At 39.3% G+C, this 144,179-nt stretch overlaps 2 protein-coding genes across 2 annotated transcripts; both read left to right on the top strand.

The window, feature by feature from the left end:
- The first annotated feature begins 12,708 nt into the window (after positions 1-12,708).
- Positions 12,709-23,274, top strand: LOC107814910 (cytochrome P450 CYP72A219-like). Its single transcript, XM_075236559.1, has 5 exons — positions 12,709-13,047; positions 19,163-19,383; positions 19,770-20,014; positions 20,171-20,555; positions 22,624-23,274. Exons 3-5 carry the CDS (start codon positions 19,773-19,775, stop codon positions 23,047-23,049), a joined length of 1,053 nt encoding a protein of 350 aa, XP_075092660.1. The 5' UTR covers positions 12,709-13,047; positions 19,163-19,383; positions 19,770-19,772; the 3' UTR covers positions 23,050-23,274.
- Positions 12,735-108,303, top strand: LOC107764227 (cytochrome P450 CYP72A219-like; the record flags this gene model as incomplete). Its single annotated transcript, NM_001324831.1, is given in 6 exon segments — positions 12,735-13,009; positions 104,057-104,094; positions 106,388-106,608; positions 106,755-106,999; positions 107,143-107,527; positions 107,838-108,303. Coding segments are annotated over 6 exon segments (1,551 nt in total). The 3' UTR covers positions 108,264-108,303.
- Positions 108,304-144,179: the final 35,876 nt, after the last annotated feature.

Consider the following 144,179-nt stretch of genomic DNA (forward strand, 5'->3'; position numbering starts at 1 on the left):
TAAATAATATCTATGTAATTTTTATAAAAGTTTGTTTACCCGAAAAATGGATAGAGTTGAATTTATACGTAGTTCTAAGGATACGTGGTATAACTTGGTACAAATTGGAAAAGTAAGTAAAAAATATCGAATATTGACTGTAAAAAAGAATGAAATATAAACCAAATCGAGTGGAGAATGATTTATAAACAATCAAGATGAATCAATGTCCAAAGGCCAAAAACGAATAATCTCTACTATCCTTCTGTGTAAATATCAATAATCTTTGAAATGTGAGAGTGTATTCATGTCTCAATGTTCAACGTGTCCTTTACAGAAATGGTAGCCACTCTTCATATAGTGGAGGGATCCTACTTTGGATATAATTAAAAATACATAGTGGGATCCCATGATAGATTAGTTAATTAGTTTCTTCTTAATTCCCGCCGAGATTCTCTCTCTTGGTGCGGCTACAACGGCTCTTTGTTTCTTAGCTCGATCTTGGTCGGTCTTGGAACTTGGTCGATCTCTGGATCTCGAACTCGATATTGACTCGAGTTCAATATTGTGTTGAGCTCGGTATCGATTGATCTGGATCTCGTGTTTGATAACACCACTTCATATCATAGTTCGATTTGGACTCGAGCTCGATATTAACTTCGAGTTCGGTATTAATCGGTCCCTGAATCTTGAGCTCGATAACCTGGCTCCAGATCTCATCTCAATATTATGATGACGACCCTAGGTCCATCATGTTCCAATCTCGACTAATTACACGAAGGGCAAAATCGGTTTTGACCGTATACAGATAGTCCTCTCGTTTCTAGGGAGGAATGCGGCGAGAAACGACATGAGTTTTCGAATTCCAACTAGGTGGGTAATGATATAAGCGATGAGCCCGATTATGACGTATGCAACAAACGTCCATTCGGTCCAGTTACCAAGACAGTAAATATTTGTCAGTCATTGGTTTGCCACTACCGGTTCTGAACCGTCATCATCAGGCCTATAAATATTCAAACTTTTTACTAAAAGAAATTTCCTCTACTCTCATATCTTCTTCAAAAATCCTTCTACTTCATATACTTTACATCACAAACAAACCCAATTCTATTTTCCTATATTCATCAATGGCGAAAATTTCCAAAACGGTGTCGCAGAAAGAGGTCATTTCTTCATCGCGGCCTACCGGCAGCGAGGATATGGCGGAGCCCTGCCCCGAGGAGTTCGTTCCGGTAGGGTGCTCGACTGTCATTGATTTCAAAGTCGAAAAACCCTCTTCGGTACCGGGCCGATGTGAGCTGGTCTCGAGGTACTAGTGTTCAATCACCGAGAACATTCTAGAAAAGGTAAAAAAAAGAATGTAACTAGGGTGACAAAAACATGGTAGTTCCATCGCCCGAAGAATCAATTACTACCCACGTGGAAGGATTCTTAAGTGTTTATACTTACCCTTTCACGTTGGGTCCATTAGATCCCGTCATCGTCGCTTTTTGTAAAAGATACGATGTGACCCTTGGCCAGATTAATCCTTCGTTTTGGAGAATAGTGATTCTTCTCAAGCAAAAATCGAGGGGTATCTATTCACCCTCGATCACCTTACGCGCCTATATAGTCCCCGACTCTATCGAGGAGGGCTGATCAAGTTAGCTTGCCGAGCCACTAAAGTGCTATTCTCAAGTATAGATGAAACTCGAGATCGAGGTTAGATAGGCCAGTTTGTTTGAGTCAAAACCTCGGACCTAATTTCTGTCGCCGACATGCCGTTTCCTGAGAAATGGAATATGAGCCGTGAGTATTTACTTCCTTTCCAACATTTTAATATGGGGCCGTCTTTCATTCTCTTGATCCACTCTTTCTTTTCTGTTACAGATGTGGCACAGATGCCGGAACTGATCCCGGACCTTAAGCAATAGGTTGAAGGTTTCGTGCTGTAGAGACCGTACTCTGAGCATGCTTGGGTGGAGCTATCAAAGGGTCGATGGGAGGCCCGTAGCCACGGTAAGTCTCTTTCTCAATTCTGTTTGTATCTCGATCTTCTTCACTTACATACCCTCCTTTTTTCTTTTGTAGGGCTCGAGAAAGATGTTGTTCTGAGGCCCCTGCCTCGAAGCAGGTTAAAGAGAGGAAAAGAAAAGATGCACAGAGTTCCCCAGTCTCGGACAAGAAAAACTCGGTGAAGAGAACTCGCAAACCCAAAGGGGGCTCTGATATCATGCCTTTGGACTCGATGCGCCAATTAAGGGACGAGCAAGAAGAAGAAGAAGAAGAAGAAGAAGAAGAAGAAGAAGAAGAAGAAGAAGAAGAAGAAGAAGAAGAAGAAGAAGAAGAAGAAGAAGAGGGGGAGGAGGAGTTAGCCTGTGTATGGGCCAATGTTATGATACAACAATCCTCCGAATCAGTGGAGGTTAACACGGGAGTTCTGGCAGTGATTCTCGAACAAGGAAAAGCTAAAAATATTCGATCTCGAGCTGAGATGGTTGAGGGAGAGACCAAGGGCAGGACATCTCGGGCAGAAGATATTTCGAGGGACAAGCTCGGGATAGTTAATATTACTGGATCCCCTCAGATATCGAATGCTATGATCCGTGAGGCCAGCATGTTGGAAGGTCGATCCTACGAGATTATTCAGGAGCCGACTGATATCCACGGTTTTCTGGATGGGATCGAGTCAGCTGCCTCGAAGGAGGTTATCTGGTTTGGCGGATTACCGATACCAAAGAAAACATCATGGTCGGGCTCTGCAGGGTCTTCATCCGTTTTGAAACTGGTAGATCGATTCCCGGCCCCGAGTATTGATCCCGATCGTAGGCGGAGGGTAGTGCTCTCCATCCCGGAAGATACCCTAATTTTCTCTCCCCCCCCCCCCCGTGAGGGTTTCCAGTTACCTTCGGTCCTTGGTGACCGAAGAGGATCAATCAGTGATGAATGCGGTAGGACCCGCCTGCCTTTTCAACGAGGCCCAGCGTGCTCTGAATCAGGTAACTTCGATGGAATATTTGTTGTTTCTCTTATAGTTAGATATGCAGCTAATTCTAACATTTTCCTATGTTTGTAGGCTTCGGTGCTGCATCACGAGGCCTTCCTCCGAGTCCGAGAGGAGCACGAGGCTGAGGTTCGAAACCTCACTGAGAAGAGTGACTCTTACAAGATTCTTAGTGAGAAACTTTGAGCAGATTTGACAGCAGCTCGGGAAGAGCACGAGGAGATGGCTGAGTAGGTATTCTGACCATGATAGTGAAGATGAATTGGAGATAACCATTAACGATCCGATTCTGTAGGTTCGGCAGAGGATCGAGTAGATCGGACAGCTTCACTCACACGTAGATGGGCTACTGGCTGAGGCAGAAGAATTTAAAAGGAATATGGATATCCTTGCCTTGAAAAAGGAAGTCGTTCAAGCTCAGTTAGAGTTGTCTGAGGCCGAACTTTGATCTGCAAAAGATAAGGCCTCGGGGCTGATCGAGAGGATAAGGGAGCTTCAGCATCGGTTAGATTTAGCTATTTCTGATAAAGCAAGCTTGGCTGATGAACTTGAAGTGTCTAGATCTGAGGTAATCGAGGCTAATAAAAGAGCTGATGCTAAAGTGGGCCAGTTCAGGATCGATGTTGAGGTCAACCAAGCCAAAGCTAAGAGCATGGTCGAGCACGCTAAATGGCAGGCTCAGAGAGAAGCACTCGAGAAGGTCAGTGCTCAGGGCTTCGATGTTGGGGTCGAGATTGAAATTGCCAAGGCAGAGGAAAACAAGGCTCGAATGCTGGCCTTCCCTGAGGAAGACTCCGATAGCTCGAGCAAATCTGAAGGTGGGGAAGATGCCGAAAACGCGGCCTCCGATGAAGATCAAGCCATTTAGGACCTTAGGTAGTTGTTGTTATTTCTTTTGAGGTTGCTTTCGGTCTTTGTAAAGAACTTCCTTCGGGTCGAGTTGCCTTTGTACAAGATTTGTATATAAAACTTTTCCCTTTGAAGCAAAATAGCCTTTTAAGCTTGATATGTAGTCTCCGATTCGGGGCAATAGTTCGAATTTGAATCACTGTAGCCTTCGGGCTTTGTGTTCGAGTGAGAATGATTTCTCAGACTCGAATTAATGTAGCCCTTAGGTTTAATGGTCGAGTGAGTGTTTGCTCGAACTCGAATTAATGTAGCCCTTAGGCTTAATGGTCGAGTGAGTGTTTACTCAAACTCGAATTAATGTAGCCCTTAGGCTTAATGGTCGAGTGAGTATTTGCTCGAACTCGAGCTAATGTAGCCCCTAGGCTTAATGGTCGAGTGAGTTTTTGTTCAAACTCGAATTAATTTAGCCCTTAGGCTTAATGGTCGAGTGAGTCTTTGCTTGAACTCGAATTAATGTAGTCCTTAGGCTTAATGGTCGAGTGAGTGTTTGCTCGAACTCGAATTAATGTAGCCCTTAGGCTTAATGGTCGAGTGAGTGTTTGCTCGAACTCGAATTAATGTAGCCCTTAGGCTTAATGGTCGAGTGAGTGTTTTCTCGAACTCGAATTAATATAGCCCTTAGGCTTAATGATCGAGTGAGTGTTTGCTCGAACTCGAATTAATGTAGCCCTTAGGCTTAATGGCCGAGTGAGTGTTTTCTTGAACTCAAATTAATGTAGCCCTTAGGATTAATGGTCGAGTGAGTGTTTGCTCGAACTCTAGCTAATTTAGCCCTTAGGCTTAATGGTTAATTGAGTGTTTACTCGAACTCGAATTAATGAAGCCCTTAGGCTTAATGGTCGAGTGAGCGTTTGCTCGAACTCGGATTAATGTAGCCCTTAGGCTTAATGGTCAAGTGAGTGTTTGCTCGAACTCGAGCTAATGTAGCCCTTAGGCTTAATGGTCGAGTGGGTGTTTGTTCGAACTCGAATTAATATAGCCCTCAGGCTTAATGGCCGAGTGAGCGTTTGCTCGAACTCGAAGTAATGTAGCCCTTAGGATTTGTTATCGAGTGAGTGTTTGCTTGAACTCGCATTAAGAGTAGCCCTTAGGCTTAATAGTCGAGTGAGCATTTGCTCGAATTAAGAGTAGCCCTTAGGCTTTATCGAGTGAGTGTTTGCTCGAACTCGAAATAAAAACAGCCCTTAGGCTTTATGGTCGAGTGAGTATTTGCTCGAAATCAAAGTAATTTAACCCTTAGGCTTTATGGTTGAGTGAGTGTTTGCTCGAACTCGAAGTAATGTAGCCCTTAGGCTTTATGGTCAAGTGAGTGTTTGCTCGAACTCGAATTAAGAGTAGCCCTTAGGCTTTATGGTCGAGTGAGTGTTTGCTCGAACTCAAAATGAAAATAGCCCTTAGGCTTTATGGTCGAGTGAGTGTTTGCTCGAACTCAAAGTAATGTAGCCCTTAGGCTTTATGGTCGAGTGAGTGTTTTCTCGAACTCGAAATAATGAGTAGCCCTTGGGCTTTATGGTCGAGTGAGTGTTTGCCTGAACTCAAAATAATGTAGCCCTTAGGCTTTATAGAGCTTGATCTCGTTGATTTTTCAGTTGGCAGTCCCCGATTTATGGGGTAAGTTTTCAAACTCCGGTCATGGTCGACCCTTAAGCCTGTTTGAACATGAAAAAGAAAGATCTTTCTGAGATATGAGATATTGGTAAAGAAGAAATTTCTCTTTATAAGTTATTATACATGTATTTATGTTTTGTGCCAGGGATCGAGCAAACTACGCGGGCATGGTTCATTTGACCATTTGGCCCTTACACATTTTCCTATCGAGACCCTGTTTGACATGAAGTGACTTTCTTGCATCGAACTTGACTTATTCGAGGGCAATGCCCCCCAGTATTCGAGGTTAATTGTAAAGAAGCCTCGGATACTGTTGAATTGTTCTAAGTTAGCACGATCAATGGTTGCCTTATTAAAAACCTTGCCGAAAAACCCATTTGGAACAAAACCGGTCTAAGTGAAAAAGAATGCAACGCGTGCTTTTAGGCCTAAAGGCTTCTAGTTGAATAATCCATCCCTGTTTCTAGTCGAACACCTGCAAGTGTTAGTTTTGAAATATAAATGAACATGGGAGGGTCGTACCTTAGCATTAGTATCGTTTTAGGTGCGACACATTCCAATTGCTTGGTAGTTGTTTTCCATTTATCACACCGAGCTTGTAGGATCCTTTTTCGACGATTTCGAGAACCTGATATGGTCCTTCCCAGTTCGGACCTAGTTTTCCTTCATTCAGATTTTGGGTATTGAGGGTGACTTTCATTAGCACCAAGTCCCTGATTTTAAAATGACAAAGATTGGTTCTTCGATTATAGTATCTTTCGATCCGCTATTTTTGGGCGGCCAATCGGACGAGAGCGGCTTATCGTTTTTCATCCAATAATTCTAGGCTCGTGTTCATGGTCTCGTTATTCGACTCATTTGTCGCATATCGAAACCTGATGCTAGGTTCTCCGACCTCCGCCGAGATAAGAGCTTCGGCGCCATAAACCAACAAGAATGGTGTTGCTCCGGTACTGGATTTCGATGTTGTGCGGTATGCCCATAGGACTTCGAGTATTATTTCTCTCCATTTTCCTTTAGCGTCGGTTAATCTTTTCTTAAGATTTTGGATGATGGTTTTGTTGGTCGATTCGGCCTGTCCGTTCCCGCTAGGATGATAAGGTGTTGATAGGATCCTTTTGATTTTGTGATCCTCGAGAAATTTAGTTATTTTGCGGCCGATGAATTGCTTTCCATTATCACATACAATCTCGGATGGCATCCCAAATCGGCATATGATGTGGTCCCAAATGAAGTCTATCACTTCCTTTTCTCTCACTTTCTCGAAAGCCCGTGCTTTAACCCATTTAGAGAAATAATTATTCATAAACAAAATAAATTAAGCCTTACCTTGGGCCGATGGGAAGGGGCCAACGATGTCCATCCCTCATTTCATGAAAGGCCATGGAGATAAAACCGAGTGGAGAAGTTCCCCGAGTTGATGAATCATTGGTGCATACCTTTGACACTTGTCAAATTTTTGAACGAACTACCTCGCATCCTTGTCTTTATCGATCTAATAATATCCTGCTCTGATTATTTTGTGGACCAACGGATCGGCACCAGAATGATTTCCACAAGTTCCCTCGTAAATCTCACGTAGGATGTAGTCGGTTCTCCCAGCCCCAAACATATTGCCAGTGGTCCATCGAACATCCTCCTAAATTGCGTTACGTCTTTGGACAAGGTGAATCATGTTGCTTTTGTGCGCAGAGCCCTCGTTTCTTTTGGATCTGATGGAAGCTTCCCGTTCTTGAAGTACTCTATATATTTGTTTCTCCAATCCCAGGTTAAACTTGTGGAGTTTATTTCGGCGTGCCCTTCTTCGATCACCGATCTTATGAGTTGTACGACAGTCCCCGAGCTGAGTTCATCATCTTCGACCGACGAACCTAAGTTTGCAAGAGCGTCGGCCTCGTTGTTCTGTTCTCGGGGTACATGTTGCAAAGTCCATTCCTTAAATCGATGTAGAGTCACCTGTAGTTTATCCAAGTACCTTTGCATTCGATCTTCTCAGACTTCAAAAGTCCTATTATCTTGGTTTACCACTAGAAGGGAATCACACTTAGCCTCTACGACCTCAGCTCCCAAGATTCTAGCTAGTTCTAGACCTGCAATCACGGCCTCATACTCGGCTTCATTGTTAGTCAATTTTATAGTTCTGATAGACTGTCTAACTATATTACCTGTGGGTTATTTTAGTACGATGCCCAGTCTGGACCCCTTCGCGTTTGAGGCACCGTCTGTAAAGAGGGTCCAGACTCCCGAAGGGGTACCCGATTTTATCAGTAGTTCCTTTTCAATCTCGAGTATGAAGGACGACATAAAGTCAATCACGAAATCCGCTAAGATTTGAGATTTGATAGCGGTTCGGGGTCGATACTCGATGTCGTACCCGCTGATTTCTATGGCCCATTTGGCCAATCGACCTGAAAGCTCGGGTTTGTGCAAAATATTTCGAAGAGAATAAGTTGTTACAACATGTATCAGATGGCACTGGATATATGGTTTTAGTTTCCTAGAGGCGCTTATTAAAGCAAGCGCTAATTTTTCTAAGTATGGATATCTAGTTTCAGCCTCGCCTAAAGTTCGACTGACATAATAAATAGGGAATTGCGTACTTCGTTCTTCTCGAATTAGGACTCCACTTACCGCTATCTCCGAGACAGCTAAATATAAATAAATCTATTCGTCTACCTTCGGGGTATGAAGCAATGGTGGGCTCGATAAATACCGTTTTAGTTCTTCCAAAGCCTGCTGACATTCCGATGTCCATGCAAAATTGCTTTTCTTCTTAAGCAGAGAGAAAAATCGGTGGCTCCTATCTGAGGATCTCGAAATGAATCGTCCTAAGGCAGCTATCTGTCCCGTTAGCCTCTGTACGACCTTTACATTATCTACCACTGTGATGTCCTCGATAGCTTTGATTTTATCGGGGTTAATCTCGATTCCTTGATTGGACACCATGAAACCAAAAAAGTTGCCCGAGCCAACCCAGAATGCACACTTTTCGGGGTTGAGCTTCATATTGTACTCCCTCAGTATGTCGAAAGTTTCCTGCAAATGCTTTAAATAGTCCTCTTCTCGCAGGGATTTAACTAACATGTCATCAATATAAACTTCCATTAATTTTCATATTTGCTTTTCGAACATTCGGTTTACTAGGCGTTGATAAGTTGCACCAACATTTTTTAGATCGAATGGCATTACATTATAACAGTAGGTACCGTACTTGTGATAAACGAGGTCTTTTCCTGATCCTCCGGGTTCATCTGTATTTGGTTGTACTCGGAATAGGCATCGAGAAAGCTGAGAGTCTCGTGGCCGGCTGTGGCATCGATCATACGATCGATATTAGACAAAAGAAAAGAATCCTTAGGGCATGCTTTATCCAGGTCTTTATAATCTATACACATTCTAAGTTTGTTCCCTTTTTTAGGGACTGCCACCACATTTTCTAGCCATTCGGTGTATTTTACTTCCCGAATGGATCCTATTTTAAGAAGTTTGGTTACCTTGTCTTTGATGAAGGCATGTTTGACCTCGGACTAGGGCCTTCTTTTTTGTTTTACCGGATGGAATTTTGGGTCCAAGCTTAGTCTATGAGTGGTGATTCCTAGTGGAATCCCTGTCATGTCAAGATAGGACCAAGCGAAACAGTTCATGTTAGCTATAAGAAATTGAATAAGCTTTTTCGTGAGCTCGGGATCTAACCCCGTGCCCAGGTATACCTTTCATTCGGGCAGATGTTTGATTAACGTGATTTGCTCCAGTTCTTCGACCATTGATTGGGTAGCGTCGGAATCATCGGGGACCACAAAGGATCGAGGGACCCCATGTTCATCATCTTTGTCAGTTTTCTGATTCTCTAGTTGGGTCGAGGCTGACATTTGTGATTGCTATTTGGTATCCCGTTCCCCTTTCGAATCCAATCCTTTTGTCGATGATAGTGAAGATATCAGAATTACTTCATCGATGACAAGCATTTCTTTTACGGCGGGTTGCTCTCCGCAGACCTTTTTGACCCCATCCGATGTTGGGAATTTCAGAACCTGATGGAGGGTCGAGGGTACAACTCTCATATTGTGGATCCACGGTCTTCCAAAAAGGGCGTTATACCTCATTTCGCCTTCGATTACGTGAAACTTCATTTCTTGGATGGTTCCGGCCATGTTTATTGGCAGAATTATCTCGCCCTTAGTAGTTTCACATGGCATATTGAATCCGTTTAGAACCAGGGTTGCTGGCATGACCTGGTCCTGTAGATCGAGCTGCTCCACGACCTTCAATCTAATAATGTTGGCCGAACTAACTGGATCAATTAACACACGCTTAACTTGAGTTTTATTCATAAGTACATATATTACCAGTGCGTCGTTGTAGGGTTGCATGACTCCTTCTGCGTCTTCATCATTAAAGGACAAAGTTTCTATGGATGCATAATCCTGAGTCTGAGATCGCTTCTCTCTTACAATCAACATCTTAGTGCGTTTAAGCACCGACCACTGGGGGATATCAATCCCACCGATGATCATGTGGATGAGTTGTTGTGGATCTTCTTGTTCATTTTGTCTACTGAAATCCCTATTTTTGAAATGGTTTTTGGCCCGGTCACTTAAAAATTCTCGAAGGTTCCCTTTATTGAATAACCGGGCTACCTCCTCTCTCAATTGCCTGCAATCTTCCGTTCTGTGGCCATGAGTGCCATGATATTCGCACATTTGATTGGGATTCCTTTGGGCTGGGTTGGTCTGCAGAGGTCGAGGCCATTTAGTATCTTTGATACGTCTGATAGCCGACACGATGGCAGATGTATCGATGTTGAAGTTATATTCTGATAACCGTGGTGCTTCCTTAGGTCTGGTATGCCTGTCGAACCCATTCCTGTTCATCAGCTCCCGAGACCTTTGGCCTCGATCACTTCTTTTATTGCCTTGTATGAGGTTACGTCTTGGTTCGTTACCCCAATGAACTCCACTATACGGCCAATATCGGTCCTTGATCGTCCTTGGTTCTCGGTTGATGTCCCTTTTAATAACGGACCCAGAACCCAACTGGTCATCTTCGACTCTAATTTTTGATTGATACCGATTGTGTACATCGGCCCAGGTAACAGTTGGGTACTCGATCAGGTTCTGCTTCAACCATCGTGAAGCCATCGAGCTTCATTCATTTATGATACTTATGGCTCCAGCATGTGCTTTTACGAAAGAATCTGCAAGCATAGCAAAAGAATCGATTAAGTTAGGCGATAAATTATGATACCATATCATTGCTCCCTTTGAAATGGTTTCACCAATTTTTTTCAATAATACAGATTCGATCTCGTCGTTTTCTAGATCGTTCCCTTTAATGGCACATGTGTAAGAGGTGACGTATTCGTTGGGTCGGTCGTTCCATTATATTTAGGAATTTCGGGCATGCGGAACTTCTTGGGGATCGATTTCGGAGCCGCACTCGGGGGAAGGGATATTGTACGAATATTTTGGTATCCAAGCCTTTCAATACTGGTGGTGCCCCCAGGATCTGATCAACCCTGAAGTTATGCATTTCTACTTTTTTGTTGTTTGCTTTAATCCTCCTTTCTCCTGACTCTATTCATTTCGTCAGTTCCTCGAGTATCTTAACAATTTCGGGATTAGTCCTCGATTCTTACTCATTTGACCTTACTACAGCTGGCCCCGTTCTGTGGGTGACTTCTCGGGATGGATTGGGCTTCGGCCTGCTCGGTGCCTGGGTTTGGCTCTGCAACTGAGCTATCGCTACCTGTTGAGCTTGCAACATTTTGAAAATCATACGCAAGCTGATTCCGTTTTCCTCAACGTTTTGGGTATTTCGAGCTGCAGATCGAGTTCCACCATGAATGCTATTTTCAAGGTCGGAGCGTTGGTTTGCCTCGATGACAACATGTGAATTAATGTCTATTGGCACTTCGACCTGAGCTCCAGCGGCATCGATGAGTGGCCTTTCATCCCGGAGCGTCAAGTTGTTGTTCTCATCTTGAAGGCAAGCTTCGTTGTTGATAGGTAGGGCCATTAATTGAGAATTCGCCGTTTTCAGTCTGAAATCAAAAACACTTCCAAGGGCAAGCGTAAAATAGTGTGTTTCACAGAGATTCGTACCAAATAACCACTATTATCCTTAGCCCACGGTGGGCGCCAAACTGTTTACCCAAAAATGGATAGAGTTGAATTTACATGTAGTTCTAAAGATACGTGGTATAACTTGGTACAAATTGGAAAAGTAAGTAGAAACATATCGAATATTGACTGTAAAAAATAATGAAATACAAACCAAATCGAGTGGAGAATAATTTATAAACAACCAAAATGAATCAATGTCTAAAGCCTAAAAACGAATAATCTCTACTATCCTTCTGTGTAAATATCAATAACCTTTGAAATGTAAGAGTGTATTCATGTCTCAATGTTCAACGTGTCCTTTACAGAAATGGTAGCCACTCTTCATATAGTGGAGGGATCCTACTTTGGATATAGTTAAAAATACATAGTGAGGATCTCATGATAGATTAGTTAATTAATTTTTTCTTAATCCCCGCCGAGATTCTCTCCCTTGGTGCGGCTACAACGGCTCTTTGTTTCTTAGCTCGATCTTGGTCAGTCTTGGAACTTGGTCGATCTCTGGATCTCGAACTCAATATTGACTCGAGCTCGATATTGTGTTGAGCTCGGTATCGACTGATCTGGATCTCGAGTTCGATAACACCACTTCGCATCATAGTTCGATTTGGACTCGAGCTCGATATTGACTTCGAGCTATCGAGCTCGGTATTGATCTGTCCCTGAATCTTGAGCTCGATAATCTGGCTTCAGATCTCATCTCAATATTATGATGACGACCCTCGGTCCATTATGTTCCAATCTCGACTAATTATATGAAGGGCAAAACCGATTTTGACAGTATACAAAGTTATATTTATTGATATGAAATATAAATGTATAATGTCTCTCGAAGCCCATTTTAACTCCCAATTACCTCTACGCTGTATGAGAGATAACTAAGTGAAAATCAAACAGACAAGATATTGCGTCCAAAATACTCCATGTATTATGTATTACACTCTATGAATTAAGCACTATTACTATGTCAAGAGTCAATGAAGTTTTTCTTAACTACGGCTTTTTAAAATACTTTGAATTATTGAGTATTGTAACTTATATGGAGTAATATTTTATGTAATTTTTAAATATATAAATCTTATTTAAAAAATTTAAAGAAAGATTCCTTTGACTTTCTTTGTATATACTCTCAGAGGAAGGAGCTGAGAGAAGCTTAGTTGTCACTTCTGAGGGTGGAGATGCTGTGCAACACAATAGCAGTAGTCAGTGTTGCAATTTTTCTGGTATATACATGGAAAGTGTTGAATTAGGTTTGGTTTAGGCCAAAGAAATTGGAGAAATGCTTAAGACAGAGGGGTCTTAAGGGAAATCCTTATAAGCTACTCTATGGAGATCTAAACGAACTGACAAAAAGCATAATAGAAGCCAAGTCTAAGCCCATCAATTTCTCTGATGATATTGCTCAAAGGCTCATCCCTTTTTTCCTCAACGCCATCAATAAAAATGGTACGTTTCTTTTTCTCGATCTCTCACAATTTTTTATGTTTCCCACTTATTTTTATTTATTTAAGAATATAATAAATATAAAAGTTAAATAAAATTATAATTAATTATTATATCAACAAAATATTATAGAAAAAAAATGAAATTTATATGCTGTTGCAAAAAAAAAAAATGTTTGATGAAACACATTCTAATATTAGTAGCAATGAAGAGTTGACGATGTTGTGAGCAGAGATTTGAACTTGATGGTTTCAAGATTATAATCATTTTAAGTTATTTGGTTCTAAATTAATAATTTGTACTCCATATTTATTAATTTCTTAAACCAAATACATGATTTGAACAAAAGCTATTGGGTTCGACCAAATCTTTTGAACCCGCAACCAACACTGTTGCTCCGCCCCTGGTTGTGAGGTGGTGGTTGTTCTGCACCGGTGATTGGTGATATTTTTTGCAGTAGTGACTAGCGGCGATGACTATGCAGTTATAATTAGTAGCAGATGTAATTGTGTGGTGATCGATAAAATAATGAATAATAACTAGTGATGAAAGTTGTTGATAATGGTGGGATGAAAGTTGATAATAGTAGTGGTAGGTGATGAAGGTATCGTGGCGAAGATAATTAGAAGAAATGAATAATGAATAGAATAGTGATAAAAAGTCATCGCAATCTTTTTTTAAGTATACATCTCATTACTGATTATAAATTAGTCTATTGAGATGAGATTCTCTAATACAGCTGTAATAAAAAAATCTTTTAAATAAAAATAATTTTATTGATGAATTTTTGTGGATACAATTTTGTTGTATTTGATCTCCGTAAAAAGGAAGAACGTCTCTTAGGCACTTCGATATCTTTGAGAAAGATAATATTTGCTGTCTTTAATATTTTTATAAATATTTCATGAATTTATGGAATTTCTGCTATAATCAGATGGATATATACAATTTGTAATGATCAATGAGGTGTTATCATCACCCTTACACATCCATGTGTAAGGGTAGATGTAGCGTGTTACCGACGAATTCAATTGAATTCATAATTTTGGACGCAGAGTAAAAATTTATATTTAAAAATTAAAATTATAACAATAATAGATATGAACTATAACTTTAAAAATATAATAGATTTAATGCTAAAAATATTAAAAGTTAAACTCATGAATCGAAGTGATAGCTGAAATTTTAATTTCTTAAGTCATATATTCCAATACGAACATGTAAGAGCTCTTCCCAGGTCCTTTTTGTATACTTGAAAAGTTGACGTTGTGCTTGACCCATTGTTCAATAAATTTTATCAAAACCGCCCCTAGATTATACAATAAACTTGAGTTTCATCCTTTATTTATTCTTATGAACAGAAAACATCCTTCAACTATAACAAAGTGAGCAGATGCATCCTACATCTACTCCAACATTTAAAGCTAACGGTTGTCTAACTATTCCCTCCTCTCCTCCCCTCAAATAGTCAAATTCTCCGCTCATTTGTTACGCTTCAATGACCACTCCAATCAACAACCTTCTCTTCTTTCTTGTCTCCGTCCGTTTAGGTTTAATTGGTCATTTGGTATTAATCTTTTAATAATAATTTGTTACTTCTGTTGTAATTTATGTGGACGAGATGACAAGTAATCTTTATCCTACATTGCTTTCATGGTAGACACATCGAGTTGTCTCAATGAGCTGTTTGATTCAACATTTTGTATTTGAAAAAGTGAGTTGTGAAATGCCTATTACCTGTTTGGTAAAATGCCAGAGTGAACTGTTTGATTTTGCTGTGAAATGACTATTGCTTGGTTTTACCGTTAACTACTGATGATTTTATACTTTGCCATTCAGATTGCATGAGGCTAGTAAAGCCTTTGCTTTAGGTCTCCTAAATTCTGGATCCCCAAAAATATTTTTAGTTATGAATTTTTCATCTTATTTTCGCTTAGACAATATTAAAGTTTATAAAAAAAAAATACAAACTCCTCATAAAAGTAGAAAGAAAGGCTATCTATTTTTTAATAATAGAAATATTTTAGAACTTTAAATTAAGCTACTTAAATCTTTATATTGGTAAATAATATTTTTTAAAATAAGATCCAAGGTAACACATTATAAATACGTGGGTAATACCTTATTAACTTGAATTTTCTTATCTAAATATTAATTCTCCATATTATATTTTGTAAGATAACTACACTACAAACAAAAAGAAAGAAAAAAATAAACCAATATCAATATTAATATTATGTTTTGTAAGATAACTACAACGAAAAGAAAAAGAAAAAAGAAAGGCCCCTTTCACTTTAGGCCATGAATTTTATTGAGACATCCTTGATAATTGTCTGTTGGTTAAAAATCCGAAATATCACCCTTATCAGTATATAAAGTGGTAGTGCAGACGGAAGCTCTCAATAAACTGAAATCATTACTTAAGAAAACAGACACTATGAATTCTTAGTTGGTTGGCCATTGCCTCTTGATAAATGAATGGTACAGTTTGATTTTGACGAAATTTCCCATTTATGCCATAAATACAGTAATGAATTTGGATTACTACGTTACCATCCACATCACCGGCCAAAATTATCTTCAGCCTATTAGTTTCTTTGATTATCCACTACAATTTTTCTTGACTTTTCTTTCTTGCCTATGTTTTCCTCTAGGTTGATCGAATGTTGCCAAGGCGTTACGCTGAGGTCTCTATCCCCTACAACTTTGTAATTAGGTTTTGCAATATATTCCAAGTTTTCATTTTAGCTAGCGATATTTATAGAAAAAAAATACAAACTCCTCGTAAAAGTAGAAAGAAAGGCTATCTATTTTTTAATAATAGAAATATTTTAGAACTTTAAATTAAGCTACTTAAATCTTTATATTGGTAAATACTCCCTCCGTTTCAATTTATGTGAACCTATTTCTTTTTTAGTCCGTGCCAAAAAGAATGACTCCTTTCCTTATTTGGAAACAATTTACCTTTATGCAATGATTTATAGCCACACAAAATAGATGTGCCTCATTTTACACCACAAGTTCAAAAGTGTTCTCTCTTTTCTTAAACTCCGTGCCCAGTCAAATGGGTTCACATAAATTGAAACGAAGGGAGTAATATTTTTTAAAATAAGATCCAAGGTAACACATTATAAATACGTGGGTAATATCTTATTAACTTGAATTTTCTTATCTAAATATTAATGCTCCATATTATATTTTGTAAGATAACTACACTACAAACAAAAAGAAAGAAAAAAATAAACCAATGTCAATATTAATATTATGTTTTATAAGATAACTACAACGAAAAGAAAAAGAAAAAAGAAAGGCCCCTTTGGCTTTAGGCCATGAATTTTATTGAGACATCCTTGATAATTGCCTGTTGGTTGAAAATCCGAAATATCACCCTTAACAGTATATAAAGTGGTAGTGCAGACGGAAGCTCTCAATAAACTGAAATCATTACTTAAGAAAACAGACACTATGAATTCTTAGTTGGCTGGCCATTGCCTCTTGATAAATGAATGGTACAGTTTGATTTTGACGAAATTTCCCATTTATGCCATAAATACAGTAATGGATTTGGATTACTACGTTACCATCCACATCACCGGCCAAAATTGTCTTCAGCCTATTAATTTCTTTGATTATCCACTACAATCTTTCTTGACTTTTCTTTCTTGCCTATGTTTTCCTCTAGGTTGATCGAATGTTGCCAAGGCGTTACGCTGAGGTCTCTATCCCCTACAACTTTGTAATTAGGTTTTGCAATATATTCCAAGTTTTCATTTTAGCTAGCGATATTTATAGAAAAAAAATTTGTAAGAACATATGTCATTTGGTACATACCAAAAGTACCATTAGAAGGTGAAGCCAGTAAGACTAATGCTTTAGGCCCCCAAATTTGGTGGTGGTGGGGGCATTATTAGCAAAAATAGGTTATAGGCTTATAGTTTTGTTTCCCTAAATACTGATTGAGAAAGACATAAACATACTTTACGGAGTTCTATATGGAACCTTTGGACCTGAATTTTATCATTAACTTAAAGTGTAAGATGGGGAGTGCGGACACCATCGTAAGTAAATTCAGTTCCTTTCTCATTTTTCATGCCTTTGTTTCTTATGCCAATGTCTCAACTATTGCTGTTGAACAACATTAATTGATTTGAAGGTTCTTATTACTCATTACATTATGCTCAACAAAAAAGAAAAATTATTTTCCACCACTGCAATGTAGAAATTGGATTTATTTGATGAGAATGTTGATAATCACAAAGTCTCTTGAAGATTTTTTTTAAAAGTTGATTACTTCTTATATATAGTAAACCAAGCCAAGTTTCACTTCTGAGTAGATTTAAACAATTTGAAGCGTATGTTCTTCAATATTCCTTAAAACATAATAGTCACTCTAATATTGACGATTTTGACTTATTTTCTGAATTAAAAGTGTTAAATGATTTAGACTTACCCATGATCAACAATGTCTCAAGAAATATTAAACGAATTAGCTATATTATCAATTGAAAAATAATAATTAGAAGAAATCAACAAAAAATAACTTTGTATCTCACAAAGCTAAAAAAATAGACTTCTAATAATCTAAGATTTTCTTTTTAAGTTTAAGGCCTCCCATTAAATTTTGGCTTTAGGCCCCTAATGTGGTTGAGCTGCCCCTACTTGTGGTCTTAAATATGTCATGACATTTCTATGGCTATAAGAGCATTTCATTGAGGATAGAGTGAGAACTGAGAAGTATGCAGAAAGGTATTAATCTTTTCTAAACAGAATAAACAGGGAAGAGTTTCGTATAAAATGGATCTATTAGTATACTAATAGTTACTGTCTTATCGATGATAGAATGGAATGGAACAAGGATTCATGGGGTTGTTCTTAACTAATTTGAGATTGAAGCATTGTTGATTGATCATGTAATAGAATATTTTAACTGGTTCTAACATGTTACTTGCCCTCTTTTCAATTACCTATCCGTGCTTGTTATGAACAGATCTGTGATTTGCTTTTAAATAACATAGTATATAATAAAATATTTTATACTATTTATGCATCAAAGTATGTCTAATTTAATGAACATATGCCTTTGTTTCATGCTACTTTCTCTGCAGTTGCTAGATCCCATGTAGTGCAGCGGGGAAATGGACAATGTATTCTTTGCATATTATTTCCACACACCCGACTTAAGAAAGAAAGAAAAGATTTCTGAAAAATAACAAAAGTAACCTTAGAACTTTGGTCTTAAACATGCGATGACAATTCTATGACTATAAGAGTATGTCATTAAAGATAAAGTGGCGAGTTTGAAGAGCTTCCGAATATAAAAAGGTCTCATTCTTTTTTGGAGCCGTCTTAAAATAAGTATCATATAAAATGGAAGAAATGGAGTATATACTAATAGTGTTAACAAAATTACACTATCTTACCGAGAATAGGGTAAAGGATAGGGATTATACAGACGTCCTCAACTAATTTGAGATTGAAACTTTGTTGATTGATCGAGTTATTGAGTATTTTAACTGATTCTAACATGTCACTTGCCCTCTTTTTCAACTACCTAACCATACTTGTTATATCTGCTGTTTGCTGTTGATTAAATAACGTAGTAGTAGTTTATACTGTGAGTATAAAATAAATCCAATTCAAGGAACAAAAGCCCTTGTTTTACCCTTCTTTCTATGTATTGCCTAGAATCCACGTAGTGCAGCAGAGAATGGACTACATAATCTTTGCATTTTATATCCACCCTTTGTAAATATGAAAAGTTCTATTGAAATCGTGAGGGAAAAATCTTGAAATGCCCACCCTCTATAAAAGAAATATGGATAATAATATAAGGTCTCATATACAAATGTTTGTCAGTAATTAAAGGACGTTAAATCATGAGTAACATATAAGAAGATATCCTAATTCATATGTCCTTCTCTGTTTCTTTCTTTTGTTTCTTCCTTTACTGTTTTCAGTGAAAAACCAGAAATGGCCAAGTCTTGACTCATCCAAAGGGAAGAAAGTCATCAAGTCATGTATTAATATGTATGGTGGATAAATATAGACATTTCTTGTGCCAATTCCAGCATAGTAAAAAAAAAGGATTTTTCTCTAACCCAAAAATGATTACTCGCAGGTAAAACTTCTTTTGTCTGGCTAGGCCCATATCCAGTAGTGTTGATCACAGCTCCTGAACATGTAAAGGAGATTCTGACAAAGAGTTATGTTTATCTAAAGCAAACTCATCCCAATCCATTGACCAAGTTATTGGCTCAAAGTCTTGTAAACCTTGAGGAAGAGAAATGGGCCAAACACAGAAAAATTATCAATCCTGCCTTCCATGTGGAGAAGTTAAAGGTTATACTTCTTTCTCTTATTACTTTCTCTGTTTCATTTTATATTTATTTTGACGGGCAAGTTCAAGAAAGAAAGAAAACTTTGAATCTTGTGGTCTTAAACAAAAGATGCGTATAATGAACAAAAATGTCTTTTAAATCTTATGTTCTTAAATATGCCACGGCGGATATTGGAAGCTAAGGGCTACTATATATAGAAAGTGGCATTCTTTATTAAATAGACTGAAAAGGAAAGTAAGACATATAAATTGAAATAGAGGGAGTACCAAATTTAGAGAAGATGGTAAATTTCAAATGCCTTGGACTTAAGATTGCATATTGAGATGTCTAACCTTAAGAAGTTATCCATTTATAACAAGCTCTGGCTTTTCCATTTGTTTTGTACAGCATATGCTGCCAGCATTTTATCAGAGTTGTAGTGAAATGCTAAGCAAATGGGAGGAGATTGTTCCAAAGGAAACGTCATTCGAATTCGACGTATGGCCAGATCTTCAAGTAATGACCAGTGAAGTCATTTCTCGCACAGCATTTGGGAGTAGCTATCAAGAGGGAAGAATAGTATTTGAACTTCAGAAAGAACAAGCTGAGTATGTAATGGAAAAAGGACGTTCAATTTATGTACCAGGATCAAGGTACAATAATTACTTCTCAGATTTCCACGTTTCATAACTTTCTTTGTCATTAAAAAGGAAATATCTGACTCTTAACAAATTAATACAAAAGGAACTGAACTTACTATGCCTTTCTACGAAAAGACTTATCTTGTTTGCTTAAATTTGTTTTTATAGGTTCCTGCCTACTAAAACGAACAAGAGAATGCTGGAAATCGAAAAGGAAATTCAAACAACAATTAGGCGTATCATTGACAAAAGATTGAGGGCGATGAAAGCGGGGGAGACTAATAATGAAGACTTGTTAGGCATATTACTTGAATCCAATTTGGAAGAAATTGAACTGCATGGAAGCAAAGAGTTTGGAATGACAACATCAGAAGTGATTGAAGAGTGCAAGTTATTCTATTTTGCTGGCCAAGAGACCACTTCAGTGTTGCTTGTTTGGACAATGATTTTGCTGTGTTTACATCCAGAGTGGCAAGTACTTGCCAGAGAGGAAGTGTTGCAGGTCTTTGGAAATGATAAACCAGATTTGGAAGGACTAAATCGCCTTAAAATTGTAAGTACTTCTCTTCTAGTCTTTTCTAGAGTATGTTTCGTGTCCCCTCAATATTGTCCTATCAAACCCCCTAAGTTGACAAGCAAACTAAGAGGCCGATTTGCTTGAGTACTAATTGAAAGTAGTTATAAGCAGCAAGTGCTGAATAATATTTTTAGGCCAAATACCTGTGCGGCCCCTTAAACTTGGCTCCAGTTTCTATTTTGACACTTCAACTAAGGCCAGTACCTGTTGAGCACTCCAACTTATTTGAAAGTGTACTTATTAAACACAAAGTATGCCATGGCAAACACAAGTGTTTCTCACTTTCCCAAAGCCTCATGCCAAAACCATATTTTTTTCTTTTTTTAATTATTTGAAAACACATTTTTTACCTGAAATGACCTCACCAACTCCACGACATAACACCGTGAACCACCGGTAGCGTGAACCCAAAATGCCATAACCACCAGCTTCAATGTCTCTGTCTTTCCTTACAAAAATCACAACTATCTTCAACAACACAAAACACATACAGTTGCACCAACAGCTTCACTAAAACTCGACAATCGTCTCACCTCACCTTCACCAAAAAATCTCATACACAGAGAAAATCACCATTAACACAGAACAAAAACCTCCCTTTCAACAACAACAATAACAACCCAGTAAAATCTCACTAATGGGGTCTGGGGAGGGTAGTGCGTACGCAGACCTTACCCCTACCCCGAAGGAGTAGAGAGGCTGTTTCCGAAAGACCCTGGGCTCAAAAAAACAAAAAAACAAAAGGACAAAAAGGAGACAAAAAAACCTCCCTTTCAGATTCTTCAATTTCGTCAAACGTAAACAGAGGAATCAAAGGTACACACAACGATTTAAACAATTCACATTCTTCCCCTCAATAAAAGTCATTGGAACTTGAATTTTTCTTAAATTTCAATCAAAAAATAAGATTTTAAATTTTTGTTCGTAAAATAATTAAAACCCATAAAGGAAAAGAAAAAAGAAAAAAAGAGAGAAAACCCCAAGAAATTTGAGAAAAGCTTGGGATATCCATTTACGTTCTCAAAGGAAAGAGAATCATAGATTTGGGGAAAACATCAGTATATTTGAGTGAGTCATCTTATCTTTCTGCCTCGTCCAAGTATCAAATCAACATCATTTTTGGTGAAGACAGTGTCGATGGTAGCTACGGTCGAAAGTGATTGAGTAGTTTTTATCTGTACATAGGTGAGGATTACCTGACAATGAATGGTGAAGGAGGAGGAACTGGGAAGAGAAGGGCGAAGAGACGATGGAAATACTTAGGTGGGGGAGGGGATTTTATGTGAAAATAAAATTTCTTTTTTTCTTAAGATTATTTGGACCCAAATGCTACGTGTCTTTGTATCATTCGTCACTTTGCCACCTCATCCGCGTGTGACTAACACACGCTTTATTTTTTTGACTGGCAGTAAGTGAGGTGTTTAATAGGTACACTTTCAAATAAGTTGGAGTGTTCAATAGGTACCGGCCTTAGTTGAAGTGTCAAAATGGAAACTGAAGCCAAGTTTAAAAGGCCGCACAAGTATTTGGCCATATTTTTATATGCTGAAACCGATTTTATAACTGATACATTTGAATAGAAGTACAAACAATTGATGTGTTTGGTAAAAAAAAAGTATTCATAATCATTTTTTGTTAAAATTATTAAAACTCCCTTAAAGATACTTATAAAATGTATAAATTAAAAAGTATCTTTACAATGAGAAGGACAAACTACAGAAATGGAATGGACTGTGAGTTACTGCTTTGTTTTGGGAAGGTATTTAGTGGATTATAAAAAATATTAGGGATAAAGTAGTCATAGTTTTGGCCAAACCAAAAGCGCTTATAAGCTGAAATCAACTTATGGCTTTTGGATTATATATACTTCTGGTGTTTTCCAACACGTAGGGCAGCCCGATGCATTAAGCTTCCGCTATGCGCGGGATCCGGGAAAATGCCATACCACAAGGGTCTATTGGAGCCAAAAATGCTTATAAGCTTGTTAAAGCTTATCCAACTACCCTCTAATCCAACTGCCAAAAATGCAATACTTTTTTCACAGGTGACCATGATCTTGTACGAAACGTTAAGGCTATTCCCACCATTACCTGTATTTGGTAGAAGGACTAAAGAAGAAGTGAAATTGGGAGAGCTAAATCTACCAGATGGAGTGGTACTCCTTATACCTGCAGTTTTGGTACATTATGACAAGGAGATATGGGGTGAAGATGCAAAGGAGTTCAAACCAGAAAGATTCAGTGAAGGTGTGTCAAAGGCAACAAATGGACAAGTCTCATATATACCATTTGGCGGGGGACCTCGAATTTGCATTGGACAGAACTTTGCAATGTTGGAAGCAAAAACGGCAATAACTATGATACTTCAACGATTCTCTTTTGAGCTATCCCCATCTTATACACATGCTCCATTTGCAGTTGTGACTATTCATCCTCAGTATGGTGCTCCTCTGCTTATGCGCAAACTTTAAAATTATATTTTACATCATTGGCATTGTATTCTCCATGCTTTGAATGAGCGATACTAAATTGTCGCGTGATGGCTGAAGTTGCTCTTCGAATTTAAACACTGCTTGGTTAATGTTATCAGAATTGTTCACTTCTTAAATTTTTTTCCTTTCCTTTAGTTGGTGTATTTGTTTAGCTTTTGATAACATTCCATCTAATCTTGTGAAGAGTTTGAATAGTACTTCCTATTGATGCAACTCAAACATTTAGCTACATTTCAAAAAACAATAAGTAGATTGAACTGTGCATATCACTCACATTAAGCTTTGCAAGTCAGTATACAAGCTTTGCAAGTCAGTATACGTGCCCACATCTCAAAGTGTTAAATCGTAAGTAGTCTAAAGGAACACATTACGAACAATTAGGATTCAATGTGCAAAAGGCCTGATATCTCGTTTCCTTATATATATAGTGAAACTCTTTAATTTCTGTTACCACCACCCTTCAAATGAGCAATATGTTTTTTATGCCCACTACTAGTATCACATTAAATTCCAAATCCAGTCTTGTCAAAAGGAAAAAATCCAAATAACCTATTAGGAAAATCAGATGTAGGATTTGGGTGTCTTGTTGTAAAATCATATACGTACGAATGTTTAATGAAAATCATATGCGTATCCTGGCTCACCAAGGTAAATTAATAAGTCATTTTCATAAAACATACGTATATGATTGTACTAGATGCAAATGACAAACACAATTAAATAAATATTCAACATAAATCTCAACAATTGCAGAAATCTCCTATTTCTCCTTGTCTGTTTAACATTTTGGTGAAGGACAATAGTTTGCACAAGAAAGAAGAAACAAGACACTTACTCCATATAGTAAATACAAGTATAAGGAGCTAAATTAATATATGGGACAGGATTATCCCACGGTAACGATCGAATGAATTTAGCATATGTTTTCCATCTCAATCTTTTTAGCAACGTTGAACATCAAAGTCACTTAATTATGTCGGAAGGTCATTCAACTAGATTTCTCAAACTTATGATTGCCAAAAATCTATTTTACCCTCCAAATTATCAACGTTTCTCTTCTTTTTATTTTTTTATTTTTAACTTTTTAATATTGTGATTTTTTCTCTTTTTAATTTATATTATGGACTTACCTATATAATTCATAAATTTTATTTATAAAAAATAAAAAATAAAAATAGTATTTGAGCATTTATAATGTTGGAATAACAAAAATATTGAGCATAGTAGAAAAACAATTTGTTCGTAATAATAATTTTGATATTAACAACAAAATCTCAAAAATTTATTTACATAATTCAGAATGAAAGAAAATAAAAGTTTTAAAATAGATATTCCATGCACGTAATATAAAAACTAACTAATTAAAATAAAGGTATTTATAACAATACATTATATATATTCTTGAATATTATGCTCAATTATATTATTATTCCGACATTATATATGCTAGAAAGTTTTTTTATTATATTAATAAAATTTATTTATTCTATAGGTAAGTCCATAATGTAGATAAAAAAATCATAATATTAAAAAAGTAAAAAGAAAAAGAAAAAAGTTAATAATTTAAAGAGTAAAATATGTATTTGACAATCAAAAGTTTGAGAAATCTGGTTGAGTGACCTTTTGAGTGCTATAAGCATAATTAAATGACTTTTATGTTACAAATAAAAGAAAGATGACTTTATTAGATAATTTCATATAGTTGAGCGACTATTTAAGTAATGGACTCTTAAAAATTGCAATATACAAATAAATATTAATAATTGTGTATAGAATTCAAAAGAAAAAAGTAAAAATAAAATAGTTAACCATTTTGGATTAAATGCATGGGAGTATCTACAAAAAAACATTTTGTATGGGACGAAAGCTAACTTGGTGATCGTTTGGTAGGATGTATTCGGGAAAATAATATATGTATTAGCTTTAGTATTATTAATTCCTTATTTGATAGTGTTTTTCAACCTATATATAACTAATACTTGTATTGGTTATACACTCTATTCATTATTATTCTTATTCATAGCAAACTATGGTATTAGCAACACCATGATTCTAATACACGGATAAGCATGTATAAAGTCAGAACTGGTTTTAATACACCAAACCAAAAAGTCAATAAGAAATAATCTCAAGATAATTAATTACAACATTACTAATACGCGTTATTCAGTACTATTCTTATACACCCTACCAAACGACCCCTTATTCATTAGCCCCGTAAAACTTTAACACAGTAAAATGTAAGTATGACGTATATCTGTCTCATCCTTAGACTAGTGCCCATCAAGTGTCGATTTATCTTAATTTTTAGTCTTTGATTGTCACTACCAACTATGCCGATGAAAATTCATGAAAAAGTCTTGCCCCTCATTCATGCACTAGTATATATTTTGTGTTTCCATCCTCTCATAAAACTCCACAAATTTGACCAATTGGGAGAAACATCTTTATTCGTTATGTACAATTTCATCAATTACCTCATTTTCTCGTCGATGTTACAGAAAAGCAGGTACTCTTAACTTTTTATACTATTTATTACAAGAGAAAAGAGTATACCTGAGAGAAGTGGGTTGCTCTAGTGGTAAGCACTTTCCACTTCCAACCAACCAACCAAGAGGTTGTGAGTTCGAGTCACCCCAAGAGTAAGTTCTTGGAGGGAGGGAGTCGAGGGTCTATCGGAAACAGCCTCTCAACCCCAGGGTAGGGGTAAGTTCTGTGTATACACTACCCTCCCCAGACTCCACTAGTGAAATTAAAGATGATAGCAGTTGTCTGTGTTACAATTTTGGTGGTAGTATATATATGGAGAGCATTGAATTGGGCATGGTTTAGGCCAAAGAAATTGGAGAAATACTTAAGACTAAGTGGTCTTAAGGGAAACCCTTACAAGCTACTGTATGGAGATTTGAAAGAGTTGACAAATAAACTCAAAGAAGCCAAGTCTAAGCCCATCAATTTCTCTGATGATATTGCTCAAAGGCTTATTCCTTTTTTGTTTGACTCCATCAACAAAAATGGTATGTATCCTTTTTACTGTGGATATTTTCATGTATATTTTACTCCGTATGATCTACTTTCACTTAAAATCATGCATAGTAAAAGCCCTGATTCTTTTTTGAAGAATTAACCTAAATAGTCGTTCACCTAACCGTTTAAACTAAAAATAACCGGCGGAGGTACAATGAAGAATTAACCTAAATACCTGATTCGCACGGGTACTTAGACTAACAACAAAGCAACTCACCTCTCACGCAACTGAATTGTTAAAGAGGACAGAGTTGAGGGCCCACAGCGACCACATTCAAGTTTGAAAATCACTATGGTTCAATTAAATCACTCGATGGTTGCCAAAGTCAACACAAGAGTCACAAAGTCTCTAACTAGAGCTATTTCTTTTAAAAACCTTATTTTTAACCATAAACACGTAGTTAAGTGTATTGGTGCCAAATGAAGCACGATTGATTCTTCGAGCATGACTCAATTAGGTCTTTTTATTCATTACTACTACTATTATTACCTAAACACAAAACAGACTCATTCTCTTAAGAAGGTTGTCACGCCATGTTACATCCCGTACTTTTCTATAGAGGATATGTGACCATAAGACCCTGTAAGTTTAACAACCTTGATACCGTTAGATACATTTTGATATGGCATTTATATTGAATGGAACATTTTTGTAAAAAGTTTAAAAAATATGATTTTATATAGTAATTAATATTATTATAGAATATATTTTAAATTATACACATAATATAAGAAAGTTTATGAGATTTTTCTTTCACATATTATGAACCATAAAATCTCACCAGCTTGGCATGTATTGGTATACAACCTTTTAAGTTGAAGCAAGAACAAGAAATAGTCTTATTGTGTAGTCCTAACAAAGGATGGAACACTCTTTTCTGAATTTCAAATGGTTTGTACAAATTGTACTACCGTACTTCCATTGCTCAATTGTTGTTATGTCTATGGCTGTGTAACGTGAGGCTTCCATAAGAATTTTCAGCCAAGATTTCCTTGCATAGTAACGTTAACCATTCTAAATATGTTTGGAAAGGGAGTTTACTTTGCTGCAAACTTTGTGGGTATACTAAGCGAAGGACTAAGAATTGCTCCTCCAGAAGCCCAGCTACAAAATTTTATACGAAGCTATACTGCGTAATAGCAATGGGATTTACAATTTTAAGAGAGCACAGTGTAATCTTTCTTAAGAGAATCGACTCAGGTATGTTAAGGCTAATTCTTCATTCTTTTGGCATGATTCAAGTAAGGATACGTAAACGTAATACTATTCCATAAGTGGTTCTACTCTTAGCTGTTAAGGATGTCCATGTTATTCATTCCTGTAAAGCGATATTCAAGCATGTCTAAGTATGTTGCTAAGTCTATATTGAGGCGTACGATAAAGATATTAATGTTTATAATATAGTAAGACACGCATCTTCATGCATATTCATTTACCACCGTGCTACGGCCGGTCAGGCAGTTACCACCGGTTGGGCAGTTATGTATCCTTATTTACCATCGGTTGGGAAGTTATGCATATTCATTTACCACCAAGCTACGACCGGTCGGGCAGTCATGCATTTACCACCGAGCTATGGCTGGTTGGGTAGTTACATATTTACCACCGAGCTACGGCCGGTCGGGCAGTTATGCATTTACCACCGTGCTACGGACGGTCGGGTAGTTATCACTGATCAGTTGGGCAGTCATGCATCATACGATATGGATAATAGTCTCAAAGAGAAGCATTATATATATAAGTATAATAAGTATGCATATACGGTGGCACTTCAGAGATTCAGGTTGATTCTTATATGTCTTTAATTAATGTTGTCTTATTGTTATGTTTCAGTTCTGCCTTACATACTCAGTATATTATTCGTACTGACGTCCTTTTGTTGGGGACGCTGCATGCATGCCTGCAGGTATAGATAATCAGTTTGACGAACCCTCATAGTAGACAAGATTGGCATTCAACAAAGGATCGGTAAGACTCCACCTCATTCGGAGTGCAGCCGAGTCTATGAGTCATCTTGTCAGAATTTTGCTAAAGACTTATAGGTAGGCCGGTACCCTGTCCCATTTGATGTCAAATAATCTTAGAGGCTTTGTAGACAGAGTTTCATTTTGTACAGTATGTCAGAGGCCTTGACGGCCCATACGTATTCATAGTTTATGAAAGATGGTTCATTGATACAACGTTTGTCCACTTATAGTTATACATTATGAGTTGTGGCCATGTTGGCCCTTGATAGTTACATAAGAAAAAACAAATGAGTTACATAGTGATTCGCTCGGGTTAGTACGGCACCGGGTGCCAGCCACGCCTCCCCAGGTTGGGGCGTGACACGCCATTCATTGTTGGGTCGAGTCACCTGGTTCACACAATGACTACCTTTAGAAAGAAATGTGGCATTAAGAAAACCAAAGGCTTATTATCTACTGTAACATAAAAAAGAAGTTACTAATTCAAAAAGAAGCTACTAAATTAAACACTAGCTAATAAGAAAATAAACATAAAGAAGCTACAAAGCAAAAACTATCGAAAGCATAACGAATATACATAATGAGAGAGAAAAAGAAGATATATACATAATGAGAGAAGAAGAAGAAGAACATAGTATCAAGTTATTACAAGCCAAATGTCTCAGAATCATCAAATAAGATCAAATAAACTCCACCCCCTGAGTAAAAATAATCATTGTCCCCAATGCTTAACAAAATAAGAGTAAAGGAAGGGAACGAGTGAAGAAGACTCCTTATGGCTCATTGGACATCTTTATGTCCCCAGCAATGTCACCACCCTCAGTCTCTTCCAACTGGATCTCATTATCCTCAACTCTAGGAGTGACTGGGTTGGTGAACATCCTCGGCAGTGTCGGCAACAAAGTCTAGCTCCTCAGACTGGCCAGCTGGTGCTACCAGTGCTGATGGTGCTGCAGGATCTGGGCCTGAAGGGTGTGGGTCAATTAGCATGTCAAAAGGGATATCTCCGATCGCAGCAGTCTTTGTAACCTGTCTTTGGAGCTTGTCCACTGATTTCTTACCGGCCTGGGACTTTCTCATTTTCTTGACTTCTTTGCCTAGCTCTTCGATCACTGACCTGTGCTGAACCAGGGTAGCCATGATGGTGTTCTAGTTCTATAGGATCTTCTTCAGTGTCTCCTCAACTATCGGGGGAACCTGAGGTGCCTGAATATAAGAATGTGCTGCAATAGTACTGGATAAGTCAGACAGCTTTGCAGTGGCTGTCTGTATCCAGTTGTTGAGGCTCGCCAATGTATGAGAGACTCACAACGCAGAAAGTGGAGCAATAGGTATGGGCACCGGCTTCAAAGCCGAGGTGGAAAATGTGGCAGGAACTGCAGTAGGAACTGAAGATAGTGGTGGAGGCATAGCTGCGGTACTTGATGAAGGCTCGACCGAAGTGGATGGAATATCAACTGCCTCTGCAACTACCACCGATGGCTCATCATACTGGCCTGTAGTGGTAGACGACTGACCTTTTCTCTTAGGGTTGTGTGCATCCATCAGTGAGTACCATAAGAAAGGCTTCTTTGCCCGTACCTTTGTATCAAATTCCCCTAGCTCTACCCTCGCATCCGTGAGATACTCTGTAATAGTGTTGGGATACTGGTAGGACGTGTCAGCTTGCCGAGCGATCACAGAGATGTTGGCCAACATCACGGAACCCACGTTGATAGGGTACCCGGCCATGATAGAAGCAACTAGAACTGCCCAAGGAATCAGGAGATAGGTCTTATTCTGACATAGGTCCAGTCTGATGCATACAAAGGTTTGCCACCCCTTTTGTCACATTTGTCCCTTTCTTGATACATTGGCGTAGAATTCCCGGTCAAGGTACTCCTTAGCATCTACCACGCTCTGGGTAAACCACATCCACCATTTGCGTTCTTTAAACTGTCTCAATACTGAAGGGTTATACCTCTCCTGATCTTTCAACTGAAACTGTCGCTCAAAAGTGAGAGACCTCACTGGCCACCATTCACGGAAGCTTAAGAAGGCGGCCAAGTTGACAAACCTGTCTTCCCATACCTCTTTCTTCTTTGACCTTTCAAAGTCGGCAACTGTAGCATCTCCCCCTCTGCCATCATCGGGGATGTCCTGGACTGATGTCTCTGGTGCCTCAGGGGCAAGTATAGTAGATGGCTCAGAAGCCTGACTAGCACTTTTTGACCCCTCGGAAGTGCTGTGAGACGTGGACGACTCGTCCCTGATTTGATACCTCCCTGGCGGCCTTGACTGGACAGCCGGCTGCTCATGTACAACGACTGAGTTTCCCTCTGATGCTTTCCTAGATGGGATATAAGAACTGGTCTCAGAAAGGTCTGCACCTCTCCCTCTGCCGCTTGTATGTTTCTTTGTGATTTCATGCTGTTGGGCACTAGATAAGGGTCTCTTCCCTCGTCCCCAAGAAGGGTCACCCCTTCCTTTCGAAGTGTCGCCTCTGCCTCTAGATCGAACCATTTTTTGTACCAAGCAAAGGCGATTGTTAGTTGCAATTCAAGTTCAGACATACAATGAATGTAAGGACACACCAGAAGACATAGTGAGGAACACAATTGAAACATGCTTGCAGGATAAGGATCTGCGGTCCGCACATTTTTCATTGCAGCCGCAAAATGGGCCTTGCGGGCCGTATAATTTTCTCTTGCGGCCGCAAATGTGAAGTGCGTTCCGCACATTTTTCATTGCGGCCGCAACTCATAAACCACAAATAGTCCAACTCTCTGATGACAGATAATTGGCTGATGTGCGGCTGCAACATATTTTCTGCGGACCGCACATTTTGTCTTGCAGCCGCACATTGAATCACAAATATTACACTTCTCTAAAGACAGTAAAGTAGCTGTTTTGTGGCCGTAATGGAAATTCCGCAGTCCGCAAAATTTTCCTTGTGGCTGCAGAACCATTCATTCCTAGAGTTACCCTAGACTCAACTTCTATGGACCGCACAATTTCTTGTGCGGCCGCAGATTTCAAACAATTATGAATGATTAGTACATTTATCTAGGGCTTGTAATTGTTTGCACAAATTTTGACATGGAAACAACGTATAAGCATGAAAATCTATTGACCCATTCCCAATGTATTAGATAACCCACTACATATTTACCCCCACATGGTTGTAAATTTGAATTTTACTTACAAATGGTCTAAAATTTGACTAAAAATCTAAAAATCAAAAGAAATAGATTAACAAGATTTTGAAGCATACCAAATGAGTGAGTGTGATGAGTGATTTATCAAAGATGTTGTATGAATGTATAGGTAGACTCAGCAAGAAAGTTCAAAAGGGTATGTGATTTTTGCTCAGAGAGGGAAAAGGGTAACAGTAACCCTAGCCCTCTATTTATACGTATCGAGTATCTAAGGGAAAGAAGAGTGAGTGAGGCCGCATAATTTCAATTGTGGACCGCACTCTGTTACCTGGTAAGCTAAAACATCATTTTGTCTGTGGTCCGCAGATTTTTGTGTGCGGCCGCACATTCTTGTTGCGGACCGCAGATTTTGTGTTGCGGCCGCAGATCGACCATTTTTCTGATAGGCCAACTTCAGAGAGTTGGCAATTTTCACCTTCCATCTATGCGGTCCGCAAGTTAATTGTGCGGCCGAAGAGCACCTTTTGCTGCAGCAACTATAATTGTGAGGTCCGCTCAATGCAACTGTGGTCCGCAATTCATTCAACACTTAACCAGATTTATGTCCAAAATTCTCGTAAACCACACTCATCCCTGCAACACACTTCAAATCAAGTTAGCACAAAAATAACACCTAACTACAAAAGACACAAAGAAAAGAAAAAGAGACATGGGTTGCCTCCCAAGAAGCGCCTGAGTTAATGTCGCGGCACGACGCAGAATACCATTAGTTGAAATGAATTATTGCCACGACGTGGACATCTCCAACTTTTCCCAAATAGTGCTTCACCCGGTGACCATTGACTCGGAATGCCTCATTGTTTTTATTCTTCAAGTCCAATGCACCAAAAAGTGTCACACCCACAATTTCAAAAGGACCACCCCATTTAGACTTTAGCTTTCCGGGAAACATCCTCAACCTTGAGTTGAAGAACAATATGAGATCGCCCACCTTGAACTCTTTGTTCCAAATGTATTTGTTATGAAGATATTTCGTCTTTTCTTTGTACAAGGACGAACTTGCATAAGCATGATACCGAAACGCATCCAATTCATTCAAATGTGCAACCCTCAAGTTAGCGGCTACATCCCAATCAAGATTCAATTTCTTTAGAGCCCACGTGGCTTTGTGATTAAGTTCCACCAGAAGATGACAAGCTTTTCCAAACACCAACCGGTATGGCGACATTCTGATGGGTATTTTGTAGGCCGTCCGATAAGCCCATAATGCATCATCAAGCTTGTTGGACCAATCCGTCCGGTTAGCATTCACTGTTTTGGACAAAATACTCTTTATCTCCCGGTTGGAGACTTCCACTTGAACGCTAGCTTGTGGATGATAAGGAGTCGTGACTTTATGAGTAAGAACATACTTGCTAAGTAAAGTTTTAAAAGCCTTGTTGCAAAAATGTAACCCCCCATCGCTTATGATAGCACGCAGAATACCAAATCTTGTGAAAATATTCTTCTTCAAGAAAGCAACCACACTTCTCGCCTCATTGTTGGGTAGAGCAACGGCCTCAACCCATTTAGACACATAATCAATCGCGACCAAAATGTAGGTGTTTCCACAAGAACTCACGAAAGGACCCATGAAGTCAATACCCCATACATCAAAGATATCAATCTCCAAAAAGGTAGTGAGAGGCATTTCATTTTTCTTTGAGATTCCACCGGCCCTTTGACATTCATCACATCTTTTAACTAAATCACTTGCATCATTGTAAAGAGTGGGACAATAGAAATCACAACTTAACACTTTGGCCGCTGTTCTTGATCCACCATGGTGACCACCATATGGCGAAGAGTGACAAGCCCCAAGAATTTCACATTGCTCTTCTTCCGGTACACATCTTCTAATCACCCCATCTGTGCAAATCCGAAAAAGGTATGGTTAATCCCAATAATAATCTTGACATTCCTGTTTGAGCTTCTTCCGTTAGTTTGAAGAGAACTCATCCGGGATAATTCCACACACAAGGAAATTTGCGAGATCCGCGAACCATGCCACATCCTTTATTGAAATAGCCAAAAGTTGCTCATCGGGGAAGGAGTCATTGATTTCAAGGCCATCATGCGGCCTCCCATCCTCCTCCAAATGAGACAAGTGGTCCGCCACTTGATTTTCACTTCCTTTTCTATTTTGGATGTCAATATCAAACTCTTGCAACAAAAGAACCCATCTCATCAACCGAGCTTTGGAATCTTTCTTGCTCATAAGATAACAAAGTGCTGCATGATCCGTGTGGATAATAACTTTTGCACCCATCAAGTATGGGCGAAACTTCTCAATTGCAAACACAATGGCAAGGATTCTCCGTAACAGTATAGTTGACTTGGGCACCATTTATGGTCTTACTAGCATAGTAGACCGGATGAAAAATCTTGTTGATGTGTTTCCCCAAAACAGCCCCAACCGCTACGTCACTAGCATCACACATGAGTTCAAAAGGGACACTCCAATTAGGAGCGGTGATGATGTGAGTGGTTGTCAACTTGAACTTTAACAATTCAAAGGCTCTCATGCAATCATCATTGAAGTTAAACTTAGCATCTTTCTCAAGAAGCTTGCACAACGGGTTCACGACTTTAGAGAAATCTTTGATGAAGTGCCAGTAAAACCCCGCATGGCCTAAGAAACTCCGCACACCTTTTACCGAAGTTGGAGGTGGAAGTTTAGAAATCACTTCAATATTTGCCTTATCAACTTCAATTCCATTCTTTGAGATCTTATGTCCAAGGACAATGCCTTCCTCGACCATGAAATGACACTTCTCCCAATTGAGCACCAAATTCGTTTCTTCACATCTTGCCAACACTTTATCTAAATTTGAAAGACAATTATCAAAAGAATACCCAACCACTGAGAAGTATTCCATGAAAACATCAAGGTAATCCTCCACTATGTCCGTGAAGATGGCCATCATACACTTTTGAAAACTCGCCGGTGCATTACACAAACCAAATAACATCCGCTTGAAGGCGAAAGTACCATAGGGACATGTAAAAGTTATTTTATCTTGATCATCCAGAGAAATAAGGATTTGGTTGTAGCCCGAATACCCATCAAGAAAGCAATAGAAAGCACGACCGACCAGCCTATCAATCATTTTGTCTAGGAAGGGAAGTGGAAAATGATCCTTCATTGTGACTTTGTTGAGCTTGCGATAGTCCATACACACTCTCCAACCGGTCACCGTTCTTGTAGGAATCAACTCATTCTTGTCATTGGTGACCACTGTCATGCCCACCTTCTTTGGGACACATTGAACCGGAGAAGTCCATGAACTATTGGAAATAGGGTAGACAACCCCGGCATCTAACCACTTGATAATCTCCTTTTGACAACTTCTTGCATAGCCTCATTTAGTCTCCTTTGATGTTCAACAGATGGTTTGGCACCTTCCTCCAAGTTGATCTTATGCATGCAAAATGCAGGGCTTATTCCCCGAATATCCTCCAATGTTCACCCAATAGCCTTCTTCCTCTTATGTAGCACCGCCAATGTAGAATCTACCTGCACGTTAGTCAAACAAGAGGAGAGAATAACTGGTAAAGTAGAACAAGGGCCAAGAAATTCATACCGAAGATGTGGAGGCAATGGCTTCAACTCCAAGGTAGGAGGCTCTTCAATGGAAGGCTTTGTAGGAGGAGTCTTCCTATTTTCAAGATCAAAGGATAGTTTCCGGGGTGCATAATTGTACGACCCCATTCCTTGCAAAGAGTTCACATATTCCATGAAGCCATCCATCTCGTCATCATCAAAGTTGAGCAAGACAACCTCCAACATATCACCAACATTGATTGTGGCACTTGTATCATCAATAATAACATCGGTCACCAAGTCCACAAAAGAACACACCTCGTTGCTATTTGGTTGCCGCATGGACTTGCACATATGAAATACCACTTTTTCATCACCCACCTGGAAAGTGAGTTCTCCGACTTCCACATCACAAAGAGCCTTCCCCGTAGCAAGTAAAGGTCTTCCAAGAATAATCGGCACCTCATAATCCACTTCACAATCAAGAATGACAAAATCCGTTGGAAGAATGAATTTATCAACACGAACCAAGGCATCTTCAATCACTCCCAAAGGTATCTTCATTGTACGATCGGCCATTTGCAATCTCATAGATGTGGGACTTGGTTGCCCAATTCTCAAGGTCTTGAAAACTGAATAGGACATCAAATTGATACTTGCCTCAAGATCACAAAGAGTTTTAGCAAACTCGGCACTCCCAATTGTACAAGGAATTGTGAAAGCACCGGGATATTCCAACTTAGGAGCCATTGAATGCACAATTGCACTCACTTGATGAGGGACTTTGATAGTTTCAAAATTCATTGACCGCTTCTTTGTCATAAGATCCTTCATAAACTTTGCATAACCGGGCATTTGTTCCAAAGCTTCAACTAATGGCACATTGATTGAGATACTCTTCATCATTTGAATGAACTTTTTGAATTGATTCTCGCCATTTTGTTTGGAAAGTCTTTGAGGATATGGAGATGGAGGCTTAGGGGATGGTGCCTTAGCCTTTTGCACTACCGGTTCCGGTATGTCAATAATGTTATCCCTAGATGGGTTCACCTCCTCTTGAGTCTCTTCCACACTATCATCAATATCAATCTGAATTTCATCATTTGTTTACACCACATTGTTCGTGACCTCTTCTTCTTGTACCACTTGCTCATCATCCACAAGTTGCCTTTGACTTTAGGCGGGTGCATTACCACCTCTTCCACTTCTTGTAGTAACGGCCATGGCATGCCCCGTGTTGTTCCCACCCTTTGGGTTCACCACCGTGTCACTTGGTAGTGCCCCCTTAGGACTAGAATTGAGAGCTTGAGAGATTTGCCCCATTTGCACTTCTAAATTGCGGATCGATGTGTTGTGTGAGGCAAGTTGGGCATCCGAATCGGCATTCTTGTCCATCATTTTCTTGAACATATTCTCAATACGCCCCATCTCATTGTTTGAAGAACTAGGACCATGGGAAGGATAAGGAGGTGGGTTGCTCAGTTGTTGATACATCGGGGGCCTTTGAAAACCCGACCCCCGATTGCCTTGATTATTGTTCCATCCGCCTTGATTGTTACCTCCCCAATTTCCTTGATTATTATTGTTATGCCAATTCCCTTCATTGTTGTCATTATTCCAATTTCCTTGATTATTTCCACCATTCCAATTTCCTTGTTTGTGAGAATTCCAATTGCCTTGATTGTTTTGAGGCCACCATTACTGTTGGCTTGGGCCTTGGAAGTTGTTTCGTTGTCCTTGAAAGTTTTTCACATATTGCACTTCCTATTCTTGGTCATTGTAAGAATCATCTTAATCAAAACCACTATCCTCTTGCACAAAATTGTCCACTCGATGTTTCACTTGTGGACCCTTGGTTCCCATATCTCGTGTAGTGGTTCATTTGGCTCTTGCTTAAATGCCAAAATCTCACCCCGAAGTGTAGCCATGTGCCTCAAAGAGAAGATAGAAATAAAAATTTTTGCCAACTCATACCAAGTATGAATGGAATGGTTCGGCAAACGTTCCAACCAATCTAAAGCTTTCCCCCGTAGAGAGAAGGGAAAAAGCCTTAGCCTCAATGCATCCTCAGAGACATTTGTTTATTTGCTCCCCCAACAAGTGTTCACAAACTCCTTCAAATGTTTGTATGCATTTTGACTTGGAGCATTGGTGAAGAAACCTCGTTGCTCTAGCAAAGTAAGCATCACGTTGGTGATTTGAAAGTTGCCCGCCCGAATATGGGGAGGGACTATTGCACTTGCATATCCTTTATTGGGTAACACCAGGTGTGGAGCTGCTCGTGGTGGAGGAGGGGGTGGAACGGGCACATTGTCATGAGGCACTTAGTCTCTTCTATTGAGGTTCAAGAGGAACCTCATCCACTTGGTCATCCTCAATGACCACATCCCCCAAAGCAATATTTCCGAGCTCATTGTTTGCCATGGTTGTACCTACGATTTCTCAAACAAGTTAGTAACACGGAAGGAAGAGATGATACTCCAAAAACACACCCAAATGTATAGCTAACACAGTTTTTAACTCCCCGGCAACGTCGCCAAAAATTGACCGCGTTCAATTGCACACCTCAAAAGAAGTATGAAAGGGTCCTTTGCAATTATAAAAACCCAACTAAGAGTCGGGGTCGAATCCACATGGAGCTAAGATGGGAATTGGGGGTATATATTCTAATGCGCGTGATTGAATTATCTTGATTTGCACTTCCACAAAAAGGTTTCGTTTCTATTTCTAATTTTACACTAAAGATTGCAGAATAAAGAAAGAAGACTAGGAATAGTTGTTTTTGAGGTTTTTCAAATTGATAAAAAGCCTAGGGATGTAACCATTACCTAGGTGTTTGCCTAATGGGTTAAAGACCTTAATGCTTGTTTTGTTGATCGAAGTGTATTATAACTATCAACCCTCAATTACACACTCAAATCCTCTCGGTCAGAGAGTGGTTTTGCCCAATTTGGCTTTCTCAAGACCAAATGGGTATCACACAAAACAATTGATAAAAGCTCAAGTTGGGTTATTAATATCTCTAGGTTGAACCCTTTAATTGGGTTAATCAATCTCACAATTGACCTAATTTCTTGTTAACCAAGTTTTCCAAGACTAAGTCTCTCTTTCTCAAGAAGAGACTAAGTCAAATAGGCATGAACTAATGTTTGCAACCATTAATTCCTCAAATTAAAGCATGAACTAGGCTAAATAATAAACACCCAATCATAAACAAGCACTAAACTAGATACTCATAAGGTTTGCACACTAGGGTTGGGTCACAACCCTAGTGAAAATCTAGTTACTCATACTTGGGTTTGAAGAAAATGAAGAAGAAAGACTAATTAAACTCATAATGTAAGCTTAAAATAATAAAATCTATTGTAAAATACACCAAAATATAGTAAACTTCCAAAAGAGGTAAAAAAAAATGGCGACAATAATTGTTGATTTCAAAACTTAACCTAATTTCGTGAAACTCTTCTATTTATACACGTCAGAAAATCTCGGACAAAAATGCCCCTCGGGAGGTTCTGTGGCCGCACAATTCGATGTGCGGTCCGCATACTTCTTCATTTGGCAGGAGCTGGGATTCTGCGACCGCACTATTCTGAACTACGGCCGCAAGGCAACATTTCTGCGGTCCGCAAATTTAGTACTGCGGTCGCAAGTCACTCTTCTGCGGTCCACAATTGTAGGATTGCGTTCGCAAGATAATTTTCTGCGGCCGCACAAATCTTGTGTGGTCCGCAGTTCTCTGAAGCTCTCGACTTGGTCTTTTTGCAATCTCATTGATCTTGACCTTTAGCCCATCTTTTGCGACCGCACAATTCATGTGCGAACCATAATTTGCACAAATGTCTGCTGAGTTTTCCTTCTTTGTTTGCGGCCGCAGGTGGAATTCTGCGGTCCGCACATTGTGTGCCTCTGTGCCCCTTTATTGCCTTGTGCTTGGACTACTCTTCTTTGAGTCGGATTTCATCTCGGGAGCCCAGCTTCCAGCATTCCTACAATTTTGTACAATTTCATTAGTTCCGGGAGCATAATTCAATGCTTTTAGACTAAAACAAAAGTTAAAAGGTGTTAATAAGCAGTCAAAATCCCCACTTATCAGGCAGCTACCTTGGAATCTCCAACGATCAAGCTTCACAGATAATCAACACCCACTGTGACCAGAAGCACCTAGATCTGCACACAAAGTGCAGGGTGTAGCATGAGTACAACCAACTCAGTAAGTAACAAGAAGCTTCACGGATATAGTTCAATTATAGAAATTACAACATAGAAAGATAGGCATGCTTTCAAATTTGATAATTAAGGCCAAAACGGTTAATTCATGTCAAGTTCAATTAGAAACAGGATATAACATCTCTCAGAGATTACATGACAAGGATATATGCCAGCTGAAGTACAACAATAATGAAATTAAGTGCAAAATCTCAGAGCAACAGTCACTTAGTCATCCCATGCACTCCAACCTCACAGTCTCTTATTCCTCTCAATCGCTCGGCACTCGGCACTCGCACTCAGTAGGTACCTGTGCTCACTGGGGGTGTGTACATACTCCGAAGGTGCTCCTTTAGCCTAAACATGTACACGACCTCTGTACATGCTAGATAATTCAACATGTACATGACCTTTGTGGGTCCCTACAGGGCCAACACATAGTCTAAACATGATTTCTAACATGATTTGCCGTTCAATTTCTATAGAACATGGAGAATATACGAATAACAACAGATTTTTTCAACTATTCAGTTCCATGGAATTGACCAAGTCATAATTTCTATGGTTTACGCCCACACTCCCGTCACCTAGCATGTGCGTCACCTCAAAACCAGTCACATGACACATATTATGGGGTTTTATGCTCTCAGAACCAAATTTAGAATTGTTACTTACCTTGAACCACGGAAATCTCTAATCCAACACGCCCTTGCCTCACAAAACGGCCTCCGAATGCCTCGAATCTAGTCACAAACAATTCGATACAATAAACACGAGCTAAAGGAATCAATTCCATAAGGAAATACTAAGCTCTTAATCAAAAGTCAAAAAGTCAACTCAAAAGTCGGCCCTCGGGCTTACGTCTCGGAATCGGTTAAAGGTCACCAAATTCAAACACCCATTCAACCACGAGTCCAACCATACCAAAATTACTCAAATCCGATACCAAAATCTCGATCAAAACTTCAATATTCGGCCAAGGAACTTTCCTCCATTTCCCTCCAAATTTTTCACCCCAAATCACTAATTAAATGATGAAATCAAAGATATAATCATGGAAATTAACGAAAACTATTTAAGAATCACTTACCCTAATCACCCACTTGAAAATCTCTCAAAACATCGCTTCTCACCGAGCTCCCAAAATCAATTTTGTGTTATGAACCTAAACCCTCATTTTTGAAATGTTTAAATCTGCCCAGGTATCCCTTCTTTGCGAACGCGACCCCCTTCTCGTATTTGCATAGCACAAATGATTCTGCTGCCCAAAATCCTCCTACGTGAATGCGAGTCACCACTCGCGAACGTGATGCCTTGCTGACCCCATGCTGCGCGAACGCGGCCTACCTTACGCGAACGCGTAGACCAAATGATCGGGTCCAAGACTACACTACTATTGAGTAGCGAGGGTGGTCGATGCATTTTTAACCCAACTAGGCCGAGATCGAATCCACATGGAGTTAATATTTGGAATTATATTTATATCTAGGCTAGATGCGGGTTTTAAATCTAATTACACTTCCACAAGTTTGGGTTTGATTTCTACTTCTAACATTACTCTAAAGATTTCAATAATTGAAACTAAGGACAATATTTTTGTTTTTGTTTTCAAATTTTTAAAGAGACTAGGGTAGTGACTTCTACCTAGGTGGATATCTAATGGGTAGCAAAATCTAGGGCAATCTTGATTAGTTGGGATTGTAATATAGCTATCACACCCGGGTACTCACTCTATACCTCTCGGTAGTTTGAGTGATTTTGCCCAATTTGGCTTTCTCAAGTCCAAATGGGTATTCATGCAAATCAAGTGATATTAGCTCAAGTTGGGTATTACTAACTCTAGGTTTAACCCTTTAATTCGGGCTATCAATTTCTTGAGTTCACCCCAATTCCTTGTTAGCCTAGTTTTCCTAGACTTAGTCCCTCTTTCTCAAGTAGAGACTAAGTCATAAAGGCATGAATCAATATTTGCAACCATTAATTCTTGAGTTCTATCAAGAACTAGGCCAAATATCACTAACCCATTCATATTCAAGCCCTAAAATCAAATACCCATTAAATACCCACACTAGGGTTGGGTCACAACCCTAACTATGGGTTTAGCTACTCATGAAAATAACAGAAATTAAAGATGAAATGAAGATAAAATCCATAATATTAATTTATGGAATGAAAATCTAATGTTAAGAAGTGAATCTAGTACAAAATTTCTGAAAACAGAAAAGTCAGCTGTCTCAGGTGCTCATCCCAAAAAATACCATCCCACAAAAAGTTTTATTTATGCTAAGCTAAAAATATCTGACAGAAATACCCCTGCGGAGGTTGTGCGGCCGCGTAATTTTGAGTGCGGCCTTAGTCTTACTTTCGCGGCCGCATAATTCTGATGCGGTCCACATTCTTCTCTTTTGGATCTGGGTTGAAGCTGAACTTTCAGGACCGCATAATTCTAAGTGCGGCCGCGCTCCAGATTATGCGGCCGCATAAAAGTGATGCGGTCTGCACTTACTTGAGTTTGGCTTGAAATCAACTCTCTGATTCTTCATCTTGCGGACCGCATAATTTTGATCGCGGCCGCACAAGGGACTTCCGCGGCCGCACAATTCTGGTGCGGTCCGCACTTCTCTCTTTTTCTCAAGTTGTCAGCTCTCTGAATCTCAGTCATCGCGGTTCGCGTAATTTCAATTGCAGCCGCACAGGGACTTTCACGGCAGCACATTTCTGGTGCGGTCCGCACTCATCATTTAGCCCAAAATCACACTCTCTAAATCTCCCTCTTGCGGACCGTATAATTATGATCGCGGCCACATCATGGCTTTCGCGGCCGCACAATATTTTTGCGGTCCACACTTCAGACCTCTTTGCCGAGCCTTGGTTTTTTGTTCAACTTTTGACTCCTTTGTCAGTTGATTTTGATACCTTTGGCTCATTTTGAACAATTCTTGCAAGCAAGCATATTTCATTAGTTTTCGAGAATACCTTCAAGCAATTTTGTCCTAAAACACAAGTAAAAGAGAGCAAATAATAGGTTAAAATCCCTACTTATCACCAAACGCGTGGGGTCCCAGCTGCCTCCTCTCCTCTTCGCAAACACGTTCACCTTCTCGTGTTCGCGATGCACCAACTACCCAGACCTTCGCGAACGCATCTCCCTCTTCGTGAACGCGAAGAACAAATCCTCACCTGCCATCAGCTACCCTTTGCGAACGCAGGACTCCCATCGCGAACGCGAAGGTGGAAACCAGAACTGGACACCAAAAATTCTTTAGCAGTCTTCCAAGTCCAAAATTGATCTTCTAACCATCCGAAACTCACCCGAGGCCCCCGGGACCTAGACCGAACATACCATCAAGTCCAAAATACGATACGAACTTAGTCGAGCCCTCAAATCACCTCAAACAACATCAAAAATATGAATCGTGCCCCAATTTATGCCTATTGAAACTAAGGAAATTCCAACTTCTACAAACGACGCCGAAACCTATCAAATCACGTCAGATTGACCCCAAATTTTGTACAAAAGTCACAAATGACAACCCCGGAACAACGCTAACTCCCGGAACTCCAATCCGAGCCCGGTAACCACAAAGCCCACTCTCGGTCAAACTTTCAAATTTCCAACTTTCGCCATTTTAAGCCTAATTCCACTACGGACCCCCAAATGATAATCTGGAAACGCTCCTAAGTTCAAATCACCCAACGAAGCTAACAGAACCATCAAAACTCCATTCCGGAGTCGTTTACACATAAGTCAATATCCAGTCAACATTTTCAACTTAAGATTCCAACTTTGAGACTAAGTGTCTCAATTCATTCAAAACCTCTCCGAACCTGAACCAACTACCCCGGCAAGTCACATAACAGTTATAAAGCACAAAATGAGTAGTAAAAGGGGGAAACAAGGCTACAACTCTCAAAACGACCGGCCGGGTTGTTACATCCACCATCTCTTAAACAAACGTTCATCCTCGAACGGTTCTAGAAACATATATGGAGTCTCAAATAGGCGTGGATATCTGCTCCGCATCTCCCGCTCGGTCTCCCAAGTGGCCTCCTCAACTGGCTGACCTCTCCACTGCACCTTCACTGAAGCTATGTACTTTGACCTCAACTTTCGAACCTACCGATCCAAAATGGCCTCCCGCTTCACATCATAAGCTAAATCACCATCCAACTGAACTGTTCTCAAATCCAAAACATGAGACGGATCACCGACATACTTTCGGAGCATAGAAACATGAAACACTGGATGTACACTTGACAAACTAGGTGGCAAGGTAAGATTGTAAGCCACCTCTCCAATCCTCTGAAGTACCTCAAACGGCCCAATATTCCGAGGGCTCAACTTTTCCTTCTTCCCGAACCTCATAACACCCTTCATGGGTAAAACCTTGAGCAGTACCTTCTCCCCAACCATGAAAGAAACATCACAAACCTTCCTATCGGCGTAACTCCTCTGTCTGGACTGTGCCGTGCGAAGCCGATCCTGAATCAATTTAACCTTGTCCAAAGCATCCTGAACCAAGTCAGTACCCAATAGTCTAGCCTCCCCAAGCTCAAACCAACCCACCGGATATCGACACTGTCTCCCATACAAAGCCTCATACAGAGCCATCTAAATGTTCGACCGGTAGCTGTTGTTATAAGCAAACTCCGCGAGCGGTAGAAACTGATCCCAAGAACCCCGAAATCAATGACACAAGCATGTAGCATGTCCTCCAATATCTAAATAGTGTGCTCAGACTGTCCGTCCGTCTGAGGGTGAAATGCCATACTCAACTCAACCTGGGTGCCCAACTCTCCAAAACTACGATGTGAACTGCGTGCCCTAATTTAAAATGATGGACACTAGCACACCGTGAAGGCAAACAATCTCGCAAATGTAAATCTCAACCAACCGCTCTAAAGAATAAGTAGTCCTAACTGGAATGAAGTGCGCGGACTGGGTCAGCTGATCTATAATCACCCAAATAGCATCGAACCTCCTCGAAGTTTGTGGGAGCCCAACTACAAAATCCATGGTGATCCTCTCTCATTTCTACTCTGGAATCTCTAGCCTTTGAAGCAATCCACCTGGTCTCTAATGCTCATACTTTACCTGCTAACATTTAAGGCACCGAGCTACGAACCCCACTATATCCTTCTTCATTCTTCTCCACCAAAATGATGTCTCAAGTCCTGGTACATCTTCGCGGCACCCGTATGAATGGAATACCACGAACTGTGGGCTTCCTTAGGAATCAACTCACGTAGCCCATCTACATTAGGCACACAAATCCGACCCTGCATCCTCAACACCCTATCATCCCCAATAGTAATGTCTCTGGCACCATTGTGTTGAACCGTATCCTTAAAGACAAGTAAATAGGGATCATCATACTGGCGCTCTCTAATGCGATCATATAAGGAAGACCGAGAAACCACACAAGCTAGAACTCGACTGGGATCCGAAACATCTAATCTCACGAATTGATTGGCCAAGGCCTGAACATCAATTGCAAGAGGTCTCTCACCAACAGGAATGAATGCAAGGCTACCCATACTCACCGCCTTTCTACTCAAGGCATCGGCCACCACATTATCCTTCCCGGGATGATACCGAATGGTAATATCATAGTCCTTTATCAGCTCCAACCATCTTCGCTGCCTCAAATTTAGATCCTTTTGTTTGAACAAGTGCTGGAGACTCTGGTGATCCGTAAATACCTCACAAGATACACCGTAGAGATAATGCCTCAGAATCTTTAATGCATGAACGATGGCAGCCAACTCCAAATCATGAACATGGTAGTTCTTCTCACGGGGCTTCAATTGACGTGGAGCATAAGCAATCACTCTACCTCCCTGTATCAATACGCACCCAGTACCAATCTGAGAAACATCACAATACACTGCATAAGAACCAGAAGCTGAAGGTAGAACTAGAACTGGAGTTGTGGTCGAGGCAATCTTGAGATTCTAAAAGCTCTCCTCACACTCATCTGACCACCTGAAAGGAGCACCCTTCTGGTTCAATTTGGTCAAAGGCGATGCAATAGATGAGAAACCCTCCACGAAACGACGATAATAATCGTCTAAGCCGAGAAAGCTCCGAATCTCAGTAGCTGAGGACGGTCGGGACCAACTCTGAACCGCCTCAATATTCTTCGGATCCACCTGAATCCCCTCACTGGACACCATGTGTCACAAGAACGCCACCGAACTAAGCCAAAACTCACACTTGGAGAACTTGGCATAAAGCTTCTCCTCTCTCAATCGCTGTAACACAATCCTCAAATGTTGCGCATGTTCCTTCTGGCTATGAGAGTACACTAGGATATCATCAATGAATACTATGAAAAACGAATCGAGATAAGGCTGAAATACATTGTTCATCAAATGCATGAATGTGGCTGGGGCGTTGGTCAGCCCAAAAGACATCACAAGGAACTCATAATGACCATAGCAGGTCCTGAATGCCGTCTTTAGAATATCCGAGTCCCGAATATTCAACTGGTGATACCCAGACCTCAAATCAATCTTGGAGAATACCCTCCCTCCCTGAAGCTGGTCAAATAGATCATCAATACATGACAAAGGATACTTGTTCTTGATTGTAACTTTGTTCAACTGTCTATAATCGATGCATATACGCATAGTACCATCCTTCTTCTTAACAAATAAAATAGGTGCACCCCAAGGCGACACACTTGGTCTAATAAACCCCTTATCAAGAAGTTCCTGAAGTTGCTCCTTTAATTCCTTCAACTCATTTGGTGCCATACGATACGGTAGAATAGAAATGGGCTGAGTTCCCGGCACCAAGTCAATACCAAAGTCAATATCCCTGTGGCGGCATGCCAGGTAGGTCCGCAGGAAACACATCCAGAAAATCTCGCACCACCGGAACAGAATCAATAGTAGGAGTATCAGCACCAAAATCCCTCACAAAGGCCAAATAAGATAAACAACCCTTCCCAACCATCCGATGGACCTTCAAATATGAAATCACTCTTTTGGGAACATAGTCTAGAGAATCTCTCCACTCAATCCTTGGCAACCCCGGCATTGCCAACGTCACGGCCTTAGTGTGACAATCCAAAGCAGCATGACATGGATACAACCAATCCATACCCAAGATGACGTCAAAATCAACCATACTAAGCAATAAGAGATCAACTCTAGTCTCCAATCCCCCAATAGTCACTACACATGACTGATATACATTGTCCACAATAATAGTATCGCCCACTGGTGTAGATACATGAACAAATGAAACTAAGGACTCACGGGGCATATCCGGATAATGAGCAAAATACGATGATATATACGAATAAGTAAAACCAGGGTAATAAAATAGAGGCATCCCTGTGGAATACTGAGACAATACTTGTGATTACTGCATCTGAACTAAGCACATCTGGTCTGGCAGGAATAACATAGAATCGGGCCTGACCGCCACCTGATCGGCCTCCCCTTCTAGGGTGACCTCTAGCTGCCTGGGCCCCACCCCGAGCTGGTTGGGCGGGTGGTGAAGTAACTGGTGCGGAGGTTCGCAGCCTGACTTCTCTGCTGTACTGGACCTCCCGGGCAACGAGGACACTATATCCACATATGGCCAAACTCCCTGCACTCGAAGCAACTTCCCGGAAATGGTGGTGGTAGGGATTGAATCGGGCACCGAGTACTAGAGTAATTGTTGGAAGGGCCTGGCATAGATGAACCCTGAACTGATAGAGCACGGGACGAACTCTAAGATGGAAGGGCACTGAGAAATGACTAACTCTGACGAGCAATGTATGAACAATGGTTGGATGATGCACCACGGTGAGCTGGACGAGCCATCTGAGTGGGCCTATAAGAACCACCCCTATTGTGGTAGGACTGTCCCCCAGAATGAACACCACTGGAACCACCTGAACCTCGAGGCCTCTTGGCCTCCCTCTCCTCATGCTCCTGACTACGGACCATCTCTATCTGCCAAGCAATATCGACCACCTCGTCGAAAGTCGCACCAGATACCCTCTCCCGAGTCATAAGCAACCACAACTGATATGTGAGGCCATCAATGAACCTCCTAATCCTCTCCCTATTCGTGGGAACTAACCAAACTGCGTGACGGGCCAACTCGAAAAACCTCATCTCGTACTGGGTCACAGATATGTCATCCTGACGTAGCTGCTCAAACTGTCTGCGCAGCTCCTCCCTGCGAGACTGTGGCACAAACTTCTTCAAGAAGAGAACGATGAACTCATGCCATGTAAGTTGTTCTACACTGACTGACCTGTGCCTCTCGTAAGCCTCCTACTATCTGAAGGCAGCCCTAGTAAACTGAAAAGTAGTGAATGAAACCCCATTAGTCTCCAGAATACCTGTCCTACGAAGAATCTGCTGGCACCTGTCCAAAAAGTCCTGGGCATCCTCAGATTCGGCCCCACTAAATGCTGGAGGCTGGAGTCTCCCAAATCTCTCTATTCTCTTCTGCTCATCATCCGTCATAACTGGACCCACCTGGGCCTGAGCAGCTGTAACCGGCTAGGTTGGTAGTTCCCCCGGTATCTGAAGTCCCTGCACTACCTGCTCTGGAGTACGGGTGGCGGGGCTATGAGTACCTCCCCCGGCCTGAGAAGTGGCTGGTGCGGCCTGAGCCGAAACCACCTAAGCAAGGCCAGTGCAAACAGTCAATATCTGGGCCAAAGCATACTGAAGGCCGAAAATCACAATGGGCACAGTTGGTGCCTGAGCTAGCCCCACCAGCTCAAACACATCTAGAACCTGCTCCTTAGCCGGAGCAACTGGTGGATGAGCAGGTGCTGTTGTACGAGCTGCACCTCTGTCCCTACCGCGACCTTGGCCTCTCATGGCCATAGCTGGTGGTACTGGTGGATGGCCATCCTGTCAGGTAGCACACGCCTTCACTATCTGTGAGAGAATAGAACAACAAAAATTTAGTGACCGGAATCAACAAATCCGCACGAAAAGAATACAAGAATATGAATTTTCCTATGGGTTCGGCAGCCTCTTGAAGATAAGTACAGATGTCTCCGTACCGATCCACATGACTCTACTAAACCCGCTCATGACTCGTGAGACCTATGTAAGCTAGGCTTTGATACCAACTTGTCACGATCCAAAACTTAGCTTGTCGTGATGGCGCCTAACGTGGTACTAGGAAAGCCGACACTTCAAACTACTTCCAACACTTTTAAATGAAAAATAAGAATAACACAGGTTTAAATCATCAAAACTCTCAAAACTTGGATAAAAAGTCTAAAACCAATACGGAAATTCCCAACCTCGGGGTGTCACTAAGTACATGAGCGTCTATACAACACAAATCTAGAAATAATGTCTATGAAGGACTAAAACTAAATACAAAAAGCTGAAAGATAGGGAAGGAGAGACATGGTCGGCGAACGACGGGCAGCTACCGTGGAATCTCCAACGATCAAGCTGCGCGGATGATCAACACCCATTGTGACCAGAAGCACCTGGATCAGCAAACGAAGTGCAGGGTGTAGTGTGAGTACAACCAACTCAGTAAGTAACAAGACTAAATAATGGACTGAAAGTAGTAACGAGCTTCACAGATATAGTTCAATTACAAAAATTACAACATAGAAGGATAGGCCTGCTCTCAAATTCGACAATTAAGGCCAAAACGGTTAATTCATGTCAAGTTCAATTGAAAACAGGATATAACATCTCTTGGAGATTACATGACAAGGATATATGCCAGCTGAAGTACAACAGTAATGAAATCAAGTGCAAAATCTCAAAGCAGCAGTCACTCAGTCCTTCCATGCACTCCAACCTCACAGTCACTCATTCCTCACAGTCTCTCATTCCTCTCAATCACTCGGCATTCGATACTCACACTCAGTAGGTACATGCGCTCACTGGGGTATGTACAGACTCCGGAAGGGCTCCTTCAGCCCAAGCGCTATAACAAACCAATCATGGCATAAGTCAATAAAACATGCTGCAGCGTGCAGCCCGATCCCACAATATCCTCACAAAATCAGGCCCACGGCCTTACTCAGTCATCAACCTCGCCAGTCTCTCGGGCTCTCAGTAATCATGATAATCAGCCCAAATAGTAATGATATAATGTATCAATAATGAACAATAGAGACTGAGATGTAATATGCAAGTAAGACTGTGACTGAGTACAAACAATAATTTAGCAGATAATTCAACGTGTACACGACCTCTGTGGGTCTCTACAGGGCCAACACATAGTCTAAACATGATTTCTAACGTGATTTTCCATTTAGTTTCTATAGCACATGGAGAATATACGGATAACAACATATTTTTTCAACCATTCAGTTCCATGGAATTGACCAAGTCATAATCCGTACGGTGCATGCCCACACGCCCATCACCTAGCATGTGTGTCACCTCAAAACCAATCACATGACATATATTACGGGGTTTCATACCCTCAGAACCAAGTTTACAACTGTTACTTACCTCAAACCGTGCAAATCTCTACTCCAACATGCCCTTGCCTCGTGAAATGGCCTCCGAATGCCTCGAATCTAGTCACAAACAATTCGATACAATCAACACGAGCTAAGGAATCAGTTACGTAAGAAAGTACTAAGCTCTTAATCAAAATTCAAAAAGTCAACTTAAAAGTTGGCCCCCGACCCCAAATATTGGAATCGGGTAAAGGTCACAAAATTTGAACACCCATTCAACTACGAGTCCAACCATACAAAAATTTGTGATGACCCAAAATGTCATCTTTAAATTTAATAAGTAATTCTATGTTCTAAGACCTCAAAAAGCACCATTTATCATTCCTCGACTTGCGTGCGTAGTCCGTACAATTTTTCGGAAAGCTTTTATGTGAAAAATAGATTAAAATGTGAAATAGAGCTTCAAAACTCAACTAAGTTGACTTTAGTCAACATTTTGAGTAAACGGACCCAGAATCGAATTTCGATAGGTCCGTATCGTAATTTGGGATCTGGGCGTATGCCCGGATCGAATTCCGAGGTCCCTAGCTCGAGATATGGAATTTTGATGAAACATTAAAAGCTTGAAAGCTTAATGAGTTTTAAGAAATTACTGATATTGGATTTATTGACCTCGGGTCCGTATTTTAGTTTCGGAGCCCGGTATAGGTCCACTATAATATTTATGACGGGTCTGCCAAATTCGGTGAGAATCGGAGATGATTTGACGTGATTCGGGCGTCCGGTTGTAAAAATATAAGTTTTAAAGTTTTCTTGAAAAATTTTCTTTGATTTGGTGTCTGATTCGTAGTTCTAGGTGTTATTTTGGCGATTTGATCACGCGAGCAAGTTCGTTTGATATTTTAGGACTTGAGTGCATGTTTGGTTTGGAGCCCCGAGGGTCGGGTTGATTTCGGGTGGTTAACGGACCTTTATTGGACTTGGGAAAAACTGCAGAAACCTGCTTCTGGTATCCTTCTTCGCGTTCGTGAGAGGTGGCTCGCGTTCGCGAAGATGAAAATGGAGGCAGGTGAAATTTACTCTTCGCGTTCGTGAAGAGGGGGACGCGTTCGCAAAGGGAAGAGGGCAGTGTTCATCGCTAACGGGTGGAAGCGTTCGCATTCGCGTAGAAGGCGAGGCCTGGGCGGGCACCAAGCGTTAAAGCTTCGCGTTCGCATAGGGTGTATCGCGTTCGCGAAGGCCAATTTTGGCAAGGCTTCACGTTCGCGACATTGCCTTCATGTTCACGAAGAAAAAAGTTTTGGCAGCACAAAAATGTGCTTCACGAACGCGAGGCACTGACCGCGTTCGCGAAGGGTAAAAATCCGAGAAACAGAACTTAAGTTCTGGAAATGGGGTTTCGACCCATTTTCAATTCTTTCCCATTTTTGAGCTCGGGTAAGGCGATATTTGGGTGATTTTCAAGGGAAAACATTGGGGTAAATGTTCCTTATCCTATATTGATTATATTTCATGATTTCATACTCATTTATATCATGAATCCGTGAATTTATGGAAGAAAATCAGATTTTTATAAAATCTTCCAAAAATAAAAATTTAAGATTTGAAGGTCCATTTGATATCAGAATTGGACAAATTTGGTATGGTTGAACTCGTATCGGAACGGGTATTCGGATTTAGCAAGGTTTTCCAGAATTTGAGACGTGGGTCCTACTGCCGAATCTTTTAATGAATTTCAGATTTTTATCCGAAAAATTTGTAAATTCATTTGGAATTAATTCCTAAGATTCATATTGAGTATATCGAATTATTTTTGAATAGATTTGAAGCTTTCGGAGTTAAATTTAAAAGGAAAAACTGTGGTTGAATAATTGATTGAAATTTGCAAAGCGAGGTAAGTGTCATGGTTAACCTTGACTTGAGAGAATAGAACCCTTAAATTATTTGTTATGTGAAATGCATGTGAACGACGTATAGGCGAGGTGACGAGTGTCTATACGTCGTCAAATTAATTGTTTGCATAATTACTTAAAAAATCATAAATTATTTTAAATCATGAATTAATTAATATAATAATTGTTTCTCTCCTATTCTTTGCCAAATATTAATTCTTGAATTCCTGCATTAATTGTTACATGCTACTTGAATTATGTGTCTTAATTGTTATTTGACATTTAGCATATTAAATATTAAACTGCCTATTTTTTCCCTGATTTCTATAATAATTTGCTATTTGACATTGTTTGTTTCATGAATAAATCATAAATATTGTATGCTTGTTGTCTTATAATTTCATATTAATTATTGCATTTATTGGGAAATTCCTTCTATAAGAATTGGTAAATGAATATACTGGTGGAGCGGGTTGCAAGCCGCAACAGAATTGATTATAAAGTCTATATTGGAGGATCGGGTTGTACGCCGCAACAGACTTACTAAAAGTCTATATTGGAGGATCGGGTTGAACGCCGCAACAGACTTATTAAAAGTCTATATTGGAGGATCGGGTTGCACGCCATAACAAACTTATTAAAAGTCTATATTGGAGGATCGGGTTGCACGCCGCAACAGACTTATAAAAAGTCTATATTGGAGGATGGGGTTGCACACCGCAACAGACTTGTTCATATTGGAGGATCGGGTTGCACACCGCAACAGACTTGATTAAAAATGAATATATTGTGAGAGCGGGTTGCATGCTGCAATAGAATTGAATGTGAATATATTGTGAGAGCGGGCTGCACGCTGCAACTAAATTGATGGAAATGATAATTGGTTATGACTGCTGAGTTGGCTTCAATTATTATAAATGAGTTACTTGATTTATTTCTATTATTGTTGTTGTTTCTAATATTACGTACAGGTAATGTAAGTGACCCGCCTTAGTATCGTCACTACTTCATCAAGGTTAGGCTCAGCACTTACCAGTACATGGGGTCGGTTGTACTGACACTACACTCTGCACTTCTTGTGTAGATTTTGGAGTTGGTCCCAGCGGCATACCGTAAACTTGCTCGGTTTTCAGCTATTCAGAGGAGACTTGAGGTATAACTGCATGGCGTTCGCAGTTCTGAAGTCCCCGTCTACTTTATTTTAGTTGTGTGTTTGTTTCCAGATAGCTTTATTTTATTCAGACCTTTATTTGTATTTATTCTAAAAGCTCGTGCACTTGTGACACCAATTCTGGGATAAGTATTTAGTCACCGTTGTTTGATGGATTATTCCACTATATTTCAAACTTTGCTTCCGCATTTGTTTCCTTGTTATTAATAAATTTAGAATTGTTTTATAAATGGTTAATATTATTCTAATGTTAGCTTGCCTAGCAAGTGAAATGTTAGGCGCCATCACGGTCCGAAGGTGGCAATTTCAGGTCGTGATAATTGGTATCAGAGCACAAGGTTACATAGGTCTCACGAGTCACAAGCAAGCTTAGAAGAGTCTGAAGGATCGGTACGGAGACGTCTGTACTTATCTCTCAGAGGCTATGAAGTTTAGGAACAATATCGCTTCTTTCTTATTCTGTCGTGCGATTTTATTCTATCATCGATGATTGAACCATTCTACTTTTATTCTCTCGTAGATGGTGAGAACACGTAATACCTCTACCGATAGACAGGGACCAGAACCCCAGGTGGCAACTATGGCTAGGGGTAGAGGTCGAGGCCAAGGTCGTGCTAGAGGCTGAGGCAAAGGCAGAGGTAGAGCTCAGTCCAGAGCTCGAGCAGCTGCACCTGTTGTAGAACCTCAGGTGGACCTTCAGGAGGAGGTTCCAGTTCAGAATGTACCAGTTGGACCAGTTCAGGTCCTGGAAGGATTCATAGCCACTCCAGTACTTCAGGACACTCTAGTCTATTTGGTAAGTCTTATGGAGGGCGTGGCCCAGAATGGTACATTTCCAATGGCACCAGCTGTCTCATATGCTGGGGGAGGAGCACAAACTCCCACTACCCGCTCCAGAGCAGATGGCTCCCCAGAATCAGGCTCCAGCAGCCCCGCCAGTTGGGATAGTTCAGCCAATTGTTGCGGTACAGACCGGTGATAGGCCCGCCATGTCTTTTGATGACTTATTAAGACTGGATAAGTTCACTAAGCTCTTTCCAGTTCACTTCAGTGGTACACCTTCTGAGGATCCATAGGATTATCTTGAATGCTGCCACGAGGTGCTGCGGAACATGGGTATAGTTGAGACCAATAGGGTCGATTTTGCTGTATTTCAGATGACGGGTTCCGCCAAGAGGTGGTGGAGAGATATTACCTATTGACCCGACCAGTCGGATCATCTGCACTTACCTGGGAGCAGTTCTCTCAGCTATTTCTGGAGAAGTTCCTCCCTATCACACTGAGAGAGGAATTTCGCAAGTAATTTGAGCGTCTACAGCAAGGCAGTATGACTGTTACTCAGCATGAGTCTCGCTTTGTGGATTTGGCCCGTCATGCTCTCCTTTTACTACCTACGGAGGGAGAGAGAGTGAGGAGGTTTATTGAGGGACTCACTCACCCTATCAGACTTCAGATGGCCAAGGAAACCGGAAGTGAGATTTCTTTTCAGGCGGCTGCTAATGTCGCCAGGAGGATCGAGATGGTTCTTGCACAGGAGAGAGGGCAGAGGTCTGATAAGAGGCCTCGTCAGTTCGGTAGTTTCAGTGGTGCCTCGTCTGGAGGCAGGGGTAATTTTGGTAGGGGTCATCCTCCCAGACCATTTCATTCAGCACTTCATGCATCTCCCGGTGCTTCAGGGAGTCACGGTCCTATTATGCCTTACTCTAGGCAGCTAGTATTCAGTGCACATTCAGCTTCTATCAGTGCACCACCACTCCAGAGTTACTACAGTGGTTATCCGGCCCATTTGGGTCAGCTTCAGCTTCAGCAGCCATGACATCAGGATGGGTGTTATGAGTGTGGGAACATTGGTCACAGCAAGAGGTATTGCCCTAGATTGGCGAGTAACAGATCTCGGCAGGATTCTCATGCCATCATACCGGCACCGGTTGCTTCACCGCCTGCTCAGCCAGCTAGAGGTAGGGGTTAGGCAGCTAGAGGTGGAGGTCAGGCCATTAGAGATGGAGGTCAAGCCATTAGAGGTGGAGGTTAGATCATTAGCGATGGAGGCCATCCAGTTAGAGGCCATCCTAGAGATGCAGTTCAGAGTGATAGGGCCCAGCCTCGATTCTATGCTTTTCCATCTAGGCCTAAGGCCGAGTCATCTAATGCTGTGATCACAGGTATTATTCCAGTTTTCCATAGAGATGCTTCAGTTCTATTTGATCCAGGATCTACTTATTCCTATGTGTCCTCCTATTTTGCTTCATATTTGGTTGTGCCTTGTGATTCTCTGAGTGCTTCTGTGTGTATCTACACCGGTGGGAGGCTCTGTTGTAGTAGATCATGTCTATATTTCGTGTGTGGTTACTATTGGTAATCTTGAGACTAGTGTGGATCTTCTACTTCTTGATATGGTAGATTTTGATGTCATCTTGGGTATGGATTGGTTGTCTCCTTATCATGCTATATTGGACTATCATGCCAAGATAGTGACCCTAGCTATGCCGAGGTTACCTCGGTTAGAGTGGAAAGGAACTCCTGGCTATTCTGCCAGCAGGGTTATTGCTTATATGAAAGCTCGACGTATGGTAGAGAAAGGGTGTCTAGCCTATTTGGCTTATATTCGCGATCCCAGTGCGGATGTCCCTTCTATGGACTCAGTACCAGTTGTTCGTGAATTTTTAGAAGTATTTCCTGCAGATCTGCCGGGGATGCCACCCGACAGAGATATTGACTTCTATATTGATTTGGCTCCGGGCACTCAGCCCATTTCTATTCTACTATACCGTATGGCCCCGCCAAAGTTTAAAGAATTAAAAGAGCAGTTACAAGACTTGCTTGATCAAGGATTCATTAGACCCAGTGTCTCGCCCTGGGGTGCACCAGTATTATTTGTAAAGAAGAAAGATGGCTCGATGCGGATGTGTATAGACTATCGGTAGTTGAACAAGGCCACTATCAAAAACAAATATCTGCTGCCAAGAATTGATGACTTATTTGATCAACTTCAGGGTGCCAAGTTATTTTCAAAGATTGATTTGAGATCTGGTTACCATCAGTTGAAGAATATTGCATGTGATGTCCCTAAGACAGCTTTTCGGACTCAGTATGGGCATTACGAGTTCCTAGTGATGTTATTTGGGTTGACAAATGCTCCAGCAGCATTTATGGATTTGATGAATCGGGTGTTCAAGCCTTATTTGGATTCTTTTGTGGTTGTATTCATTGATGATATCTTGATTTACTCCAGCAGTCGAGAGGAGCATGAGCAGCATCTTCGAAGTGTGATTCATACCTTGAAAAATAATCAGTTATATACCAAATTTTCAAAATGTGAGTTTTGGTTAGACTCAGTTGCCTTTTTGGGACATGTTGTATCGGCAGAAGGCATAAAGATGGATCCTAAGAAGATTGAGGTTGTTCAGAATTGGCCTTGACCTACTTCGGTTACAGAGATCCGGAGTTTCCTGGGTTTGGCAGGTTATTATCATCGGTTCGTGGAAGGGTTTTCATCTATAGCAAGAACATTGACAAGCCTAATCTAGAAGGGTGTCCCATTCAGATGGTCAGACGAATGTGAGCTGAGCTTTCAGAAGCTCAAGACCGCTTTGACTACGACGCCAGTGTTGGTATTACCCACAGGTTCAGGATCGTATACGGTATATTGTGACGCATCTCACATTGGGCTTGGTGCAGTATTAATGCAAGATGGCAAGGTAATTGCATATGCGTCATGACAGTTGAAAGTTCATGAGAAGAATTATCTTGTTCATGACTTAGCATTGGCAGCCATTGTTCATGCGCTGAAGATTTGGAGGCATTACCTCTACAGTGTCTCGTGTGAGGTATTTACTGATCATTGTAGCCTCCAATATCGGTTCAAACAAAAGGATCTTAATTTGAGGCAGAGAAGATGGATGGAATTGTTGAAAGACTATGATATCACCATTTTGTATCACCTCGGAAGGGCCAATGTGGTGGCTGATGCCTTGAGTAGAAAGGCTGTGAGCATGGGCAGTCTTGCGCATATTCCGGTTGGTGAGAGGCCATTACCTGCAGATGTTCCTTCTTTGGCTAATCAGTTCATGAGGTTAGATGTTTAAGAACCCAGTCGGGTTCTAGCTTGCACAGTCGCTCGGTCTTCTTTATATGAGTGCATCAGAGAGAGGCAGTATGATGATCCTTACTTACTTGTCCTTAAGGACACGGTGCTGCACGGTGATGCCAAACAGGTTGCTGTGGGGGAAGATGGGGTTTTGCGAATGCAGGGTCGTATTTGTGTGCCTAATGTGGATGGCCTTCGTGAATTAATTCTTGAAGAAGCACACAGTTCCAGGTATTCTATTCATCCAGGTACCGCCAAAATGTATCAAGATTTGCGGCAACATTATTGGTGAAGGAGAATGAAAAAGGATATAGTTGCACATGTAGCTCGGTGTCTGAATTGTCAGCAAGTTAAGTACGAGCATCAGAGACCTGGTGGTTTGCTTAAGAAGTTAGAAATTCCTGAGAGGAAGTGGGAGCATATCACTATGGATTTTGTTGTTAGGCGGACTCAGAGAAAATTTGACGCAATTTGGGTCATTATGGACAGGTTGACCAAGTCAGCACATTTCATTCCAGTGGCAGTTACCTATTCTTCAGAAAGGTTAGCTGAAATTTATATTCGTGAGATTGTCCGCCTTCACAGTGTGCCCGTGTCTATTATTTCAGATCGAGGCACGCAGTTTACCTCACATTTCTGGAGGGCTATACAACGTGAGTTAGGCACGCGGGTGGAGTTGAGTACAGCATTTCATCCACAGACAGACGGACAGTCAGAGTGCACTATTCAGATATTGGAAGATATGCTCCGCGCTTGTGTTATAGACTTTAAAGGTTCTTGGGATCATTTCTTGCCACTTGCGGAGTTTGCTTATAATAATAGCTATCAGTCGAGCATTCAGATGGCTCCATATGAGGCATTATACGAAAGGCGATGCCGATCGCCAGTTGGTTGGTTTAAACCGGGAGAGGCTCGGTTATTGGGTACCGATTTGGTACATGATGCCTTGGATAAGGTCAAGATTATTCAGGATCGACTTCGCACAGCTCAGTCTAGGCAAAAGAGTTATGCCGACCGTAAAGTTCATGATATTGCATTCATGGTTGGAGAACGAATATTGCTCCGGGTTTCACCTATGAAAGGTGTAATGAGGTTCGGAAAGAAGGGCAAGTTGAGCCCTAGGTATATCGGACCCTTTGAAATTCTTGAAAGGGTGGGTGAAGTAGCCTACAGGCTTGCATTACCACCTAGTTTATCAGCGGTTAATCTGATGTTCCATGTGTTTATGCTCCGAAAATATCATGGTGATCCGTCCCATGTGTTAGATTTTAGCTCAGTCCAATTGGACAAAGATTTGACTTACAAGGAAGAGCCGGTGGCTATTCTAGCCTGGCATGTCTGACAGTTGAGGTGTAAGAATTATCCTTCAATTCAGGTGCAATGGAGAGGGCAGCCGGTAGAGGCATCTACCTGGGAGTCCGAGTCGGACATGCAGAGTAAATATCCACACCTTTTCTCCAGCTCAGGTACTTTTTCTAACTCCGTTCGAGGACGAACGTTTGTTTTAGAGGTGGAGAATGTGATGACCCAAAATGTCATATTTAAATTTAATAAGTAATTCTGTATTCTAAGACCTCAAAAAGCACCATTTATCATTCATCGACTTGCGTGCGCAGTCCGTACAATTTTTCAGAAAGTTTTTATGTGAAAAATGGATTAAAATGTGAAATAGAGCTTTAAAACTCAACTAAGTTGACTTTAGTCAATATTTTGAGCAAACGGACCCGGATCAGTATTTTGACAATTCCAATAGGTCCGTATCGTGATTTGGGACTTGGGCGTATGCCCGGAATCGAATTCCGAGGTCCCTAGCTCGAGATATGAAATTTTGATGAAAAATTAAAAGCTTGAAAGCTTAATGACTTTTAAGAAATTACTGATGTTGGATTTATTGACCTCGGGTCCGTATTTTTATTCCGGAGCCCGGTATAGGTCCACTATAATATTTATGATGGGTCTGCCGAATTTGGTGAGAATCGGAGTTGATTTGACGTGATTCGGACGTCCGGTTGTAAAAATATAAGTTTTAAAGTTTTCTTGAAAATCTTCCTTTGATTTGGTGTCCGATTCGTAGTTCTAGGTGTTATTTTGGCAATTTGATCATGCAAGCAAGTTCGTATGATATTTTAGGACTTGGGTGCATGTTTGGTTTAGAGTCCCGAGGGCTCGGGTTGATTTTGGGTGATTAACGGACCATTTTTGGACTTGGAAAAAACTGCAGAAATTTGCTTCTGGTATCCTTCTTCGCGTTCGCGAAGAAGAAACTGGAGCCAGGTGAAATTTACTCTTCGCGTTCGCGAAGAGGGGTATGCGTTCGTCAAGAGAAGAGGGCAGTGTTCATCGCGAACGCGTGGAAGCGTTCGCGTTCCCGTAGAAGGCGAGGCCTGGCCGGGCACCAAGCGTTAAAACTTCGCGTTCGCGTAGGGTGTATCGCGTTCACGAAGGCCAATTTTGGCAAGGCTTCGCGTTCGCAACATTGCCTTCGCATTCGCGAAGAGCAAAGTTTTGACAGCACAAAAATGTGCTTCGCGAACGCGAGGCACTGACCGCGTTCGCGAAGTGTAAAAATCCCAGAAATAGAACTTAAGTTCTGGAAATGGGGTTTCGACCCATTTTCAATTCTTTCCCATTTTTGAGCTCGGGTAAGGCGATTTTTGGTTGATTTTTATGGGAAAATATTGGGGTAAGTGTTCCTTATCCTATATTTATTTTATTTCATGATTTCATACTTATTTATATCATGAATCCGTGAATTTATGGAAGAAAAATCAGATTTTTATAAAATCTTCCAAAAACGAAAATTTAAGATTTGAAGGTCCATTTGATATCGGAATTGGACAAATTTGGTATGGTTGAACTCGTATTGGAATGAGTGTTCGAATTTCATGAGTTTTCCGGGGATTTGAGACGTGGGTCCCACTGCCGAATATTTTAATGAATTTCGAATTTTTATCCGGAAGATTTATAAATTCATATGGAATTAATTCCTATGATTCGTATTGAATATATCGAATTATTTGTGAATAGATTTGAAGCTTTCGGAGGCAAATTTAAAAGGAAAAGTTATGGTTGAATAATTGATTGGAATTTTCAAAGCGAGCTAAGTGTCGTGGTTAACTTTGACTTGAGAGAATAGAACCCTTAAATTATTTGTTATATGAAATGCATGTGAATGACGTGTATGCGAGGTGACGAGTGTCTATACGTCGTCAAATTAATTGTTTGCATAATTACTTGAAAAATCATAAATTATTTTAAATCATGAATTAATTATTATAATAATTATTTCTCTCCTATTCTTTGCCAAATATTAGTTCTTGAATTCCTGCATTAATTGTTACATGCTACTTGAATTATGTGTCTTAATTTTTATTTGACATTTAGCATATTAAATATTAAACTGCCTATTTTCTCCCTGATTTCTATAATAATTTACTATTTGACATTGTTTGTTTCATGAATAAATCATAATATTGTATGCTTGTTGTCTTATAATTTCATATTAATTATTGCATTTATTGGGGAAATTCCTTTTATAAGAATTGGTAAATGAATATACTGGAGGAGCGGGTTGCACACCGCAACAGAATTGATTATAAAGTCTATATTGGAGGATTGGGTTGCACGCCGTAACAGACTTACTAAAAGTCTATATTGGAGGATCGGGTTGCACGCCGCAACAGACTTATTAAAAGTCTATATTGGAGGATCGGGTTGCACGCTGCAACAGACTTATTAAAAGTCTATATTTTAGGATCAGGTTTCACGCCGCAACAAACTTATTAAAAGTCTATATTGGAGGATCGGGTTGCACACCGCAACAGACTTATTAAGAGTTCATATTGGAGGATCGGGTTGCACGCCGTAACAGACTTGATTAAAAATGAATATATTGTAAGAGCGGGTTGCACGCTGCAACAAAATTGAATGTGAATATATTGTGAGAGCGGGTTGCACGCTGCAACTGAATTGATGGAAATGATAATTGGTTATGACTGCTGAGTTGGCTTCAATTATTATAAATGAGTTACTTGATTTATTTCTATTATTGTTGTTGTTTCTAATATTGCGTACAGGTAATGTAAGTGACCCGCCTTAGCCTCGTCACTACTTCGTCGAGGTTAGGCTCAGCATTTACCAGTACATGGGGTCGGTTGTACTGATACTACAATCTGCACTTCTTGTGCAGATTTTGGAGTTGGTCCCAGCGGCGTACCGTAGACTTGCTCGGATTTCAGCTATTCAGAGGAGACTTGAGGTATAACTGCACGGCGTTCGCAATTCTGAAGTCCTCGTCTACTTTACTTTAGCTGTGTGTTTGTTTCCAGACAGCTTTATTTTATTCAGACCTTTATTTGTATTTATTCTAGAAACTCATGCACTTGTGACACCAATTCTGGGATGGTATTTAGTCAACGTTGTTTGATGGATTATTCCACTATATTTCAAACTTTGCTTCCGCATTTGTTTCCTTGTTATTAATAAATTTAAAATTATTTTAAAAATGGTTAATATTATTCTAACGTTGGCTTGCCTAGCAAGTAAAATATTAGGCGCCATCACGGTCCGAACTTAGAATTCATCGAAAACAATTCCGGATACTAAAATATCGACTTAGAATTTCACATTTAAAAAGTCAACCAAAGTCAACGCGAGGCTCGCATCTCGGAACCCTATAGAATATTTACGAAATCCGAACATCCATTCCGATACGAGTTCAACCATACCAATTTTATCAAATTCCGATAAAAACCTGGCCTCCAAATCTAAATTTTTCATTTTTGAATGATTTTGCAAAAATCCTAATTTCTTCCATTTAAATCTGAATTAATTGATTAATATAATCATGGATTTATGTAATATAATCAATTTTGGATATAGGACACTTATCCAAGTTGAAGTCTTGAAGAAATCGTCAAAATCGCCCAAGAACCGTGCTCCAAAAATTCAAAACGAAATGAAGGAAATGATCATTTTTGGTCCTTAAGTTTCTGCCCAATAAAAATACTATTCTTGTTGCTAAAAGTCCAATTCTTGTCGCTAAAAGTGCCAAATCTAGTCGCTAAAGGTGCGCACTGGAACTGTTTACACAAGCAGTTTATGTTTCACTAGAAAGGCTCGTTAAACAATTAACTCATGTTTCGCGCTAAAAACCCAATCGCGACTTGATGAAATTAGACCAAACATTCCAGATCATTCCTATAATTCATTAGCAAACTCCCGGAAGTCTTGAAATCGATTTTCAATCTTTAGAACTAAAATAGACCTTTGGATCATTACATGCTTATTCTCAAAACACCAAACTCTTCCAAAAACATTTCCCAGATAGCCTGTAGTTTATCAACCATAACTTTTTGTACCCAACTCCAACTGCCAAACGGTTTAACTTTATGAAACCTAGATACAAAAGACTACAACTTTTATTTTTGGATCATTGCCAAATTCTTTATAGATTACGAAATATAAGCTTGCAAAGTCAGCCATGTGCAGTAGAAATTTCTGCGATGCACACTGTCAAGCAAAACAACTGCAGTACCAGGTTTCGGTTAATCAATCATAACTTTCTGTACAAATGTCCAAATAATGAATAGTTTATATTTCTATAAATTAGACTCAAAGAGCTACAACTTTATTTTTGGATAATTTTCAAATTCTTTACAGATTATGAGATATAAGCTTCAAAAGTCAGTTTTGTGTAGCAGAAAATTCAGCGATGCACACTGCTGAAGCCAAAAACCAGCAGTTAAAAATGGCCTAGAAATGGTCCGAAACCGCTTCGAAACTCACCCGAGCCCCTCGGGACCTTGTTCGAACATATCAACAAATCTCAAAACATATTACGGACTTGGTCGAGGCCTCAAATCACATCAAACAACGCTAAAAACACGAATCATACCCCAATTCAAGCCTAATGAAACAAATAAATTCCAACTTCTACATTCGATGCCGAAACCTATCAAATCGAGTCCGATTGACCTCAAATTTTGCACACAAGTCATAAATGACATAACAGACCTATGAAAATTTTCAAAACTGGATTCTGACCCCCGATATCAAAAAGTCAACTCCCCGGTCAAACTTTCTAAAAATCTTCCATTTTCCAACTTTCGCCAAAATGCGTCGAATTGTCCTACGGACTTCCAAATCCAAATACGGGCATATGCCTAAGTCCTATATCACCATACGAAGCTGTTTACATCATCAAATTTTCATTCCGAAGTCGTTTTGCTAAAAAGTCAAACTCCAGTCAACTCTTTTCATTTAAGCTTCAAAAATAAGAATTGTTCTTTCAATTAAATTCCGAATCTTCCGAAAACCAAACTCGACCACACACAAAAGTCATAATGCATATTACAAAGCTGCTCGGGACCTTAAGTCACTAAACGGAATGTAAATTCTCAAAATGACAAGTCGGGTCGTTACATTCTCCCCCACTTAAAACATACGTTCGTCCTCGAACATGCCAAGAATTATTCTGAGGACATTAAATTACTGAGTGTACTATTACACACCTACTCGCGGTGAGTCTACGTCACCGAAATTTTAACGTGGTCCGACAACACCATCTCAGTTGAGATTATTTCTTTTATCCACATTTATAAACTTTAAAACCAATTTCTTACACTCCAAATATTTTCAAAAGGCATGATTTTCACATCAACACACGGTATTAGTCTCAACCGGATGTAGCGATTTTGTGCCTACGCACACATCATACGTATGCCCATAACCACATCTCTGGTCATAATAGTTGTTCATAATTAATTCAAAAATAAGAATTATTCTTTAAATTAAATTTTGAATCTTTCAAAAACCAAACTCGACCACACACACAAGTCATAATACATATTACCAAGCTGCTCGGGACCTTAAGTCACTGAACGGAATGTAAATTATCAAAACGACAAGTCGGGTCGTTACATTCTCCCCCTCTTAAAACATACGTTTGTCCTCGAACGTGCCATGAATTATTCTGAGGACATTAAATTACTGAGTGTACTATTACACACCTACTAGCGGTGAGTCTACGTCATCGAAATTTTAACATGGTCCGACAACACCATCTCAGTTGAGAGTATTTCTTTTATTCACATTTATAAATTTAAAACCAATTTCTTACACTCTAAATATTTTCAAAAGGCCTGATTTTTACATCAACACACGGTATTGGTCTCAACCGGTTATAGCGATTTCGTGCCTACGCACACATCATACGTATGCCCATAACTACATCTCTGGTCATAATAGATGTTCATAATTAATTCCAGCATCATCAATTAACCTCACATTATCCAAAACCTCATTTCAAATTTCCACAACACTGAAAGCAACACGTGAGGTATGAAGACCTCATAATTATTTACCTGAATTAACGAGTCACATTTAACGCTACCTGGGCAGTCACCTCGTAGGCTAAAACTCAATAATTACAGCACGAAATGGCTAAATATGCACAGAAAAACACATACAAGAATTATCAAATAAGCCTAACAGGCATGATTCCCTATTAGTACTATAGTACAAATTTAATTTCACAAGGGAGAATTTAAACATATAAATTTTCATCACAAGGACCTCGTCCTTATATAACTTCCATCGCGGCTTGTAGCCCGATTTAAATATTTCACATTATATAAAAATGCGAGGATCTCGCCCTCAACTTTTAATCACAAGTACTTTGCACATTGTGCCAACTGAAATTTTCCATTTCTTTTCTTTCTTCTCTTTAAATAAATTTCGTGAAACAATTTCACAACACATAATGAACCCCCATACCGGTAGGGCATATAATTCATAAAATTGTAATCCATTATCCAGAAATTACATCAAAATCCACTGTAGTGAGTAATAAAAAGTCACATTTTGGACTCATAGCCCACAATAATGTACAAAACAAAAATAATAGATACGGGCTAACACCATCAAGTCTCCCAACAGGGAAAAATACGGGAGTAGAGTAAAAATTCACAAACCCACCATATAAGGAGCATGATAGGAGTTCCCACATCGATAATCGGGATCAAATCAAAATATGAATAGTGCTCCTTTTATTATAAATTAATTCATACCTGTGACGACACCATCTGGTGTATCGGCCTCATCCAGTTCATAGCAATTATATCAATGGGTCAGACCTCCCCTTCTTGGGCGCCCTCTACCCGCTGTCCTCCACCCCTAACTGGTTGTGCACGTGGAATATTAACTGGAATAAAACCTGTAGCCTGAGTGTCTTGATGAAATTTGCCTCTCCCAAGTCTGGGACAATCTCTCATAATGTGCTTGGTATCACCACACTCATAACAACCCCTCTGAGGTTGAGGTTGCTCATACTGAGTCTGTGCCGGATAATTGAAATAACAATTGTAAGAACCTCATGCCGGTGGTGCACTATAAATATTAACTGGAGAACTCCGAGTACTCTGAATTGCGGACTAGGCTGACCGACTGCCCGAGCCTTCGCCATGATGAGTCATAGCTGGAGAGTAGAATCTATTGAATCCTCTATAGTTCCGAGATCTTTTGACCTCCTTAGACTCATTTTCCTCACTTTGAACACGTTCTAACATTCTGGCAATCTCTACTACTTGCTGAAATGGAATGTCAGTATGCAACTGTCGAGGCATGCTTATTTTAAAATCATAATCGAGCCCTTCAATGAATCTGCGGACTCGCTCTCTAACTGTAGGAATCAAGATAGGTGCATGATGGGCTAACTCACTGAACCTGACCACATATTTTGACACCGTCATGGTGCCCCGACGCAACCGTTCAAACTGTGTGCGCCACGCATCCTGGAGAGTCTGGGGAACAAACTCTTTCAAAAATATTTCTGAAAACTGAGCCCAAGTTGGCGGTGTTTCATCGGCTGGTCTACCCTCTTCATAAGCTTGCCACCATCGATACGCTGCTCCTCACAACTAAAATGTAGTAAAGGCAACTTCGCTCACTTCTACAATACCCATGGTGCAGAGAATACAGTGATATTTTTCTAGAAATCCTTGGGCATCCTTGGTAGCTGTGCCACTGAAGGTAGGTGGACTATACCTCTTAAATCTCTCAAGTCTCTTTTATTCTTCTTCTGATGCCTCTGGCCTGACCTCAGGCTGAACTGGGATAATATGATGTACCGGTACTATACCTGGAACCTGACCAATATGAACCTGCTGTTTTAGAGTACCGGCGGTAGGAGTCTGAGTTACTCCCCCAATATGTGAAATATTTGGTGCAACAGAGATAAATCCCATGTGAGTTAATCTACCAAACATATTCAGGAACTGTGCTAAAGTCTCCTCAAGTCTGGGGGTAATAACAGGTGTCTCTGGTGCCTGTCCCCCAATTGGAGTTACTGGCGGCTCCTGAACTGCTCCTCTGACCGATGTTCTAGCTGTGACGCGTTCATTTCCTCGGCCTCTACCTCGACCCCGGCCTCTTGCGACCCTAGCAGTATGCGCGGGTGTCTGCTCAGCTGACCCGGTAGCACGTGTCCTCACCATCTGTGAGAGAATAGAGATACAAAGGCTCAAATTCCAAATTCAACAAATTACGCACGACAGGAATGAAAGAAGTGGAAATTTCCTAACAGTTATGTAGCCTCTCGAAGATAAGTACAGACGTCTCTATACCGATCCGCAAGAGTCGACTAAACTTGTTCTTGACTCGTAGAAACTATAAACCTAGAGCTCTGATACCAAGTTGTCACGACCCAAATCCCACCACAGGCGTCGTGATGGCACTTAGTCTCTAAGACTAGGTAAGCCGATTATAATAACAATTCAAGCCATTTTTTTTTCGAAACATATAATTTAATACAAGTGTCAAAACCAATAGCGGGAATATTCAAACATCCTCCCAAGACTGGTAATACTGAGTCACGAACTCTAACTGAATACATGGAGTGATCTCGAGGAGAAAATATACAATAATCTTCGAATAAGAAATTAATAGTACAATAAAAATGAAAATACTCCAAGGGACTGCGACGACCAAGTAGCTCTACCTTAAGTCCTTGCGATCACACTCTAATTTTGTCCGAGTCCGATATCTTCAATATCTGGCTTTGCACAAAAATGTGCAGAAGTGTAATATGAGTACACCACAATCGGTACCCAGTAAGTATCAAAACTAACCTCGGTGGAGTAGTGATGAGGTACAATCAAGACCACTCACGATTTTAACATAGATCAGACTATTATCAAGTTTACCGAAACAATAAGACAAGTTGCACAAGATATAAGGATAAACACAAGGAAAATCACAACATCACATAATAATCACCAACATAATAATCCCACATCATCACATATCATCCCTGACAATATCCACCCTTATCTCTCTTATAGCCACCCTTATCGCTCATATATCTGCCCTTATCGCTCCGTATAATAGCCACCCTTATCGATCTGCCCAGACAATATCCCGGCACACATAACCATAGTGAAATGCCACCCTTATACCCATATAATATCAACAATGGAATGCCACCCTTATATCCTCATAATAATAACTCAAATCACACAACAATTTACACGAACTATTATCATGACAACACAACACAATCAATTCATATCACAATTTACCAATAACCACAACCAATTCCAAAGATATAGCAAAATCAATAAATTTCTCAACAAATAGCACAAGGCTCCACACAACGTATATAAAACTTAAAAACAAAAACAGAGATGGAAAAGTAACTCAGCATAGGACAACGCCTTCATTAATCCAAATTTTAATAAATAAAAATTAATGCCTCATTTTAAACTTATTTAATAATTAATTGCAGATAAGGATTCCATAATAAATTTAATTTCAAGAAAAATATCAAATCAACAACACACGTAATTCACATAAAAATTCAAGTGACACTAACACCAAATTATCATATAAAATACAAATTCGATAAACAAGGAATGGGACATGATAATTCAAGGACTTACTAAGTTCCAACAATTTTTCAATTTAATACATAAGGGCGTCTATGAATTTCAACCGATAAAATTCGCACATATAAACCAAGTACGTACTCGCCACCTCGCGTACAAGACTTTCAATCACACAATATCCACATGAGACTCAATGCCTAAGAGGTAATTACCTCACTCAAGGTTAGGCAAGATACTTACCTTTTTGAAGTTAGGCCGATATTCCAAAATCGCCTTCTTGCTTGAATTGACCTCCGCACAGCTCCAATCTATCAAACTTAATTGTATAAATTCATTAAAATTTATCAAAAATAATTCCGGATACTAAAATGTCGACTTAGAATTTCACATTTAAAAAGTCAACCAAAGTCAATGCGAGGCCCGCATCTCGGAACCCGACAGAAATTTTACGAAATCTGAACATACATTCCGATACGAGTTCCACCATACCAATTTCATCAAATTCCGAATTTGATAAAAACTCGGCCTCCAAATCTAAATTTTCCGTTTTTGAAAGATTTTGAAAAAATCCCGATTTTTTCCATTTAAATCTGAATTAAATGATGAATATAACCATGGATTTATGTAATATAATCTCCCTGTGATATAGGACACTTACCCAAGTTGAAGTCTTAAAGAAATCCTCAAAATCGCCCAAGAACCGTGCTTTAAAAATCCAGAACGAAATGAAGGAAATGACAATTTTTGGCCCTTATGTTTTTGCCCAATAAAAACACTATTCTGGTCACTAAAAGTCTAATTCCCGTTGCTAAAAGTGCCAAATCTAGCAGCTAAAGGTGCGCACCAGAACTGTTTACACCAGCAGTTTATGTTTCACTAAAATGGCTCTAACTCATTCATACGAATTTGGAATTCGATGATTCTTATTCCTATGCATCACAAATAATAATACGAACCTACTCGTTCAATTGAAACTCAATTCGGAGCTCATTTTCTCAATGCGATACCAATTTCACTCATTAAATAATTAACTCATGTTTCGCGCTAAAAACCCAATCGTGACTTGATAAAATTAGACCAAACATTCCAGATCATTCCTATAATTCATTAGCAAACTCTCGGAAGACTTGAAATCGATTTTTGATCTCTAGAACTAAAAGTGGACCTTTGGATCATTACATGCTTATGCTCAAAACACCAAACTCATCCAAAAACGTTTTCCCAGACAGCCTGTAGTTTATCAACCATAACATTTTATAGGCAACTCCAATTGCCAAATGATTTAAATTTATGAAAATTAGATACAAAGGGCTACAACTTTCATTTTTGGATCATTGCCAAATTCCTTATAGATTACGAGATATAAGCTTGCAAAGTCAGCCATGTGCAACAGACATTTCTGCGATGCACACTGTCAGGCAAATAGCTGCAGTACCAGGCTTTAGTTAGTCAATCATAATGTTCGGTACAAATATCCAAATAATTAATGGTTTATATTTCTCGAAACTAGAATCAAAGGGCTATAACTTTTATTTTTGGATCATCTCCAAATTCTTTACAGATTACGAGATATAACCTTCCAAAGTCAGCCTTGTGCAACAGAAATTTCTGCGATGCACACTGCTAAAGCCAAAAACCAACAGTTAAAACTGGCCTAGAAATGGTCCGAAACCACTTCAAAACTCACCCGAGCCCCTCGGGACCCTGTCAGAACATACCAACAAATCTCAAAACATATTATGGACTTAGTCGAGGTCTCAAATCACATCAAACAATGCTAAAAACACGAATCATACCCCAATTCAAGCCTAATGAAAATAACAAATTCCTACTTCTACATTTGATGCCGAAACCTATCAAATCGAGTCTGATTGACCTCAAATTTTGCACATAAGTCATAAATAACATAACGGACCTATGAAAATTTTCAGAACTAGATTCTGACCCCGATATCAAAAAGTCAACTCCCCGGTCAAACTTTCTAAAAATCTTCCATTTTTCAACTTTCGCCAAAATGCGTCGAATTGTCCTACGGACTTCCAAATACAAATCTGGATATACGCCTAAGTCCTAAATCATCATATGAAGCTATTGACATCATCAAATTTCCATTCCGAGGTCATTTTACTCAAAATTAAAACTTCGATCAACTCTTTTCATTTAAGCTTCAAAAATAAGAATTGTTCTTTCAATTAAATTCCGAATCTTCCGAAAACCAAACTCGACCACAAACTTATGTCATAATGCAAATTACAAAGTTGCTCGAGACCTTAAGTCACTGAAAGGAACGTAAATTCTCAAAACGACAAGTCGAGTTGTTACAAAAATGCCTCCCACCGAGCTCCCAAAATCAATTTTGTGTTATGAACCCAAACCCTCATTTTTGAAATGTTTAAATCTTCCTAGGTATCCCTTCTTCGCGAAAGCGACCTCCTTCTCGCATTCGCGTAGCACAAATGAAACTGCAGCCTAAAAGCCTCCTACGCTGTCACGACCCAAACTCCCTCCGTATAACGTCGTGACGGCACCTAGTCTCTACGACTTGGTAAGCCTAACAAATTGCGAAAAATAACAAAATGAAAGTAAAACTTGGCAACTAACAACAGTGGATAACTAAATAACTATTAACAATGCCGCTCAGCATATACAATAACCAATACTCTATAAATACACAGTCTTCCCAAAATGCGGAATATCATAAGTCACAAGCTACAGAAGGAAACTAGTATCTCTATATACCAGAGTCTAACAAAAGAAGTGCGGAAGGTAAATGGCATAGGAGAGAATAGAGGGGGACTCCGAGGTCTGCGGACGTGGCAGATGTACCTTGAAGTCTCCATACAACAGTAAGAACTCTCAGCTATTAGCGGGGCTGATAAGAAGTACCTAGATCTGCACACAAAAACATGTGCAGAAGAGTAGCATGAGTATACCAGAATTGGTACCCAGTAAGTGCCAAGCCTAACCTCAGTAGAGTAGTGACGAGGTCAGGTCCGGGCTCTACTGGGATATAATAACAAGACAGATGATATAATAAAATGAAGTAAAACATAGAATTTAACAAATAGAATTCAAAGAGAAATAACAACACACAAACAATGTGATAACAACAGGGGCGCTCCCGAGATACCGTCTCGCAGTCCCAAAAGTAAATACTCAACATGGGATCTCCTGAGATACCGTCTCGTAGTCCCAAAAGTAAATATGTGAGGAGATCTCCCGAGGTACCGCCTCGTAGTCTCAAAAATAAATGTATAGGGAGAACTCCCGAGGAACTACCTCGTAGTCTCAAAAGTAAATGTGCAGGGAGAACTCCTGAGGAACTGCTTCATAGCCTCAAAAGTAAATATGCAGGGAGAACTCCCTAGGAATCGCCTCGTAGTCTCAAAAGTAAACAAACAGCTCAAACTAATAAGTACAATAGTTAACAACAAGATTTTTACAGTTATACTGATAAAGAACGAGGAAAAGCAGGAAATCAACTAGGCATGCTTCACAGAGTTCAAATAAGCAATTAAAGCATGTAAACATGCAATATTAGACTAAACAGGATAGCTACACATATTGGAATAGCCCAATTAAGAATGGAAACAGACTAATACTCATTTAAACGATATAACTCAAATTAAAGGAAAAACATATTACTACTCAGTAAAATAAATTGAATTTTATAACAAATAGCCTGTGTACATACTCGTCACGTCACGTACACGGCGCTCACATATCACACCAGTACCAAATCCTAAGGGGATTTCCCCCACACAAGGTTAGGCAATCCACTTACCTTGAACCAAGCCTAATCAATCGGTAACAATGCCTTTTCCACGAATATCTGACTCTGAATGGCCCAAATCTAGCAAAAATCAATTACATACCATAAATACAACTATAAGAAACTAATCTAATTAATGAAATCAAAGCTAAAGCAAGAAATTAGAAAATCGCCCCAAAAAGTTGACCCGGGCCCATGTCTCGGAATCGGGTAAAAGTTACAAAATATGAACGCACATTCACTCACGAGTCCACCCATACCAAAATTATCCAAATCCGGTGTCAAAATCCCAATCAAAACCCAAAACCTTAGTTGAAGAACTTCTTCCCATTTTCCCCAAATTTTCCACCCAAATCCGAAATTAAAAGATGAAATTAGTGATAGATTAGTGGGATATAACCAAAATCAAGTGAAGAATCGTTACCCAATTAATGTCTCTGAAAATCCCTCAAACTCTCGTCCAAATCCGAGCTCCCAAACTCAAGTTTTGATTTAAAAAAAATGGCCAAACCCTCGTTTTTGAAATGTTATATTCCGCCCAAATGAATCCTTCTTCGCGAACGCGGCCACACCCTCGCGTTCGTGCATAACAAAATTCCACCGACCCAAAAAATTCCTCCTTCGCGAACGCGAGGGACCTCTCACGAATACGTACCTTTCACTTCCTGATGCTTCGCGAATGCGACACCCGCTACGCGAACGCGTAGAACAAATCCTCGGGGTTCCCAGCTGTTCCACTTCCTCTACGCGAACGCGATGTCCTTCTCGCGTTCGCAATGCACTGATCCTAAAACCTTCACGAATGTGTCCCCATCTTCATGAACACAAAGAACAACTCTAGCTGGCCTCTCAAATGCCTTACGCGATCGTGAGACCTCTCCCGCGAACGCGATGAAGAAAAGTCTCCAACAAAAATACCAGAAAATCTGCTATGTTTCACAAGTCCAAAATGATCTGTTAAGCACCTGAAACTCACCCGAGGCCCTCGGGACCTCAACCAAACGTGCATACCAATCCTAAAACACCATACAAACTTAGTCGAGTCCTTAAAACACCTCAAACTATAACAAAAACACGAATCACCCTCCAATCCAAACTTAATGAACTTGAAACTTCAAATTTCCACAATCAATGCTAGAACCTATCAAACCATATCCGATTGACCTCAAATTTGTACACAAGTCATATTCATCATTACGGACCTACTCCAAATTTCAGAATCAGATTCCGACCCCGATATCAAAAAGTCCACTACCGGTAAAAACCTTCAAAAATTTGACTTTGGCCATTTCAAGCCTAAATCAGCTACAGACCTCCAAAACACAATCCGGACACTCCTCTAATCTCAAAATCACCAACGGAACCGACGAAACTCCATTCCGAAGTCATCTTCACACAATTCCGACTACGGTAAAAATTCTAAGGCTTAAGCTTCCGTTTAGGGACTAAGTGTCCCAAAACACACCGAAACTAAAAACAAAAACCTCCCGACAAGTCGCATAAGAAGAAAAAGATATGAGGAAAGCAGTAAATAGGGGATCGAGGGCTAATACACCCAAAATGACCGGCCGGGTCATTACATCCTCCCTCTCTTAAAATAATCATTCATCCTCGAACGAGTATAGAGACATACCCGAAATGGTGAAATGATGAGGATATCAGCTACGTATATCCTACTCGGTCTCCCAAGTTGCCTCCTCGACCGACTGACCCCTCCACTGAACCTTTACTGAAGAAATGTTCTTTGACCTCAACTTTCGAACCTGCCTTTCCAAAATAGCCACTGGCTCCTCAATATAAGATAGATCCTTGTCCAGCTGGACTGAGCTGAAATCCAGCACATGAGGCAGATCACCGTGATACCTCCGGAGCATAGAAACATGGAATACCAGATGAACTCCTACTAGATTGGGAGGCAAGGCAAGCTCATAACCAACCTCCCAGACACGTCACAACACCTCAAAGGGACCAATGAACCTTGGGCTCAACTTGCCCTTCTTCCCGAACCTCATAACGCCTTTCATAGGCGAAACCCGCAGCAAGACCTGCTCTCCAACCATGAATGAAACATCGCAAACCTTCTGATCCGCATAACTCTTCTGTTTGGACTGGGCTGTGCGAAGTCGATCCAGAATCACTTTTACCTTATCCAGGGCATCCTGAACCAGGTCTGTACCCAATAATCTAGCCTCTCCCGGCTCGAACCAACCCACTGGAGACCGACACCGCCTACCATACAGAGTCTCATACGGTGCCATTCTGGACGCTCGACTGATAACTATTGTTGTAGGCAAACTCCGCAAGTGGCAAGAACTGATCCCAAGAACCTCCAAAATCTTTCACACACGCACAGAGCATATTCTCTAATATCTGAATAGTGCGCTTGCACTGTCCGTTCATCTGAGGGTGAAATGTTGTGCTCAGCTCCACTCGATTACCCAACTCATGTTGTACGGCCCTCCAGAACCGTGATGTAAATTGCGTACCCTGGTCAGAGATGATAGATATCGGTAATCCATGAAGCCTAATGCTCTCGCGGATATAAATTCGAGCCAGCTGCTCGAAAGAATTGGTAGTCATTACAGGGAGGAAATGAGCTGACTTGGTTAGCCTATCCACAATCACTCAAACTGCATCAAACTTCTGCTGAGTCCGTGGGAGTCCAACAACGAAATCCATAGTGATCCGCTCTCACTTCTACTATGAAATCTCTAATTTCTGAAGCAACCCACCTGGCCACTGATGCTCATACTTCACCTGCTGGCAATTTAGACAGCGAGCCACATACTCCACTATGTCTTTCTTCATCCTTCTCCACCAGTAATGCTGCCTCAAGTCCTGATACATCTTTGCGGCACCCAGATGAATGGAGTACCGCGAGCTGTAAGCCTCCTGAAGAATCAATTATCGCAAACCATCTATATTGGGCACACAAAACCTGCCCTGCATCCCCAATGCACCATCATCCCTAATAGTGACCTCCTTAGAATCACCGTGTTGGACTGTATCCTTAAGGACAAGCAGATGGGGTTCATCATACCGACGCTCCCTGATACGATCATAAAGAGAAGACCGAGAGACCACACAAGCCAATACTCGACTCGGCTCAGAAATATCCAATCTAACAAACTGGCTTTCTAAGTCCTGAACATCCAACGCCAATGGCCTCTCTACTGCTGGTACATATGCTAAGCTCCCCAAACTCTCCGCCCGGCGACTCAAAGCATCGGCCACCACATTGTCCTTCCCGTGATGGTGCAAAATGGTAATATCATAGTACTTGAGCAGCTCCAACCACCTCCGATGACGCAAGTTAAGATCCTTCTTTTTGAGCAGATGCTGCAAACTTTGGTGATCGGTGTAAATCTCACAAGGGACACCGTACAAATAGTACCACAAAATATTCAAGGCATGAACAATAGCTGCTAGCTCAAGGTCATGGATAGGATAGTTCTTTTCATGCACCTTCAGCTGTCTGGAAGCATAGGCAATCACCTTATCGTCCTGCATTAACACTGCTCCGATACCAATCCGCGATGCATCACAATATACAGTATAAGACCCCGAACCTGTAGGCAATACTAATACTGGGGTTGTAGTCAAAGCTGTCTTGAGCTTCTGAAAGATCTCCTCATATTCCTCTGTCCACCTGAACGGAGCACCCTTCTGGGTCGGCCTGGTCATAGGTGCTACAATGTATGAGAATCCCTCTACAAAACGACGGTAATACCCTGCCAAACCAAGAAATATTCGGATCTTCGTAGCTGATGACGGTCTAAGCCAACTCTGCACTACTTCCACCTTCTTCGGATCCACATGAATCCCATCACTCGGTACTACATGACCCAAGAATGCCGTTGAGTCTAGCCAAAACTCACACTTTGAAAATTTTGAATATAACTTCTTTTCTCTCAAGGTCTGAAGCACAGTCCTCAGGTGTTGGTCATAATCCCCCCGAGTCCAGGAGTACACCAGAATGTCATCAATAAACATAATGAGGAATGAGTCAAGATAAGGCCGGAACACGCTGTGCATCAAGTGCACAAAAGCTATTGGGGCATTGGTCAGCCCAAAAGACATCACAAGGAACTCGTAGTGACCATACCGAGTCCTGAAGGCAGTCTTCGGGATATCTGGCTCCCGAATCTTCAACTGATGATATCCTGAATGTAATTCAATCTTGGAAAATACTCTAGCACCCTGTAACTGATCAAATAGGTCATCAATACAAGGCAAAGGATACATGGTTTTCACTGTAACTTTGTTCAACTGGCGATAATCAATGCATATACGCATAGAACCATCCTTTTTCTTCACAAACAAGATAGAGCACCCAAGGTGACACACTAGGCCGAATGCAGCCCTTATCAGGAAACTCCTGTAACTGCTCCTTCAACTCCTTCAATTCAGGAGGAGCCATACGATATGGAGGAATAAAGATGGGCTGAGTGCCCAACAACAAATCAATGCCAAAATCAATATCTCTATCGGGCTACATGCCCGAAAGATCATCTGGAAACATATCTGGAAAGTCCCTCACTATTGGAACTAACTCAATTGTAGGGGTATCAATACTGACATCTCTCACATAAGCTAGATACGCCTCACACCCATTTTCAACCATTCGTTGAGCTTTAAGAAATGAAATAACTCTGCTGGTGTCGCGCCCCTTTTTCTTGTGAAATCGGGCTTCGATACATGACAACGCTTTTAAGGAAGGGTATTAAGAGAGAAGAGTCGCCACCTAACGGATTAAGGTGCGTTAGGGTACCTATTTGCATATAACTCTGGATTAACCAGCTGCGTCACCAAAGATCGGGTAAGGGCTCAAATTACCTTGAGGAGAAGGTGTTAGGAACTCCTCAAGGTCCACAACGGTGGGTCCCGGCCGAACTCGAATTATATGAATTAGTCTAAACAAGAAGAAGAGACAAAAATTGGGCAAATAAAAATGATTGACTTTTAAACAAAGGTAGGGGCCCTAAGTGTTTTAGCCTAAAGGATCACCCCGTGCAACATAAATAATACTTCGTAACTCCCTCGAGGTGGGGTGTTACTCGTATTATTCAGCGGGCACAGACTATCATCTCCTGCTACCTGATTACTATCTTTAAGTTGTTTACCTATAGCACACTAGTTGATTCTAAATCGTGCCCTATGCGTGCACTACCCGTTCCATGCCTATGGTCCAGGAGGCATTTGGACCTCTATCTCGGAGTGGTTCTAGACCTTAACTTAGGTTGATCAAAAGGAGAAAAGACTAGACGACATGCAAAACAATTTGGACTTTCACGTATAAGCAAATAAGGGCTCAAGTTAGCCTCCACACTTAAACAACAAACGCACGCAAACTGATTCATATTGACAGTTGCAGATTTTAATAAGTTTGCAGAATCCTATAGGCAGGATCTCTATGTGATTCCGGATTTCATAAGCAGGCAGTCTTACAAGTCTTTTCCTTTTAATACAATTTTTAACAACTTATATAGTTGCCTACTGATTACAAGCATAAGAGATTAAATCGATAGTCATGATGCCTAAGTGATTCTCACAGTAACTGACAATGACAATCACAAGAATATGTTCAGAACTGCTTAATCGAGTCCTATAGGCATGGTATCTAATAGTGATGATTAGCACAGTGTTGAAGAAACGAGCAAGGCGATAATTAAGACTGATTCAGACCCGATAGACATGATTTCTATAATTAAAACTAATTTTTAGATCCTATAGGCATGGCATCTAAATCTGTAGATTAAGCCGCATGTAAACAGAGTCCTATGCGCACATTAAGACTTTCATCATTCAATATCCTATAGGCATGGTTTCTAGCAAGCAGAAGTAGAACACATTTGAACTAAATGAAGAAACTATAGGCAAGATTACTAAAACATAACAATAGAACATGTTTGAGAATAATAAAATACCTATAGGCAAGATTTCTATAATAACTGAAAAGTAACACGTTTTGAGCAAAATAAAATACCTATAGGCATGATTTCTAACACATGACAACTGGACATGTTTGAGCATAATAACACATTTTAGCTAAGTAACGAACCTATAGGCAGGATTTCTACCCGTTTTAATGCATATGTGAGATAAAGCCCCTTTCCCACTTTTACTAATACCCCAAAATGTCATTACAAGAATTATTACAGACCCAGAATGAATAGAATAAATTACAAAGTAGAATAGCTATAGGGAGCCTATAGCAGGCCCAAAGATACACCTGGCGAGGCCGGGCCTTCATTCTCATAGTTCATAACAGCCCAAAATTACATCTTCATGGACATAAGGCAGCCAGGAATTGAGTGATTCACCCAGTGGGCACAAAATAGAGTTGAGCATATAGAACCAAGGCCCTAGTGTGTTAGAGTTCCGAAGGGCTTCAAGAACCCAAGGCAGTGCTCACACTAGGGAGGTTAACAGAGACAGTTCAGAGGAAAGATTAGGGACCAAATCCTAGTGTGTCAGAGTTCACAAGGGTCTCAAATGAACCCTGAGCAGTGTTCACACTAGGGAGGTCAGTGGCAAGAGCCTTGATAGCCTTGGCTTTCAGCCGGCTAGGAATAAGGAGTTCAGAATAACATAAATGATAATGAGGGAGAGTGGACAATAGCTAAGGGACAGAACTGAAGGGTACAAAAATAGTCAAGTTGGGCACATAACGCAAATAATCAAACAGGCTTTAGGTTTTAAGAACACCTTTAGCAAGATTTAGAAGAACAAGTTCAACACCTAGTGCATAAGTAGTTACACATTAACAAATAGGTTTACAGGATTGGAGTACACAGACTCATAACAGGAAAAAGGTCCAAATTATGTTAAGTACAGATGCTAGTGTCACAAGATAGCCATGTTAACTTCACATCGGGTAGCAGAACAACATTTAGACATAGTAGGGAAGCACAAATTATGACAACATACTGGTGGATCAAGTGAGCCAAAACATGCTAAGGGGTATATTAATTGAGAACTAGTCATGATTGATAGAACAGGATCTTGACACAGAATTAAAACATACTACCTATGCAAGATTGCCAATATACAGATTCGGAACAAAAATGGAAGATAAACTCATGTCATACAGTAAGCGTATTCAAATCTGACCTAATAGACCAGTTAATCTAAAGGAAGTTCAAATTATGCATATGGAGCATATTCGAATAACAGAATGGATAACCTTAAGCACGATTAAACACCAAAGACATGCCAAGCAGTAACACATTGGCTAAACGAAATTAAGAGAATCTTGATTACTCGAATTAGGCTTAGGCATATTTCAGATTACCAACATAATGAAGTGAATATTAGAGAGACCAAAAATTAAAGTAAAGCAATCAGGATTGCATACAAGAATAGCCCAGAAAATACATTAAAATACAATCTTTAGAAGAGAAAACATATGCAAATGACAGGTAAATAGGAATGAAGTGACAAAAGTTCAGCAACTCACCAGTTAAGCGAAAACCAAGAAAGAACAAAGTCCACAATAGCAAGAACCCAGAATTTCTGGCCTTGGCTTTCAGCCGGCCAGGAACCAAAATATAGAACAAGAGTATTTAGAGAACAAAGAGCGATAAATTTAGTTTTTAGTAAACATTAACGATTCAAGTCCGTCTCAAAGGGGAATGGGGAGGGGTTTATATAGTATTAGAAATTAACATCCAAACAAGGAAAATCATCAATCAGACACGAGAAAGGAAAGAAATCGAAATCTATAAGGAAAAGAGAAAATTTCAAAACCCTAATTTTAGATAAAGTACACAAATCGGCAGAAATCTAAAATAAATAAAAGGTAAAAATCATATGCTGCATAGAATAAGATGAACATAGACAGAAATACCTTTTAAAATCAAAGAATCGAACTAGACTTGGTTCGATTTAAAAGAATCTGAAACCCTAATTTTAGGGTGAGTATGAATCACAAAAATACACAGAGATTCATACCATAAAAGAACAAGAATGAAAATAGACGGAAAAGGTCAAGGAACTAAACCAGCTTTGGTTTAAGTTAATGAGATCCGCTTGCCATGTTTAGGCAAGCGGTATATAGAAGGTTCCAGTAGCGTGGGGAAGTAGAATATGGCAAGAAACAGCTATGTAATCCCATGTCCGGTGGGATTAGGAGAGAAAATTGGGGGAAAGACTGCTAGGGTTTGAGAGATGAGAGATGAGAGGATTCAAGGGTGGCGGGCGGTGAGGAATGATTTAGGGTTAGGGGGTTTGGGTATAATTAAAAAGGGAGGGTGTAATGTGGGTCGTTGATCTCAGAGATCAACGACCACGATTTAAAAGGGTTTTGGGTCTGGTGGTTAAACGGGTCGCGACCAGGTATGGGGTTGGATTAATTGGTCTTGGGCCAGGGGTAATTGGGCTATGTTTGGGTAGTTAGGTCCGAAATTAGAAGGAATTTAGGGCTATATTTTAAATACCCAATTTTAACAAATAAATAATTTATAAAAATATAATAAATAAATAACATAAATATTAGTTGTGCATGAAAATGATTAAAAATAATTATTTAACATTATAAAAATATAAAAAATTATTTTCTGCATAAATAATGTAATTATACATGCATATGGGCTTTTATTGCAAAATGTGCAATTTAGCCCTGAAAAATGCAAATGTAATTATAAGAAATGCCCTGAAAATATTTAAAACCTCATATTGGTATAAATGATAAGTTTAGATGTTTAAATCATCAAAAAAATATTTGGAGGGTAATTATTACATATTTATATAATACAAAATACATAAATAAATTGATTTAAAGCCTTTAAAAATTATGAAAGAAAAGAAAAATTATGAAAAATGCTTGTATATGTTTATAAACTAAATGATGATGCATACGTACTATTTTGAAAGTGTGTGTGTGTGCATTTATATGCTATTTTGAAGGTATTTTCTATATTGAAAATATATAGGAAAAAATTGGGTATCAACAACTGCCCCTCTTTACCCGGGAAGGATGAAAGAGTTGTCAGGTAAAGAAATGATGACCGATTTTGACCGAATGGGGTGATTTTGAAAAATATAGGCTGAACCCTGGTTTTTGAGCTGCCTACATATCCATGGTTTTACAGGAATCAGGCCATGTGTAGTCCTGAATCCAACGGTGGAATAAACCGATGGAGTTATTGTAAAAACGGACAAGATATTCTGGATAGGACGATATCGGGATTGTAAACGGATGTATCTGGGAATGGTTATGGATATATGAATGGTTATCAGATGGAAATGGGTAACAGGCGGTGGAAATAATTGCTGGACATGAACGTTGAATAGAAATCGGAGCGAAGATTGCTCCAGTTAAGAGAACGGTTATTTCTTGGATCACCTGCAAACTCAAAATACGATGCATACAAATACATATAGATTATTGCATAAATTTAAGCATGATGCAAATTCCCTCTGGACTATGGAGATCGAATTTGGACGGTAAGGATGATGTCCTTAGACCGTGATGTCCCGGGCCTTGAATTGTGAGATAGGGGATTCGAAGGCCTTGAAATGATGTTCTCGGGCTATGAAGATGGTGCCTTCGAACTATGATGCCTTTGAATAATGATGTGCGATATTGAGAGATCCTCAGGCCATGGCATAGTGTCTTCCGGCTATGAGGATGATGCCTTCGGACAATGACGCCTTCGAAATATTTGGCTATGCTTCAGCACATGAGATGCAAAGACAAAATGCTTGAGATGAAACAAGACAGAGCTTAGTCTTGTGTAGATCCGGGGGCAGAGCTTAGCCCCGAGAGAAGAGAATAATGCAAGGTTTTGAACAATGCAGCATATGTGGTTATGCAAGGAGAGACAATGCTTAGTCTTGTGCAAGATTGGAGACAATGCTTAGTCTTGTGCAAGGTTGGAGACAATGCTTAGTCTCATGCAGGATTGGAGACAATGCTTAGTCTCGTGCATTGGGAAGGCAGAGCTTAGCCTTATGCAATCAAGGAGGCAGGGTTTAGCCTCATACAAGATGGGAGACAATGCTTAATCTCATGCAAGCTTGGAGACAATGCTTAGTCTCGTACATTGGGAAGGCAGATCTTAGCTTTATGCAATTGAGGAGGCAGGGCTTAGCCTCATGCAAAATGGAGTCAATGCTTAGTCTCGTGCAATAGGAAAGGCAGAGCTTAGCCTTATGCAATTAAGGAGGCATGGCTTAGCCTCATGCAAGATGGGAGACAATGCTTAGTCTCATGCAATAGGAAAGTCATAACTTACCCTTGTGCAATTAAGGAGACAGAGCTTAGCCTCATGCAAAATGGAGACAATGCTTAGTCTCATGCAATAGGAAAGGCAGAGCTTAGCCTTGTGCAATTGAGGAGGCAGGGCTTAGCCTCATGCAAGATGGGAGACTATGCTTAGTCTCATGCAATAGGAAAGGCAGAGCTTAGCCTTGTACAATTAAGGAGGCAGAACTTAACCTCATGCAAAATGGAGACAGTGCTTAGTCTCATGCAATGAATAGATAATAAGTGATAGCAGAATATTTCTTAGCTAGAGATATGTTTGCGTTCGGTAGCTTTGTTGTTATGAAGATAGTGATTCTAAGGTGCGCACGTACTCGCGGCTATTCCTTGTTCTTGTATCCAAAGGAAAATTGTGAGCTTTACGGGGAGGTCGGTTTGTGCCTCTGCCTTCAGCTTTGCTTTGCTCTGCATTGAAATCCTGCTCGAGTTACCATGGGTAGCATCTGGCTAAAAATAAAGCATTCCGAAAAATATGTGTGCATAGTTATTTAAAACGTAGTAATATTAAATAAATTAGATGAACCAGTAACTGTGACATTATCAGAGATAATGCGACCTTCTTGCCATAGAATTTTGAGGGTCCTCCTCAAAATTCTGCCCTAGTTATTCAGACGATTTTTTGGATATTCCGCACACGGTGTTGTTGGCTAATCTTACCCCGAAATTTTGAGCTTCCTCCTCAAAATTCTGCCCCAGTTTCTGATTGTGGGGAAAATGAGAATTTTATTGAATTGTGACCGAACCCACAGGGCTGCCTACGTATCCCTTCTTAAATGGAAATCAGGTCAAGCGTAGTTCAGTTACATCAATTGCATAAATGTAAACAGATTTAAACATAGTATCTTTTGACTGCATCTGAGTTGATAGGCTTTGGCCAAATCTCTCCATCCATTTCTGCCAAATCTCTCCATCCATTTCTGCGAGTGTGAGTTCTCCTCCTATTAGTACTCTTTGAACCATATAGGGTCCTTGCCAGTTGGGTGAGAATTTTTCTTTGGCTTCATCCTGATGTGGAAAGATTCGTTTCAGCACCAGCTGCCTCGATGCGAACTGTCTAGGTTTGGCCCTTTTTATTGAAAGCTCTGGACATTATGTTCTTATAAAGTTGACCATGACACACTGCATTCATTATTTTCCCGTCAATGAGAGCTAATTTTTCATAGCGACTTCTTACCCACTCTACATCACTGAGTTCAGCTTCCTGTATAATTCTCAGGGAGGGAATTTCTACGTCGGCAGGAATGACGACTTCTGTACTGTAGACCAATAGGTAAGGAGTTTCCCCAGTTGACGTGCAGACTGTGGTCTGGTACCCCCAACAAGGAAAATCGTAACCTCTCGTGCCATTGCTTGTGGTTGTCTACCATCTTCCTCGATATTTTCTTGATATTCTTATTTGTGGCCTCCATGGCTCCATTCATTTGAGGCCTGTATGCTGTGGAATTCTTGTGCTTGATTTTGAGGTTATCGCACATAGCTTTCATTAGGTCACTATTGAGATTGGCGGCGTTGTCGGTGATGATGGACTCTGGAACCCCGAATCGGCAAACAATACGATCTCTGACAAAATATGCGACGACTTTCTTGGTTACAGCTTTGTAGGATGCAGCTTCGACCCATTTTGTGAAGTAGTCTATGCCCACTAAAACGAACTTGTGCCCGCTTAAAGCGGCGGGCTCGATTGGTCCAATGACGTCCATTCCTCAAGCGGCAAAAGGCCAAAACGAAACCATTCATGTGTGGTCTGCAAGTTCTAGAGTGTATCTCTTCGAGCAATTTGGAAGTTTCCTTGGCGTCAACACACCGTAATAATCCTAAGTCTGGAGTCCTTCTGTACTAATTCCTCCACTTTGGAAGAAATGGTTGGACAATCTTTGGAGCGTGCATTTTTTAGTATGATTTGCATGCTCCGGGTACTCTTCTTTTTCCAAGTACTCCTTGATATCATGGAACCATGAATTCCTGTCTGCTTTTTCTTCAACATGAGTGCAGTAAGCTGGCTGATTATGAATCCTTATCGGAATGGGGTCGATGAAATTCTTGTCTGGATGCTGTATCATGGAGGACAAAGTGGCCAATACGTCTGCGAACTCATTCTGGATTCTCGGGACATATCTAAACTCTATCTTCGTGAACCTCATCATCATCTCTTGCACATGATATAGATATGGTAATATCTTGGTATTCTTTATAGCCCATTCTCCCTGCACCTGATGTACCAGAAGATCTGAATCACCAATTACTAGTAATTCATGGATATTCATGTCAACGGCCAAATTGAGCCCCAATATGCAAGCCTCATATTCTGCCATATTATTGGTGCACGGAAATTTGAGTTTCGCGGATACCGGACAATGTTGACCTATTTCTGACACCAAAACGGCTCCAATACCCACTCCTTTGAAGTTTACGGCTCCATCGAAAAACATTCTCCACCCGTCATAGGCTTCAGCGATATCTTCTCCTACGAATGATACTTCTTCATCAGGAAAATACATTTTTAGTGGTCCATATTCTCCTCCTACAGGATTTTTCTCAAGATGATCCGCTAATGCTTGTCCCTTAACCGCCTTCTGAGTTACATAGACGATGTCGAATTTACTCAACAATATCTTCCATTTTGCCAGCTTCCCTGTAGGCATGGGTTTATGGAAGATGTACTTCAGAGGGTCCATCCTTGATATGAGATATGTGGTATAGGCACAGAAGTAGTGCCTCAGTTTCTGGGCTATCCAGGTCAAAGCACAACAGGTGCATTCCAGCAAAGAATACTGTGCTTCGTAGGATGTGAACTTATTACTCAAATAGTATATGGCATGTTCTTTCCTTCCCGTCTCGTCATGTTGTCCCAAGACACAACCGAAAGCCCCATCTAGTAGGAGAGATAGAGTAGCAATGGTCTACCAGGTTCTGGTGGGACCAGGACTGGCGGTGTGGACAAATGTTCTTTTATTATATCAAAAGTGTTCTGGCAGTCTTTAGTCCAATTGGTTGCGGCATCCTTCTTTAACATTTTGAAAATCATCTCACAGATCACGGTTGATTGTGCTAAGAAGCGGATGATGTAACTAAGATGTCCCAAGAAGCTCATCATGTCTTTCTTGTTCTTTGGAGGTGGAAAATCCTGGATAGCCTTGATCTTTGATGGGTCTAGCTCAATTCCTCGGCGGCTGACGATGAATCCTAATAATTTTCCTGCGGGGACCCTAAAGGCACATTTTGCGGGATTCAATTTCAAATTCTACCTCCGAAGCCGATCAAAGAATTTCCTCAAGTTTGCTATGTGATATGTACTTTTCTTGGATTTGATGATGATGTCATCTGCATATACCTCTATCTCCTTGTGTATCATGTCGTGGAAAATAGTTGTCATGGCCCTCATATAAGTAGCCCCAGCATTCTTCAGACCAAATGGCATCATTTTATAGCAGTACACCCCCCACGTAGTGTTATAAAAGTTATCTTTTCGGCATCCTCTTCATCCATCCAGATCTGATGATATCCCATGAAGCAATCCACAAAGAATTGGAGTTCATGCTTGGCGCAGTTGTCGATCAGTATGTGTATGTTGGGTAATGGAAAATCATCTTTGGGACTTTCTTTGTTTAGGTCCCGATAATCGATGCATACTCTGACTTTCCCATCCTTCTTTGGAACTGGCACGATGTTAGCCAACCAAGTTGGATATTCAACCACTCTGAGAACCTTAGCTTTGATCTGCTTGGTGACTTCTTCTTTGATTTTCAAACACATATCTGGCTTGAACCTTTTGAGCTTCTGCTTTACCGTCGGACACATTAGGTTGGTAGGTAGTTTATAAGCCACTATGTACGTTCTCAAACCGGTCATATCATTATAGGACCATGCAAAGATATACTCATATTCCTTCAGGAAACGAGTGTATTCTTCTTTCTCTGATGGTGACATGTGAATGCTTACACGTGTTTCCTTGACTGTTTCAGAGTCTCCTAGATTAACTGTTTCAGTCTCATCCAAATTGGACTTAGGCTTGTTTTCAAAGTTTTCCACTTCTCTGACAATTTCCTCAGTCATTATATCCTCTTCCAGATCCTCTAAATCATTATCCTTATGTTGCGTTGTCTCATTACATGTCACAGTTGTAAGTTCATCAGGATAGGTAATAATAATGTTATAGAGAAAAAATGTAAAGAATAATAATAAATACTAAAAACAACAATGCATTTAGATAAATCTTGAAAACGTCAAGCAGGTACGGCTCAATGACCCGAGCAATTATTTCAACAAAAAACATGCTTAAAACAAAATACTGAAAATGTCTTAAATGCTCATAAAAATTTCTTTTAAAATAAATGATGCTAATTGCCAGGCTACCCAAGAATTCGATGGGCCCTTGATGGTGTAGCAGTCTGGTTCTTGAGAACAACTCCCTTCTCCACGGTCTGAATAATGAGGCCTTCCTCCTCCTCCTCCTCCTCAAGTATCGCACTGCAATCTATGTCTTCATCATCCAGAAACAGATTCCTTATACTGGCTAGAACTTTATCTTCTTCGGACTCATAAATATTGTATTGGTTGCTCTAGAGGGTAATAAGGACCACGCTATGGTGGCGACCAATTCTGATACTCGTGCCATGTGTATTCATACCCAAGCCTAAAAGTTGTGCCATGATGCTTTAGCTGTATTGGTTTGGTGATCCCCTGGAGATTCTTACCGAGACCTTTGCCAGGCTCATACCCTGTCCATGCCAATATGTCTTCTATCTTACTGCTCCACCATTTGTCCTTTTCAATTGTGTTGACGCGCTCGATGCGATGGTATGTTTCTCCACCCAACTTCCTTCTATTCTCGATGACCGAAATAGTTTGACTGGTGTAAATGGGATTACTTCCATCCCCATGGATGATCACTTCCTGATGGTTTCACTCAAACTTCACGACCTGATGTAGAGTGGAAGCTACAGCCCTAGTGACATGTATCCAAGGTCGTTCCAACAATAGGTTGTAGGTAGTAGATATGTCCAACACTTGAAATTCAACATCAAACTAGGTTGGGCCCATCTGTAGGCTGAGATTGGTTTCCCCAATTGTGGCCCTTTTAAACCCATTAAATGCTTTCATATTCATACTTACTGCTCGTATCTCGTGTAGGACTTTACCCAATCTTTTCAGAGTAGTTAGTGGACATATGTTAAGACTCGAACCCCCATCTATCAGGACTCTAGCAATGAACTTATCCTCAAACTGCACTGTGATATGCAGTGCCCTGTTGTGACCTCTTGTGGTAGCTCGTCTTCATGAAAAGTGATCTTATGGCTTTTCAACACTTGTCCTATCATATTGGACATCTCTCCATTGGTAATGTTGTTGGGTACATAAGCCTCATTCAACACTTTCATCAATGCATTCCTGTGTGCCTCAGAATTCTGCAGTAGTGATAGAATGGAATCTGAGCAGGGGTTTTGTTCAAATGATCAACCACAGAATACTCCCTTGCTTGCACCTTTCTTCGAAGATTATCCGGACTGGTTTCAATGATGGGCTGCCTGGAAGCGGCTTCTTTACTTGTTCATCCCAAATGCTCGAGCGTGTAAACCCTACCAGTTCTGGTCATACCTTGTATTGCACCAGTTTCTTCCATTTTCCCCTTTTCTTTCCTTCTTGCTTCTACAACATAATCCCATGGTATAGCATTAGACTTATAAGATGGTGTAGGTGCTACCATCACGGTGAAGGGTGTTGCTACTTCAATCTCAAATGGAGTTGGTGCAGCTACCTCAACTTCAATTGGTACCTGAGTTTGTACCATGATAGGTGTGAGAGTGACTGGAGATGTTTCAGGATTATCCCCTTCTCGAATGAGTCCAATTGACCCTACTGAGTCCCATTCTTCATCGGTTTCTATCATGTTTACCCCTCAGCCCCTGTGATCCAGGAGAGGATTCTTACGGACATTGGGCGCATCCTCCTTTGCTTGTATGACTTTGATGTCGATTAATGTCTGAATCTTATCCTTCAAAGTATGACACTCATCAATAGTATGACCTTTCATGCCTGAGTGATAGGCACATATCTTATTTGGATTGACCCATTGAGAGGAATTTTCCATGGCGACAGCAGGAATGGGAGTGATATAGCTGGCAACCTTCAGTCTCTCATACAGTTAGTCTATAGGTTCAGCAATTGGGGTGTATTGTCTGGGTCTGTGGTCGAAATTTGGTCTAGGTTTTTGGTAGTTTTGGCGGGCTGGTGGTGAGTGGTAGTGTGCGGGTTGGGTATTATATGTATGGTAATTGGTGGCAGGTTGTCGATATCTAGGAGGTGAATGCTGATATATGGGTGGAGGTGTTTGGTATGTGAGAGGAGACTTCGGACCTTGGGCTACCATTACTGCACCTACTTCTTTCTTCTTGGAGATACCTCCTAACTGCATGGCCTTATTTGTGTCTTGGAGTACTTCAAAATTTGTCACAATTTCGCTTTTGATCCCTTCTTCCATCCTCTCTCCCAACTTGATGATATCAGAAAATTTATGGTTTTCAATAACCATCAAGCTTTCGTAGTATTGCGGATCCTGCGCTCTGATGAAGAACTTATTCATTTGTGCTTCTTCCAGCGCTAGCCTTACTTTTGCAGCTTCAGACCTCCACCGAGTAGCATACTCACGGAAAGTTTCCGTTGGCTTCTTCTTGAAATTTTGGATGTAGAAAACGTCTGGTGCATTTTCTGTGTTAAACCTGAATCGATCCATGAAATTTGATGCCATTCTTTCCTAATTAACCCATTTCTTTGGGTTCTGACTGATGTACCAAGACAGGGCATCTCCAGTGAGCCTTCTCATGAACAGCTTCATGCGGATTCTTTCATCCGTGCCAACTCCTACAAGCTTGTCACAATATGTTCTCAAGTGCACCTTCGGATCAGCTGTTCCATCAAACATTTCGTACTTGGGAGGTTTATAACCCTCTGGCAGTTCTATGTTCGGTTGAATACACAAATCTTCATAATTCAAACCCTCAACGCCTTTGCCCCCTTCGACGTTTTGAACCCTACCGGTAAGTTTCTTGAGTTCCTCTGCCATATTTTTGATGAGCAGGTCCTTCTAGGTGGATTCAGGTATGTATAGGGTCTGTTGTGGGGTGTGGAGTAAGGTTTCCACATATATGGGATTGCTTTGGTGGACTCCGGGAATCTAGGCATAATGGTGGTCATTGGTTGAGTTTTGCGGGTCAGGAGTAGGTTGTGGTGCATTCTGAGGTGTATGGTATGTGGTGGTTTGTGGGTGCTGGGTCAGATGATGATGATGCCGTGGAGGAGTTGGTGCTGGTGGAGGATTAGGATTTTGGGGAGGCGCAGCGTATTGATAAGGTGCGGGAGGATTTTGCGGGTGCTGGTTTTGTGTGTTTTGAGGAGATGTTGAGTTTTGGACGTTTTGTTGGTTGATGTCGGGAACATTCAGGGTAAGGGAAAGGTTTTCCAAGTTACGGACCTGCTCAAGTTCCCCTTGTAACTCCAGTATCTTTTGCTCTAATTGCAAAACCAAGTCGTTCTGTGCCGGAGTACCCCGACCATCCGAAGTCTCAACATTCTCTGCATGTGTAGCGTTGTCTTTCCTGATACCGCTCAGATCATCCATCTTAGCCTTTCCTTTGTTCGTAGGATCACTTGGAGGAGGAGGAAGTGGAGGACCTTTAGATCTGCTATGCTATGCCGATGATGCCAGTATGCACAAACCAACCTTAAGCGATGGGAATAAACAAAAAAAAAAGAAAAACAAAAGGTAAACAAGTCATAAAGAGTATTAAAAGGATATTTACGATATTTAAACATGTATTGCAGAATTCGCGTCCTAATTTGGGGACCTCATCGTGCCCGAGGTAGGCCTAGCGACATATAGCTTTGGAGAAAACTCAATGCCAATAACTGCATTATTTCATTAATATGATAAATAGATAAAATCTCTACTAAAACGATAATAATTATAAAGAATCACTAGTGGCATTTGCCTTACTACAGTCAAATTCTAAAACGAATCTAGAAAACATCACCCCTAATCTACTTGGTCCCAGAGGGACCTTCTCCAAGCTTGGCCTTCTTAACCCCATCAATCAGATTCCCCAGGTCGCGCATGTCCAATAACAGATACGCCCTTGCTAGATGTCCTCCTTCATTGTCGTCTGTGTTCTGATAATCCGAGACCCTTTTCCTCATCTTTCCCTCAAGTTCCATCAAACCCTGCTCCAAATACTCCAACCTTTCTGTTGATTTAGTAGTGATTCCCCTCCATTCATTGATTGCTTCCATGTCCACTTTATGCTGTTCTAAATGCCTGGACTCAGATTCAAAGACCCTTTTGTGCAACCTCCTGTATTTGACTTGTGCTTCAGCAGCGTCGTCTATGACCCTATTCCTCAAATCAACCCCTAGCTTGACCTCTCCTGCTATGTCATCGACCAACCATGATGGGTAGAAGTACACATGGCCGACATGATACATGTCTGGCTCGACGGTATCTTTCTCCACAATAATCTTTTGATGCCACATATGTTGTGCCTCGAACTTGCATGGAATGACATTCCCCTGGAAATCTTCTTTGTAATGAACCATTTTGGAAACTCGTGGTATAACCTGTTTTCTCCCAGCTTGCCTCATGACTCTGATAGGAGCATAAGGATAGATACCCCTTAATCCGATTAGCACTAGATAAGGAACATATCTTGACCTGATGATGAATTCACTAGTAGGGAACTACTCGAACTTCCAATGGACCTTGTCGTCAGTCAAATTGCTAAAGAAGTGTACCCAGCCCATAGCGTTTCCTGGTTGTGCAAACCTATCCGGGATAGAAGTCATTCTTTTCGGATGGTGAAAAGCTATATGGTCATTCCATGGTCGCCGCGGAAATTCTTGATGGTATTGTCCCCTTTGAAGATATTCCAACAGCCATATTTGCAGTAACAGATTGCAACCCTCAAAATGCATATATCCTTTCTTATAATAGTCCAAGGCTCGTTATATCTCCGCTACGATCATTGGGATAATAGTGTAAGTATGTCCCTCAATTCCTTTCATTAGGGTCTTAGTAACAATAGCTAAGCGAGTGTGAATCCTTTCTCCTTGTATTGGAAATACCAGCATCCCCAGAAAACAGACAATGAACACAAAAACCCGGCGATGAATCCAACCCAGAGAGGTGATAGCAAATTTATCACGATAAATATGGTAGGACTTGTTGTGCCCATAGCGCTCATAAAGGAAGTCGAATAGAATGTAAGACTTCTTTAGGCAGACTAACTCATCATTCCTTCTAAAACCCATCATTTTCAGAAACCTCGAGAAGTGCGATTTTTCGATACCAACAGACCAGGGCTGTCCTAGGGAAGCCCATCAAAGCCTCCTATTTCCTCTAGAAGGGGAGTCATTTCTATGTCACCGAAACGGAAAACATCCCTCTTCTCATCCCAGTACATAGTAGCAGCCTCAATCAGTACATTGTTTGGCTAAATTCTAGCAAAGAAGGTAAATTCCCGAGAACTCTTTTTACATGGTTTTTGTCGCTTGGCGAGAGATTTTTCGACCAATCTAGCAACAAAGGTGGGATACTTTGAACCATGCCGAACCTGGGGACTTCGTGCCTCATTTCTGCAAAACAGATAAAGTTAGCCCTTTCCCCTCCGGATTCGACTATTTACGCATTAATGATTAGCATATCGGCACGTTTTCTCCAAATAATGCACATATCATGATTGTGCCCGTTGGGATTATGGAAATCCCGATGGGCTTTGGACAAGGTTTGACTTAGAGAGTTATCACGCGGATAGCGTTCTAACCCATATTAGGTTTAGACATGATGCATGCACAGTTAATATTAGAGTGGGGGTTTCTAGAAGAGTCTAGACTGGTACCCTCAAGTGGACAACTTGAGAGGGAAAGGCATGGAACCGTCGATTGCACCGCTGATCGACTAGTTTTACCGCAAATAAGCCGTTCCAAATTTAAAAGGATGATTTTAGGAAGAGCGCGGACACTCATCAAGTGCCTCTATGGTATTAAGTACGCACGAGTGGAATATGATGCAGAGCATGCTTTGTGCAAAGATAAAACAACATGTTGTCAAGTATTTTGCATGATGAAAGCAGTAAATGCAGTATTAAATAAACATAAAGACATAAAAGAAAGAAAAACATGGAAGAAGTTAATTCGCGTAATGTGAAAGAATTGTAATAAAGCAAATAAAGGGGTAAGGATTGGGGGAGACATGATATAGCAAATTTTAAAAGTTTGGATCCAGTGAACATGATTAGGAAATAAAGGGGAAATGCACATTATAACCAAATTAAGCGAAGAGTTGCATATGAGTTCATATAAAGGGAAAATAGGGAAGAGGGTGTGCATGTAGCAATAAAAGGGAAAAATGGGAGCGGAATATTCAAGTAACAGCAAAATAATAAAGACACGCTTATCGGAAGAGACTAATTCTTATAGACCAAGTTCGCAATGGTAAGAGCCTAAAATATATTCCCCAGCAGAGTCACCATGATGTCGCGCCCCTTTTTCTCGCGAAATCGGGCTTTGGCACGTGACAACTCTTTTAAGGAAGGGTATTAAGAGAGAAGAGTCGCCACCTAACGGATTAAGGTACGTTAGGGCACCTATTTGCAGATAACTTTGGATTAACCAGTTGCATCACCAAAGATCGGGTAAGGGCTCAAATTACCTCGAGCAGAAGGTGTTAGGCACTCCTCGAGGTCCACAACGATGGGTCCCGGCCGAACTCGAATTATATGAATTAGTCTAAATAAGAAGAAGAGACAAAAATTGGGCAAATAAAAATGATTGACTTTTAAACAAAGGTGGGGGGGGGGGGTCCTAAGTGTTTTAGCCTAAAGGATCACTCCGTGCAACATAAATAATACTTCGTAACTCTCTCGAGGTGGGGTGTTACTCGTATTATTCAGCGGACACAGACTATCATCTCCTGCTTCCCGATTACTATCTTTAAGTTGTTTACCTAAAGCGCACTAGTTGATTCTAAATCGTGCCCTATGCATGCACTACCCGTCCCATGCCTATGGTCCAAGAGGCATTTGGACCTCTATCTCGGAGTGGTTCTAGACTTTAACTTAGGTTTCTCAAAAGGAGAAAAGACTAGATGACATGCAAAACAATTTGGACTTTCACGTATAAGCAAATAAGGGCTCAAGTTAGCCTTCGCACTTAAACAACAAACGCACGCAAACTGATTCATATTAACAGTTGCAGATTTTAATAAGTTGGCAGAATCCTATAGGCAAGATCTCTATGTGATTTCGGATTTCATAAGCATACAGTTTTACAAGCTTTTTCCTTTTAATACAATTTTTTACAGCCTATATAGTTGCCTACTGATTACAAGCATAAGAGATTAAATCTATAGTCATAATGCCTAAGTGATTCTCGCAGCAACTGACAATGACAATCATAAGAATATGTTCAGAACTGCTTAATCGAGTCCTATAGGCATGATATCTAATAGTGATGATTAGCACAGTGTTGAAGAAACGAGCAAAGCATAATTAAGACTGATTTAGACCCGATAGACATGATTTCTATAATTAAAACTAATTTTTAGATCCTATAGTCATGGCATCTAAATCTGTAGATTAAGCCGCATGTAAACAGAGTCCTATGTGCACATTGAGACATTCATCATTCAATATTCTATAGGCATGGTTTCTAGCAAGCAGAAGTAGAACACATTTGAACCAAATGAAGAAACTATAGGCAAGATTACTAACACATAATAATAGAACATGTGTGAGCATAATAGGATACCTATAGGCAAGATTTCTATAATAACTGAAAAGTAACACGTTTTGAGCAAAATAGAATACTTATAGCCATGATTTCTAACACATGACAACTGAACATGTTTGAGCATAATAACATATTTTAGCTAAGTAACGAAACTATAGGCAGGATTTCTACCCGTTTTAATGCAAGTGTAAGATAAAATCCCTTTCCCATTTTTACTAATGCCCCAAAATGTCATTACAAGAATTATTACAAACCCAGAATGAATAGAATAAATTACAAAGTAGAATAGCTATAGGGAGCCTACAACAGACCCAAAGATACACCTGGCCAGGCCGGGCCTTCATTCTCATAATTCATAACAGCCCAAAATTACATCTTTACGGACATAAGGCAGCCAGGAATTGAGTGATTCACCCAGTGGGCACAAAACAGAGTTGAGCATATGGAACCAAGGCCCTAGTGTGTCAGAGTTCCCAAGGGCTTCAAGAACCCGCTCACACTAGGGAGGTTAACAAAGACAGTTCAGAGGAAAGATTAGGGACCAAATCCTAGTGTGTCAGAGTTCACAAGGGTCTCAAATGAACCCTGAGCAGTGTTCACACTAGGGAGGTCAGTGGCAAGAGCCTTGATAGCCTTGTCTTTCAGCCGGCTAGGAATAAGGAGTTCAGAATAACATAAATGATAATGAGGGAGAGTGGACAATAGCTGAGGGACAGAACTGAAGGGTACAAAAATAGTCAAGTTGGGCACATAACGCAAATAATCAAACAAGCTTTAGGTTTTAAGAACACCTTTAGCAAGATTTAGAAGAACAAGTTCAACACCTAGTGTATAAGTAGTTACACATTAACAAATAGGTTTACAGGATTGGAGTACACAGACTCATAACAGGAAAAAGGTCCAAATTATGTTAAGTACAGATGCTAGTGTCACAAGATAGCCATGTTAACTTCACATCAGGTAGCAGAACAACATTTAGGGATAGTAGGAAAATACAAATTATGACAACATATTAGTGGATCAAGTGAGCCAAAACATGCTAAGGGGTATATTAACTGAGAACTAGTCATGATTGATAGAACAGGATCTTGACACAGAATTAAAACATACTACCTATGCAAGATTTCCATTATAGAGATTCAGAACAGAAAGGGAAGATAAACTCATGTCATACAGTAAGTGTAAGCATTCAAATCTGACCTAATAGACTAGTTAATCTAAAGGAAGTTCAAATTATGCATATGGAGCATATTCGAATAACAGAATGGACAACCTTAAGCAGGATTAAACACCAAAGAGATGTCGAGCAATAACATATTGGCTAAACGAAATTAAGAGAATCTTGATTACTCAAATTAGGCTTAGGCATATTTCAGATTAGCAACATAATGAAGTGAAGATTAGAGAGACCAAAAATTAAAGTAAAGCAATCAGGATTGCATACAAGAATAGCCCAAAAAACACATTATATTACAATCTTCAGAAGCGAAAACATATGTGAATGACAGGTAAATAGGAATGAAGTGACAAAAGTTCAGCAATTCACCAGTTAAGCGAAAACAAAGAAAGAACAAAGTCCACAGTAGAAAGAACCCAGAATTTCTGGCCTTGGCTTTCAGCTGGCGAGGAACCAGAATATAGAACAAGAGTATTTAGAGAACAAAGAGCGATAAATTCAGTTTTTTAATAAACATTAACGATTCAAGTTCGTCTCAATGGGGGATGGGGAGGGGTTTATATAGTTGTAGAAATTAACATCCAAACAAGGAAAATCATCAATCAAACACTAGAAAGGAAAGAAATCGAAATCAGTAAGGAAAAGAGAAAATTTCAAAACCCAAATTTTAGGTAAGTACACAATCGGCAGAAATCTAAAATAAATAAAAGGTAAAAATCACATGCTGCATAGAATAAGATGAACATAGACAGAAATACCTTTTAAAATCAAAGAATCGAACCAGACTTGGTTCGATTTAAAAGAATCTGAAACCCTAATTTTAGGGTGAGTAGGAATCACAGAAATACACATAGATTCATACCATAAAAGAACAAGAATGAACATAGACGGAAAAGGTCAAGGAACTGAACCAGCTTTGGTTCTAAGTTGATGAGATCTGCTTGCCAGGTTTATCCAAGCGGTATATAGAAGGTTCCAGTACCAGGGGAAGTAGAATATGGTAAGAAACAGCTATGTAATCCCATGTCCGGTGGGATTAGGAAAGAAAATTGGGGAAAAGACGGCTAGGGTTTGAGAGATGAGAGATGAGAGGATTCAAGGGCGGCGGGCGGTGAGGAATGATTTAGGGTTAGGGGTTTGGGTATAATTAAAAAGGGAGGGTGTAATGTGGGCTGTTGATCTCAGAGATCAACGGCCGCGATTTAAAAGGGTTTTGGGTCTGGTGGTTAAACGGGTCGCGATTGGGTATGGGGTTGGGTTAACTGGTCTTGGTCCAGGGGTAATTGGGCTATGTTTGGGTAGTTAGGTCCTAAATTAGAAGGAATTTAGGGTTAGATTTTAAATACCCAATTTTAACAAATAAATAATTTATAAAAACATAATAAATAAATAATAAAAATATAATTTGTGCATGAAATGATTAAAAAAATTATTTAACATTATAAAAATATAAAAAGTTATTTTCTGCATAAATAATATAATTATACATGCATATGGGCTATTATTGCAAAATGTGCAATTTAGCCATGAAAAATGCAAATGTAATTATAAGAAATGCCCTGAAAATATTTAAAACCTTATATTGGTATAAATGATAAGTTTAGATGATTAAATCATCAAAAACTAACTTGGAGGGTAATTATTAGATATTTATATAATAAAAAATACATAAATAAATTGATTTAAAGCCTTTAAAAATTATGAAAGAAAAGAAAAATTATGAAAAATGCTTGTATATGTTTATAAACTAAATGATGATGCATACGTACTATTTTGAAAGTGTATATATATATATATATATATATATATATATATATATATGAAAATATGAGGAAAAAATTGGGTATCAACAGTTGGGAGTATACTCTAAGGTACCTCTCCACTCTAGTCACGGTAAACCTGGCATAGCCAGCGTCACAATCTTAGCTCGACAATCAAGAATAGCATAATTATACATGCATATGGGCTATTATTGCAAAATGTGCAATTTAGCCATGAAAAATGCAAATGTAATTATAAGAAATGCCCTGAAAATATTTAAAACCTCATATTGGTATAAATGATAAGTTTAGATGATTAAATCATCAAAAACTAACTTGGAGGGTAATTATTAGATATTTATATAATAAAAAATACATAAATAAATTGATTTAAAGCCTTTAAAAATTATGAAAGAAAAGAAAAATTATGAAAAATGCTTGTATATGTTTATAAACTAAATGATGATGCATACGTACTATTTTGAAAGTGTGTATATATATATATATATATATATATATATATATATATATATATATATATATATATATATATATATATATATGAAAATATGAGGAAAAAATTGGGTATCAACAGTTGGGAGTATACTCTAAGGTACCTCTCCACTCTAGTCACGGTAAACCTGGCATAGCCAGCGTCACAATCTTAGCTCGACAATCAAGAATAGCATAATTATACATGCATATGGGCTATTATTGCAAAAAAAGTCTACCATGCTGAGTAATAATAAATCGGCTCTGGTCTCAAAACCACTAAGAGCAATCAAACACAACTGATACACGCGGTCCACAACAAGAGAATCTCCCACAGTAGTAGACACATAAACAGGGGAACTCAAAGAATCCCGAGATACACCCAAATACAGGGCAAAATAAGAGGATACATATGAATATGTATAGCCTGGGTCAAATAATATTCGATGCATCTCTATGACAGACCGGAACAATACCTGTAATGACAGAGTCAGAAACAACTGCCTCTGTACGAGCCGGAAGAGCATAATATCTGGCCTGGCCTCCCCCTCTAGGGCGACCTCGACCCCCCAACATCCACCTCGAGTTGGCTGAGCAGGTGGGGTGGTAGCTGGTGCTGGAATCATAGCTTAAGGACCCGGTGGAGCATGCGGTGGCTCGAAAGTCTGTGGAGGTACACCCCTCCTAAGTCTGGGGCAATCCCTCACCATATGGCGGGTGTCGCCACACTCAAAACAAGCTCTCGGAGAGTGTGGCTGCTGTGACTGGCTCGGGTCAGGTCTGCTGGACTGACCGCTAAAAGCACCCCGAGCAGGAGGCACACTAGATACTGGCGGTGCAAAATAAGGCTCCTGGGGCCTAGCAGGGGCTGTAACACCACTGGCGGCTGGAAGAGCTGAATAAATGGGGCGACTCACATAACTCCTACCATGTCGAACTGCAGCTGGGCCACGAGTACCGCTGTAAGTGCCAGACTCTCGAGACCTCTTGGCCTCTCTCCCCTCTCTATCCCGGGCAAGCATGCCCTCCAATATCATGGCAATACTCATAACCTGCTGATAAGAAATATCCATCTCCAACTCCCTGGCTATACTAATCTGGATATTGGGGTGGAGTCCCTCAATAAACCGTCGAACCCTCTCTCAAACTGTGGCAACCAAGGCCGGTGCATGTCGGGCCAAATCACTGAATCGGACTGCATACTCTGACACAATCATAGCACTATGGTGCAGCTGCTCAAACTCCGCGCGCCATGAGTCCCTGAGGCTTTGAGGGACATACTCTCTCAAAAATATGTCCGAGAACTGATTCCATGTAAGTGAAGCTGCCTCATCCGGACTACTCAACTCATAAGCACGCCGCCAGTGATAAGTTGCTCCTCTAAGCTGAAATGTAGTAAAAGAAACCCCACTCGTCTCTGCTATGCCCATAGTACGGAGAATACGATGACACTCCTCCAGAAAACCCTGAGCATCATCTGTAGCCAATCCGCTGAAGGTAGGTGGGTGGTACTTCTTGTACCTCTCAAGTATGAGTTGCTCCGCCTCGGAAGCAGCAGTCCCTAGTCTCGTGTTGAACCGGAGCTACCGGCTGCATAGGGATGAACTCTGGGGCCTGGTCAAGCTGGACCCTCTGCTCAGGAGTACGGGATGCGAAAGTCTGTGCCCCTTCCCCGGCCTGAGATGTGGAAGGAGCAAGTGGAATCAATCCAGCCTGAGCTAAGGTGTTGAACATGCTCATAAATTGGGCTAGGGTCTCCTGGAGAGCTGGTGCAGCAATAGGCACCTCAGGCGCCTTCCCTCCAACTGAAGCTACTAGGGGCTCCTCTGTCGCAGCGCGCGCGGGTGCTCTGGCTACACCGCGTAGTCGTCCTCGGCCTCTACCCCAGGCCCGACCTCTTGCGGTTCTAGCAGGGGGCGCAGGTGCATCAATTCCTCCAGTATGAGTCCTCACCATCTGTGAGAAAGAATAGAATACAAAAGTTTAGAATTTTTTAATGTCAACAAATTTCGCACGATAAGGAATCAAAGAAGTATAATTTTTTCCAAACAGTTCCACAGCCTCCCGAAGATAAGTACAGGTCTCCATACCGATCTGCGAGACTCTAATAAACCAGCTTGTGACTCACGATACCTACAAACCTAGAGTTCTGATACCAACTTGTCACGACCAAACTCCCTCCGTATAATGTCGTGACGGCACCTAGTCTCTACGACTAGGTAAGCCTAACAAATTGCGGAAAATAACAAAATAAAAGTAAAACTTGGCAACTAACAGCAGTGGATAACTAAATAACTAGTAACAATGCTGCTCGGCATGTACAATAACAAATACTCTATAAATACACAATCTTCCCAAAACCTGAAACTTCATAAGTCACAAGCTACAGAAGGAAACTAGTATCTCTATACACCAGAGTCTAACAAAAGAAGTACGGAAGGTAAATTACATATGAGAGAATAGAGGGGGACACCGAGGTCTGCGGACGCTGAAGATGTACCTTGAATTCTCCGTACAATAGCAAGTACTCTCAGCTAGTAGCGGGGCTGATAAGAAGTACCTGGATCTGCACACAAAAACATGTGCAGAAGAGTAGCATGAGTACACCACAATTGGTACCCAGTAAGTGCCAAGCCTAACCTCGGTAGAGTAGGGACGAGGTTAGGTCCGGTCCCTACTGGATATAATAACAAGACAGGTGATATAATAAAATTAAGTAAAATAGAGAATTTAACAGAAGGAATTCACAAAGAAATAACAACACACAGACAATGTGATAACAACAAGGGCGCTCCCAGGATATTGTCTCGTAGTCCCAAAAGTAAATACTCAATATGGGATCTCCTGAGATACCGTCTCGTAGTCCCAAAAGTAAATATGTGAGGAGATCTCCCGAGGTACCGCCTCGTAGTCTCAAAAATAAATGTACAGGGAGAACTCCCGACGAACTGCCTCGTAGTCTCAAAAGTAAATGTGCAGGGAGAACTCCCGAGGAACTGCTTCGTAGCCTCAAAAGTAAATATGCAGGGAGAACTCTCGAGGAACCGCCTCGTAGTCTCAAAAGTAAACAAACGGCTCAAACTAATAAGTACAATAGTTAACAGCAAGATTTCTACAGTTATACTGATAAAGAACAAGGAAAAGCAGAAAATCAACTAGGCATGCTTCACAGAGTTCAAATAAGCAATTAAAGCATGTAGACATGCGATATTAGACTAAACAGGATAGCTACACATATTGGAATAGCCCAACTAAGAACGAAAACAAACTAATACTCATTTAAACGGTATAACTCAAATTAAAGGAAAAACATATTACTACTCAGTAAAATAAATCGGGTTTTACAACAAATAGCCTGTGTACATACTTGTCACCTCACGTACACAGCGCTCAAACCTTCGCAAACGCGTCCCCATCTTCGCGAACTTTCGCGAACGTGACCCATCTTCGCGAACGCGAAGAAGAACTCCAGCTGGCCTCTCAAATGCCTTATGCGATCGAGAGACTTCTCTCGCGAACGCGATGAAGAAAAGTCTGCAACAAAAATACCAGAAAATCTGCTATCTTTCACAAGTCCAAAATGATCTGTTAAGCACCCTAAACTCACCCGAGGCCTCCGGGACCTCAACCAAACGTACCTACCAGTCATAAAATACCATACGAACTTAGTTGAGCCCTTAAAACACCTCAAACAACAATAAAAACACGAATCACCCTCCAATCCAAACTTAATGAATTTAAAACTTTAAATTTCCACAACTGATGCTAGAACCTATCAAACCATATCCGATTGACCTCAAATTTTGTACACAAGTCATATTCATCATTATAGACCTACTCCAACTTCCAAAATTGGATTCCGACCCCGATATCAAAAAGTTCACTACCGGTAAAAATTTTCAAAAATTTAACTTTCGCCATTTCAAGCCTAAATCAGCTACAAACCTCCAAAACACAATCCAGACACGCCCCTAAGCTCAAAATCACCCCAACGGAGCTAACGAAACCGACGAAACTCTATTCCGGAGTCGTCTTCACACAGTTCCGACTACGTTCAAAATCCTAAGGCTTAAACTTCCGTGTAAGGACTAAGTGTCCCAAAACACTTCGAAACCAAAAACAAAATCTCCAGGCAAGTCATATAAGCAGAAAAAGATATGAGGAAAGCAATAAATAGGGGATCGGGGGTAATACACTCAAAACGACCGGTTGGGTCATTACAACTTAAGCTTCCAATTATAAGTTGAAAAGGTATATTACCCCCGATTGAAAAGGAATTATTAGAAGAAAATAATTATAAGAAAATTATTAATAATTTTACATCTCAAAAATCTAAAAGAATAGACTTCAAATAAAAATATATTATAATCTTTTTAAAAAATTAGGTCTCACATTAAACTTTGGCTTTAGGCCAGATATGTGTTTGAATGGCCCACGGCCATATAGTAAATATAAATAGAGAACAATAAATAAGCTAAGAAAGTAGAATATATTTTTTGCTGTCACTTTCTTCTTAATATATACTCCCTCCGTTCACTTTTACTTGACATGTATATTAAAAATAGATTTTTATTTTTACTTGTCACTTTACGCATATCAAGAGAAGACAAATTTTTTTTTATGTTATATCCACAATATTTATTACTCATTTTAAATTATTTTATCAAATCCAATAAAATATGCATCAATTAATATGGGTATCATGATAAATTATACACTTCATTTATCATTTTTTAAGGGGTATGAAAAGTCAAAACGCACCAAGTAAAAGTGAACCGAGGGAGCAACTGTTTGTCGTCCATTTCAAAGGAAAAACAGAGCCTTGTGAGAACTCGAAATTTTCTTGAATCCAGATAGCCACCCTTTCTTTTCAACTTTTAAATCACTATCCTTACGCGTAGGGCTGCTTATCGGGCGGATTGGGCGGTTAATTACTTTTAACGGTTTGGTTTAACGGTTATCGGCTTTTAAATGTATTAATCCGCTAGCCACCCGATAAGATATCGGGCGGATTGGTATCGATTTAGCTCTTATCGGGCGGTTTATCGGCCTAATTAAATCTATATTGCGTGCATTAATTGTTTGTTGACCGCCTAGCATACAAATTCATAATAAGAAATTACACATTGAGTCCAGACAAACATGTCTGCTAACGCCTACATAAGAATGATGTAGTGTGTCATGTATTGTAGAGTGAAAAAAGTAGAACACATTGTAGGCTAGATTACATCCCAAAGCAGACTACATATGAGTCCAGACATACATGTATGTTAATGCCTACCATTAAATCCCAAAGCAGACTACATTACATGAGTCCAGACATACATATGTCTGTTAACGCCTAGCATACAAATTCAAAATAGGAAATTCCAGTCTATATTCAAAGTGAGTCCAGGATACATATTTCAAAATGATTAACCCATAAGTGAGCAGACTACACAGAAATGTTTGGCATGCAGCTAACGCCTAACAGAGCTTGAATTTATGTAACTTCAAAGTTCAAACAACAACTTCAAATTTCTAACTTAAACTCTCAACCAGGCATTTCACGCTATATCATTAACCATACAAACAACACCGAGCAAAAGACAATTATGTATAGAAATAGGGATGAATTATAAGCAGTAAACAATTTACAGGAAACGCAGATGCGCTATTTTCCCAGAACATAATTCAAGACAGTACTATCGTCAATATTGTGGGATAAAAGTTGTGGCAACAACACTGTTGTTCTTCTATTAAACATAGACAGCAGGCATTAGTTTTAAAAAACAAAAGCAGAGGTGAACCATAGACAACAGCTTAAACAATCTTATAGTAGGGTGGGAGAATAAGCTAAGCTAATAGCTGGAAGAAGTGGAAGAGTTTTTGATATTTAATATATATATGGATAAAAATAAATTTTATATATATATATTCTTATATATATATATATATATATATTCTTAACGGGTTAACGAATTATCCGTTAAGAAAATTGAATAATCCGCCCCCAAACCGATAAGCCGTTAATAAAAAAATTTCAATCCGTTTCCCATCCGTTAAACCGTTAACCTGATACCAATAAGCCATTAAATTTCGATTTCGGTTCGAGTTTCGGTTTCGGTTCGATTTTGAACACCCCTACTTATGCGTTCGCCATTCCAAATGCAAGAGAATTAATTAGATTCATAAAAAAGGAGTATCTTCTAGCGATAAAATATACTGTTTCAAAATATTAAAACATTATAAATTACAAAATAAAATACGAATTTCTTTGCTAATATGTTAAAAAATAGCTTATAGCTAATATAAGTTTTTGATAATTTGTATTAAATAAGATTAATAATTAATTTTTTTGTTTAACTATAAAATTTGTCCGCCTCTAATTTCTGATTTTTTTTTTCCGTAGTAGTGTTATTTCCCAAAAGAAAGAATTCAACTTATTATATTACGAGAAGCGTTTGATGGGGAAATTAGATAATCCGAAGTTCCTTGGTAAGGAATATTTCCTAGTCCGACTTAAAGTTATGCCAGAGACTGCACGCTTAACGAGTCTTTTGTCCGCTTTCACTCCCAACTACGTTGAAGAATAATCATTGGAAAAATCTATTCTCGTTCCCATTGCCAATTACTAGGTATTAAGTTTTCATTAAATCATATTAATTTAGTTAAAATAAATATTAAATAATTAAAATAAACGACAAGAAGTCGTGAAAGCAGTCACTAATATTTGCAAAAGAATAGATTATCTAAATCATATACTGCGGTCCTTCTCCGAACCTGGCGTGAAATGCGAGATATTTTATACACTAAGCTACCTTTTTCAATTAAATAATTATAATCATTAACAATTAAGTATACTAAAAGAGCACAAAATATATAAAAAGACAAGATTTAATGCACAATAATTTTTTTTGACATCCATCCTCTTCTAAAATTCCTGCCAATGGAGTGGGTCCAGGCTCCACATCGATTTGACAACCGTCTTTATTAGTATTGGACAATGATTTTTGTCGTCGATATTTTAGAGAAAAAATAGGTGGTCTTATCTTGTCCAAATTAGAGCAAGAAATTAACAAGTCTAGTTACCTTCTCCCTTTTTAAGAGTATTTAAGATTTAAGATTTAAGATGAAGCAACTGAGGTAAGTCCTTTCAAGGAGTAGTTGTCACTTCTGAGAATGGAGATGATGTACAGCATAATAGCAGCAGCCAGTATTGCAATTATCTTGGTATATACATATTGATGTTCTGTACTCAGTCTTATTCATGTATTTCATGTCTTAGTCTCTGTTGTTATTTAGTGGCACATCATATCATTGTTCTGGGCTAATTTTTATGGTATTGAGCATAATAGAAGCCAAGTCTAAGCCCATCAATTTCTCTGATGATATTGCTCAAAGGCTCATCCCTTTTTTTCTTGACGCCATCAACAAAAATGGTACTTTTCTAATTTTTCTTTACTAGAATAACTAATTTATGAAGCTACTCCCTCCCTCTCATTTCACTTTAAGAAACGAAGAAAGAGTTTTGGAACTCATGATCTTAAATATAACGTTGTGTGCATGAAAATCTGACTTTGGTATTTGTTTGCAAATTCGTGTTGCACTAGTTAAACGGTAGAAATTTGTACTGATTGAAAATAATAAACAATTTTATAATATTGGTTGTATCGTAAATAAGGGGTATTGATAACATGGGTAATTTGCAATGAAAATGGTTAGGAATATGTACTTTATGTTAATTAAAATAATTTTCATTTTAATCTTCAGCTTGACATGATAATTAAAAGAAGAATAAAAAATAAATTGGTTTCCTGTTTCTTGAAAAACATATAGGGTCGTACAATACTTTATTGGGAATCTGAATAGAAATCTATTTTTTAATTAGTGAAAGCATGGTTAAAGGTCTTAGCCGTGTAAACCGCTAATATTTGCATTAAGGTAGGTGTTCTACATCATATTTTTTGGAATACAGCTCTTTCCAGACCCTATGTGAATACGGAATATTTTGTGCACCCGGCTCTACAATAGCTGACTCATATAGAATGATTGGGGAGTGGGGAGCTCTCAAGACTTTTGGTTGCCTGAAGCCATTGCTTAAAAAATTAGACCATATGAACTCATAGTTGGAGGATGGAGTGGACTAGAGCAGGGATTCATACCGTCATTCTCAACTAATTTAGAATTGAAGGATTGTTGATTGATTATAGAGTATTTTAACCAGTTATAACACGTCTTTCTTGTTAAAATCCGGGGCGAAACTAGAAGGTTGAGTATGGTTCGGCCGAAGCCCAGTAGCTTTAAGTCTAAATTTTGTATATGTATTAAAAGATTCACTAAATATACACGAAAATTAAATTCTAGACCAACTTACTAACACATGTCAACAACAACAACAAAATACGGAGTGTAATCTCACATAGTGGAACATGAGGAAGAAAGTGTGTACGTAGATCTTACCTCTAGCTTATAGAGGTAGAGAGGTTCTTTCCAATAGGCCCTCGGCTCAAGAAAAGAATTAGCACAACAGTAATGGAAAACAAAAGGTAGTGTAGACGCCATAAAAAAGAAGCATTAACAACATCAAAATAATAAGATGACCGAAACGAAAGAAACAACAGATAGTAATAAGAACCTAAGAAAAAGAAAATATGAGAATACATACTAATACTTTCATGACCCTTGACATGATGTCGCTATCCTAAAATTTAAAACCTATAAAGTTCAAATCGTGAATCTGCCTCCGGTTAAAACGCCTTTCTTTGTTTCTTTCTTTTATTTTATCCATCGAACGTCTCTCTACAATGTTGCGTAGGTAGACTGATTATTGTAGGTGACTCTCTCTAGTGGTTCAGAAAGAGTTTTGTTGCTACCAACTTCTTTCTTTTTAGTCTAGTAGATCTACATACTCCGGGGCGCTGACTAGCCCTGCTCAATGCCCCACACCCTTCTCTTGAGCGCTTCATTGAGCATTTCTCTTTCCTATCCCGTCCTTACACTACGCTATCCATAAGGTTGACCTAGCCCTCTCTTCTCTCTCTTTGTCCACGCGGATAAGAAGCACCCCTCAATCGATAAGTCAAAGACAGAAACATAGTACCAGTGACATCTCTAATCTTTGAGAAAATCGCTCACCCTGCACCAAACCGGTAGTTCCAATCTATGACAGCTAAATAGCGTTGGAAAATTAATTACAGGGTGAATCGGGTTTTATTTCTTATAGAGTTCACTCGTCCACAGTTCGGATTTCAGGCTGCAACTCGCCTGCATGAAGCTTGAATCGCTAGTAATCGCCGGTCAGCCATAGGGCGGTGAATTCCTTCCAGGGCCTTGCTTTCTGTGGAGGCGGCGAAGGGATGGTAAGGCTTTGAAGCGACTTTCTTTTTCGTAGCATCAACATTACCTTTATATCGCCCTCGTCTAGTCGAGATGTTTTTGGGCTGAAAAAGCTCGTCGATCCAAATGAATCATTCTTCTGGTCTCTCTTCGCTCCCGACCCCGAAACTGACCCACGGCACAGCATCTCTCTTTTGTCCCTCCTGACCGAACTCGCCAAAAAAATACAGTAAAACAGAAATAATTGAGTATTTGACTCATCCAAAGGGAAGAAAATAATCAAGATCTACATGCACGAACTATTTCTTTTTTGCTTACCTTCATTGCTGTCCAACATTCATTAAAGGTGAGAAAGATTAGCATAGAAAAAGTTACCTCAAAACTGATTACTCGCAGGTAAAAACTCCTTCGTCTGGCTTGGACCGTATCCAATAGTGTTGATCACGGATCCTGAGCATTTAAAGGAGATTTTCACAAAGAATTATGTGTATCAAAAGCAAACTCATCCCAATCCATACGCCAAGCTATTAGCTCACGGTCTTGTCAGCCTTGAGGAAGACAAATGGGCCAAACACAGAAAAATCATTAGTCCTGCCTTCCATGTCGAGAAGCTAAAGGTTATTGCTATACCTCTTTCTTATTACCAAATTTAGTGAACATGGTAAATTCTCATGTCTTAAAATTGCATATTGAGATGTCTCGAACATTAAGAAGTCGTCCATTCATAACAAGCACGGGTTTTTCCATTAATTTGTTTGTACAGCATATGCTGCCTGCATTTTATCTGAGTTGTAGTGAAATGATAAGCAAATGGGAGGAGGTTGTTCCAAAAGAAACATCATTCGAGCTCGATGTATGGCCAGACCTTCAAATAATGACCAGTGAAGTCATTTCTCGCACTGCATTTGGGAGTAGCTATGAAGAAGGAAGAATAGTATTTGAACTTCAGAAAGAACAAGCTGAGTATGTAATGGACATAGGACGTTCAATTTATATACCAGGATCAAGGTACATTCGTTTTATTGTGCTTTCAAAACCTTTAATTCTTTCCAAATATAAAAGATCTGCTCCCTAACAAATACAAAAGCAACTGTCCTACTCTGCCTTTCTACTAAAAAACTATTCTTGTTTGCTTGAATTTGTTTGTATAGGTTCTTGCCTACTAAAAGGAACAAAAGAATGCTGGAAATTGAAAAGCAAGTGCAAACAACAATTAGGCGTATCATCGACAAAAGATTGAAGGCAATGGAAGAAGGGGAGACTAGTAAAGATGACTTATTAGGCATATTACTTGAATCCAATTTGAAAGAAATTGAACTTCATGGAAGAAATGACTTGGGAATAACAACATCAGAAGTGATTGAAGAGTGCAAGTTATTCTATTTTGCCGGCCAAGAGACCACTTCAGTGTTGCTTGTTTGGACAATGATTTTGTTGTGCTTACATCCAGAGTGGCAAGTACGTGCCAGAAAGGAAGTGTTGCAGATCTTTGGAAATGATAAACCAGATTTGGAAGGACTAAGTCGCTTGAAAATTGTAAGTACTTTTCTCAAGTTATTTTGGAAGGACCTCACTATATGCAGTGGCGGAGCCACCTTATGCTGACACCCCTTCGCCAGTAAAGTTACACAGTTTAGCCAGGCCAAAAATTTATTTTTATGTATATATATTATATGTTAACTCCTCTTATTTTCTTCTTGTGTTTACTTTTTTAGATGTTGACACCCCTTAGTAAAATTCTTGGTTCCGCACTGGTTATATGTATAGAGCTTTGAAAGGCATGACTCCTGAAGTTTATAAGAAGTGAACTAATTTTATTGCCAACTTATGCAATATTTTTTCATAGGTAACAATGATCTTGTACGAGACGTTACGCCTATTCCCCCCATTACCAGCATTTGGTAGAAGGAACAAAGAAGAAGTCAAATTAGGGGAGCTACATCTACCGGCTGGAGTGTTACTCGTTATACCAGCAATCTTAGTACATTATGATAAGGAAATATGGGGTGAAGATGCAAAGGAATTCAAACCAGAAAGATTCAGTGAAGGAGTGTCAAAGGCAACAAATGGACAAGTCTCATTTATACCATTTAGCTGGGGACCTCGTGTTTGCATTGGACAAAACTTCGCAATGATGGAAGCAAAAATGGCAGTAACTATGATACTACAAAAATTCTCCTTTGAACTATCCCCTTCTTATACACATGCTCCATTTGCAATTGTGACTATTCATCCCCAGTATGGTGCTCCTCTGCTTATGCGCAGACTTTAAAACATATGTTGCTGATATTTAAGATAAACGGTGTTTTATTCTCCATGTACCTTTCTAATACTAAATAGTCGTGTGATGGCTAGCATCACACGCTTCGAATTTTAGCATTATTGTTTTGAAATGTTATCAATGTTGTTCTCGTTTCTTTTCACTTTATTTTGTGGGTGAATTAGTTTAAACTTGTAATTATGCTCCATGTTGTCTTGTGAAGGTCTTGTATCAGTGCTTCCTATATTTGAGGCAAGTCAAGCATTTAACTAGATCATGAAGAACTACATAAATGGCATACTGGCATTGAATTTTGCATATAATTACTCGCAGAGGCAGACCTAGGATTTGAAGATCGTGGGGGCACTTGAGCGGACTACTCAATCTTACTTTCGATCTTAAGGGTTCCATGTAGAATATATACTATTATCAACATATATATCCAAAACAATTGTCGAGGTTTATGGGGTCCTGTGACCTCTCTACTTCAAACATAGGTCTGCCTCTGATTACTTGCACTTGCAATCCTGCAAGTTAGTTTCTACTTATAAGGTCTTAAAATCTAGTTAAATCGGCAAAAATGAACAGTAAAACTTACATGCATCCTCTTACAGACTTTCAGGTAAGATTTGGGCTAGATTTTGGTTGGGCAATGGTAACTGGTAAGTTGATTCGCCTTTGGGATGATGTTTGGCGTCACCGCTTTCCTCAAAGATGCATGCCATAATTTATATTAAGTCAATAAGCTTTTTGATTGATTCCGATTACAGCAATGCCGAATTCAATCAAACCAAGGGGCTTACTTTCTTAATGCTGATTAATTTCATTCAAATTTTAGCTATGCTAATGGATGAGGAAAAAATTTCCCCAAGAGATGAGCGAGAACCTCAATTGCTTAGGGGTCGCATAATGTCCCACTTGGTTGACGAAATCTTCTCTCTTTTTAATTTTTTCTGCCACACACCTTATTTGTCCTCTTTCACCAGGGACCCAATGGTGAAATTTCAAGACTATTCTCAAGTAGTAGAACTCCCATAGTTGTTCAAATTTTCTTAAAAATGACAAAACTAGATAGTTGAGAAGACTCGCATCAAATTCTTAGAAAATGACAGAATTATTTGATTCTGATACAGCGCTGCATTACGATACTTGCAGAGTATTATATGACATTCCCAGGATTTTTTCTTTGGTATAAATATTTGAAACTTATTTACCAAAATTATTCAAATTTTGTATATTACCCGCCCTAAATAAGTTTTTCTTAGAATTTATATACAGTCTATTATTAGTACCTTAAATTAGGAGATTCTTTACTTGGAAAAGGACGTAACCGAAGGGAACGGAGTCCAAATTGTCCTTCCATCTAAATAAGACTCCTTCTAATTGTGTATTACCTATTTTAAGCCATAGTTAGCACAACTCTACTCTCTTTGTCATAATTACCTATTTTAATAAAAAAATAATATGGTACAACAACATACAAATTTAATACAAAATTTTATATATCTACAATAACATACATACTAAAAATAAATTTTATACAACTAATTATACAGTAGACAACTTGTTTACAACTTATCTACAACTTTCATACATCATTCTTACCCAGTTAAATGCAACTACAACATCATACAACTTAAATACAATTTTCATACAAATTTTATACAATGTCTTTTGTATTTATTTTGTATATGATTTGTATATATTTTGTATGTGGTGTGTTCTTTTGCTTCTTCTTCAAATTTTAATATGAAAATCAAGCCAAATCAAATCTACTCTTCACCCACTCAAAATCGAGATATTAACTCCATAGAATATTCTCAATCATTTGCAATAACACCCAATCCAAACAAATAATATTTTTTGAAAAATCCGAATTCAAAAAAGCTTCGAAGCCTTTTAATTGGCGCTGTCATAGAGAGAGTCAAACACCTTCAAAATTTATTGATTGACAATTTCAATTCGAACAATCGAGTCACATAATTAATAGCCATCTGCTGCTATCCCGCCATCGGAATGCCAACAAGAAAAGGGGAAGCCCAGAAAACATCCAAATTCTAGGCATGACAAAATTCAGATCGATACAAAATTAATCCCTTTCTTTACCATTGTTAGAGAAAATTATGAGCTTTAGAAGAAAAAAACTTGTAGAATCGGTGTAGGAAGAGGATTGATTTCAAAGAGAGAAATAGGAAAAAAGAACTATGATTGGGTAATAACAAATATGGGCAAGATTTCTAGAAGCATATGACAAGACTTGGTCTCAGACCATAAGAACTTGCCGTAAGATCCTGAAAGGTGACGATTTTCATCCAAATTGGTTATGATACTTGCTTTATATTGTGACTTGGTACTACGTGAAGGAGAAGAAGTTTTTGGATTATCTACACGTATTACTTTTAATATTCTTTTTATTAATTTTTCGTCGCTCTTTTTTGTTGTTGTTATTGTACTTTTCCTCCTTTATATGATACTTAAGATTTGAGTTTTGGCATGTTATATTACTATATTATGTTATCAATGAAACCAATGTTCAATGGTTTGTCTCAATTAATAAATTCACCTTGAGAATTTATTTCACCTTGAGAAATTATATAGATGCTATTCTAATAATCATAGCACTTGATGTTCCGTAAGTCCAACAACTTTAAGCATTTGGAATTTCCCGAGTTTGTTTAATTTTTAATTTAAAATTTATATGATATTAATTGGTCATTAAGAATAAGATTCTTTAGTTGATTAGTAATTCAAGTTGAGATGCCATATTTAAATAGAAATATATATTTACCCATACGAAAGACACGAAAAATGGGATAAAGTTAAAGCCTAAACCTAATATCAAACTAATTACTTATGAAATAATTTTAAGGAGTTACAACAATTAATATTATATGAGCATATATTTTTGGGTTTGATTTACTAAAATTCTACCAATTATGTCATCTGGCGAAGAAATTTGAATCCAAGTGCAATTCAAAAAAGTTCATGCGAATGAGAATTTTAAATTTTATCTAATTTGAAAAGCTCTAGTTTGGTCTTCAAAAAATCATATTTAAATTAAATATGATCTTCAAAATAGTTCTAATTTTAAAATTATAATTTTATTCAACATATGATATTCTTAAGGAAATAATTTTTCTCTGAAGGGCATAAAAGTTTATTAATATTTTAAGAATATTTTTGTTGATCAACATTCCAATTCGAAGTTTGTAGTAATTTGTCACGACCCGAAATTCCCACCCTCGGGACCATGATGACACCTAATATTTCACTCGTTAGGCAAGCCAACGTTAGAACATTTTTAACAAATCAAATTAACTGGTGCCAATTAAACTGAAATAACTGTAATAGAACTGAAATAAAGTGCGAAAAGTCGTAACAACCGAAATATATAAATACAACCCAGAACTGGTGTCACAAGTGCACGAGCGACTAGAATAATACATATAATGGTCTGAATGAAAGTAAAACTGTCTGAAAAGAAGTAAGCAACTAGGATAAAGTAGAAGGGGACTTCAGGGTTGTGAACGCCGAGCAGTTGTACCTCAAGTCTCCGTCAAATGTCCGATCCGAGCAATCTACTGACCGCTGTTGGGACCGACTCCAAAGTCTGCACAAGAAGTGCAAAGTGTAGTATGAGTACACCGACTCCATGTACTCTGTAAGTGTCGAGCCCAACCTCAACGAAGTAGTGACGAGGCTAAGGCGAGTCACTTACAATAACCTGTACGCATTATTATAATAATGACAGGAAAGGAAATACAGGGAAATAAAGCAGTTAACTCATGACAATAAACTCAATCCTCGAAAACCAGTAAAATCAGAAATTCCCACCCTCAGAATCTCGTACGAAAACACTGAAGCCAACATAATACAACAAGGAATACAAGACACATAAACCGTTGCAGCGCGCAACCCGACCCCATCGTACAAATATGATCCTCCCTTATTCCACCATGTCAATAACAATAATAATAAGTAAAATATATTGCGGCGCGCAACTCGATCCCACCATATAATCAGAATCAATATCATAATCCTCCCTTATTTTACCATATCAATCCTCCATTATTCCACCTGTTGCGGCGTGCAACCCGATCCCGCCATATCAATATTAATCCTCCCTTATTTCACTTGTTGCAGCGTGCAACCCGATCCATAAACACAATTCGATAAATGAAATCAATTCAACAACTCGAATCATAAGAATCTCTATGATTAACGAATATGAAAGCAGAAACATAATGACAACTAAAGGATACAAGTAAATCAATTAAGGCAAGTAGCAATTAAATCATCGAAGTATGGGAGAAACTAACATTTTAATACGAAAATAATAAATGACGAGTAGCAAATTAAGTCATAGGAAGCAATTAAAGCATGTAACAGTTATGATATGGAATAAAATAATTAATGAAATACGAAAAAATATGGAAACAAGTATTTTGACGGCGTATATACACTCGTCACCTCGCATATACGCCGCTACACATGAATTTCACATAGCACATAGCTCAAGGGTTCCTAATTCCTTCAAATCAAGGTTAGACCCAACACTTACCTCACTCCGCCAGCAAATCAAAGCTCTACCGGGGCCTTTCCTCTAAACTCCGTATCTGAACCAACCGAATCTAACCAAAATTAACTCAATAACATCAAATAATGCTAGGGAAATCAATTACAATACATGAAGTTAAGATCTTTACACTTTTCCCAAAAAGTTAACAAAAGTCAACCCCAGGCCCGTTTGATCAAAATCCGAGATTCAGACCAAAACTCATTTATCCATTCACCCCCGAGCCTGAGTATGCAATTAGTTTCGAAATCCGACATCAATTTGAGGTCTAAATCTCAAATTTGCAACCCCCCCACCCCAAATTCTTCCCAAATCCCTAATTTTCTACCATAAAAGAATAAAGATTAAGGCTAGAAATTAATGGATGATGATAGAAATGGAAGAAAATAAGTTAAAGTACACTAATTTATGAAAGGGTGATGAGATTTCTCCTCCAAATCGCCTCTAGGCCGAGCTCAAATGAAAAGATGGTGAAAAATGGGTGAAATGCCGATTTTTACAAGTTTAAATGACTGGGTGTCAGGTGTTCATCGCATTTGCGAGACACTTGACGCGTTAGCGAAGAGCACTGCCCAGATGTCCATCGCGATCACGACCTACCCTACGCGTTCGCGTAGGCTAAGCGCACCTCGCCTTCGCCTTCGCGAGGCTGAGCTCGCGTTCGTATAGAGTAAAGGTTCCACCCCTAGTTCCCCCCCATAACCCTATGAGTTCGCGAAGGAATGGCCGAGTTCGTGAAGGGAAGACTCCCCACTGCTCCGGTTTCGCGACCATCTCTTCGTGTTCGCGAAGAACAATTCCTCCCAGTCCCAATTTACTCTTCGCAGAAGCTAAACCAGCATTTCCTTAAGTTCAAAAACATCCGCAATCTATCTGAAACTCAGGGGCTCCAAACCAAAATGCACACAAGGGTAATAACATCATATGGACTTGCTCGCGCGATCAAAATATCAAAATAACACCTAGAACCATCAATCAGACACCAAAACAAATGGAATTTTCAAAGAAACTTAAGAACTTTCAATTTCTCAACCGGATGTCCGAATCACATCAAATCAACTCCGTTTTGCACCAAATTTTGCAGGCAAGTCATAAATACTGAAACGAACCTATACCAATTTCAGGAATAAAAATTTGAACCCGATAACAACAAAATCAAACTACAGTCAAACTTATGAATTCTTTAAACATTTAAACTCCTAGTTTTCAACAAATTATGATAAATCAGTTAGGGACTTCCGAATTCGATTTCGGGCATACGTCCGAGTTCTAAATTATGATACGGACCCACCGGGACCGTCAAAATACTAATTCGGGTCTGTTTACACAAAATATTGACCGTAGTCAACTCAAAAGAGTTTTAAGGCACGATTTTACGTTTTAATCAGTTTTCTCATAAAAATCTTTCGGAAAAAGGACATGGATTGCGCACGCGAATCGAAAAAGGCTAAACATACCTATTCGAGGTCTCGGAACACAGAAATGAATGATAAAATTATAAATGACCTATCAGGTCATCACATAATATGTAGATATTTACACAATCAAGTCATTTATTAGGTAATTACAGATAAATTTCCTAATAAATTTAATTCATAATCTAATAAAATGCTAATTAATATGAGAAGTTCACAGATAATTCAAAGAAGAAACCTTTGCACTATCAATATATATGACTTAAAAATATTAATTCATTATCTAATCAAATTACTAACTAATATGTGAAGTTCACTTATAATGCAAAAAAGAAAAGAAAAGTTGCATTACCAATATATATGACTTAAATCATATTCAAAACCATTTAGGTAAATAAAGATATTAATAATAGCTTCTTTGACCAAGCTTCTAAAATCAGTTTATTTTGAAAATTGCTTTTCAAAAAATTACTTTTGGTGAGAAACAGTTTGTGTTTGACTAATTAATTTGAATAGCACTTTTGAGCAGCAATTGGTGTTTGACCAAACTTTTTAAAAAGTGCTTATAAATTTTTTTTTCTTTCTCAAAAGTACTTTTCAAACAAAAATTTTTGGGGATAAGTTACTTTTTTTTGCTTCTCAAAAACTGCTTCTGCTTCAACTCAAAAGTACTTTTTAACTCCTTAACATTAGAAAACAAATATCTTTGACCCCAAAAAAGTTCGTTTAGCCAAAAGGCTATTAATAAGTGTGATGACCCAAAATGTCATCTTTAAATTTAATAATTAATTTTGTATTTTAAGATCTCGAAAATTACTATTTATCATTCTTCAACTGGCGTGCGTAGTCAGTAAAATTTTCCGAAAATTGTTCAGGTGAAAAATGGATTAAAATGTAAATTAGAGCTTTAAAACTCAACTGAGTTGACTTTGGTCAATATTTTGAGCAAACAGACTCGGATCCATGTTTTGATAGTTCCGGTAGGTCCGTATCGTACTTTGGGACTTAGGCGTATACCCGAAATCAAATTCCGAGGTCCCTAGCCCGAGATATGGAATTTTGATGAAAAATTAAAAGTTTAAGTTCAAATAGTGACCAGATATAAAATTATGTGCAAATGACCCCGGAATAGAATTTTGATGATTCAAACAACTCCGTATGGTGATTTTATACTTAGAAGCGTGATCGGAATTTTATTTGGAAGTCCATAGTGGAATTAGGCTTGAAATGCCAAAAGTTGAATTTTTGGGAAGTTTGACCGTGGGGTTGACTTTTTGATATCGAGGCCGGAATCCGATTATAAAAATTGGAATAGGTCTGTTATGTCATTTATGACTTGTGTGTAAAATTTGAAGTCATTCCGAATTGGTTTGATGTGTTTCGGCACAAGATATAGAATTTGAAAGTTCAAAGTTCATAGATTTTGATTTGAGGTGCGATTCGTCGTTTTGATGTGGTTTGAAGCCTCGACTAAGTTCGTATTGTATTTTGGGACATGTTGGAATAGTTGGTTAAGGTCCCGAGGGTCTCGGGTGGATTTCGGAAGGTAAACGGAATGGATTTCGGACAAATTTCGCTAGAAATTTCTGGTACGTGGAGCCAACTTTGGAAGCTTATATCTCGCAATTAATAAGGAATCGGAAAATATTCAAAACATGAAAATTCTAGTCGTTTGATTCTAGTTTTCCGAAAGTTAACCCATTCATTATTTAGACATTTGTACAGAAAGTTATGATGGATTGAATGAAGGTTGGTAGAGCAGTTTCGCCAGAAATTTCTGATGCGTGCATCCGACTTTGGAAGCTTATATCTCGCAATTCATAAGGAATAGAAAAATTTTCAAAACATAAAAGTTGTAGTCGTTTGATTCTAGTTTCAGAAAGTTAAACCATTAATCATTTGGACATTTGTACATAAAGTTATGATCGATTGAAGGAAGGCTGGTACAAGCAAGTTCTGGTGGACCTTTAGTGACGGAAAATGGACTTTTAATGACGGATGGGCAGAAACTTAAGGACCAAAAATGGTTATTTCCTTCATTTCGTTTTGGATTTTTGGAGCACGATTGTTGGGCAATTTTTACGATAAAACATTGGGGTAAGTGTTCCTTATCCTATATTGATTATATTTCATGATTTCATACTCATTTACATCATGAATCCGTGAATTTATGGAAGAAAAATCAAGATTTTTGCAAAATCTTCCAAAAACGAAAATTTAAGATTTGGAGGTCGAGTTGTTATCAGAATTTGGTAAAATTGATATGGGTGGACTCGTAATTGAATGGGTTGTCGGATTTTGTAAGTTTTGCCAGATTCCGAGATGTGGGCTCCACGGGCAAATTTTGAGCTAATTTCGGACTTTATTGAAAAATATAATATTTTCTTATGAAATTGATTACTATAATTTTTGTTGACTGTATCGAGTTAATTATGACTAGATACGAGTCGATCGGAGTCGAAAAATCGAGAAAAAGGCATAATACTTGGTTAAATTGGAGCAAGTCGAGGTAAGTAACTTATCTAACCTTATGTGGGGGAAATTCCCCCTAGGATTGATAATTGTAATGTGTGAAAAGTCGTGTACACGAGGTGACGAGTGTGTTCACGGGCTAAATATGAAAGATTATTTTTTACATTTTGTAGATCACCGTTGCGCATTAATTAAATTATTTTATTTTGTTATATTCTTAATTATTGATTTAATATTTATATTTTAAATTTGCTTGACCTTTTCCTGCTAATTGTTTTATTTGTTTAGTTGGAACTTGGTTTCTTTTATTCTGTGCATTATTTGAAGGTTGATTTTCTTTAAATTAAATATTATTAATATGAAGTATTTGACATTTTTAAACTTGATATTGAAGCAACGTATTAAAGTTTTTGAAATATTATTTTCCTGAATTATTTACTCCTGAATATTTTCGTAAGATTTTCGTACTCATTATGATGGAGCAGTGAGCTCTTTATTGTGAAAAAATATTATTGTTGAATTATTTTGACATGAGCCGTGAGCTCTTTATTGTGGAAAAATATTGTTGTTGAATTATTTTTGCAAGTTAAATTATTTGAGCACCTAAGATGCAAATTGTGATATATTGTGATATTGATACGCATGCGGTGGTATAAGGTATGGGTATTGAAACGCATGCGGTGAGATAAGGGTGGATTGATACGCGTGGCTAGTAGGGGGAACTACTAGAAGTCATGCGGTGTGATAAAGATGGCTAAAATGCGGGATGCTATTTCGGAAAAAATGTTTTCTTTAAAATAAATTATGAAGGCTCCCGCGGTGAGATAAGAAAATGAGATATTGTGAATTTGCTTATGATTTGGGACTACGAGGCGGTACCTCGAGAGTGCCCTTGTTGATATTGATTTATGGTCGCAGTTGCCTTTGATTATTGTTGTGATTTTCTTAAAGTTGAAAAGAATCTTGTTTTGTTTCCACGAGGTATTTTATTTGCCATTATTTGATGTAATTAAATGTGACATACTACTTGATTCATTTTCATTGTCATTTTATCTTATAATTTTATTTAAACATTTTACCATGCCATTATTTATTCTCTAGTAGGGCCTGACCTGACCTCGTCACTACTCTACCGAGGTTAGGCTTGGCACTTACTGGGTACCGCTGTGGTGTACTCATACTACGCTTCTGCACATCTTTTTGTGCAGATCCAGGTACATCTTATCAGACCACGCATCAGTAAACTAGCTATACGAGGAGACTTCGAGGTATATCTGCCAGCGTCCGCAGACTCCGGAGTCCCCTTCTATCTTACTATGTTGTCTTCCTTATTTGCTTTAGACTCTGATGTATAGAGACATAAAGAATAAATTCTTAGAAGCTTGTGACTTATTTCTACCGGGTTTTGGGAGTTGAAAATGTTTGAATTGTAGTTTATTTATTTCAGATATTTATTATTATTCCGCATTGATAGGCTTACCTAGTCTTAGAGATTAGGTGCCATCACGACATCTTACGGAGGGAATTTGGGATCGTGACAATAAGTCCCGTGATTTTGCCTTTTTAGGCTATTTATCTTGTTGGACTTGATTACAATTAGGGAGTTGAAATAAGTTTATTTTGCCATTTGAAATTTGTTTGCAAAATTAGAGGTTATTCCGAGTTGTTAAGGCGTGTTCGCGTAAGTTTGAAAATTTGAAATAGATAATTAAGCTTAAATTGAGATACGATTCGTGATTTAGATGTTATTTTGTGGGATTTGAGCTCTCGAGTAGGTTCGTGTTATGTTTTGAGACTTGTTGGTATGTTAGTGTTGATAACAAATAATTAAGTCTTTGAATTAACTAATTAGCAAAAAAAACCAGTTTAATTACTTTTCAAATTCAATATATGTGTAAAATTATTTTTCAGGTTGACAAAACTCTTAGGAGACATATTTATCTCCAACAGAAAAACATCGGCGGTGAAAGAAATCATAAAATAGAGAAATATTAGCTATAGTATAGTATTAATAGTCAAATTGGTATAAGCAAATTTGACGTAATAACGGTGAGATAAAAGAAGACAAAATACAATTGACATAATTTGTTATTAATTATTATTGTTATTTACTCCAACAAATGGTAACTCCATATATTTTTATATGTAAGTTATTTGTTGTAAAATATTGACTCAATTTTAGTTATATTAGACGTTACATCGCCACTTATCATTTTTTTTATGAGCTAAGGCTAACCTTTTCATTCTCTAAAGACCAAAAGATTTACTTTTTAAATTTATTTTACTTTTCTCTGTTGATAAAAGTATTTCTATGTTAATTTTTTAATATTTGGTCGTTAAAAAAAAAAAATTCATAAGATATTTGTAACGACCCAACCGGTTGTTTTGAGCATTTGCACTTCGCTCGGTAGTTTACGGGCACGAGTAACTCCGTATGATGTATTATGACTTATGTGAATCGTCGGTTTTGGTTTTCAGGTTATTCGGAATCGAATTGGAAGAATGGATTTCTTTGTTAAAGCTTTAATTTGGGAGAGTTGACCAAGTCTGACTTTTTGTGAATTTGAACTCGGAACGGAGTATTGATGGTTTCGGTAGGTCTGTATTGTGATTTTGGACCCGGGCGTATGTCCGGATTCGCATTTGGATGTTTCTAGAAGGTTTCGGCACAAATTGGCAAAAATTAGAAATTTGAAGGTTTGGAAAGTTCAAAAGTTTGACCGAGAGTTGACTTTGTGGATATCGGGATCGGATGGTGGTTCCAGGAGTTAGAATAGCTTCGTTATGTCATTTGGTACTTGTGTGCAAAATTTGAGGCCAATTGGACGTGATTTGATAGGGTTCGACATCAGTTGTGAAAGTTTGAAGTTTCAAGTTCATTGATTTCGAATTGTGGTGTGGTTCGTCATTTCCATGTTGTTATGTGTGTTTTGAGTCCTCGAGTAGCTCCGTGTTATGTTGTGGGACTTGTTGGTGTGTTTGGACGGGGTCCCGAGGGGCTCGGGCGTGTTTCAGATTGATTTCTGACTATTTTGGACCATGTTGTTATTGCTAGTTTTCTGGTGTTTGAGCTGTGCTTCGCGATCACGGATGGAGCAATGCATTCGTGATGAGTATTTTGGTCAGTGCAGTTGTTTATTCTTCGCGTTCGCGCTTCCTTGGTCGCGTTCGCGGTGGGTTGATGTGGTATTCTTCGCGTCCGCGTGCAGGGATATGCGTTCGCGTAGTGTTGAGGTTTGGCAGCTGGGAGTTGGAGGATTCTTCAATGCGATCGCGAAAGGTAAGTCGCGTTCGCGAAGTGGGGGCATCTGTGGTCATCACGTTCGCATGAGGTGTGCCGCGAACGCGTAGTGTTTTTGGTGGCTGGATACTTTTGTTCATCGCAAACGCGATGGGTTTTCCGCGTTCGCGAAAGAGGGACGTCTGAGCAGATTATAAGAACTCTATTTTGAGGGTCTCGACCATTTTTATATTTTTGGAGCTATGGAGCTCGGATTGAGGCGATATTTGGAGCAATATTCATCAAAAGGATTGGGTAAGTGTTCTCTACTCGATTTTGGTTATATTTCATGAATCTACCTTCGTTTTTGGAAATTGGATTGTGAATTTTAAAGAGGAAATTGGGGGTTTTGGCCTAAAGTTTCATAATATTAATTATTGAGTTTTAAACATCGAATTGGAGTCGGATTTGAGTGAAACTAGTATGGTTGGATTCATAATTGAATGGGTTGTCAGATTTTTTTGAGTTTTGTTGGGTTATGAGGCACGGGCCCGGGTGTGATTTTTGGCCGATTTTGGGTTTTGATTAAAGATTCGATCTTTATCATTTGGAATTGTTTCCTTGGGCTTTATTTGATTGTAACGACCCAACAAGCCGTTTTGAGTATTATAACCCTGTTCCCCCATTTACTGCTCAAGTTATTCTTTACAGTTATTTTATGACTTGCCGGGTTAGTTAGTTCGGGTCCGAAAAGATTTCGGAGTGAAATGAGACACTTAGTCTCATAATTGAAAACTTAAGTTAAAAAAGTTGACCGGATATTGACTTATGTGTAAACGACCTTGGATTTGAATTTTGATGATTTCAATAGCTCTGTATGGTGATTTTGAACTTAGGAGCGTGTCCAAAAAATTATTTGGAGGTTCGTAGTGAAATTAGGCTTGAAATGGCGAAAGTCAAATTTTTGAAAAGTTTGACTGGGGGTTAACTTTTTGATATCAGGGTCGGAATCTGATTCTGAAAATTGGAATACCTCTGTTATGTCATTTATGACTTGTGTTCAAAATTTGAGGTCAATCGGACTTGATTTAATAAGTTCCGGAGTCGTTTGTAGAAATTGAAAATTTCAAAGTTCATTAGGCTTGAATTGGGGTATGATTCATGGTTCTAGCGTTGTTTGGCGTGATTTGAAGTTTCGACTAAGTTCGTATGGTGTTTTAGGACTTGTTGGTATGATTTGACGGGTCCCGAGGGGCTTGGTTATATTTTTTTGGATCATTGGTTGAGAGACTAGTAAAGTTAAGAAATTTGGGAGTTTGACCATGGTCAATATCGGGTCAAGACGACCTCTTTTCAGTGTTTTAAGTGAGCGAGCAGGTCCGTAGCATATTTTATGATTGAAATTCATATTTGGTTTGTGTTCGGGAGGTTTCGGGTGAGTTTCAGATGGTCAACGGATCAAAATTTGGACTTAAACAGCTGCTAGAAATTTCTGTTGTTGGAAAAATTGAGGTCATGAAAAACATCGAGGTCATGAAAATCGAGGTCATGAAAAATCGATGTCATGAAAATAGAGGTCATGAAAATCGAGACCAGGAAATCGAGGTCATGAAAATCGAGGCCAGGCTTGGGCAGAAACTTTAAGTTACAAAACGGGGGTTTCGTCCCATATTTTTTCATTTTTGACAAATTGGAACTTGGAGAGAGGCGATTTTTGAGAGATTCTCAAGGAAAAACATCGGGGTAAGTGATTTTAACTTGGATTTGGTCAATATACATGAATATATCATTATTTTCATCATTTAATTAGTGTTTTGAGATGGAAATTTGGGGGAAATGAGAAAGAGTTCTTGGACTAGAATTTTGAGGTTTTGAATGGGATTTTATTATCGGATTTGAGTAAAATTAGTATGGTTAGACTCGTGAGTGAATGGGCTTTCGAATTTTATAACTTTTGTCGAGTTCCGAGACGTGGGCCCCACGGGCAATGTTTGAGCTAAAATTCGGATTTTGTTGGAAAATTAGTATTTTATTATGGAATTAATTCCAATAAATTTTATTGACTGAATCGAATTATTTGTGGCTAGATTCGAGGCATTTGGAGGTCAATTCACGAGGAAAAGTCATTGCAGAATAAATAATTACATGGCTTGAGGTAAGTAACAGTTCTAAATTTGGTCATGAGGGTATGAAACCCCGGAATATGTATTATGTGATTGGTTTTGAGGTAACGCACATGCTAGGTGACGGGCGTGTGAGCGTGCACCGTAGGAATTATGACTTGGTCAATTCCATGGAACTGTGTAGTTAAAAAATTTATTGATATCCGTACATTTTTCCCTGTATTAGAGAAATTGATCTATGAATCATGTTTAAATCATAAGTTTACACTGTTGGGACCCACATAGGTCGTGTACTTGTGGAATTATTTGCTAAATTGCTATTTTGCACTCAGTCACAGTTCTATTTGCACATTTTTACCTCAGTCTCTCTTGTTGATTATTGATGCATCATATCATTGTTGTTGGGCTTCTTATCATGATTTCTGAGAGCCCGAGAGACTGGAGAGGTTGATGACTGAGTGAGGCCGAGGGCCTAATTGTGAGGATATTTATGGATCGGGCTGTACGCCGCAACATGTTTCATTGATTTATGCCATGATTGGCTTGATATAGCGCTTGGGCTGAAGGAGCCCCTCCGGAGTTTGTACACACCCTCAGTGAGCGTAGATACCTACTGAGTGCGAGTGCCGAGTGCGAGTGCTGAGTGCGAGTGTCGAGTGATGAGCGACTGTGAGGAAAGAGTAACTATGAGGTTGGAGTGAATGGGAGGACTAAGTGGCTGTTACTCTGAGAGGATGCATTGATTTCATTATTTGCTGCATTTCAGCTGTCATATATCACTATTTTTGGAATTTCGAAAAAACATTATTTTCTGTTTCGGTCAAACTTGATATGAAATTTTAGTGAAATCTTAAATGTTGAACTTGAGATCATGCCTACTCTTTTATATTGGAAAGTACTATATTTGGAGTTAGCTGAGAAGCTCGTCACTACTTTCAGTTCTTTATTTATTATTGTTACGTACTGAGTTGGTTGTACTCATACTACACCCTGCACTTCGTGTGCAGATCCAGATGATCTCGGATACAGTGGGTGTTGATTCTTTCACACAATCAATTTTTCGGAGATTCAGAGGTAGCTGTCATGTTTCGCAGACCTTGTCTCTCCTTCCCTATCCTTTTGTTTACTATATTTGGTCTCAGATTATTATAGACCACGTTTTCCAGACTTGTAATGTATAGATACTCATGTACTCAGTGACACCAGGTTTTGGGAGTGTGTGTATCGGTATTTGCAAAACTTGTGGATTGTATTTAAATATTATATTTTCAAACATAAAAGAGATTATGGTTTATTGAGGTTATCGGCTTGCCTAGTATCGAGATATGCGCCATCACGACAGGTTAGGATTATGGGTCATGACATTGATGTATTTGAGTTGCTTTTGGCTAGTGTAACGACCCGACTTGTTGATTTGAGTTATTACTATCCTTTCTACTATTTGAAGTCTTGAATAGCTTAATATGATGTATTATGACTTGTGTGCAATCGGACTTGATTTGCTATATTTCGACATCGATTCTTCAAGAATACGTGGTATCACATTAAGAAAATGAGCTCCAAATTCCGTTTTGATTAAAGTATTAGATCCGTATTGAAATTTTGGAGCCATAGCAAAAAGAATTATCGAATTCGGACATCGTATGAGAGAGTTATGCCCATTTCCGTGTCGGGAACGATTTTCCGTCGCCGTCAGCGCCCAGGGTAGCGTGGGGCGCTAACCCTGGTGCTGGGATGTTTAAAGGTACTGGAAATAGAGCCACATGCAGCGCCTCACGCCACCTGTGGCGCCCGAAATAGCAGAGACCCTATAAACAGGAGTTCTCTACCATTTTTGACAAAAATAGAGTTGGGTAGCTTAGTTTGGGCGATTTTTGGACGATTTTCATGGGTAAATATTGGGATAAGTGTTCCTTATCCTATATTGATTATATTTCATGATTCTATACTCATTTACATCATGAATCCGTGAATTTATGAAAGAAAAATTAGATTTTTTGTAAAATCTTCCAAAAATGTAAACTGAAGATTTGAAGGTCAATCCGATATTGAAATTTGATAAATTTGGTATGGGTGGACTCGTAATTGAATGGGTTGTCGGTTTTTGTAAGTTTCGTCAGATTCCAAGACGTGGGCCCCAAGGGCGATTTTTGAGTTAAATTTCAGATTATGCTGGAAAATTAGTATTTTCATATGGAATTAATTCCTATGATTCGTGTTGAGTATATTGAATTATTTGTGACTTGATCAGACACGAATTCACGAGGCAAATATTTATTGGAATCTTGAAATTGGTTGCGAAACGAGGTAAGTATCTTGCCTAACCTTGAGTGGGGGAATTACTCCTTAGGCATCGAGTCTTATATGCCATTTGTGAAATGTAAAAAGCTGTGTACGCGAGGTGACGAGTACGTACTCGGGCTTATATGTGCAAAATTTATTGGGTTAAAGTCTTAGGCATATTTTGTAGTAAATTGGATAATTGTTGGCATTTATTAAATCATCTATTTGCCGCGCCTCAATTCGCGTTTGTTGAATTTGTTTTTATATGACAATTTGATGTGGTTATTGCTTGTATATTTATGTGAATTCCGTGAGTTGGGTGATTTGATATTTTCTGAAAATAATTATATTATGAATTTTTTATCTGCAAATAATTAATGAAATAAGTTTAAACCGAGGCATTATATAATTATCAAGAATTTGGATTAATGAAGGTTTTGTCCTATACTGAGTATTTTCCATCTCTATTGTTGTTTTTAGGTTTTATACACATTTTGTGGAGCCTTGGGCTATTTGTTGTGAAATTAATTGATTTTGTTATATCTTTAGAATTGGTTGGGTAAATTGTGATATGAATTGATTTTGTTATATTGCCGGGATAATATTCCGTGTAAATTGTTGTGTTATTTGAGTTATTATTTTGAGGATATAAGGGTGGCATTTTATTGTTGTTATGTGTGTTGGGATATTATCTGGGTGGAGCGATAAGGGTGGCTATAGGAGAGATAAGGGTGGCTATTGATATTGTCAGTGCGGAGGGATAAGGGAGGCTATTATAGGAGTGATAAGGGTGGCTATAGGAGGGATAATGGTGGCTATTGATATTGTCAGGGCGGAGGGATAAGAGAGGCTATTATAGGAGTGATAAGGGTGGCTCTAGGAGAGATAAGGATGGCTATTGATATTGTCAGGGTAGAGGGATAAGGGAGGATATTATAGGAGTGATAAGGGTGGCTATAGGAGAGTTATGGGTGGCTATTGTCAGGGATGATATGTGATGATGTGGGGTTATTGCATTGGTAATTTTTATGTGATGTTGTGATTTTCCTTGTGTTCATTTTTATACCTTGTGCAATTTGTCTTATTATTGGTAAATTGATAATAGTATGATCTATGTTGAAATTGGGAGCCTGTAGTTATTGCCAGGCAGATTATATAATGAAATGTGGGCACGAGGTGCCGTGAGTAAATAATGATGATATTAGCACGTGAACTGTCCGTGCGGTTGTGATATGAAATGTGGGAACGAGGTACCATGAGTATATAATGATGATATTGGCACGTGAATTGTCAGTGCAGTTGTGATATGAAATGTGGGCACGAGGTGTCGTGGTTAAATGAATGATGATATTTGGTGCGTGATTTGTTCGTGCGTTTGTGATAGAGAAATTGGCACGAGGTGCCGTGGAAATATAAAAGTGGGTTGAGTCCCGTATTTTATGATTTTGAAATGCTGTGTCACAGGGTGACTTTTATTCGAAAGAGATTTAGTTGAAATAATTTTATTTGAAGGAATTATATTTGAAAGAGATTTATTTGAATGTATTATATCCTGAAGATTTCTATTTGAAAAATATATAGGCGAAAGATTTATATTGGAAGGACTTGATTAATTGGTTGTACTTATATTCATTGTTTATTGCGCAATATTTATGATGTTCTTGCCGCCCTACCGTGTATATCACTGGTTGATTATTGTTGCCATCATTGTTATTTGTTTCCTATTATTTTTGTATACTATATTGCATAGGTTATTAGACTGGTGAGTGTCTCGACTGTACCTCGTCACTACTCCACTGAGGTTAGTCTTGATACTTACTGGGTACCGACCGTGGTGTACTCATACTACACTTTTGCACATTTTTGTCCAGAGCTAGGTATTGGAGCTATCGGACTCGGACATAGTTAAAGTGTGATCGCAAGGGTTTAAGGTAGAGCTGCTCGGTCGTCGCAGTCCCTTGAAGTCTTTTCATTTTATTGTACTGTTAATTATTAATCAAATAATATTGAGTATTCGATCCTTGAGATCATTTCATGTATTCAGTTAGAGTTCGTGACTCAGTATTACCAAACTTGGGAGGTTTTTATATTTGTTTCCGCTTCTGGTTTTAAAAAGAAATGGCTCAAAATGTAATTTTAATCAGCTTACCTAGTCTTAGAGGCTAAGTTCCATCACGACGCATGTGGTGGGATTTTTGGGTCGTGACAAGTTGGTATCAGATCTCTAGGTTCATAGGTTCTACGAGTCACGAACGAGTCTAGTAGAGTCTTGCGGATCGGTACGGAGACGTCTGTACTTATCTTCGAGAGGCTACAGAACTATTAGGAAATTTTCAATTCTTTCATTCTTGTCGTGCAGATTTGTTGATTTGTTAATTTGAGTCTTTGTATCTCTATTCTCTCACAAATAGTGAGGACACATGCTACCGGGTCCGCTGAGCAGACACAAGCGCATCCTGCTAGGGCCGCAAAAGGCCGGGGCCGAAGTAGAGGCCGAGGAAGGGCATGTGCTATAGCTAGAGCACGTGTCAGAGTAGCAGTTTAGGAGCTGCCAATAGCTCTGGTTGGGGGGACAGGTACCAAAAGTACCTGTTGTTACCCCCAGACTTCAGGAGACTTTAGCACAGTTCCTGAACATGTTTGGTACATTAACTCAGGCAAGATTGATCTCCGTTGCACAAAATATTTCACAAATTGGGGGAGGAGTTAAGACTCCTACCACCTGTACTCCAGAGAAGCAGGTTCACGTTGGCCAGGTTCCGAGTGTAGTACCGGTACAACCTGTTATTCTGGTTCAGCCTAAGGTCAGGCCAGAGGCATCAAAAGAAGAACAAAAGAGACTTAAGAGATTTAAGACTTGACCACTTATTTTAGCCTCTTTTCTTTAGATTTTGCGTCCTTTAATTATTATATGAGTTTGTTTATGGTGTGTATTGCTAGATTTTCAGGTAAATGATGCCATGAAGAGAATTGAATTCAATTTAAGTGGAATTGAGCAAAAAAGAGTACAAAAGTGCAAAATCCTTCAGTGATTCCGCATTTGCGGAACACTGTCCGCGTATGCGACCTCGCATCTGCGAGTTGGAAGGCCACATCTGCGGAGTTAAGCTTCATTCACTGGGACCGCATCTGCGGCAAGAATCCGCGCCTGCAGAATTGCTGGTGCGACTATTTGGTCCGCATCTGTGGAGAAGGGAATTCCACATAGGCTCGCATCTGCGATCAATTATCTGCATATGAGGAGACGCATTTGTGCCAAAATGTCCGCATCTGTGGAGTAGGCAATCTCCCGAGTTCACGCATCTGTGATTGAAGGTCCGCTTTTGTGGAGCCGCACATGCGAGGATTCTTCTGCAGATGCGGTCAACGGGCTCAGACCTGGACAGGAATGACAATTCATATTTTCTCGATTCCAAACCCACAAATACACGACCTAGCTTATTGGAAAGACATCTTTGGCTTATTTTTCAGTTCCTAGACTAGAGAAGACAAGTTTTGGAGCTAGGGTTCTTGCACACACACTTGGGGCTTGAAGATTTGAAGCTTTTGGTTGAGCATTTCTTACTCATTTATGCTCATTTCTTCATTTCCTTGCTTTGTATTGAATATTTAAGTGTGTAGTATTTTTTCCAACACTTGAATCTTGTTTATGGGAATATTTATATTTAAAGTGTGGATTAAATATCTTGTTGTGCTTATGTATCAAACAATTTTTATTTATTATAAAGTGAGTTATTGTTTCTTTAATTATTCTTGTTCTTTAATATTTCCAAAGGGATTAGCTAACCCTAGGACTCGCCCATTAACTTCGAATAAATTTTGGAAAATATTATTTGGGGTAGGGAAAGATTAATTAACAAGAACTTGAGGCTTTAACCCTCACTTTATAGATTCTACCTAGGGATAGGATTGAACTACTTGTATCCGTATCCGGGTGTGCTTAATCTCTTAATTATTTTAGGGGTAATTCAATTAGAAAGTCTTGTTAGTCTTCGGAAGAAGCTAATATAGAATTATTATCCGAGGATAATTAACATAAACTCGCTCATATTTGTAAAATCATGAAATACATTGGATCGTTACTTGAGTGTAAATCTTGATGCATCCATGATTATAGCCATTGATCATTTTACTTGCTTTCTAGGTTAGTTTACATTTTCGCATTTAGCTATAATATTTTCACAACCAAATTCTAAGTGTTTGGCATTGCATAACAAGTGATAATTCTCTTACATTCCTAATCGCCTACATATTGTTCTCTATGGGATTCGACCCCGACTCGTAGTTAGATAAATTATATTGCATGCAACCGTGTTCATTTACTTTTTAGTAGTGGATTTGGACGTCTTCAAAATTGGCGCCGTTGCCGGGAAACAATTTGGCGTATTTAGGTTGTTTGAGAAATAAGCGTAAGTGCTTTTGTCCAAACTTGTAAATATTTGTATACTTATTTTCTTCTATTTGTTTAATTTTCTTATTTATTTTCTTGTTTACTTTCATAATTTTTGAAAATTTCATCACATAATGAAAATTGGTCGGATAGTAATTGTTCATACTTTGATGACCCTTGTCCTTATTGTGGAGGACCACACTCATGGAAAAATTGTTTAAATTCTCCCGGGGGCGGATTGTGCGCACAATCACAAACCCATGAGTGGAGTATTTGTGATAAGTGTGGTCGGCAAAATGGTCATTGGGACAATTGTACTTATTTGTCCTTCCCTTCCCCAAGCCCCCGCTATGATGATTCTACTTTTTGTGCTGAAAATTATAGGGATATGGAAGTGGAAGAAATTGAGCATGGTCAAAATTGAGAGTTTAAGCTCATGTTAGAATGCCTACTTGAAGGAGGAAACAAAGAGCATTATGACTTGGAGGAGCTTTTGGAAAATAGTCTGCAAAATGATTTGGTGCTTGAAAGGTTGAACTTACAAATGGGAGAAATGCTTTAAGCTTTAGAGGTCCAAAGAGCCTCGGAAGTGAATGATAGCCAAGAACCTTCCTTATATGTGGACGCCGAAAATCCTTCCTTGGCACTTGATCAAAACCAAGAAGAACTCTCAAAAGCTCAGAATGAGAGGATGATGCTCATGTTGGAGGCCATTCTTGAAAATGAGGAGAAGCAAAGCTTGGCACTCGAGGACTTAAAACAAGAACTACATCAAAATGATGATACTATCCGCACTTTGGAAGATCAAATAAAATCATTGATTGAGGCTCATTATGCCTATCAATTTGAAAGTGTGGAAAGAGGTCAAGAAGAGTCCAACTCCGAGGAAGAAAGTGAGCTTTATTTTGAGGAATCAAGAATTGAACATCCGCCAACCGACTCCATGAGCGTTAGTGATGCCAAGAAAAATATGGAATTAGAGTCAACTAAAAGATTTGAAGAGATGGTTGAAAAGGACTCTAGTTCGGGGGACCAAGAGGATGTTAAAATCCGGAAAGAATTGCACTATGGAGGCTTGAGGTCACATTCCAAGCATTTATCAACAATAGAATTGTGTGGTGATATGGGAATTGAACTACACAAGTCAATAAGGGAATGCGAGGAGGAAAGACAAAGGCCATACATTTTACAGTTTGAAGGTACAAGGAAGCAAAATGACATTCCTCACATGAAAGCCAAGAAGTACAAAATGAAGAAGTTAATGCTTGGCTTGATCATCTACTTAGCACCCCCATCGCTCGTGGTCACAAACTTGATTCTAAGTTAGGTGCCCAATTCATATCGTGCAAGTGGCGAGAAAAGTGGTAAAGTTGATTCACATCATGCCACGACGTTAAATGCGGCGCTTGGTGGGAGACAACCTATCGTTTTTAAAAAGTTTAGTCGTTTTTGAAATTTTCTTTTTTAGAATAGTTTATTATGTTATTTTTGACTAATCTGCCAAGTTTCAGATTTTTTGGAGTTGAATTAAGGGGTTTGAAGTATTGGAACAAGGCAAAACAGTGGCTGCCCAGATCTGTCCAGCTGAAGTCTGGTTCAACTGCACCTGCAGACACAATCGCGCAGGTGCGCTTCCGAGAAGCAAGATACTTGGCACAAATGCAAAAATCACGCAGGTGCGGTGACTTAACCACAGAAGCGGCTTAGCAGAAGCGCCTCTTTCTCCGCAGGTGCGAAAATCGGGCAGGTTTAATGAACCAAGCCCTTATTTTATCAGGTATACTCTAACCTTTTTTCCCCAAACGCAAACTCCTCCATCTCTCACTTACTCAAATTCTCCATTGCTCTCGATTTCTACTGCTTTTGCACAAGACAATCAGGTACTCATCACCGCTCTCTCTCTCTTAGCTGCCTTATTTCCAATTTTCTTCTTCTTCCTCACAGTCTCTCCCCTATAGTCCCATTTTCTTTTCCCATTCTTGATTAGGGTTGATATTAGGGTGAGGAAATTGGTTGAGAGTATGTTAGTGTGTGCTATTTTTGATTGAACAATAATTTTGGGGAAAATCTGAGTACCAAATTTGTGTAAAGAAGTATGATTTCTCACTGCTTGCAATGTGTTCGATGAATTGTCCAAAAAAAAATATTTTGCTAAGTACCACAAAATCAGTCTTAATAGGGTTCTATGTTCATGTAGTGCACTAATTTAGAATTGTTGAGTATAAATTATGTGCTAAAATCATGTTTAGAAGTGAAAAGAGTCTAAATATTCTGGGCTTTTGAACCCTCTGATGACATCGCAGAAGCAAAAAAGGTTCCGCAGATGCGGCCTCACACCTGCATAGAAAGTTCCGTAGGTGTGATCTCTGGGGAGATGGACAAAACCACAGAAGTGGGACTGCACCTGCGATGGTCTTTCCGCAGGTGCGGAAATTGGGAAGAATTTCCAATTCCAGTAGCTTTGCATCTGGAGCTTCCCGGGCCAGTTCGACTCGATTCTTTGGCCTAATTGCTTTGTTTTAAATTGCCTAACATGATTCTACTGCCCGACTAACTTTTTTTGATTTTTTAAGATACTTTGAACTAAAATGGACCCGTACATGAACGAAAATGCCTCGCTTGATCATGAAATTGAGGAGGAAGCTATGGATGAACACTTTGACCAGTCACGCTTCATGTCGGCTGATTTTCACCGCCGGTATTATGACAACCTCCTCACCAAAAAGATAGTTCTTGAAAAGGGGATTGGCGAGGAGAAATTGGCCGAGCTACTCCTAAAATTCTATGGCCGTCTTAAAGCCTCCGGCTGGTCGTGCTCATGCCTACTCCGCGCAAATCCAATGAGGAGTGGGTTTGTGAGTTTTACGCGAATCTTAAGGCACATGTAGATCAGAGTGGATCAGAGTCATCCTCACAGGCAATAGTACCTGAGGAACCATTTGGGATGTTGAACTCGCAGCTTGGCGTCATTCGTGACTTAGTGTCACAACTCTCTAGTGGACTCTCACACCCCCAACCTGGGCCCAAGTACTTTACCAGGGAAGACATAAAGACCTACCTAGATTCACAGAAAAGGCAGAAAGAGTCTCATTAGAAGATGTAAACATCTGTTGGCTGACTCGAGGCAGCCTATGGCAACCTGACCAAGGCACATGTAGATCTTCAGTCGAACTTCGGAAAGGAGAAAGCAAGAAACAAGAAGAAGGGCAAGTTTATGATCAAAATGTGGAGAGGCATCAAAGCCATCTTCAAATGGAGGTAGCCGAACAGGAAGATACCTGTTGCTGATGCTGAGGATAGCGAAGAGTACTCTTTCATGTCGAGTGCTGCTGCTGATGATGATGATGCTGATGATACTGATGATGATGAGGCCGAGAGTTCTCAACGACAGTGATTAGCCTTTCTCCCGCAGTCTGCTAGTTTGATGCAGACCTCAGGGAGACCCTCAAACTACCCTTATTTTATTTTGATATTGTGTAGTGAGGACACTGCAATATTTTTAGTTGGGGGTGGCTTTAGGGAGTCTTACTAGGCTTATGCTTTGGTATGAATATTGTGTGCCCTTGCCGGGCTTGTTTTATTATTGCTTATCATGTGCTCTTGCTGAGCGTAGTTGTGATTGGTTATGTAGTTGTAGTTTAGTCACTTTTGTCATTCTATTTTATTTTTCTTTCTTTATTTATTTTCTTTAGTAGTTTTTAGTTTATGTTATTTTTGTTCCTTTAGTATTAGTTGCTTTTGTTATATTTTTTATTTGTAGTTTTGTTCTTTTATTTTTATTTCTGTAGTGTTTATTTTATCTTCTTTACTAGTTTTAGTTTATATTATTTTTATCTCTTTTAATAGTAATATACTTTTCAATAAATGTCCTTGAGTTTTCTTTATTCTACGGTTCTTTCCCAAGAAATATTTATTTGTTTAACCGGGTGACTTTTCCCTATGATGGATGCGTGACGACTTTCTTAAAGGAATTAGTCTTGTTTTGTCATGTGGAGACTTTTGAATTATTTGGTACTAGTAAAATTAGTCTCTTGTATGCGAAGTGTGAATTAAGAATACCCCTCCGAATTTTGGTTTTAAAGTGAAAAAGTGAGTTGCATGGGGAAGAATAATTTTTGTGATAACTTTTTGGCTCTTTTGGTGACTCTTTGCCCACTAGTTGGCATGATATTGCTCTAGATGCTCTTATTAAGAAGCGAAATTGATCCGTCTTGATTAGTTTATGTGCCATGTGTGTTAGTTTTTGTTATAAATAATTCTTGTATTTACTTCTATCATCTAGAACTTGCCCGATTGGTCTTTCAATGCTAATGTAATTATGTTTGGTTGGAGGGATGACCTTAGACATTCTTTGCGATCTTTGAAAAAGCCTCTTTAGCCTTTCAAGCCTACTATTGCATAAATATTATCACTAGTTTACCCAATTTGAGCCTTTAACCTTTCTTTGGCCACCTCATTACAAACCTTTACCCTTTTGTGAAATAGTTCCGTCTTTTGAACCCGTCCCTCCTTGAATATTGAGAATGAGGCTAAAAGCCTAAGTTGGGGGTGTTGGTGTCAAGTTGGAAATTGGTAAGTTTGTACATTGAGAGTAGAAACATATACCTCAAAGTTGTTCATATGAAGTTACTCAAGCTCCAAAAGAAAATAGTAAAAATTATTTTTTTTAAAAAGAGAGAAAAATATATGTATATATATATATATATATATATATATATATATATATATATATATATATATATATATATATATATATATATATAAATATGGAGTCTTGAGAAAATTAGAGAGGTACTGTAAGGTGGTTCTATGTTGGTAACTAGATGCCAATAAGGTCTATGTGGTTTAAAAAGAAGCAAAGTGCAAAAAGAAAGACAAATGTGAGTAGTGTTCAAGGAGAGTGTAGTCACTTTTATCCCAAATACTTATCCGACCCTTCCCTAAACCTACATTACAAGCTTAAAACATCCTTATGGGATCTCCAACCGAATGTTCTTGAATAGGTGGCGACTTAAAATAAGGGCAAGCTTATGGCATGATATTTTGTAACACTTGAAATTCTTTGTTGAGAATGAGTGTCTTTGTGTATTTGTCCCTTGTGTTGTTATTGTAAATATGGTGATTTTGGGACTTTTCTTTCTTGTGAGGGCACATAAATTAGGATGGATTGGTGATATTGATATATCCCAAAATGAGTAAATTGAGCATATGTAGTAGACTAGTGCTTTTGAGTCACTTTTTGAGGCTTTTTGTTGTCACTTGATTATTTTAAAACTCCTTTGCATTTCTTAAAGTTGATTTTAAATGAGGTAGTTATTTGGTTGAGATGCACATGCTTGAGCCTAATTATTAGTACCAACCAAATCCATAAGTATGGTGCTTAATTAGAGAATGTGATTTGTGTATGATAACTGTAACGACCCGATCTGTCGTTTTGAGCCCTAACGCGTTGTTCAGCAGTTTGAGGCCATGAACAACTTCACTTCAGGTATTATGACTAGTACGCGTGGTCGGAATTGAAATTTCAGAAGTTCAGATTTGATTAGAAAAAAAAATTCTCATTTCAGAAGCTTTAAAGTTGGAAGAATTGACTAAGGTTGGATTTTTGAGTAAACGATCTCGAAATCGGGATTTGAAGGTTCCAACAGGTTCGTATGATGAATTCGGACTTGGGCGTATGTCCGGATTGGATTTTTGATGACCCGGGTGCGTTTCGGCGCCTATTGTGGAAGTTGGCATTTTGGAAGAATTTCATGAATTTGGGTTGAAGTGAATTTCAATGTTATCAATGTCCATTTGAGATTCCAAGTCTGGGAATAGCTCCTTATGGTGATTCTGGTATTGGGAGCGTGTCCGGAAGTGGATTCGGAGGTCCGTAGGTCATTTTGGAGTCATTTGGCTAAAGCTAAAAATTTGAAGGTTTTTGAGAAGTTTGACCGGGAGTGGACCTTTTGATATCGGGGTTAGAATCCGATTCCGGAAGTTGGAGTAGGTCCGTAATGTCAATTATGACTTGTGTGCAAAATTTGAGGACAGTCGGACATGATTTGATAGGTTTCAGCATCGATTGTAGAAGTTAAAGTTTCAAAGTTCATTAAGTTTGAATTAGGGTGCGATTCATGATTTCGATGTTGTTTGATGTGATTTGAAGGCTCGACTAAGTTCGTAATGTGTTTTGGGACATGTTGGTATAATTGGTTGAGGTCCCGAGGGCCTCGGGTGTGTCTCGGATTGAGTTCAGACGGATATTGGACTTTAAGGAATTGCTGGTTTCTGGGCATCTAGTTTCCTCTTCCGCAATCGCGAAGAAAGGGCTGCGATCATGAAGGTTTAAGTTGATTGGTGGGATTTTTACTCTACGCGATCACGTATAATAGTTTGCGTTCGCGGAGGGTCGAGTTAGAGGTTCTTCGCATTCGCGTCGGGGCTATCGCGAACGCGTAGTGGTAATGTGGCTGGCCCGTTTGGTGAAGGTTGTTCTATGCGATCGTATAGCGGGGTTCGCGATTGTGAAAGAGGAAGGGGCTGAGAAGTGCGATCGCGTTCGCGAAAAAGAAGCTTTTAGGCAGCTATGGATTGGCCTTCGCGATCGCGAGTGGATTTCTGCGACCGCGTAGGGGAAGGACCTGGGCAGTGTTCTTTTAAAATCGAGGTTTTGGCTCATTTGCACTTCATTTCCTCCATGGGAGCCGGTCGTGGAACGATTTTGGAGCTCCATCTTCATCATCTATGTCAAGGTAAGTGATTCCCACCTATTGCAAGTTAAATACATGATTTATATAAGGATTTAGACATGAAAATTTATAGAAATATGGAATTTTGAAAAAAACCTAGAAATGGGTATTTTTGGAATTTGACCACGAATTTGGGTAAGGAATTGAGAATAAATTATATATTTGAGTTCGTAATGCTATGGGTAATGTTTATCTTCGAAAATTTTCGAAATCCGGGCACGTGGGCCCTAGGGTGATTTTACCGATTTTTCGAGCGGAGTTGGAAAGTGTAGTAAATTGAATTGTTATGAGTATTAGAGTATATTTTCATTGGTTTGCGCATTTTTTGACTAGTTTTGGAGCGTTGGGCATCGGTTTGAGGAGTTAGAGTGGCGTTGGAGCCGGTTATGAAATTTTGGAGCAAGGTAAGTCTCCTTTCTAACCTTGTAAGAGGGAATAAACCCCATAAGTGAACAAAATTATTGTGTGCTTCTATTTGTGAGGGCTACGTACGCACGAGGTGACGAGAGTCCGTACGTAGCTATTAGCTATGCCTATGTCCGGGTAGTTTTAGGCTCACATCATGCCTTGTTGATATTGTTATTGATTTATGTTTATTATCTGTCTTGAGAGGGAGCGAGATTTAGTTTGCTTATTAAATATTTTTGAAAGGAGTTGAAATTGAAGAACGTAAGATTTAAAAGGGTTCGTTTGAGCTTCGTAATTTCGAAAAGGATTGAGTAATGCTATAATAGCTTAAGAAATCTATGTGTAACCGCGTCGCATGTATGTTTCGCGAGCGGGGTAATTTCCTTAAAAGCTACAAGCTGAATTTCCTTTATTTTGAAAAGAATCAAGAAAGAGATATGATTTTAATGTTAAATTTATATTTGACCACGTGGCACGTATGATTCGCGAGCGAGGTATTTCCTTCTACCACTCTTATGGTATCGGGTCGTTCGCCTCAGCAGGATTTATGTACCACACTCATGGGGGCGGGCCGTTCGTCTCGGCAGATTAATAGATGCATCTATGGTTTGTGTCGTTCGACCCTCGGCAGTGCACAGTTTACCTTTATGTTGGGTCAGGCCGTACGCCTCGGCATTTCCTATATATATATTATCCTCATGGAATCGTGCGTAACGTTTGGCAAGAAGCCAGTGTATCTGAGGGTTTTGACCTGATAGGGTTTTGACCTGATTTGGATTATGACAACCTCTTTGATGAAATCCACTATATCTATACATATGCTCCGGTTAAGGAGGGAACTTGCTAGTTGAGAGCTTGAGTAAATTGTAAAGAGGAAAATTGTACGACGTATTTTATACTTGTTTGTTTCATATATTTACTCTGTCTCATATTCATTCACTTCTTTATTGTACCTGATATTATTGGACCACTAGTAAGTGTCGAAGTCGACCCCTCGTCACTACTTCTTCGGGGTTAGGCAGGATACTTACTGGGTACGTATTGATTTACGTACTCATGCTACACTTGCTGCACATATTTGTGCAGGTACACATATGTTTACGGCCTTGTGGGCGCAGAGGCGCGATTAAGGCAGGGACTTAGGTGAGCTGCATTTTCTACGATGCACCACAGCCAGCAGAGTCTCCTTCAGTGTATTGTATTTTCTTTCCTGTCCAAGTTGTATTCCAGACAGTTATTGTATTTTATTTTTAATTTCTAGAAAAGGCCCATGCACTTGTGACACCGGGTTCTGGGATGATTATGGGATGTTCACTATTGGAATTGGAAAACATTGTTATTTATTCTGTAAATTCTTCTTTTACTAGATAAATTAAAGTAAATTTACGATTTCAAAAATATTAAAATGAGGATTTAATTAACTTTTTAGTGTTGGCTTCCCTAACAGTGGAGTACGGCGCCATCACGACCTTTATGGATTTTGGGTCGTGACAATAACAATGCCACTTGTGCTTTAAATGGTAGAATCTCATTGAATTGTTGGTTTTGATTTGCTTGAGGACATGCAAAAGCTTTAAGTTGGGGGTGTTGATGAGTGGTGATTTTACCACTTATTTTAGCCTCTTTTCTTTAGATTTTGCGTCCTTTAATTATAATATGAGGTTCTTTATGGTGTGTATTGCTAGATTTTTAGGTAAATGATGCCATGAAGAGAATTGAATTCAGTTGAAGTGGAATTGAGCAAAATAGTGCAAAATCCTTCAGTGATTCCACATCTGCGGAACACTGTCCACGTATGCGACCTCGCATCTGCGAGGTGGAAGGCCGCATCTGCGGCAACAATCTGCGCCTGCGGAGTCGCTGGTGCGACTATTTGGTCTGCATCTACGGAGAAGGGAATTCCACATAGGATCGCATATGCGATGAATTATCCGCATCTACGGAGACGAATTTGCGCCAAAATGTTCGCATCTACGAAGTAGGCAATCTCCCGAGTTCACGCATCTGTGATTGAAGGTCCGCTTTTGTGGAGCCGCACATGCGAGGATTCTTCTGCAGGTGCGGTCAACGGGCTCAGACCTAGACATGAATGACAATTCACATTTTCTCGATTCCAAACCCACAAATACACGACCTAGCTTATTGGAAAGATATCTTTGGCTTATTTTTCAGTTCCTAGACTAGAGAAGACAAGTTTTGGAGCTAGGGTTCTTGCACACACACTTGGGGCTTGAAGATTTGAAGCTTTTGGTTTAGCATTTCTTACTCATTTATGCTCATTTCTTCATTTCCTTGCTTTGTATTGAATATTTAAGTGTGTAGTATTTTTTCCAACACTTAAATCTTGTTTATGGATATATTCATATTTAAAGTGTGGATTAAATATCTTGTTGTGCTTATGTATCGAACGAATTTTATTTATTATGAAGTGAGTTATTGTTTCTTTAATTATTCTTGTTCTTTAATATTTCCAAAGGGATTAGCTAACCCTAGGACTCGCCCATTAACTTCGAATAAATTTTGGGAAAGATTATTTGGGGTAGGGAAAGATTAATTAACAAGAACTTGAAGCTTTAACCCTCACTTTATAGATTCTACCTAGGGATAGGATTGAACTACTTGTAGCCGTATCTGGGTGTGCTTAATCTCTTAATTGTTTTAGGGGTAATTCAATTAGGAAGTCTTGTTAGTCTTCGGAAGAAGCTAAGATAGAATTATTATCCGAGGCTAATTAACATAAACTCGCTCATATTTGTAAAATCGTGAAATACATTGGATCGTTACTTGAGTGTAAATCTTGATGCATCCATGATTATAGCCATTGATCATTTTACTTGCTTTCTAGGTTAGTTTACATTTTCGCATTTAGCTATAATATTTTCACAACCAAATTCTAAGTGTTTGGCATTGCATAACAAGTGATAATTCTCTTACATTCCTAATCGCCTACATATTGTTCTCTATGGGATTCGACCCCGACTCATAGTTGGGTAAATTATATTGCATGCGACCGTGTCCATTTACTTTTTAGTAGTGGATTTGGACGTCATCAAAATTTGGCGCGGTTGCTGGGGAGCTTAAGTAACTTCGTATGAACAACTTTGAGGTATATGTTTCTACCCTCAATATACAACCTTACCAATTTCCAACTTGACACCAACACCCCCAACTTAGGCTTTTAGCCTCATTCTCAATATTCAATGAGGGACAGGTTCAAAAGAAGGAACTATTTCACAAAAGGATTAAAGGTTTGTAATGAGGTGGCCAAAGAAAAGGTTAAAGGCTCAAATGGGGTAAACTAGTGATAATATTTATGCAATGGTAGACCAGCTGTCAGGATCAGCGTATTAGTGGTCGCAAGTTTATAAATAAGGTAGACCATCCGATGCAATATCACCAACTTGGGCATAATTTTCGGCAATGCTTTTGAAAAAGTTTGTTCCCTAGACTCTTCGGGATGCGTGGCACACAGAGTTTGAACAGTTGCGTCAGGGCACCATGACAGTGTCAGAATATGCTATCAGGTTCAGTGAGTTAGCCCGTCATGTACCTAACTTGGTTTCTACAGTTAGAGAGCGAGTCCGCAAATTCATTGAAGGGCTCGATTATGATTTTAAAATATGTATGGCTCGAGAGTTGCAGATTGACATTCCATTTCAGCAAGTAGTAGGGATTGCCAGGATGTTAGAACATGTTTGAAGTGAGGAGAAGGAGTCTAAGGAGTCCAAAAGGTCTCAGAACTCTGGAGGGTTCAATGGATTTTACTCTTCAACTATGACCCATTATGGCGGAGGCTCGAGCAGTCGGGCAGCTTAGTCTGCATATCAAATTACTCGTGGTGCTCCAGTAATATCTTATAGTACACCACCGACACAAAATTCTTTATAGTGGTTATTCCAATTATCCGGCACAGACTCAGTAATAGCAGCTGCGACCTCAGAGGGGTTGTTATGAGTGCGGTGATACTAGGCACATCATGAGAGATTATCCCAGACTTGGGAGGGGTGGATTTCATCAGAACACTCAGGCTACAGGCCCCAATGCAGCTACTACCCCACGTGCACAGCCAGTTAGGGGTGGAGGATAGGCGGGTAGAGGGCGCCCTAGAAGGGGAGGCCCAGCCCGTTGATATGTTTACTATGGTGTGGCCGAGGCCACCACACCAGATGGTGTCATTACATGTGCAATCTTGATTTGTTATAAAGGGATATGTCTCCTTAATTTGATTCGGTTCTGAATATTGAGGTGTGTCCTCCTATTATGCTCTTCTTATGGGTGAGCTTTGTAATTTTGTGACCCACTTATATGTTGATCCCTGTCGGGAGATTCGATGATGTTAGCATGTGTCTATCATTTTTATTTTATGCACTATTGAGGACTATAAGTCCAAAAATGACTTTCTATTATTCTCTATAGTGGGTTTTGATTTGATTTCTGAATAATTGATTTCAATTTTATGAATTATATGCCATATTGGTATGGGGGTTCATTATGTGTTGTGAAAATTGTTTACGTAATTTATTGAAAAGAAGAAAGGAAATGGGAAATTTTTGTTGGCACAATGTGCAAAATACTTGTGATTCGGAGTTGAGGACGAGATCCTCACATTTTAATATGATTTGATATGTTTAAATCGGGCTACGAGCCATGTTGGAAGTTATATAAGAACGAGATCCTTGTGATGAAAATTTATGTGTTTAAATTCTCCCTTGTGAAATTAAATTTGTACTATAGTACTTGTAGGGAGTCATTCCTGTTAGGCTTATTTGAAAATTCTTGTATGAATTTCTTTGTGCATAATTTTCCATATTCGTGTTGTAATTATTGAGTTTTAGCTTACGAGGTGAGTGCCCAGGTGGCGTTAAATATGACTCGTTAATTTGTGTAAATAATTATGAGGTCTTCATGCTTCGTGTCTCGTTGTTAGTAAAGTGGAGGTTTGAAACGAGATTTTTCTAACATGAGGTTAATTGGCGATGTTGTAATCGATTATGAACAACTACTAAGACCAGAGATTTGGTGATGGGCATACATATGATGTGCTTCCTGTCCTGATATCATTATGATAATGCAATGCTTGTAATGCTGAGATTAGTGTTATTGATATATACATTGTGGTGCTTTGTTGGGTTGTGGATGTGTTGTTAGGAGTTGTTTTGGTGTTACTCTAGCAGGTGGATAGGCCCAATTACAGGGGAGACTCTGCCGAAGTTTCTGAAAAATTTGGGAGTTAGTAAAATTTGGGGGATTGACACGTGCGAAAGAAGAGATAAGTTATGTTATGTGTTTGAGGAAGGACTCCACTTCTCATTCAAGGGCGAATGATCCTAAGTGGGGGAGAATGTAACACCCCGGAAAAATTTTGAAGTACCTCAACATTATCAAGAAAGTTGATGTGTGCGTAGGCAAGAGTTGCTATAGCCAGTTGAGACTAATACCGTGCGTTGATGTGAAAATCAGGCCTTTTGAAAATGTTTGGAGTGTAAGAAATTTAGTCTTAAATTTTACAAATATGGATAAAAGGAATAATCTCAATTGAGATGGTGTTGTCGGGCTTATGTCGAATAGGGTGACGTGGGATCACCCCCGGGTATGTGCGCGGTAAGATGGAATAGTGATTTGATGGCTTGGAAAACAACTCTTGGCACGTTTGAGGATAAACGTATGTTTAAGTGGGGGAGAATGTAACGACCCGACTTGTCGATTTGAGTTATTACTCTCCTTTCTATTATTTGAAGTCTTGAATAGCTTCATATGATGTATTATGATTTGTGTGCAAAATTTGAGGTCAATCGGACTTGATTTTCTATATTTCGACATCGATTCTTCAAGAATACGTGGTATCACATTAAGCAAATGCGCTCCAAATTCAGTTTTGATTAAACAATTATATCCGTATTGATGTTTTGGAGCCATAGCAAAAAGAATCGTCGAATTCAGACATCGCATGAGAGAGTTATGCCCATTTCCGTGTCGGGAATGATTTTCCATCGCCGTCAGTGCCCAAGGTAGCGTGGGGAGCTAGCCCTGGCGTTGGGATATTTAAATGTACTGGAAATAGCACCACAGGCAGCGCCCCATGCCACCTGTGGCGCCCGAAACAGCTGAGACCCTATAAACGGGGGATTTTTTGCCATTTTTGACAAAAATAGAGTTGGGGAGCTAAGTTTGGGTGATATTTGGGTGATTTTTACGGGTAAACATTGGGGTAATTATTCCTTATCCTATATTGATTATATTTTATGATTTCATACTCATTTACATCATGAATCCGTGAATTTATGGAAGAAAAATCAGAATATTTTAAAAATATTTCAAAAATGTAAAATGAAGATTTGAAGGTCAATCCGATATCGAAATTTGATAAAATTGGTGTGGGTGGACTCGTAATAGAATGGGTTGTCGGATTTTGTGAGTTTTGTCAGATTCAGGCGATTTTTGAGTTAAATTTCGGATTTGCTGGAAAATTAGTATTTTCATATAGAATTAATTCCTACGATTCGTGTTGAGTATATTGAATTGTTTGTGACTAGATTTGAAGCTTTCGGAGACGAATTCGCGAGGCAATGGTTTATTGGAATCTTGAAATTGGTTGCGAAACGAGGTAAGTATCTTGCCTGACCTTGAGTGGGGAAATTACCCCTTAGGCATCGAGTCTTATGTGCCATTTGTGAAATGTGAAAAGCCGTGTACGCGAGGTGATGAGTACGTACACGAGCTTATATGTCCATAATTTATTGGGTTAAAGTCTTAGGCATATTTTGTAATAAATTAGATAATTGTTGGCATTTATTAAATCATCTATTTGCCATGCCTCAATTCATGTTTGTTGAATTTGTTTTTATATGATAATTTGATGTGGTTATTGCTAGTATATTTATGTGAATTACGTGAGTTGGGTGATTTGATTTTTTATGGAAATAATTATATTATGAATTTTTCATCTGCAAATAATTAATGAAATAAGTTTAAACCGAGGCGTTATATAATTATCAAGAATTTGGATTAATGAAGGCGTTGTCCTATACTGAGTATTTTCCATATCTGTTGTTGTTTTTAGGTTTTATACACATTGTGTGGAGCCTTGGGCTATTTTTTGTCAAATTAATTGATTTTGTTATATCTTTGGAATTGGTTTTGGCCATTGAGCAAATTTTGATATGATTTGATTTTGTTATATTATCAGGATAATATCCGTGTAAATTGTTGTGTTATTTGAGTTATTATTTTGAGGATATAAGGGTGGCATTTCACTATTGATATTATGTGGGTATAAGGGTGGAATTTCACTGTTGTTATGTGTGTTGGGATATTGTCTGGGCGGAGCGATAAGGGTGGCTATATGAGAGATAAGGATGGCTATATGAGCGATAAGGGTGGCTATTGATATTGTTAGGACGGAGGGATAAGGGGGGCTATTATAGGAGTAATAAGGGTGGCTATAGGAGAGATAAGGGTGGCTATTGATGTTGTCAGGGCGGAGGGATAAGAGAGGCTATTATAGGAGTGATAAGGGTGGCTATAAGAGAGATAAGGGTGGCTATTGTCAGGGATGATATGTGATGATGTGGGGTTATTGCGTTGGTAATTTTCATGTGATGTTGTGATTTTCCTTGTGTTCATTTTTATACCTTGTGCAATTTGTCATGTTGATTGGTAAATTGATAATAGTTTGATCTATGTTGAAATTGGGAGCCTGTGGTTATTGCCAGGCGGATTATGTAATGAAATGTGGGCTTGAGGTGCCGTGAGTAAATAATGATGATATTGTCACGTGAATTGTCCGTACAGTTATGATATGAAATGTGGGCACGAGGTGATGTGAGTAAATAATGATGATATTGGCACGTGAACTGTCCGTGCAGTTGTGATATGAAATATGGGTACGAGGTGCCGTGAGTATATAATGATGATGTTGGCACGTGAATTGTCCGTGCAGTTGTGATATGAAATGTGGGCACGAGGTGCCGTGGTTAAATGAAAGATGATATTTGGCATGTGAGTTGTCTGTGTGGTTGTGATAGAAGAAATTGGCAAGAGGTGCCGTGGAAATATAAAAATGGGCTGAGACCCGTATTTTATGATTTTGAAATGCTGTGTCACATGGTGACTTTTATTCGAAAGAGATTTAGTTGAAAGAATTTTATTTGAAAAATATTTATTTGAAGGAATTATATTTGAAAGAGATTAAAAGAGATTTATTTGAAAGTATTATATCCTGAAGATTTCTATTTGAAAAATATATAGGCGAAAGATTTATATTGGAAGGACTTGATTAATTGGTTGTACTTGTATTCATTATTTGTT

The sequence above is a fragment of the Nicotiana tabacum genome, chromosome 2 (assembly GCF_000715075.1).
Source record: "Nicotiana tabacum cultivar K326 chromosome 2, ASM71507v2, whole genome shotgun sequence".
NCBI lineage: Eukaryota > Viridiplantae > Streptophyta > Magnoliopsida > Solanales > Solanaceae > Nicotiana > Nicotiana tabacum.

What these genes read in the sequence shown, in the direction of transcription:
- LOC107814910 (XM_075236559.1), top strand. Translation starts at nt 19,773, where the DNA reads ATGCTGCCAGCATTTTATCAGAGTTGTAGTGAAATGCTAAGCAAATGG. An exon ending in ATTTATGTACCAGGATCAAG is followed by an intron (nt 20,015 to 20,170) that starts GTACAATAATTA and finishes TTGTTTTTATAG; the next exon opens with GTTCCTGCCTACTAAAACGA. An exon ending in GACTAAATCGCCTTAAAATT is followed by an intron (nt 20,556 to 22,623) that starts GTAAGTACTTCT and finishes CTTTTTTCACAG; the next exon opens with GTGACCATGATCTTGTACGA.